This window comes from Metopolophium dirhodum, chromosome 5 (genome assembly GCF_019925205.1).
Source record: "Metopolophium dirhodum isolate CAU chromosome 5, ASM1992520v1, whole genome shotgun sequence".
In the NCBI taxonomy this organism is placed as follows: Eukaryota; Metazoa; Arthropoda; class Insecta; order Hemiptera; family Aphididae; genus Metopolophium; species Metopolophium dirhodum.
Genome location: NC_083564.1, coordinates 28,972,625 through 29,116,803, shown reverse-complemented (window position 1 = coordinate 29,116,803; position 144,179 = coordinate 28,972,625). Strand labels below are relative to the sequence as shown.

Sequence of the window (144,179 nt, the reverse complement as noted above, 5' to 3'; positions counted from 1 at the left end):
TCATTAGTTTTGAAAGGCAACAATTTTATTAATATTGAATCAGAGTGTTGTATAACAATTAAACAGAATATAATACATATAAACACAGGTAGATATAGTATTGAACAATTGAACAAAGAAATAGAACCACTTATTATATCATTCTCTGATGAAACTAATAGAATTACAATTAAATCTCCTTGTTATTATAATTTAGATGAAAAATTAAAAAAATATTTAGGTTTCGAAAACAGTGAATTTGATTTTTCAATGGTTAGTAGTAAACCAATAATTTATCATCCTAATTCTAATGAAAATTATATAAATATAGAACAAGATTGTAGATTTAGATTAGGTAGAAATGGTGAAATACCAATGGACACAATTTTTAAAGGAATATACACAATAAATGAAATTGAAAATTTAATGAATTTTTACGATTTTCCTAAAATAACTCTTGAATTAATTGATGGTTTTATAAATATTTCAGCCTCAATCGGTCTATGTTTTGATAAATATTTATCAAAATGTTTAGGTATTGATTATATTGGAGATTTTATAACAAATGCAATCCCTATAAATAAAAGATGGCCTGCTTCATTCGAAGTAGCACCAGATATTTTTTATAAAATAATAGGTACAAAGAAAGTAATGATTTATACACAAGGTTTTATAAAAAATATTAAAGGTATTATTTCTACTAAAAATAGTAAAACTGAATTAAAAGGAAATTATTCAATTGAGCATTTAAATATCTTATTCAATTCAATTATGAAGTTGGAAAATAATGATAACTATATTAAAATAACAACAAAAGATTATTTTTCATTTGATAAAGATTTAAATTTAAGTTTAGGAGGGATTGATACAATATATACACATTATGGAGAAAATTCATCATTAAATAATAACAACAAAATATTAGAAGTACATTGTAATATAATTGAAGAATCTATTACACATGACATTGATGAGCTATCTCATTATGATGAAGTTTTATTTTTATTTCAATATAATTCTAATAGTGCTTTGATTAAACCTCATAAAATGATATATAGACCAGTGAGTAAAAATCGGTTTCAAAAAATAGAAATTTATATTTTAGATTTGAAAGGTAATATTGTTAATTTTGATGAAGAATTTATTGGTGTTCTTGATCTAATCAAAAAATAAATATGAAAAACTTTTTTTCAAGATAAAATATCTTGAAAAATTAAAGTATGGAACCATTTTTTTTAAAAACTTTCATCAACTATTCCTCTTTCAATATCAAACGTATACACTGCACTAGAAATTAAACAAACATAACAAATTGTGTTCTCAGGTAAATTTTTACTGAAATCTACGTTTAAAATTAGTGTACAGTTGGTGACCGCAATTTGACTTTGATGTCTACTCATGTTAACAACAAAAAATGGTCTCTTTTTAAACATTTGTTTATCTAAATACATTAATGGATTTTCTTCATGTGATTTATAATAGGTTTTTTTATAACTCATATGATCTTCATATGCTTGACAAAATTTCATATCATTAAAATCAAGATTTTGCAATTCATTAGGATATTTTTTTCCATTAACTTTAAAAGAATAATTTACAACATTACAATCATCAAAAAAAGCAGCATTACTATCTTGATTGTCTAATCTGTTTTTTTGAAAAAAAACAACACCAAACAATGGATGTTCATTATTTCGATAATTAGATGATAAATCGCATCTTATATTTTTTCCAGTAAGATTTCTGATTTCAATACATTGCCATTTTTTAAAATCTAAAATAAACGGTTTCTTAATTAATTCATCAACTATTTGAATTTTTGTTATTTCATCATATTCTATTGTTTGCATTTGAACTTTTAATTCTAAAATATTAACTTTACCACGTTTTGCTTTAACATTTTTTGACTCTGCTGTAGCTTCAGTGTTTGTTTCTAGAATCAATGCATCATCATCAGTGTTTCTTGTAAAAATTATTTCAAATCTAGCATTGTAAAGAGGATTTTTTATATCTTTCATTGATCCTAAACCTAAGTGTGATAAAGGAATGATGAGTTCGACACTTCCTCCCCCTTCAGATGTAGATTGAAATCCTGAATTTTGTGTAGGACCATTTCCATCAACAGCATAACTCATATAACCTTTTACTGTACTTAGTCTTCCAGTATTCTCACTTTCATCTATAATTTTATTATTTAATTTAATTGTAACTTTTTGAAACGGAAATGCTCCACCATTATCAGATAACATAACATTAGATTTTGTGGGATAATTAGTACCATCTTCTTGTACATATTCAAGTAATAAATAAAGTTTTGAATTTTTAATATTCAGAAATTTATCTTTACCATCTACTATAACTATTGTATTTCGGTTTGGTTTATTTAATTCTGTTGTGATTTGAGGTATATAACTTTCATATTGGCTATTTATTATATAATTATCATATTTATTTAAAATATTTTCCATTTTCTTATTTATATTACCAAATATATATATATTTTTTAAATAAATGGATAAAGTAAAAGTAAAATTTTTTATTGAAGATGAAAATAAAAAAAAATCTTTATTTGAATTACCTTCACGTGTTTTAATTATAGGACCATCTGGTTGTGGTAAAACAACCTTGTTGTATAATCTGATGCTGATGCCGGTTGTTGCTGAGTGATTCGGCGAGGACGTAGGTACGACGTGCGTGTGAAATGCCAATTGTAGTTCGAGCCAGGCAATCTGTATTTGCTAAGTGTTTTATTTATGTTTGTTTTAATACAATAAAAGTGTTTCCGACCTGAAAACCCGAGTTAAACATTATTTTAGTCATTCTTACGTTGTTATCTTTTATAGGAGCAGTGCCGGGATATACGTACAATGTGTCAACGAAGTATTATTAAACTGAATAGTGCCAAGGTATATGTAATCTTTGAGTCATTTCAACTAGATAGGAACGAACTAAGAATTGACAAGCGCATACCATCATACCTCAACGAGTTAACAGTGCCATTCTAATTAATTTTAGAGAGTGTCATTAACTAGACAATACGAGGGAAAGGCGTATAGTTGGTTTACCACGTATTGTCCAATACGGGTAATACCACGCTATTTAAATTGAGTAAATATTGTGGGGTTTTTAACAAATTAAAATACTGAAAAGTATTAAATGGATAAATATTTAAATAAAATGTATTATTAAAATTTGTTGTTGAGCATTTTTCTTATATTTGAGATTGCAGGCGTACTATGATGATGTACAACTGTATGAAATGCGAGTGAGCCCTCCACTGCACTAACTTTCAAAATTTCAGGTGTAATATATATTTTATTATATATTATAAAACAATAATTGAGTTAACTTCAAAATAAAAAAACAAAAAAAAATATCCACCTCCTTTAAGCACATTATTGTGGTGGTGGTAGAGAGTTATATAATATAATATGAACAATTTAATTATAAAGAAGAAAAGCGGACAATAACTGAATAATCAATCTATACAATTAGAATACTTATAACTTCTTCAAGTACTGAATATAACCAAATCTGAATTTTTTTTTCATTTCTATAGTTATACGATTCCCTTCTGTATAGAATATGTCCCTTTTATATATTTATTGGCTTAAAGTTGTAGTTTTTCGGACCTAGATAATCTATGAATTATTGACCAAACACTTTTCTAGAATACTCCATTCTGACATCAAATACCAATTTAGCCAATAGAAAAATTATTTTAATCACTTTTTTTTTATCACTCATATTTTACAATTTATATTAATAATAAAAACATTTTACCTGCATTTTTTAGTGCATTATTTTGAATTTTTAGGGCATTAAAGCATTTTTTATGGTTTTATAGGGTATTACATTCCCATCCCTAATTATAATATAATATACAATAGTTATATTTTTATTTACAGACTTAAATGGTAACACATCTAATAACTTAAAGTTTAAACTAATTAAAGTATTTTTACCGAAACATAACCTAACAATTTTTCTTTGTAAAAGTTGTAGTGGTCTAGACGCATTTTGATTCAGTTAAAATTATCATTATGACTATTATTTGATGTAAATTGTAAAAGTATATTACAAAAATTATAAAGAAATTATAGGTACCTAGTCAATTGATTTTTTTTATTTGTATAAACAATTATTATTACAAATTACATATTTCAAGTAAATATTACTTAGTAAATATTATTACTTATATAATATACAAACAAAATTTTAAAATTATTATTTACAAATTTACAATAAAAATAAAGCATTAATATAAAATGAGTTATTTGGTATATCATGAGAGAGTCGGGATTTATATGTTTTTACATATCGTTTCTAAGTACCTATATTCAGTCTTATGAAAGTAAAAAATGTAGATAGTACAGTATACAGTATACAGTAGGTTAGTATAGGTACTAGTTCCGTAGGATTTGATCTGCATAGACAAATTCCCTTCTATAACCCAAGAGTGAGAATAAGTTTTGCTGTCAGCAGTCTTGTTAAGTATTCAAATACTTGTATTCCAATACTAAATACTTTTTTTCATTCTCGTGGTCTACTCCAAATTCCAATTACTAATAATTCGGAATGTACTATTTTAAATGTTGATTCTAAAATATTATTTTAAAATGGTTCTAACCTTTGATCATTTATAAATAAGGTTTCGCCAAAATACAAGCAGATGACAGAATGACTGAACACTGAAACCCCTGTTGGCTCCTCACTCCCATATTATACCATGGAATACAAAACACTGACCACCACTGGTTGGATTGGCATTTATCTTAAATTTTTAAATAGTTTTTCTTCTTATTTAATGGGTGGTACAATACTACTGTGGTAGTAGCTTATAATTTGTATATAAGATATTGGTATTAATGTTATTGAACTTTTTTTTTCATATTTATTTTAATTTTTACAATCTGTATTAAATTTTTTTACAATAAGCACAATACATGAGAGGGCTCGGTTTGGTTGATTAAAGAAACTATTCATTAATAGTACTTCATGGCGTGGGTAGTAGTGGTTTTAGTCGACTAGTCATTCAACTGATTGAATTATTGATTATTAATTATTCATTTATTGATTTTAAAATAAAGTATTTTTGTAAGTATTTTGAATACTTTTAAAGTTTTAAAAGGTATTTGTATTTATATTTAAATATTTTTAAAAGAAAGTATTTGAATACGTATTTTAAATACAAATTACAGCAAGTATTTAAATATACTTATTCTGAATACATTTGAAAAGTATTCTTAACAAGACTGGCTGTCAACAAAAATCATTAAAAAAACCCTGCTGTGTTGTTTCCTTCCACCTCGCTGTGTTCAGCAACACAACAACATATTTGTTAGACCACCAAACCAGCTAATGGAAGAATGGTGGCGATCCACGAAAACACAACACGAGAATTTATTTGAAGTTTTCTGGGATGACGTAAACACAGTATAACAGTATATTATAAGGTATTAAAATGCTCGACAATGACGGTCAACAGCAATACGTTATTGAGTATATTTTAGTTTGATAAATCATTATAAATCAATATAATATGTAAAAAAGGTTGATAAGTGGATGTCGCTCTGCTGTACAGTAGGTTACAAGTGGGTCACTGTAATGGATAGTGTTAAATTTGAATTCAATGATATAATATCATTGTATAAGAAAAACGATTCTGAGCGAAAACGGTCAGTCAGCCTATGATATTACCAAGTATATTTGATGATATTATTGTGAATAAAGTAATTTATATATAACCTATTTACGTGGAGCCTTGTTTTAAATTTTCAATCCTTAGCCATAAAAGTTAAACATTTTATACATTTTTAACCACAAAATAATTAATAAATTATAAATTTGATAAATGTTGTCAAAATTTGAACTTTAAATGCTTATAAAAAAAAACTGTGCCTATGTATTTTTAATATTTTTCAACTGCTATTAGAACGGTATATCAGGAGCCTTATATTAAATTTTCACGCTTTTTTACCCAACAAATAAAAATTTATTGATATTTATAGAAAAAAAAACTAAAAAAATTGAAAACTAACAATGTCCGTAAACAGCTCAAAAAGAGTCAAAATATTTTCAACATTTTATGGTGTATAGAAAATGCTAATATAAACATTCAGTGAAATTTTCAAGTATCTACAGTCATTCGTTTTTTAGTTACAATAAAATAAGAAAATTGTTACATGAGAAATCGAGTAAATATCAAATGTTGTAAAAATATAAATTACAGACGCTCATAAAAATTTAATTTAAGTTTCTTCTAGACATTTTTTTTTTGATAAAGGTAGACAAACTTATGAGTAATCTTATATTACATTCTCAAATTTTAGATTTAAAAAGAAAAATTTTTATGAATTCTCAACTCAAAATAATTTGCTATTTTTCGTGATTTTTCCGTATTTTGTCAAAATTTGAACTTTAAATGCTTATAAATAAAAACTGTGACTAAGGATTTTTAATTTTTTTCATCTGCCTTTGAAACAATAACCTAGGCGCCTTCTATTAAATTTTCAAGCTTTTTTACTCAACAGATAAAATTTTATTGATATTTATAGAAAAAAAAACTAAAAAAATTGAAAACTGACAATGGCCGTAAACAGCTCAAAAAGAGTCAAAATATTTTGTAAATTTTATGGTGTATAGAAAATGCTAATATAAACATTCAGTCAAAATTTCATGTCTCTACGGTCATTTGTTTTAGAGTTATACCAAAAACCAAAATCGATTTTCTCGAAAACAGACAGTTTGTTTTTCACGTCGCTTGTGAAAACTACTGGGAAATTTTTACTTTTGACCCCCCAAAGTACCAACTAGATTCACTTTCCTATCAGAAAAGTTACTATTGAAGAAAATCCAAGTACTTTTACTGTCCTAAAAGGTGATGACAGACACAAAAATAAAAAAAAAAACACACATCATTGTAAAATCAATACATTCATCGCTTCGCTCAGAATCTAAAAAAAACACACATCATTGTAAAATCAATACATTCATCGCTTCGCTCAGAATCTAAAATGGTAAACACCCGTAAACTTTTTTGGTGGGCAGGTAGCTTTTTACGGTAGGTAGCGTACTACACCAACGAAGTAGAAGTACCTATGTAGCACAATATACTACATGAGTACCACGGTTGCACATTGTGGATAGGTGTATATGCGACCATTGATTATCAAAGCATGATTTTGACGCTATATATAACGTGTGTCCATTAAATATGTTCCACGTGGAGGCGTATTATGAATAATTACAACAGTTTTCAGAGTATAAAAAAAAAGAAGAAAAATTCGTAACGAACGTCATACACAAAGAAATTTACCGGCCGGGACTCAGATCGAGTCAAATCGTACAAAAGGGCGGATAAATATTTAAGCCGATTCCGCGCAACGTTTGGGGGGTGATCTTGCGTTTCTATCCTCATATTGGTGCGTGTTTTGAAAGGCGGAGATTAACAAAAATCGATAAAATCGTGCATATGTGGCAAAGGTCGAGAATTCGAGATGTCATCAAATGTTTGTACACAACGCGCAGGTGAGCGTCACCGTTTTCGGCCAATGTCACTTTTCGGCCAAAACTTACCATTCCCTTTTCGGCCAAAACATACTGTTCCTTTTACAATTATAACAACTGAACTTAACAATTTTTATATTTAATTAAATATGATTGAATCCAAAAATTTGATTTTTTGATAAACATTCTTACCTACAATTGAGTGAAAAAATAATAAAATAAAACAATTGGCAATAAAATGGTTTAACATATTAATAACTTAGTCAAATAAACTAACAAATAATTTTTATTTAAAAAATGTTACTATTTGTATTACTCTTTAATGTAAGTTTAATTTCGTTCATAGTTGGTTATATTTTAGTATCATAATTATTATTATATAACTATTCTTATAACCTATATATGTGTTATATGAATATATTAGTTTTTATTCGATTTATGTAAGAAATAATATTCATTATAAATACTAATATAAATATAGAATATAATCAATTGTAATAATAATATGTTAGAACAGTTAATTGCCAATTGTTTTATTTTTAATTTTTTTCAGTTTTTTTCACAGTTGTAGGTAATAATGTTAATAAAATTACTTTTTTTGATACAATCTTATTTAATTAAATATAAAAATTGTTGAGTTCAGTTGTTATAATTGTAAATTTAAAAAAAAACTGTAGGTAGGTGCTGGCCGAAAAGGGGGCCGCCCAAGCAGGCCGAGATGACGTCCTTAAATGCTTGTACACAACGCGCTGAGGCATTTAGTATAATGGATATTGTATACAGTTTTTTTACCTACGGTTATTGTTATTTATATTTTTTATTGTTTCACATCATCGCAACTACAAGGTTATAAACTAACAATTATTTGAACAGTTTAGTGTTAGGATAATATTCATAATATAATTTATAGGATTATATTTACATTAGACATGCATTGTATTAAATTGTACAAAATATAATATTATACAATACTGTTCATTGTATAATACTATAGTAAGAACAAAAATCAGAAAATTCAAAAATAAGATGTTATTCAATTCGGTATGTTATTTAATTTTGAAATATCTATTTGTAAAAATTATCCAAATTAGCAGGTAGAGATTTGAAATTTGTGAAAGGAATTCTAATGTTACCAAAACCAAATGAATCGCGTTTGATAATATTTCTAATCCATATTAAATTGATGATTTGTTACCTGTTAATTAATTTTTAGTTTAATATTTTAATATATAATATTTTTTTCTAATAACTATATAATTCTCATAAACATGAATAACATAAATATAAGTCATAACCTGTATAATATTTTAAGTAGGTACAAGCATTTTGAAAATGTCAAAAATTTTTTTTAAGCTGATGTCATTGAATTAAAATTGTTTTATAAATTATAAATATAACTGTTGAAGAAGCCCACATTGAAACACCTATATTAATTTCTCACAGAGATAATTAAGATGATTCAAGGAACACGATTGAATATTCAGCGATTAGACTCTAGATAAAGATTTAAACGGTATATCTATTTAAATACGAAAGTTTCAAAAAAATACAGAAATTTATTTATCTAGAGATCGAATATTATGTATATTTAATTAAAAATACACATACTTATTATTATTTTTCTTTACAAGATTTTTGAAAGACATTCAATAACAATGGAATCGTATAGGTAATTAACTGACAGCAGGTAGGTACTTATTTACTTTTAAATATGAACAAAATCAAAACCCAGTTCGTGTTCAACAGCCGACCGTGCAACACGTGTTCTTATCGCACTGTTCGTTTTATAGCTTTTTGATAGCACAGAAAACGTCGACATTCGGAAAGGTAATATGTTTTAATTAATATAACACCCAACCGCCTATATTCACGAAATTAATAAAAATCCCACGGGCACTACGCCCAAAAACTCCACACCCAATCGTTCTTACACACCCATCTCAAATTCAACCATTCCTACACTTAAAACAAAAATAAATAAACCATCATACAAAACCGTGTCGATTCAGCAATCAACCAAAAACATAGTAGTGCAAGGCACCGACCGTAATGTCGGTGTTCCCTCCACCCTAACGAGCAATCATACCTCACGCATAGCAATCAAGAACCCTCTTCTACTCTCCGCCACAACAGCACCGTCCAGCGATAACAACCGCACCGCAGACACTATCGCTCAACACACAAATATTAATAATATACCCACTAATGACCTACCTATAATATCTTCATCGAATAAGACGAACAATAACAATATAAACTTCGCATCTGCTGTCGCCATGGAAAAAAACCCCAGCCGTGAACAAGCCTTAGTCTTCAACACTATTGATGGAATACCACAAAAAGATTATGTTCTTGCAATAGGAAAGATTGTTTCTCCTAAAAATATAACGTTTATCTCTAGAATATCGAATAACCGCTTTTGCATATTTTTGTCCAGCAAACAAATACTCGACAATTTATTTCAACAAACCCAATCAATCAATTCAATGATCAAATTATACCTATACGTAGATTGTTAAGCCCGGCAAAAAGATACATTATATCAAATGTATGCCCATCTATATCTAATCAAGCAATTACAAACGCCCTAAATAACTTAAGCATATTTCTCATATCACAAATCAGCCACCTCAAAGCGGGTATTAATATTGAAGGTTTTGAACATATAATGAGCTTCCGAAGACAACTATTCATTAAACACGAAGACATTCCTAAACTTCCAAATTCACTAATAATTACGACAAACGAATCTCAGTTCAGAATTTTCTTCACCGATGACATAGTAACTTGTTTTCTATGCAAAGCCAGCGGACACACCTCAAATAATTGTAAAAATATAGTTGATACACAAGAAAAAAGTACAACGTCCAGCCCAAACAAACTAAACACACCCGATGACTTTACTATAGATCACACCGAATTAATTGAAAACATCCGCTCTCCAACAAGTCCAAGGATTGATATACTTGATCAAACCCATTCGGATTTGACCGAAAATCTCGAAGAAACCAAATTTTTCCCTTTAACTCAAAATCATCTCGACGAAGCACTGTCACGCGCACCAATTGAAACACAGAAAAGATTGATGTCTGATTCTTCAACCTCCAAACCTCCGGACTTCCCTAATGCTTTATTGCCATCTACCTCAGCCAAAAAAAATGAAAAAACCATCAAGAAACCCAAATTACAATCCCGCTCAAATTCGTCCAGCAGTCTCGATACAAATGTAGATGAAAAACTAAATCCAATCATCGATCACTTCACCGCCAACGAATCCAATTCACCCAATTCAAATACACCCTGGACAACTTTAACAATAAATCAATGAATATACACACACTCATCGAAAGTATAAACAAAAGCATCCCAACCTTAATTGACATAATCGAACAAATTCACCCTAAAATAAAGGACAAAGCACTCAAATCACGCCTAACGAAGCTTAGAAATCTGCTTTTCCAATCTCAACCTCTTAAACAAAGTTCTACCCAAAACTAAATATGTCTAAACAAAACATAACAACCACCTCCAAACAAAACACTCGCAAGAAATTAAACATATTTAATCATCACACCAACCCTGACTCAATAATCCTAAAATCATTATATCATGGATTCTATCATTCAATGGAACATAAACGGCCTCCAAAAACACTACACTGACATCCATCGAGCCAAATCTGCCATCAAACCCATTGCCTTTTGTTTCCAAGAAACAAACTTAAAACCTAACACAACCTACTCAATACGTGGATTCAATGGTTTTTCAAAAATCGCCAAACAAATTTCCGAGCAAGTGGAGGCGTCGCCATTTACGTCGATAACCTCATCGAAAGCAAAGAAATCCCTATACAATCTCCCCTCGAAGTCATAGCAGTCTATATACTTCTCAAAAACCCAATTTGTATCTGCAATATCTACTTGCCAGACAGCTCCAATCTACAACTTAACGACTTAAACAACATAATCAGTCAACTACCCAAACCTTTTCTTTTCTTAGGCGACTTTAATAGCCGCAACCCTATATGGGGATCAAATTACACGGATGCTAGAGGGAAAATCGTAGAACATTTTCTCCACAACGACCAAATCATTCTCCTAAACACTGGAGAACCCACCAGACATAACGTAGCAAACAACTCCTTCTCAGCCATAGATCTGTCAATATATAACTCCACTCTTGAACCTAAAACCAAATGGAAAGTACTTACCGAATACAATTGCAGCGATCACTGGCCGATATCTATACAATTATTAGACCAATCTCCACCTATACCTTTCCCTTCCAAATGGAACACCAAAAATCAAAATTTGAACCTATACAGCGACCTCTTGAGCCAATCAACCACGGAAAACCCAATAAAAATAGAATCTACCATCAATCAAACGTCTATCAACTCTATAGTCGAAAACTTCACAGACCTTATTATAGAGGCCGCTTCCAAGGCAATCAGAAAAACCAAAAACAGTACCGAAAGAAAACTAGTACCCTGGTGGAACCACGAATGTAATAAATCGATAAATCTCTACAAAAAATGTCTCAACAAATTCAAAAAATCCAAATCCATACTTGATCATATAGAACTCAAAAAAGCAATGGCATACTCCAGATACATCACCAAAAAAAGCAAAAAAGAATCATGGCAAAAATATACAAATTCTATAAATATCAACACCTCCTCGACTGAAATATGGAATAAAATAAAATCAATAAAAGGCATTCCATTCAATCGCCTTTCCCCCACACTCCAGCATAATAATACTTCCCTCTCAACACCATCAAACATATCCGAAGCCTTTGCGGAAGTCTTCCGAAAAAATAGCAGTGACTCAAACTACGACCCTGCCTTTATCACAATCAAATACAATTACGAAAAATTTATCACCAATGGACCAGAGTTCGAACCTCACCCCCATATAAATCTCTTAAATATGCCTTTTAGCATCTCAGAAATGTTGGACGCTATGTCAAACTGCAATACTAAAAGTCCTGGTCCAGACGATATCCCATACTCTTTCATCAAAAACCTCCCTAGCAACAGTATGAATCAACTACTCCAAATATATAATCTCATATGGGAAAAAGGTTTTTACCCAGATTCATGGCGCAAGGCGATAATCATCCCAATTCCCAAACCAGACAAAAACAGATTTAATATATCCAATTACAGACCCATATCTCTCATAAGCACACTAAGCAAACTTTTGGAAAAAATGGTAAACAAACGACTAGTATGGTACCTCGAAGTAACTAAGCTCCTACCAAACAACCAATGTGGTTTTCGACGCAATCACTCTACCCTATACCACCTAGTAAGCTTACACACGGATATCTGTAATGCAATGAATACCAAACAACATCTTATTCTCATCGCACTTGACCTTGAAAAAGCCTATGATATGGTGTGGCGCAACAGAATACTTCAAATTATTAAAAAATGGGGCATAACTGGAAAGATCTTCACGTTTCTCAACAATTTTCTCACGAATCACTCACTACAAGTAAAAACTCATAACCACCTCTCTAACGCACATCCCACTGAAAACGGACTTCCCCAAGGATCGGTCCTCAGTGTAACCTTGTTCCTCATTGCAGTACATGACATATTCCATCAAATTCAAAAACCCACTAAACATATTATATTCGCCGACGACTGCTACATTTATTGCAGTGGAAGCAACATCAACACCACCTTGGAAATCCTCAATAACTCACTTCTCTCCTTACAAGAATGGGCTAATAAATCCGGATTCATTTTCTCCCCCTCCAAAAGTAAATGCATAAAATACAATCATAATTCAGACACCATCCAGAAACTCTATCTTAATGCCATTAAAATTCCTTTTCACAACTCAATCCGAATACTTGGAATGATTTTCGATCGCAAATTAAACTGGACTTAGCATCTAAAACATCTAAAAACAGTATGTAAGGCCAAATTGAACATTATCAAAAACCTCGCCCATCACACATGGAGAGCAGACAAAACGTCCTTGCTCAACATATATAAATCATTAGTCCTATCAAAAATTAACTACGGATCCCAAGTCTACAACACAGCTAAACCCAGACACCTCATATTGCTAGACCCTATACACCATGAGGGAATACGCCTTTCCATAGGCGCCTTCAGAACAAGCCCCACAGAAAGTATTCTATGCTACGCGGTTGAGATGCTTCTCCAACTCATAAGAGACAAAAACACGCTATTATACTGCATAAAAAGGAAAACTACTCCTGATCATATAAGTCATATAGCTCTCTTCAAAAACCAAAACACAATCATCAACCGCAACGCCACAAAAAAACTCACTACAATACAGGACATCTATTCCAGGCTATGCACCACAATGAATATTCATACCTCGGTCGAAGAAAAAACCATCTTTCAAAAAACTCCTCCATGGCTATGGAACCTAACACCCTCAACAGAATTAATCTCTCTCAACAAACAAGAAACTAACCACAAAATAATAATATCCCAATTCTATGACATTATCCAAAACAGATTCCCCACTCACTCTCAAATCTACACTGACGCATCAAAATCTAATCATGGAGTAGGTTTCTCAATTGTGCACAATCAAACTATCATACAACACAAGCTCCCGGAAATCACAAACATATTCACCGCTGAAAACTTTGCAATTCTTGAAGCAATAAAATAAGCAAACTCACTTCCAACAAACAACTTTTTGATTATAAGTGATTCTCTCAGCGTCCTAACAGCCCTAAAAAACCCGTGGCCAAAAAACGAAATTACCCAAACAACTCAATCGGAACTAATAAACACCCAAAAAAATATTGACTTCATGTGGGTATCTTCCCATGTAGGCATAAAAGGAAACGAAATGGCCGACGGAGCAGCCTCCTTAGCTAGTCAAAACGTACACGACATCACCATTGATAAAATATCTTCCAACGACATTTTCACATCAATTAGACACAAAACCCTCAAGTCATGGCAACAAATCTGAGACTCCATCCCCCCAACAAACAAACTAAAGTACATAAAAAGTTCAATCAAACGATGGTATACTCCCCTGAACCTCAGCCGACGTCAAAATATTGCCATCACTCGCATCAGAATCGGTCACACGTTTCTAACACACTCCTTCCTTATAAGCAAAGACCAACCCCCTATATGCAACACATGCCAAACTCGCATCACTATAAGACATATTTTCGAAGAATGCCCAATATACGAGCCAACTCGCACACTCCTCAACATCCCTCCCAACATCAAAGAAGCCCTCAATGAAGAATCTACTCAAAAAACCATCCAATTCATCACCAAAGACAAACTTATTAATAAAATATAAATTAAGCCCATATATAATTGTAAACTTACTTAAATAACCTTTAATCAAATATGTTAATTCAACCTATAACTACTGTAATATAATCTAATAATGTTATTCTTTTTATTTTTATTTTATTTTTTTTTTGTCACTGTCGGCTAATAACCATAGCTGTTGAAGCCTGTAAACCTTTAAATAATAATAAAAAAAAAAAATCAAAACGGTAAAAAAATCTCAAATATCTCTGAGAGGTATAATAATAATGTATAGTTATTATAATATTATTGTTCAGTTATTTTCAATCGATCGGCTGCGTGACGGCTGCAACGCAGAAATGTGATTTCGAGATTATCGTGTTATATTTAGTAGGTATTACGAAAACTGTGTCGCAAACGGGTACTCCTGATTTAGACTGTTTTTTCAGGCGTATTTAGTAATTTTTCTGTAAACATTATATTTACAATGAATTTAGTATTTACCCATGGAACATAATATGGGGGTACGTTATGAGCACGACTGGCAGTATAATATAATATATTTACTTACATTTTTTTCTCTAGATAAAAACAAATTTCTTCTTCATATTTATCTAGACAAATTGATATTAATAATAATATTATCTTTAAATTGGTAGGTAGAAGCTGTAAAGTCGCGTTAATAAATATTTTTTTTGAACAAATCTGTGGTTTACAATAGAATCCAAACAAGTTGATTAACTATATAATATAATATAAAAAGGCTTAAAATCCCAATAAACAAAAAAAAAAAATATATTATTTACGTATATTTGGAATAACAACTACAATCGAATCATTCTAAAATCCGAAATGACTTTAACCTTCTACGGAGCAAATGTATAGGCTATTTTGCCGATACATTACTCGGCATGTGCAAGAGTGTTAGACCCATTGTGTGAAGTGAAATTCCACGATTAAAAAAATATATACAAATAAATGAATAGCATTTCTGCCTTCAAGCTGCTCTCTCAATATTGTAAACAAACGTAGGTATTCAAATTACAACGTTCTCCTCTTATAATCAATATCAGACACCTTTTATATTGTTCTCTAACAGGTTCTCTAACCTACTATATGAACTCATTAACACTTAATAGGTAAAATAAATATTAATATCTATATAGGTACCGACGTTCTTCAATAAACAGCATGTTATTATATCTTCAGCTGCCACCCGAATTATTTGTAGGCAATTTAATATAATATTAATATTCGTAAATTGTTTAACAATTTATATTATGTATTTAAATCGTTTCTGAAAATAACTAGATTTTTCAAAAATAAACTCAATTATGTTAAAATATAAATATGAAAAAAAGAAATTAATTATTATACATAACATTAGTCTTAACGATATTTTCGATTGATAAACATTTTTATTTTTGTAAATATCACCTAGCATAAAACTATATAGTACTGTACTTCACTCAAACTTATAATATACCCACCAACACACAATAGTTATAGCTTAAAGGAGATTTGTTATCACTGCAATTTATTTTACTATAATAATATATTGTATCGTTGTACCTATGTAATTATTTGTTTGCTAAATAAAATAAATAATATATTATTATTATATGCGTAATTATTAGGTGTTCGCGTAACAATACTTTAAGAACTAATTAATATACACATTGTTGATCGCCGCACAAAAGGACATAATGATATGAAGAAAAATAATATCGACAAACCTAGGATCCATTTCTTAGATTTATAAATTAAGATATTTAAACATGAAGAATAATAAATACCACATGAAATTATTAATAACTATTCCAAGTTCTAACTGCAAATAATCGATAGGTTCGAAAAAACCAGCAATGATAACAAAGAATATATTGATACGTTATAAAAGTACCAATTAAATGCAAATGCTATTAGAAATCGGCAAAAAACTCGAAGACCGAAGCAATTTTACTACTATAAAACGTGTACGCACGTACACAAAAAACACACGTCGTCGTAAAACAATTCGTTACGCCCAGTGAATGTAAAAGACTTCACCTAAAAGTATAAGACGAGCACAAATACAATTAGAAATACGAATCCTCGTTAAAATAATATTATATTATAGTTACCTACCCGTAGGCATAAGTACGTATCGTCGTATTGATAATAATGATGACGTATGGGAAAATAAGCCGTTAAATGAACGACGCGGTCGTATTCGCGCTGGCTAGCAATAAACGACGTCGTAACCGTCGTCTGGGCAATGTTTGTATTTTTCGGTGACTGCTTAGACTGAAATTGTTTTTTATAACTTACTTACAATTTTGTCTCCAACAGTATTAGATACTTGTTCCACTATACCGAAAAAATACACTGTAAATCACAGAACATGGCTTCGACGGAGATCAATATCGACGCAATCCTGAGGGAGTTGATTAACATACTCCACCTTATTGACGAATTTACCGTCAACGAGGCAGGAGAAGGGCAGCGGTTCGACTGCGACGAAAATCAAGAGTGTGTTAACAACGAGTACGATCAAGAGCTCATCGACGAAAAGGAAGTCCCAGAGGACATCAACGACAAGAAAGACTCAGAAGATATAGATCACGTCGTGAACACCCTTTTGGGTGAGATTGTCGAAGCTGTCGCGTCGGAGGCTATGGCCGGCGGAGACGCAGAGGCAATTACAGTTCCGGAAAATATAGGAGAGACACCGGCCGAGGGGCAGTGCAAAGAGAGGGACGGAGATGGACTGGCTAGGAATACCGAATTGGAAGCTCCAAAAGCAGCAGACCCCACACCTCCACGCGGACGCGCCAGGCGAATAATGGCCACCACGTGGAAGGGAGTGAGGCGGGTCACACGCCTGATGCTGTGCGGATGCTTCCGAGGAGAGTGAAGCCGCAGTCCACCCCTCCCTCCTCCTTGGGCCGAGAAACACCAGACAAGACAGCGGTGACATGGGGGATTGATACGTGACAGAGCACTTTACGGTGTACGGCGGTAAGTCACCCTGTACGTTTTCCGGCCACCCGCGGAAAGACGAGGTCGTGGTCGATGGCGTCGCGAGCTCGTGGTTGCCGACACGCGAGACCATCTGTGGCGGCTCGGCGATGGCGCCCGGCAGCGTAGGTCGTGCGAGGAGCGACGGACGGACGACGACGACGACGACGACGACATACGACGGCTAGCTGTACCAGCGCGGGCAACGATACCGCCCCGACGGTACTTCGACGACGGCTGCAGCGTGCACGAAGGCGACTCGTGACGGCGGCGGCGGAGATCTCAGAGCACGGCGGGTGAGCGATAGAGCTAAGGTAAGCTATGGGAACACGGACGTCACTGCATCGCCTGACCCGCAGAAACTGATCAAGTTTCAGGGTTCGGGGATGCGTGACTCTACGGCGGAGGGGCCATCGGCGCGGCAGACACGGTGCCGACGGGACCCCAGGACGAAAATCACGGAGAGTATCAGGACCGCGCTGCGTTGCGGTGCGGTCCACCGATTCTCTCCCCTTTTCGGCCTGCGATCATCTCCGTCGGCCTAGTCTCGGGACTCCAGCACGAAAATCACGGAGAGGATCAGGATCATGGTGCGTTGTGGCGTGATCTGCCGATTCTCTCCCCTTTTCGTCCAGTGGTAATTCCACCGGCCTTCCGGTCGCCGCCGATTCCACAGCACCAAATAGCTGTCTTCGCTCGCTCAGTGCTTTTGTGTCTCCGTCGTCGCCGTCACAACAGTCGTCTTTAGCACCTGCGCAACGTCGATGCGCAGGACATCGCGCACTAGCCGATCGTCGTCAATCGCCGTCCAATGTCGCTCCCGCGGACTTCGCGGTTGGGTCCAACCCGCCGTCACGATGGTCGTCACCCGCAAGCAAACGCGCCAGCGATCACACTCGTCCGCCTTAGGGACCGGCCGTGAAAACGTATGGAGGTGACCAGTGGCCTTTGCATCTGCACGCACCTCGCCATCACGTATCAATCCCCCTGCTTTTGTGTCTTGTCTGGTGTTTTTTTTTTTTATATTATCATTTTTTTTTCATGTTCAAAATTACTAAATTTTCAGACCATTTTGCGTCAATCATCTTATATTTCAGCTCACTAAACATTTTTTTGTTTATATATTACCATTAATTCAGACCATGTTGCGTCAAACCACTTTTTATTGTTTATATATTATCATTAATTCAGACCATTTTGTGTCAAACTTCTTTCGGCTAAAAAAAAATAAAAATTTTGTGGTTAAAATATTGTTTCTTTTTTTTCGTGTTAATAGTGTATTTGTATTTTTATTTATTTCAACAGAATAATGGGCTCGATTGTGGGTTTCTGAGGCCCATGAAAAGTTAAAAACAATGTTTTTGTTACGTATCAAATTTCAATAAAATAATGTACCAATTGAGATATTTGATCTCATGAATGTATTAATGGTTAACCGGTGTACCCTTAAGATATATGAACAGAGATATATAATAATATATACAAATTTTACATTTTATTTACAAACAGGGCTGATACTTTTTCTGGTAATAATAATATTTTTAAATAATCAATACATAATACTTAAATACTATTTTAGTAAATGACTTTTCCGATTAATCAAGTTACTGCTAGTGTTTAAGATTATAGAATAATATTCTATATTATTCAAAAGTGTATGACCTGAGTCATAATAATGGTTGTGTTAAATTTTAATTCAACGATAAATTGTTAGGTACGTCATATGAAAAACGGTGTGTCATCCTACATTACTAAATGACTACACATTTTTTATGATATTGTTGCTACTAAATTAATTAATTTTACTATTAGTAATACACTAGTACAATAGGTTAAATTAACTTTTGCCGAAAACATTGCATTTTAAAATGTATTTGTGTGTACTCTGTATAAAATATAGTTAATATACTTGCAAGTTACCACGAATAATAATTTTTAGTTATAAAAAAATAACTAAAATTGTTATTATTTGTTTAATATCAAATTTAGTCTAAATTTGAACTTAAAATATCAGTTAAATAGAACTGTGTTCATGTATTTTTTGGTTACAACATGAACTATACTTATGAAAAACCTTGTTTTAAATGTTCAATCCTTATACAGCAGTTATACCTATAAAAATTGAACATTTTATACATTTTTAACAATATTATAATGATTAATAATTTTTCGGACTTTCATGAATTTTATCAAAATTTAAACTTTATATGAAAATTGAGCTCATGTATCTTTAATATTGTTGAACTTCTATTAGGTATAACAATTTATGATGACATTAATACCATAATAGTTTAAATAGTTTAAAAAAAAAATTATGATTATAGATCAAAAAGAGTATACCTACATTTTATGATGTATGGAGTATGTTATATAAATATTTGATCATAATTAAAGTAACTAAGATTATTTGTTTTTGAGTTACATCAAAAAAACTACATCCATTTTGTCGAAAACTGGTTTTGAGTAAAAATTCTTTTTTTTCTTAAATTTTCTTTTTTCCCAGATGTTTTTAATAACTCCTGAGAATTTTCGATTTTGACTTCTTAACACTCCCAACTAGATTTCATTTGCGACTAGGAACCACCTTTAAAAGTTGAAAATCAACGCATTATTTCACTACCTATTTCTCGTGTACTCACTACACAGACATTTTTTTTTGCATGGTATAATTATTATAATCATTCATTTTTTTAATCGAATACAAAATATAGAATAATATTGATAAGAACAAAATTTACTTACATAATAATATGTAGATAATAATATTGGTTATTATAACAAATTTCATTAGTCATTACCTATTGTTCTTTCTTTCTGTTATACCTACTCACTGTATGGTAACGTTATAATATAAACGTCATAACTCATATTATATAATATATTATTATGTATACATTATACACGCCTCTTTATCCGCCTAAACTTTGTACCCACACGACTATACATGAATAATTAATAGAAATTTATAATTCCGGTTAAGAAATATTTACATCAATTGAAGCTGCAGTATACAAAGTGATTTTTTTAAGTTAAATCCTCTTTTTCTTGAAAAGTATATATAGGTATATAGGCACCTACATTTTTGAAATATTTCAAAATCATAAAAATCATTTTGAACATTTAAACGCGTTATATACCTACAAATCACATCTATATTTTATTTTACCACATCTATATTTTATTTCATCGTTATAATTTTTAAGGTTTTTTGAATGACTGCATACATTTTTGATTTTATACTCCGAAGAACCGATCGAAGTAGGCAATTTATATGAGAATATTGATAGATAAAATATATTGAATTACAAACACGTAGTTTATATTACTTATAGCTCATAAGTATTTATTTGATTTTAATCATATAAACCGATATAGCCCTTTGGAAAAATATTTTCACGTCTTACTGTTTTAGGTAGGTACTTACTTAAAATTGGCAAATTACAAACAATATAGACATTCATAACATTAATTTGAATATCAAATGACAATATTATGTCAATGGAACCAATAGAACCTCTATATTGCAGTAAGTACTACTTACCATTTCAAAGTGATATCCAGAATCAGTAGCACCTATGATTAAATTTAAAACTAAAGACAGTTTTAGTACTCATCACAATATACAAGTCATTTTAGAACCAGATATATTGTTGTACTTATAAATCACACATGATCGTACTCAAAATATGGATAGGCATTACACTTACACTTATGATTTAACGATAGACCTATATATTGGACAAGGAACATAATATTGTAGTAAAGCTGTCAAATGTTTCAATTTCCGGAAGTCTAAAAAACAGTTGATTTCATAAAGTCAGCAAACAGAGATAGTTGACAGTGTTTTAGAACGTCATCTTTAAATGCTCTTTTACAAACGGTGAGAACAAAAGTGGGAATAAATGTCTATATATTATAATGCAGACCTTTGACTTAATTCCGCACACATTTTTACCTGGTTAACCTAACCTAACCTACCTTTTTTTAGTGGTATTTATTATTAAAATGATAATATTTGAACCGATCTATATGAGAATAGTTTACAGAAATCTGAATAATCAAGACGTACCTACGCTGCACTCATTAAGAGACCTACTATCGCATGATCCTATCATAATATTATTCTACAGTATAAAAATATTTGTTTTTGAGATTGTTTAGTACTTAGTCAAATCGAAAAAAAAAATCACATATTATTTAATTAGGTTTAGGTACTAAAACATAAAAAAAAACTAAATTACTCATAGTTGCGGAAAAAAATGTTCATGTTGGCTGACCTGAGCAAACGCGGCAAGACACCTGTACACGACCACGCCAAACTCAATTTTTTACACAAATTGTTTCTTTAGATTGCATAATATCGCTATCTATAATGACGAATACCTACTCATAATAACCGTCATATCAACATAATTAATTTAGTTTAAAATCGACGACGGTGATACGGCGGTCATAAATCATAATATTTATAATAATATTATATTGTAATATCGCGTTTCGGAACAATAATTTCGTTGGATGAGCATCTCTTCGTGAAAACTATTCATACATATTCTGTATTCACTGTGAATTTCCTATCATGACTTAGACCTAATTACAAGCTCACACGGCGCGATTGTATAATAATATCATTACAGGCTGCGGAGATGAGCTGAATAATATGTCGACGAATCGCGACGCTCGCCGTCTATTGCTCGAATTTCGGATATTTCACTTGCCACATATCATATTATAATACTTAAATAGGTACTATCATGATCTACATAATGTTACTGTACGGTATATAATTAATATTAATTTTTGAGATTATAATAATAATTTACTGTCTATAATAACGAATACATACAACTGTCACGTTAATATAATTTAGTTTAAAATCGACGATGGTGATACGGAGGTCACAATAATATTTATAATAATATTATATCGTAATGTCGTGTTTTGAAATAATATGTATTTACGTCTCTTTGTGAAAACCACATATAAGGTCAAGGGGAATTTCCTTCCATGTCGCTGTAGAGCAGGGGACGCCAATACTGGTCGATATTTAGAGGAATATTGGTCTATCTCATTAAAAACTAATTTTATAAAAATCTTGTTGATCGCATCCGTAGGTAATCTTATGAATTTTAACACTTAAATAACACACAATTACGCTATATACGCTATATTGTAATAATGTAGAAATAAGATAAATATAAAAACGACTCCTGTCGATAGTTATATTATTAAAATCAGATGTTAAAATAGTAAAATTACGCTATTACCTTCCTCCAGGTGTTCGGAGGGCTCTCGAGATCGTGTGTTCGAGAATCATTAGATCAAATACACCGTACAGTATAATTTTATGTAAAAAGCAGCTATAATGTATTAACTGTAATCAATATAAAATATTATATTAAATGCCTTACCTGATTCGCAGTTGTTTATGGATAATGTTGTAGGAGTTTTAGGTGACACAAAGTAATACTTCAAATACAAAAATTGAATTAAAGAACGCAATAGTTATGGCCTAACAGCCTAACATAAGATAAGTCCAGTTGTCGCTCGTTGAAATCGGTATTGAGATTTGAGAGGTGGTTACTTGGTGGCTGGTGCTCATGCACTGTTTTAAGGGACGACACGGATATGCCAACCAGAGAGTGGTAGGCGGTTTTGTCAAAGGTTTTTGTATTTCTCTTCGGCGGCAAAAACCTTTTTGTCGGTGACAATAGCTTTATTGGGGATGACCGATTTCTACGAACGACAGACTGGCCATTGTTTATTATTCTGTAAGATTTTAGTTTATTTATTATAATGGTGTGTGAGCACTGAGGATATCATTACAATATATTATATAATACCATAGAACAATTATATAGAAGCGAAACTCGATCAGCTGATTGGAGTCTTGGTTACCTATGATCTGAAGTCTGAACCTGTGAAAAACATGAAAACGGTTCCACGCACTATCCTGATGTTAGACCCATGGTTACCAATATTATGAAAACGGATAATACTAGCTGATCCCTTGCACTCCGTTACCCGTTAAAGGTACAACCTGCATATGACTCAAACTTTGTTCAATGGCTTATTTAATATTCGGTGTATGACGTTCTAGATTCATCTTAAATATTCTGTTGCCCGGAATAAAAATTCTTATTTGCAGCAGTATATAATCAGGTAGGCAATCTACCTGCGATAGATAGCGGACCCCGTGGTGTTTGTACGTAAGTGTATGATTTAACTCTTAAGTATCAAAGTTATACCAAGTTTGTCGTATTCCACCTATATGGTGGATTAATATAATCAATTACAAATGTCGAGTACCCGATAAGCTACCACTATTCGTTTACATATACTATTATTTATATTATTACGTGCAGCATAATATTATTCTCCGTCGGAAAATCGTATGTTTTTCTTCGCTTTCAAATACTATATTTACTGTGTATACACATTGTTAAGGTGTGTTTAAGTCATAGACCTTATACTAGTGGACGATGCATACATGGTTGTAGGGTAGTGTAGTTTGCGTTACAGTGATATAATATAATACATCATTATATATTCAGTTATAGGCTATACATAGAGTATTGTAACATCTAGTGTGCATGTGCGGTGTACGGTGACTACTTTGCAGTGGCGGCGTGAAGCAAATATAAAATATGCTCGACCACTACCACCTAAATGTTATCACAAAGACCCGTGGGTCTTAAACAACAACAAAAATCATTCTAATACAGAGCCAAGTGATGCGAAAAATAATCAAACGAATGCAGCAGTCTGTAGAATTTTTTTTAAATATAGATAAATGTAGAAAATTAAAAAAAAAAAGATCAATATTATTTTATCTTAATAAACCAAAAATTGGTTTGTTAAAATATTGTCTTGTTTCCTTAACACAATCAATCCACCTCAGTGTTACCACAATACCAAATATGTTAGTATCTTGAGGGATGTTATATCCGTTCCACGGTTCCCGCGAGATGTACCACCACCTAATCGGTCGTGAAGCAATTGCCTTAAGAAACACCCTGTCACGCCGCCACTGACAATATAATTCAAATTGAATTTAACATTATCCAGACGGTTTGTTAAATTATAAATAGTTTAGTTATTAATTTTATCATCTCTGTTGTTATTGTAATTGTAAATCACGCTATCGTGTATTTCTATAACAGGGTCACAAGGTCACTTTAGTGGCGTATTTACGGGGGGGGGGGGGGGGTCCATGGGGTCCGGACCCCTCTCATTGACTCATGTCTCGTACATGTTAAATTTTGTGTTTTTACATGATTAAGTAAAACAAATTTTATCATACGATACGAGGGATTTTGTAAAAACTTTTCGTCGCTTCAATTGTCAAGATTTTCAATTAATATCGTGATTTTTTTTTTGTTATAAATTTACATTGCCAGTAGGTATTACATTGTGATTTTGCGCAAGCGCAGTATTTACATTGGCACAGAAAATCTCAAAATCCCCGTTTGAGCAACTCCCCGAGTGGGGCTAAAAGGGTGACAAATACTTTACGACCTATTCTCGTACCTATCAAATGTACAAAAAAATGTTTATCCGAATCGGTCAAGCCGTTACGAAGGGAGTTCGTGAAGATTAAAAACTCAAAAATGTTGCATGGACTTATAAGGTACCTACGTTCTGAAAATGATCTGGACCCTCCCCATAACAAATTCCTAAATACGCCACTGGGTCACTTATATATATATTCGGATTTACTTAATATATTATATTTTCTATCATTAAACGTACATAGATTCACTTCGTGATTACTGCATTATAAACTATAATATTTCCTATGTGTACGAATATCGTATATAATAATGTATACATATATCGTAAATATAGATCTTGCATTGTGAGAAGATAATTTACTTTTTATGCTCGGATACCAACCTATGGATTTTAACTTACTATAGTGAAATATTTCTTATTATTAGGTATTAATTGTAACAAATCGTGTTGTTTATTTTTAGACCTATATACATAAAAATATAATATATTTTTTATACTTATTTAATTAATGTATAGTTTTAATTTTAAATTATTTGAATATTTATTATATCCAATTATTATAAGGTGTACACTGAACAACAAAACCAATTTGTCGTAATTTAATCAAGGATATGTTCAATGATTAATAAATAATAATCAATGTATTGTTGTAATAATAGTAAGAAAAATGTCCAAAAAGTATTTGATGTAATTTTTGATAAAAAAAAAACTTATTGTAAGTGCTAAAAGTCTTAGAAACTTCGTTATAACACCGTGTAAAAAAAAGCTAAGTTAAAAAAATAAATAAATTTAGTAATGATTAAATCTTTAAAAGACATGATATAATATGGAAACTAAGTAAAATGCCATTTTTATAATACTACAAATACCTATGAAGACAAATAGGATCAATTGTAATGTTAGATACTTAGTCAACATATTATTGTCTATACATTATTAATTATGAAAAATACTATAGTGGTTAATAATAAATTGTATTTATTTAAGTACAACGTCTACGTCCTGCCAAATAGTGAAATACTAATCGTCGTACGTCGTCGCGATGAGAGTAGTGGGGATGGATAAGCGATGGGTCGGGGGACATTTTCGTTCCGTGCGCAAAATCGGTCTTAAAAGTACTTGAAATGTTTTACTTATACCTAACTTATAAACTATCTCACCAATCTGCTAGCGAGTTCCTCTGTTCCCATCTGCACAATATTTATGATCGATTGATACCTTATACGACTTTATATGTTCAGCTGTTTGCTCTGTAGATGTTGACAAAGGATTGACATAAATTAGGACGGTTTTTCAATGGTAAAACTCTAACTCCTGTTATTATACGTTAGTGGCTACTCCGCTATTTTTTTTTACTTAGCTTCGCGTCACTACCGTCACGCTGGATCATATTATATCAGGGCTTGACACCAGTTTCAAAACCAACTTAAAAAACCAGTATAAACTGTTAAAAACCCGAAATCGAAAATAAGTGGAAACGGTATTAAATTTAAAACCAATATCGAAAATATAATTTATTACAGTATTTTTTTTTTTTTATTGTTAGTATCTTGAACATTTCGGAAAGTTAAAGAAAATGGTACTTTTTAATTTAGCCTTAGCTGTTATACATTTATTTTAGTAGGCGTGTAGCTCATTATTTAATAATTTTAGATTCTGAGTGAAACGATGAATGTATTGATTTTACAATGATGTGTGTTTTTTTTTTTATTTTTTTTTTTATTTTTTTTTTTATTTTTGTGTCTGTGTACACGATAAGTAGTCGAAATAATGCTTCGATTTTCGACTTCAGTATCTTGTTCGATGGGAAAGTGAATATCGTTGGTGCATTGGGGAGGTCAAAATTTTAATTTCCCAGTAGTTTTCAAAAGCGATGTGAAAAACAAAAGAAAAATTAAGGAAAAACGGGAATTTTTACGCAAAATCGATTTTTAACAAAATCGATTTTGGTTATTGGTGTAACTCTAAAACAAATGACCGTAGATGCATGAAATTTTCACTGGTTGTTTATATTTGCATTTTCTATACACAATACAATTTTGAAAATAATTTGACTTTTTTTGAACTGTTTACGGACATTGTCAGTTTTCAGTTTTTTTAAATTTTTTTTCTATAAATATCAATAAAATTTTATTTGTTGGGTAAAAAAGCTTGAAAATTTAATAGAAGGCTCCTAGGTTATTGTATCAAAGGCAGATGAAAAAAATTAAAAATCCTTAGTCACAGTTTTTTTTTATACACGTTTAAAGTTCAAATCTTGAAAAAATACGGAAAAATCACGAAAATTTGCAAATTATTTTGAGTTAGAAATTCATAAAAAATTTTCTTTTTAAATCTAAGATTTTAAAATCTAATACAAGATTCCTCATAAGTTTGTCTAACTTTATCAAAAAAAAAATTTCTACAAGAAAGTCAAATTAAATTTTTATGAGCGTTTTAAATTCATATTTTTACAACATTAGATATTCACTCGATTTCTCATGTACCGATTTCCTTATTTTCTTGTAATTCAAAAACGAATAACTGTAGATACATGAAAATTTCACTGAATGTTTATATTAGCATTTCCTATACACCATACAATTTTGAAAATATTTTGACACTTTTTGAGCTGTTTACGGGCATTTTCAGTTTTCAATTTTTTTAGTTTTTTTTTCTATAAATATCAATAAAGTTTTATCTGTTGGGCCAAAAAGTGTAAAAATTTAATACAAGACTCCTGATATATTTTTACAATAGCAGTTGAAAAATATTGAAAATACATAGGCACAGTTTTTTTTTTATAAGCATTTAAAGATCAAATTTGGACAGAATTTATCAAAATCTCGAAAATTATCAACCATTGTAATTAATAAATTATAAAATGTTCAGTTTTTATAGCTAAGGATTGAAAATTTAAAACAAGATTCCATGTAAATAGATAATTCGGTTACCAAAAAATCTAAAAAATACACAAGCACAGTCTATTTGTATAGTCATTTTAAGTTCAAATTTGGACGAAATTACATAAAAACCTAGAATAACTATTTTAGTTATTTTGTTGTGATTGTATAATATTATTCGTGGGCACTTGAAACTTCTAATTTGTAATATTTTCATCGATATATTATGATGATAGTATCACGGTTTGTTGTTGATGTATAACGCGTTATATACTTATATGTACCTAATGGATATTGTGATATGATTAATTTGGAATTTATTATAGGTCAATTTTTTTTTTAATACCATAGATAAGTGTATAATATGTCTTATACCTAGACTAACATATCGTCTCCACTCAGAATCGTTTTTCTTATACAATGATATATCATTGAATTCAAATTTAATACCATCCATTATACAGTGACCCACTTGTAACCTACAGTACAGCAGAGCGACATCCACTTGCCCACCTTTTTATTATTGTAAATCGATAGATATATAAGAATAAAATATTAAAACCTTTAAAATAATAGCTCAATTCACTCTAATATATATATTTGAGCTAACATCAGAAAATTGGAACGGCTAGATGTACATTTTGAAGTACTAGCTCTTTCAATATTGCTTGTATCGTCTTGAAATCTTTGAGGTCCAATGCAGTGACACAAATGCAGATCAAATTTCTGTGCTCAAAAAAGCCACGTCTCGATTTTAAGTTTGAGAAATTGGCAATACAAAGTGTCCCGCCAATTTTTTTTTTTGAAAAATTTATATTTTTAACTCAACACTTACCCCCTTTATATTTGAGTTAATAAACTTTTAAAAACTGGGAACTGGTCTAGGGACACTTCTGCTTCGATCCTCGAAGGTTTTAGGTAGATAGAACTAATATTAAAGGATTTGGTTTTGTTGATGGATATATAGAAAACGTAATAATAAAAATTAAAAAATTAAGCTTTTGGACAAAAATTCAAGGCTGGGCATTAACGAGTTAAAAAGTTAATTTAATTTTAACTTTTTAACTTAACTAGTTACTTTTGTCTTTTCATTAACTTAACTGTTAACTTACTAAATTTCTTTCTTAATTAACGTGAAATTGACGAGTTAAGTTTTCATTTTAAGAATTAAGTTAAGTTAATAATTTATTTTGTTTTTAATTTTATAATATTTCATTATTTCATATTTCTATTTCGTTTTCATGTCAAAAAATATGTATGGAAAATTGTTTTAAGTTAAAAATGTATATAATTCGAATCTAACATATATGGAAGTACTGCATGAAGTATAAACACTATATCCTATAATTTAGTTTCAGGTTGGAAAAAAATTAAGTACGCTACCGTTGTATAAACAAATTAACTTATTTTTAACTTAATAAAAAGTTAACAAAAAGTGTGTATTAACTTTTAACTTAACTGAGTTAACCTATAGTTAAATTAAATTTTTGTTATTGATGCATATTAACTTAACTAAACTGAGTTAAAACAATTTATTAACTTGCCCAGCCTTGCTGAAAAATTCATAAAAAATTATCTGTGAGAATGAGTAGGCCATCTTTATATAATATGCAATAGTTCGAGAGGAACATAGGAAATAGCAAAAGATGTGTTGTAACTTGTAGGGTGGGATGCCTGTACAAAACAGCTTCAAAACTGCATGCCAGTGATATTTAAATACATAATGTGTTTAGTATTTAAGGTCCACTGTATGACAAAATAATATTAATTATTCTTAAACTGTATCATATTATAAGAATCAACCAATGTTTTTTATTTCAAAAACAATTAAAATTTATAGAATTTGCCTGTATAAACCCCTTTTATACTTTCGGTATTGAAATATGGGGAAGGACCTTTAATTTCCATCTCATTAAGTTAAAAACCACTATAAACAAAAACTATAAACATAAGCCTTTATAACACAGAACAAATGATTTTTTGTGTGGCTGTTCACACTGACATTTTTCTGGATTTAAATTGTTATACCGCTATGGGGTGTGATTATCAGTTAATAAATTTCTAAAAATTAAAAACTAATAAAGATTACATGCCAATCTCTGACTTGGCAAGCGTTTTATTTCTGTTTTTCAACTACAATTGTTTTGTTTTTGTATTTAAAATATAAATAAAAGTGGTTTCGCATACCTACCTAATTTTATTTTATTTTATCGTATTTAAGGGTGGCAATTTTCCTACAAGCAGTAGGTATATAAATACGCCTATACTCTGTTCAAGTTAAGATTGAACTGCGTCGCTCATAGTCCATAATTCACTAAATAATCAACGCAGAATTACCGGAAAAAATTGTGATAAAAAATGATAAAAAATTCGTATATATATATATAGAAAGGTAATAATAATAATAATAATAATAAAAACAAATAGCAACCATTTATAAACAAAAGATTAGATATTGCTTAATATATGACACCACTGTTGTATTCTTACAGCCCCATAATTTCCCCTTTACAGGTTGAATTTCCAAAAATCCTTTCTTAAACACGGTGAAATTATAATATTAATCTATCCTGAAAATTTCAGCCAGGTCCGCCCTGTGGTTTTAGCTCTGCATTGATTACTCAGAGGGAGGATTTCATTTATATATAAAGATATATTATATTATATTAACATAATAATATATGCGACTATTAATTAGCACACCACTCAATATTGCACGCGTCGTTTGATTTTGGTGGGGGTGTTTGCTGATAATAATTTTTAACGCCTGGCCATCGGACAATGACTATTAAAATTTAAAACAGTCGTATTTCCTTGTTCACGTAAACCATACCTCCTAATTTCTCGCGCACCAACGACTTCAGGAGATATAGAACTTACATCACCATATAAATAAAGTGAGTTGTATAATATATTAATTTAATAATAATAATTATTATTATATCCAATTGTATTACTCGAGTGAAACGTCTTTAGTTTAGAATAGGTCATTCGATTCTCAGTGATGAATTTTTATATGTTATATAAAATTAATATAATTTCTTATTTAAATATTTAGTTCTGAACTTATTCTCACCCGCATTCAGTCCTTTAAAACCATCACTTGGCTCTACACACACGGTCTACTATATATACAAGTGAATTAATTTAATTAATTAATTAAATAATTATTTATACAATTGTATCACGCGCCATTTTTATTTGATGTTAAAAGTCAATACATTTTTTTTTAATTTAGTACTAACTTTACGCCAAAGTTGTCATCGTCCCAGTTTTTGCCCATCAACACATTTCGACGTCCAATAAACCGCGAATAAAGTGAGTTAATTTAATTTTTACGCTAATGTTACGTACCCACGTATTAAGTAGTCATATATTAACTATGTACAGCGCGCCGCACGTCTCTAATAATATTTGACACTATAACTAATAAGGCAATTAGTATAGTATAACATGCGGAGGTCGTTGCAAAAGCGTAGAGAAAACAATTAAACTATAGAAGGTGTCGTCACACGTATTTTTCCTGGAAAGCCAACACCCATACGCATGATACTAGTCGACCAGCATACCAAATACGAGACCCGAACTCTGTATCATGACCGAGCTTAGCCACTACTACAACCACCCACTCCAAAGGACACAATTATATAATATATAGAAGCCCAGGACAAGAGCTCTTCAGACGGTTAGGGACATTCAGAGTCAGGTCGTAACACCACTCACAGTTTAAATTCTATCTTAAAGAGTCGTAACACCACTCTTTTACACCATATATTATAACATTGTAATTTTGTACTACGTTAATAAACATTCATCATGCCTAGTACATCCCGTATTTAATTTCTAAGTTGATGTATATATCGACGTCGGTTGGGACGTAACACTAATAAAATAATTAGATATTTTATTAAAATAATAAAAATATCCATTCCCGCCTGATGGTTCACGCATACGTTGGCCATCATCATAATTTATTTTTTATCTAACATATATTTTTTCTGTCCTCAGTTTAATATTGAAGAATGTGCTTTGGCTCTATAAATTCATTAGTTCTCAAATCGACTGTCCTAAACTACTAAGCCTAAAACCTTGAAACTTTCCTTCCGTTAATATTCGTATAACTCACACAATTTAACACTCCTACTAGTCTTACTTACCATCAAAACTACAGTTTTTTCGCTCCAATTAATATAATGCTGACCACAGTCAACTCGTTAAAACATTTTGATTCTCTTAATGACGACTAAACCAGGTTAAAAAGTCTAATCTAGGGTCTACTCTCATTTTAATTTCAATCATTATGTCAATTCTATATTAATGTTAGTTATTAAGTATGATAATGTGTTTACTGTATGTACTGTACTGGCTCAATAGGGCGTATATATTCAATAAAATATAAAATATAGACATTAGGGTGACATTTAACTAATTAAGTTATGAAGCTGTATTTAATCGAACCATAAAAAAGTCATTAAGTAAAAGAAGAAAAATAATATAATTATTTTCATTTGAATAGTTTTTCTACAAATATATTTCGTTATAACAATCATAATTATATTTAAATAAAACAAATATAATATTTTAACAAAATGCAATTATTCAACTCATGGACAGAGAACTTTCAAGCCAGGCACATTAAAATACAATACAAAACATATTTATTCATCCTGTTATTTTTAATTATTTATTCCATAGTTTCTCCAATAAACGTCAACTGAGTATTTATAACTTCATATCTAGGTTAAGCCGGGAGTCAGGAGGGAGCCGGGAGGGTATGTGTATGTCTATATGAAGGAGAGAGATGTAGAGAAAATTTAATTCCTTGGAACATAATCAGGATCATAGTAGATCGTGCTCAACTTTTCCTTAGCCATCTGCTCATCGATCCAGTTTCTGAACAATGCTACATCCACGTATACGCCGGGTGTCTTGGTGCCGCATCCGATTCCCGACGCCACGATTCCGGCTTGTTGGAACTGTTTAGGTCTATTCTCAATTGGACACATCAGAGGACTTCCACCGTCTCCCTATTCATATAATATAATTTATAATTATAAACAAAAGGTTATACACACAATTATATAATATTAGTCATTAGGCCAGGAAAATAAATCGCAAATAGACTTGGAAACATACCTAATATTTTGTGATATTTAAATATTAAATGGTGCATCATGTTACACGTTGTAAGAGGCATTATAGTAGCCAAATATAACAATGTGAGGTATGTGATTTTTAATTTACAGGACATTTGAAAAATGTTTAGAATATTTTACTCTAAAATAAGTTAATCTTTATTAACCTTTTTTTTTATTTTAGATACTAAAATACCAAATACATTATAATTATTATTATATATCTCAACAAACGTTTTTACCAAACTCGTAGGCTGTCTTATATGTGACTATAGCGGCAGATATTGTTATATAATATTATTATGTTATAAACTTACTTGACAAGTATCTTTGCCTATTTCCCCACCGGCACAGATGAAACTCTCCGGCAATATGTAATCCACACCCAACCTGGTCTCTCTTAACAGTTCCAAGCACGAACTAGGTGGAACGATCGGCAAATCTATTTTTTTCATAATTACTTGATTTACGCCTAATTCACCTATATAACGACGAATAGAAAAAAAAATGTTAACATAATATATGTATTATACGTATACAAAATATTATACCTATTTTTGAGGAGCTGAACGTTTCGCTAAAGGTGTACACATAGGGGTATTTATAAATGTCAAATGGGGGAGAAGAGCACAAACAAAAACATTGAATTATACTTATAATATTTTTTAATATCATTGCATATATTTATATACACTTAATCAATTAACACACTCCACGAAAAAAAAAGTATTTGATTTTAGGATAAATGCCTTTTTTTCTTCGCAGTTATTTTTCTTATATAATACCAGACATAGATGATGTATAAATTATATTAGTTAATATTTTCCAATTCTTACCGAATTCTTTTTTGCCCCAACCACTGGCGTAGCATCTATTAGAAAATACGTAATTCGGACTGGGCAAACAGATAGTTCCCACATTTTTACTGAGTGAGAACGGTTTAATGACAATGATCAGCGCCACGTCGTTCAATAATTCGTCAGGCTCGAAATCTGCATGATTAATTATTTTCAGAGCTTGGCCGTCTTGTGATGGTAACGGTTCGTTTTCCGTTTGTGTATCCCATTCACCAGCGCGAATTACTAGATCATTCGGGTTTTTGCTTTTGTGGAAAATAAAAAACATTATACTAACATTATTAGTTATAATCAATAATACAATAATGTAATATAGTATATGTGAAAACTGCTATCTTATGTTCCGCTATCCATTTTAAACGTACGCAAAATATACTAACTGAATTATGTGGTTGGATATTACTATAACTATAACGTGCATAAAATGATACGATTTATTATTATATACAGATAATAGATATACATCATTATATCAGGATATATTTATATTTTATTAAATTACGTAATTGTCATTTTTTAGAAAATAATTTTCCTGTCCTATTGGGTAACGAAATTGTTTGAATCCGTTTAAAATTGACAGTGTCTGAGAACGATACGAGTTTTAATTTTTAGGATCAATAATACCTATTATAACTGTAATAACTTATAACATTACAAACAGAACGCTGACTGAAGAAAGAAGTGTGAAAACGCGATTGAAAATTGTACACAATATTAATATTATTAATATAGTTATATTTATTATAAAATTAATCATTGGAATAATCAATTTCAAACAAATAACTCTCTAGAAAACATAATGTTTGGAATGTTCGTTAAAAATTATTTTGTAAAGAAACGTATTAAATATATTGAAATTTCGACGGAAACCATACCATTTTTGTTCATATACGTTTCGAAGGTACAAATCAGTTTAAAGAATGTATGCATTAACAATAACTTATGCCATTGTCAGTATGCGTTCGACTGCCAATGGCCACGTAATTTAAGAGTAATAGTTTAAGCAATACTTTAAATCTATATTTTTATACCTAAAACAAACCTAATGTCCACAGTTTAAAATTCGTAAAGTAGCAATGGTTCTTTGACCAGGATATAAGAAATCGGGGAAATTTGAGTATGGCAGTCTAAATTGAAAATTCGTACTTATAACACATGGTATCACATTAAAAACCTGTTTAAAAGAAGTGAGTGCGTGTAAATACTCACACAACTTAGACATACCATTAGGGCATGAAATGCTTTTTGAAAAAAGAAAAATTGTGGTAAGTCGCGTTCATTATTTTAAATCAACGTCTTCCTTAATACATTTTTGGGGTTTTTTTTTTGTACATACTACATTAGACTAGTTATATAAAGAAATCGTATTAAACCTAAGTAAAAATCGTATAGAGAAAGACAATTAGGTATTTGGTTAGGGAAGGGACATGCCCGAGTTAGATACCTTGAAATCCCGTAGAGGCCAATTAAAAGCCCAGCTAACAAGATTTGTAAAACATCTGGAAAATGTTGACAACAATAAATTAAGAAATCAATCTAACCGAGTTGAAGTGCCGCCGAGGATGTCGGACAAGAATTTGAACAAGTACAAAGTGCAATCGAATTGTTACAGAACGATAAAGAAAATGAAGTAGCAACGAATTACCACGTGGATTTTGAAGAAACATATTTTAAAGCCCCGTTTCAATTTGGTGTACGAAAAAAGAACGACCAAATTCAAAGTCAAAGTAACATCGACGTTATGGTTTGTAATGAAGCAGGCAACGTTGCTGTTCCGGTCGCACAGGTGACAACGAGTAATGGTAGTGGATTCTGTTTTAATAACTCTAATGCACCAATGCAACTAGCAGCAATATTATTAAATAATATTATTCTATTACTATTATTATATAATTCTATCGTCAATATTGCCTTTAACTATCATTCAAGCGCATAAAAAAAAAGTAATAGTTTAAGTAATGCTCTAAAACTATATTTTATATTTAAAACAAGCCCACAGTAAAGTAACAATAATATATTATTTGCAAGTTTCAGTAGAACTTTTTAAATACATTAAAAAATAATAATAAGTTAAAATATTACCCGTTCACGCAATGGAATGCAGTCAACACGACTCTTGGGTGAATCAATGAACCACCGCAGATGTAAGTTTTAGATTGGTTAGCTTCTAATTTAAGAATTGCCATCATCCAGGGAAACTCGCCAAATTGTGCTTCGTTGTGGGATTCTCCAGTTATTGTGTTTTTTACGCCAAGAGGGTTCCAATGGCCACATATCGTACGATGTTCAGGGTCAGGTATTTCTGTAGGTTTTGTTGATTTTATTGGATCGTAGCAACACACATCAACGGAGTTGGGACACCGATCTTTGTTAATCCTGTAGATTAAATACAATAAAGTTAATTTATGCCTAACAGAATGAAGAATGCACTCAGAGAATACATAAATATATTCAGTTGCCTGTTTTCTTACTAGAAAAATCATAATATAAACATTATTTTGGTGAACATTTCAAGTGTCTAAAGTTATTAGCTTTTGAGTTACACCCATAAAATAAAATCAATTCTTACAAAAATTAGTTCTGTGTAAAATTTACCATTTTTTTTTAAAATTTTTTATTGTTTTTCTCGAGGAATTATAAAACCACTGGGAATTTTCCATATTGACCTTCTGAGAGAACCAACTATATTCATTTTTTTATCAGAAAATAATTTTCTGATGCCAAAATCTTTTTTAAAGCTTTTTGACCTCCTCCAATGTTGATGTCAGAAAAAAAACACACACCATTGTAAATAAAATATTTAAATATAATTCACTATGCTCAAAAGCTAAAAGTTTTAAAACTAGTTTCGCGTAGTACTTTTACCCTTTCCGATACCAAGAAGATCCACTTTTCTATCGGTAAAATATTGAAGTAGAAGGTTCTGCATATTTTACTATAAAAAGTGAATTTCATATTTCAAACCCCTCGAAAAAAAATTATAACGATTTTTCCCACTTTTACTGTGTAAATTATTATGTGCAAAGCTTTAAAAAAATTTCAAATAACACTAAAGCTACATATACCGGCTCAAACTACTAAATCGCCGAATTCTAAAAATAATTTTATTACATCACAATCTTGAAATACATTGGAAAAAAGGTGGATAAGTGGATGTCGCTCTGCTGTACAGTAGGTTACAAGTGGGTCACTGTAATGGATGGTGTTAAATTTGAATTCAATGAAATAATATCATTGTATAAGAAAAACGATTCTGAACGAAAACGGTCAGTCAGCCTATGATATTACCAAGTATATTTGATGATATTATTGTGAATAAAGTAATTTATATATAACCAATTTACGTGGAGCCTTGTTTTAAATTTTCAATCCTTAGCCATAAAAGTTAAACATTTTATACATTTTTAACCACAAAATAATTAATATATTATAAATTTGATAAATGTTGTCAAAATTGGAACTTTAAATGCTTATAAAAAAAAATTGTGCCTATGTATTTTTAATATTTTTTAACTAATATTAGAATGATATATCAGGAGCCTTATATTAAATTTTCACGCTTTTTACCAAGCAAATAAAATTTTATTGATATTTATAGAAAAAAAAACTAAAAAAATTGAAAACTAACAACGTCCGTAAACAGCTCAAAAAGAGTCAAAATATTTTCAAAATTTTATAGTGTATAGAAAATGCTAAAATAAACATTCAATGAAATTTTCAACTATCTACAGTCATTCGTTTTTTAATTACAATAAAATAAGAAAATTGTTACATGAGAAATCGAGTGAATATCAAATGTTGTAAAAATATAAATTTCAGACGCTCATAAAAATTTTATTTAAGTTTCTTGTAGACATTTTTTTTTGATAAAGGTAGACAAACTTATGAGTAATCTTATATTACATTTTCAAATCTTAGATTTAAATAGAAAAATTTTTATGAATTCTCAATTCAAAATAATTTGCTATTTTTCGTGATTTTTCCGTATTTTGTCAAAATTTGAACTTTAAATGCTTATAAATAAAAACTGTGACTAAGGATTTTTAATTTTTTTCATCTGCCTTTGAAACAATAACCTAGGCGCCTTCTATTAAATTTTCAAGCTTTTTTACTCAACAGATAAAATTTTATTGATATTTATTGAAAAAAAAAACTAAAAAAATTGAAAACTGACAATGGCCGTAAACAGCTCAAAAAGAGTCAAAATATTTTGTAAATTTTATGGTGTATAGAAAATGCTAATGTAAACATTCAGTCAAAATTTCATGTCCCTACGGTCATTTGTTTTAGAGTTACACCAAAAACCAAAATCTATTTTCTCGAAAACTGATTTTGCGTAAAAATTCCCGTTTTTCCTTAATTTTTCTTTTGTTTTTCACGTCGCTTGTGAAAACTACTGAGAAATTTTTTCTTTTTGACCCCCCATAGTACCAACTATATTCACTTTCCTATCAGAAAAGTTACTATTGAAGAAAATCCAAGCACTTTTACTGTCCTTAAAAGTGATGACAGACACAAAAAAAAAAAAAAATAAACATATATTATCATGTCCATATGTTTCTACTGTACGGTCGTATTTATGATGTAGGCTCTTTTTGATAAGTGTTCAGAAATGCGTATTGCGTTTTAAATAATGTGCCTTAAATAATAATGGCCATCTGGTTACTATTTCTTAACTTGTTCAGGTGAGACTGTAGGACCTATTGAAATGCAGTTCGAAGATCGCCTCGCCGGCTCGCCCTCTCGTTGTCTTCCCACAGCGTTATTTATATGTTAATATTTAACTATACTTTCATGTTATCTAATATACGTAAAGATGAAACGGATTATAATAAGAGAATTGTATATTATGATCCGTTACAGTAGATACAATATTTCCATATTGAATTTTAAGCCACAAGATGTCGTTTTTTCTGTATTTAACCTTTATACAAAAATATTCAGAACTATATCATTAACAATATATAACATTAAAACCTCATTTTTGATATTTTGGTAGTTACTGCTTTTTCCAACCACCAGACAGGACTTTAGTTAGGTATTAGAATATTCTATCATTCTAGTCCTATAAATATAAAAATTATAGCGATAGGACATACCTAATGTCTATAATTGTTGGTTTGCGAGCTACAATAATTGTCTTGTTTTTGCATAAATTGTGTGATACACATGTACACCGATCTGATGGGGGTGGTGAATGTGAAGGTGAAAGAAACAATGACCAAATTATCTTATCGAGATTATTCCTTTTCACATCATTTTCTGAAGTAGCTTTTGATTTTGTTTAGGTGTATAAAACATTTTCCAAATCTTCTTGAGGCTTTTCTAATATCATTGATTCATTGCAACACACGTCCAATATATTAGAGCACATTAAATCTCCTCCATACCTGTAGATTAAATGCTTAGTTGCTCATTTATGTCTAACAGAATCATGAATGCACTCAGAGAATACATAAATATAATAAGTTGCCTGTTTGTATACAAGATAAACACTCATTTAAATGTTTGTTGACAACTTCAAGCATCAAATGTTATTAGCTTTTGAGTTACTCCAAAAAATTAAAACAATTTTTTTAAAAATGGGTTGGAGTAAAAACTAGAAAGTACCGGTTTTTGTTTTTTCCTCCTCTTTTTTGACTAATTGATATTTTAAATTGTTATCTCCCGATTGCACCAACTATATTCTTTATTTAATCATAAAATATGCTAATGTCAAAAATCGGAGCTTTTTTACCCCAAATGTCGACGACAGAAATAAAAACCCTCATCATAGTAAATACAATACATTCATTCGCTACGCTCATACTCTACAAGTTACAAATGCATACAAATGGTATGAACAATTGGAGAATATTAAACATCAAAATGTGATGATATTTGAAATCACGCCACAGGGCAAACATAAAAAAATCTATGTCATTCTAGTCCTATAGGTGAATATACAATTATTTACCACTTGTATCAATCCTTGTATCAATCCTCAAAATAAATTAACTTACATCATTGTAAAATCAACAACCTATAATCTAAAATAACACATCAAAATGGTTTCTTCTGAACCTACAATTTGATATGTTATGAATTAAATATGAAGATTACTTGCGTACTAGGATACTAGCCTTGTCATTACAAAAATGGTATGAACGTTTGCAGTCTCTTTAACATAAAATTGTGTTGACATGTGAAATCACACCACAGACCAAAGTTAAAATATTCTATGTGATTCTAATCCAATAAATATAAAATTATAGTTAAAACTTATAAGACATACGTACCTTTTGTCTATTAATCCTTTACCACTTGTAACAATCGCTTCGTTTCCGCACAAATAGTATGGTACACATTTACAGGTATCCGATGACAGTGTTGGAGGCTTAGGTGTAGAAATCATTTCCCAAATCATCTTATCAATAATCTTATCCTTTTCTTGAGGCTTTTTATATATCATTGATTCATTGCAGCACACGTCCAAGATATTAGAGCACTTAAAATCTCCTCCAAACCTGTAGATTAAATGCATAAATGCTCATGCCTATAACACATAACTTTCGCACGTAGGTATACATGCAACACTGACACACCTCAGAACGTTTTTTTTTTTTTTTTTTACAATATTGTAGTTATGTTTTTGATTGCGAATTATATACTTTATCTGATTACAAATGGTATGAACATTTGCAGTCTCTTTAACGTAAAATTGTGTTGACATGTGAAATCACACCACAGACCAAACTTAGAATATTCTATGTGATTCTAATCGAATAAATATAAAATTATAGTAATGGATTATAAGACATGCGTACCATTCGTCTATTAATCGTTTACCGCTTGTAACAATCGTTCCGTTTACGCACAAATAGTATGGGACACATTTACAAGTATCCGATGGCATTGATTGAGGTATAGGCGTAGACATCTCTCCCAAAATTGTCTTATCGATATCTTGCGTTGTCAAATCCATATCTTTAGACGCTTTTGATTGCATTGATTCATAGCAACACATTACAAGCAAACCATCGCACTTTAATCCTCCAGACCTAAAGATTAAATGCAAAGATGCTCATTAATTCTCAACAGAACGAATAATGCACTCAGAGAATACATAAATATATAAATTTACCAATTTTTATACAAGAAAAACCCTAGTAAAAATATTTGGTGAAAATGTCAAGTGTTTAAAACTATTGGTTTTTGAGTCACAACAAAAAATTGAAGTACATTTTTCAACAATTAGGTTTTCATATAAAGTAGGTACCTACCATTTTATTCACTTTTTTTCCCCAACACTTTCTATTCAACAATTTTCAATTTTGATCTCCTAAAATCACTATCTACATTCACTTTTTTATCGGAAATGATGCTGATGCATTTTTTACTATAAAATCGAATTCCAAATCATAAAACTCCTCAAAATAAATTAACTTACATCATTGTAAAATCAACAACCTATAATTTAAAATAACACATCAAAATGGTTTCTTCTGAACCTACAATTTGATATGTTATGAATTAAATGTGAATTCGATACCGACTAATTAAGTAGTTCAATATAGGCAATACAATATGAAGATAACTTGCGTACTAGGCTACTAGCCTTGTAGTTGCAATGTGTTTTGAAATAACATTATAATTTCATGTATATCATAATAATATTATCTTATATTATAATATTTATATTTGTGATCGTGCATGCCTATAACACATAACTTTCGCACGTAGGTATACATGCAACACTGACACACCTCAGAACGTTTTTTTTTTTTTTTTTACAATATTGTAGTTATGTTTTTGATTGCGAATTATATACTTTATCTGATTACAAATGGTATGAACATTTGCAGTCTCTTTAACGTAAAATTGTGTTGACATGTGAAATCACACCACAGACCAAACTTAGAATATTCTATGTGATTCTAATCGAATAAATATAAAATTATAGTAATGGATTATAAGACATGCGTACCATTCGTCTATTAATCGTTTACCGCTTGTAACAATCGTTCCGTTTACGCACAAATAGTATGGGACACATTTACAAGTATCCGATGGCATTGATTGAGGTATAGGCGTAGACATCTCTCCCAAAATTGTCTTATCGATATCTTGCGTTGTCAAATCCATATCTTTAGACGCTTTTGATTGCATTGATTCATAGCAACACATTACAAGCAAACCATCGCACTTTAATCCTCCAGACCTAAAGATTAAATGCAAAGATGCTCATTAATTCTCAACAGAACGAATAATGCACTCAGAGAATACATAAATATATAAATTTACCAATTTTTATACAAGAAAAACCCTAGTAAAAATATTTGGTGAAAATGTCAAGTGTTTAAAACTATTGGTTTTTGAGTTACAACAAAAAATTGAAGTACATTTTTCAACAATTAGGTTTTCATATAAAGTAGGTACCTACCATTTTATTCACTTTTTTTCCCCAACACTTTCTATTCAACAATTTTCAATTTTGATCTCCTAAAATCACTATCTACATTCACTTTTTTATCGGAAATGATGCTGATGCATTTTTTACTATAAAATCGAATTCCAAATCATAAAACTCCTCAAAATAAATTAACTTACATCATTGTAAAATCAACAACCTATAATTTAAAATAACACATCAAAATGGTTTCTTCTGAACCTACAATTTGATATGTTATGAATTAAATGTGAATTCGATACCGACTAATTAAGTAGTTCAATATAGGCAATACAATATGAAGATAACTTGCGTACTAGGCTACTAGCCTTGTAGTTGCAATGTGTTTTGAAATAACATTATAATTTCATGTATATCATAATAATATTATCTTATATTATAATATTTATATTTGTGATCGTGCATGCCTATAACACATAACTTTCGCACGTAGGTATACATGCAACACTGACACACCTCAGAACGTTTTTTTTTTTTTTTTTTACAATATTGTAGTTATGTTTTTGATTGCGAATTATATACTTTATCTGATTACAAATGGTATGAACATTTGCAGTCTCTTTAACGTAAAATTGTGTTGACATGTGAAATCACACCACAGACCAAACTTAGAATATTCTATGTGATTCTAATCGAATAAATATAAAATTATAGTAATGGATTATAAGACATACGTACCATTCGTCTATTAATCGTTTACCGCTTGTAACAATCGTTCCGTTTACGCACAAATAGTATGGGACACATTTACAAGTATCCGATGGCATTGATTGAGGTATAGGCGTAGACATCTCTCCCAAAATTGTCTTATCGATATCTTGCGTTGTCAAATCCATATCTTTAGACGCTTTTGATTGCATTGATTCATAGCAACACATTACAAGCAAACCATCGCACTTTAATCCTCCAGACCTAAAGATTAAATGCAAAGATGCTCATTAATTCTCAACAGAACGAATAATGCACTCAGAGAATACATAAATATATAAATTTACCAATTTTTATACAAGAAAAACCCTAGTAAAAATATTTGGTGAAAATGTCAAGTGTTTAAAACTATTGGTTTTTGAGTTACAACAAAAAATTGAAGTACATTTTTCAACAATTAGGTTTTCATATAAAGTAGGTACCTACCATTTTATTCACTTTTTTTCCCCAACACTTTCTATTCAACAATTTTCAATTTTGATCTCCTAAAATCACTATCTACATTCACTTTTTTATCGGAAATGATGCTGATGCATTTTTTACTATAAAATCGAATTCCAAATCATAAAACTCCTCAAAATAAATTAACTTACATCATTGTAAAATCAACAACCTATAATTTAAAATAACACATCAAAATGGTTTCTTCTGAACCTACAATTTGATATGTTATGAATTAAATGTGAATTCGATACCGACTAATTAAGTAGTTCAATATAGGCAATACAATATGAAGATAACTTGCGTACTAGGCTACTAGCCTTGTAGTTGCAATGTGTTTTGAAATAACATTATAATTTCATGTATATCATAATAATATTATCTTATATTATAATATTTATATTTGTGATCGTGCATGCCTATAACACATAACTTTCGCACGTAGGTATACATGCAACACTGACACACCTCAGAACGTTTTTTTTTTTTTTTTTACAATATTGTAGTTATGTTTTTGATTGCGAATTATATACTTTATCTGATTACAAATGGTATGAACATTTGCAGTCTCTTTAACGTAAAATTGTGTTGACATGTGAAATCACACCACAGACCAAACTTAGAATATTCTATGTGATTCTAATCGAATAAATATAAAATTATAGTAATGGATTATAAGACATACGTACCATTCGTCTATTAATCGTTTACCGCTTGTAACAATCGTTCCGTTTACGCACAAATAGTATGGGACACATTTACAAGTATCCGATGGCATTGATTGAGGTATAGGCGTAGACATCTCTCCCAAAATTGTCTTATCGATATCTTGCGTTGTCAAATCCATATCTTTAGACGCTTTTGATTGCATTGATTCATAGCAACACATTACAAGCAAACCATCGCACTTTAATCCTCCAGACCTAAAGATTAAATGCAAAGATGCTCATTAATTCTCAACAGAACGAATAATGCACTCAGAGAATACATAAATATATAAATTTACCAATTTTTATACAAGAAAAACCCTAGTAAAAATATTTGGTGAAAATGTCAAGTGTTTAAAACTATTGGTTTTTGAGTTACAACAAAAAATTGAAGTACATTTTTCAACAATTAGGTTTTCATATAAAGTAGGTACCTACCATTTTATTCACTTTTTTTCCCCAACACTTTCTATTCAACAATTTTCAATTTTGATCTCCTAAAATCACTATCTACATTCACTTTTTTATCGGAAATGATGCTGATGCATTTTTTACTATAAAATCGAATTCCAAATCATAAAACTCCTCAAAATAAATTAACTTACATCATTGTAAAATCAACAACCTATAATTTAAAATAACACATCAAAATGGTTTCTTCTGAACCTACAATTTGATATGTTATGAATTAAATGTGAATTCGATACCGACTAATTAAGTAGTTCAATATAGGCAATACAATATGAAGATAACTTGCGTACTAGGCTACTAGCCTTGTAGTTGCAATGTGTTTTGAAATAACATTATAATTTCATGTATATCATAATAATATTATCTTATATTATAATATTTATATTTGTGATCGTGCATGCCTATAACACATAACTTTCGCACGTAGGTATACATGCAACACTGACACACCTCAGAACGTTTTTTTTTTTTTTTTTACAATATTGTAGTTATGTTTTTGATTGCGAATTATATACTTTATCTGATTACAAATGGTATGAACATTTGCAGTCTCTTTAACGTAAAATTGTGTTGACATGTGAAATCACACCACAGACCAAACTTAGAATATTCTATGTGATTCCAATCGAATAAATATAAAATTATAGTAATGGATTATAAGACATACGTACCATTCGTCTATTAATCGTTTACCGCTTGTAACAATCGTTCCGTTTACGCACAAATAGTATGGGACACATTTACAAGTATCCGATGGCATTGATTGAGGTATAGGCGTAGACATCTCTCCCAAAATTGTCTTATCGATATCTTGCGTTGTCAAATCCATATCTTTAGACGCTTTTGATTGCATTGATTCATAGCAACACATTACAAGCAAACCATCGCACTTTAATCCTCCAGACCTAAAGATTAAATGCAAAGATGCTCATTAATTCTCAACAGAACGAATAATGCACTCAGAGAATACAGAAATATATAAATTTACCAATTTTTATACAAGAAAAACCCTAGTAAAAATATTTGGTGAAAATGTCAAGTGTTTAAAACTATTGGTTTTTGAGTTACAACAAAAAATTGAAGTACATTTTTCAACAATTAGGTTTTCATATAAAGTAGGTACCTACCATTTTATTCACTTTTTTTCCCCAACACTTTCTATTCAACAATTTTCAATTTTGATCTCCTAAAATCACTATCTACATTCACTTTTTTATCGGAAATGATGCTGATGCATTTTTTACTATAAAATCGAATTCCAAATCATAAAACTCCTCAAAATAAATTAACTTACATCATTGTAAAATCAACAACCTATAATTTAAAATAACACATCAAAATGGTTTCTTCTGAACCTACAATTTGATATGTTATGAATTAAATGTGAATTCGATACCGACTAATTAAGTAGTTCAATATAGGCAATACAATATGAAGATAACTTGCGTACTAGGCTACTAGCCTTGTAGTTGCAATGTGTTTTGTAAATAACATTATAATTTCATGTATATCATAATAATATTATCTTATATTATAATATTTATATTTGTGATCGTGCATGCCTATAACACATAACTTTCGCACGTAGGTATACATGCAACACTGACACACCTCAGAACGTTTTTTTTTTTTTTTTTACAATATTGTAGTTATGTTTTTGATTGCGAATTATATACTTTATCTGATTACAAATGGTATGAACATTTGCAGTCTCTTTAACGTAAAATTGTGTTGACATGTGAAATCACACCACAGACCAAACTTAGAATATTCTATGTGATTCCAATCGAATAAATATAAAATTATAGTAATGGATTATAAGACATACGTACCATTCGTCTATTAATCGTTTACCGCTTGTAACAATCGTTCCGTTTACGCACAAATAGTATGGGACACATTTACAAGTATCCGATGGCATTGATTGAGGTATAGGCGTAGACATCTCTCCCAAAATTGTCTTATCGATATCTTGCGTTGTCAAATCCATATCTTTAGACGCTTTTGATTGCATTGATTCATAGCAACACATTACAAGCAAACCATCGCACTTTAATCCTCCAGACCTAAAGATTAAATGCAAAGATGCTCATTAATTCTCAACAGAACGAATAATGCACTCAGAGAATACATAAATATATAAATTTACCAATTTTTATACAAGAAAAACCCTAGTAAAAATATTTGGTGAAAATGTCAAGTGTTTAAAACTATTGGTTTTTGAGTTACAACAAAAAATTGAAGTACATTTTTCAACAATTAGGTTTTCATATAAAGTAGGTACCTACCATTTTATTCACTTTTTTTCCCCAACACTTTCTATTCAACAATTTTCAATTTTGATCTCCTAAAATCACTATCTACATTCACTTTTTTATCGGAAATGATGCTGATGCATTTTTTACTATAAAATCGAATTCCAAATCATAAAACTCCTCAAAATAAATTAACTTACATCATTGTAAAATCAACAACCTATAATTTAAAATAACACATCAAAATGGTTTCTTCTGAACCTACAATTTGATATGTTATGAATTAAATGTGAATTCGATACCGACTAATTAAGTAGTTCAATATAGGCAATACAATATGAAGATAACTTGCGTACTAGGCTACTAGCCTTGTAGTTGCAATGTGTTTTGTAAATAACATTATAATTTCATGTATATCATAATAATATTATCTTATATTATAATATTTATATTTGTGATCATGCATGCCTATAACACATAACTTTCGCACGTAGGTATACATGCCACACTGACACACCTCAGAACGTTTTTTTTTTTTTTACAATATTGTAGTTATGTTTTTGATTGCGAATTATATACTTTATCTGATTACAAATGGTATGAACATTTGCAGTCTCTTTAACGTAAAATTGTGTTGACATGTGAAATCACACCACAGACCAAACTTAGAATATTCTATGTGATTCTAATCGAATAAATATAAAATTATAGTAATGGATTATAAGACATACGTACCATTCGTCTATTAATCGTTTACCGCTTGTAACAATCGTTCCGTTTACGCACAAATAGTATGGGACACATTTACAGGTATCCGAGGACAGTGTTGGAGGTTTAGGTGTATAAAAAATTTCCCAAATATTCTTGTCAATAATCATATTCCTTTCTTGAGGCTTTTCTAATATCATTGATTCATTGCAGCACACGTCCAAGATTTTAGAGCACTTTAAATTTCCTCCATACCTGTAGATTAAATGCTTAGTTGCTCATTTATGTCTAACAGAACCATGAATGCACTCAGAGAATACATAAATATAACAAGTTGCCAGTTTGTATACAAGATAAACACTCATTTAAATGTTTGTTGACAACTTCAAGCATCAAATGTTATTAGCTTTTGAGTTACTCCAAAAAATTAAAACAATTTTTTTAAAAATGGGTTGGAGTAAAAACTAGAAAGTACCGGTTTTTGTTTTTTCCTCCTCTTTTTTGACTAATTGATATTTTAAATTGTTATCTCCTGATTGCACCAACTATATTCTTTATTTAATCATAAAATATGCTAATGTCAAAAATCGGAGCTTTTTTACCCCAAATGTCGACGACAGAAAAAAAAACACTCATCATAGTAAATACAATACATTCATTCGCTACGCTCATACTCTACAAGTTACAGATGCATACAAATGGTATGAACAATTGGAGAATCTTAAACATCAAAATGTGATGACATTTGAAATCACACCACAGCGCAAACATAAAAAATCCTATGTTATTCTAGTCCTATAGGTTAATATACAATTATAGTGATAACTGATAAGACATACGTACCTTTCGTCTGTTAATCCTTTACCACCTGTATCAATCCTTCTGTTTCCGCACAAATAGTATGGTACACATTTACAAGTATCTGATGGCATTGATTGAGGTATAGGCGTAGACATCTCTCCCAAAATTGTCTTATCGATATCTTGCGTTGTCAAATCCATATCATTAGACGCTTTTGATTGCATTGATTTATAGCAACACTTTACAAGCAAACCATCGCACTTTAATCCTCCAGACCTAAAGATTAAATGCAAAGATGCTCATTAATTCTCAACAGAACGAATAATGCACTCAGAGAATACATAAATATATAAATTTACCGATTTTTATACAAGAAAAACCCTAGTAAAAATATTTGGTGAAAATGTCAAGTGTTTAAAACTATTGGTTTTTGAGTTACAACAAAAATTGAAGTACATTTTTCAACAATTAGGTTTTCATATGAAGTAGGTACCTACCATTTTATTCACTTTTTTTCCCCAACACTTTCTATTCAACAATTTTCAATTTTGATCTCCTAAAATCACTATCTACATTCACTTTTTTATCGGAAATGATGCTGATGCATTTTTTACTATAAAATCGAATTCCAAATCATAAAACTCCTCAAAATAAATTAACTTACATCATTGTAAAATCAACAACCTATAATTTAAAATAACACATCAAAATGGTTTCTTCTGAACCTACAATTTGATATGTTATGAATTAAATGTGAATTCGATACCGACTAATTAAGTAGTTCAATATAGGCAATACAATATGAAGATTACTTGCGTACTAGGCTACTAGCCTTGTCATTACAAAAATGGTATGAACGTTTGCAGTCTCTTTAACATAAAATGGTGTTGACATGTGAAATCACACCACAGACCAAAGTTAAAATATTCTATGTGATTCTAATCCAATAAATATAAAATTATAGTTAAAACTTATAAGACATACGTACCTTTTGTCTATTAATCCTTTACCACTTGTAACAATCGCTTCGTTTCTGCACAAATAGTATGGTACACATTTACAGGTATCCGATGACCGTGTTGGAGGTTTAGGTGTAGAAATCATTTCCCAAATCATCTTATCAATAATCTTATCCTTTTCTTCAGGCTTTTTATATATCATTGATTCATTGCAGCACACGTCCAAGATATTAGAGCACTTAAAATCTCCTCCAAACCTGTAGATTAAATGCATAAATGCTCATTTATGTCTAACAGAACCATGAATGCACTCAGAGAATACATAAATATATTAAGTTGCCTGTTTTTGTACAAGAAAACACTAATTTAAATGTTTGTTGATAATTTCAAGCATCGAAAGTTATTAGCTTTTGAGTTACACCAAATAATTTAAATCAATTTTATTAAAAATGGGTTGGTGTAAAAACTTAAAAGTACCGGTATATTTCGGAGCTTTTTTCCCCCAAATGTCGGCGACAGAAAAAAAAACACTCATCATAGTAAATACAATACATTCATTCGCTACGCTCATACTCCACAAGTTACAAATGCATACATATGGTATGAACAATTGGAGAATCTTTAACATCAAAATGTGATGACATTTGAAATCACACCACAGGGCAAACATAAAAAATTCTATGTCATTCTAGTCCTATAGGTAAATATACAATTATAGTGATAACTGATAAGACATACGTACCTTTCGTCTTTTAATCCTTTACCACTTGTATCAATCCTTCTGTTTCCGCACAAATAGTATGGTACACATTTACACTGACTTGGTGTAGCATTCTGTCCTTGACCAGAAACTACAGTCACTGTAACTTGTAACAGCAATGTGACAGACAATAATACAGATAACTAAAACCAGGAAAAAACAAACAATTATTATTATTAATAATTCGTGATTATACTACAAAACTATAAATATCTATTTTCCTATCGTAGAAAGTATGTTCCATGATATTATACAAATTTATTAATCATTACCTATTTATTATTGTAACACAATTCACAAAATGTAATAGTTTGGAGCCGTAATGTTATAATACTTAGGTTATAGTACTTTTTAAATTTAAATCCAAAATAATAACAGTGCCTATAATAAGGCTATAACATGTAATAAATAACAAATACTGAAATACCTAATAATTTTATTTTTCTAATAATCCTTTGAATAACGATGTAAATTACATACAAACAATAAAATTATATTAACGTATAAGTTGATACACAGTTATACGGTAGCAGCCTAGAGTATCTGGCCTCTCCCTGCAATTTTGAAAGGTGCCGGTCAACCGAGTTTTAAGTCAGAAGGGTTTCAACATTTATTTTATTTTAAACTTGATTTTTTTGTGGGTATCGTTATAGTTACCATTTACTTACAAAGATTGATTTCCTGAATTTCGAAATCGGAAGGTTAGGTTAGCCTAACTAACTTAATTCTACTATAAAGACTTTAGACAGACGATGATGGTACTGTACGCATCTAGGTAAGTATTATTGATATTATTGTTGTATTATTTTTGATTTGTATTTGGGTGGTGTAATCCAAGGCTGTAGATGAATTATATTTCTGAAGTTACTGTAGTTTATTATTGTAAATAGATAATTTAGACTTTTTTTTAAATTTTATAAATATTTCACTATGGAGGGGGGGGGGGCTTAAAAAAATACGGCTTTGGGTGTATAGGGCTTTTTTCGGTTCACTAATAATAAGGTAGCGCCGATCATTAGCTAGGCTGCCCCTGCCGATGAAGTCTAGTCACAGTTGATACCTCACAATGTTACAAAACACATACACACGCACATACACGCGCACACACATAAAACAGTTCTTTTCCTTTTTCTTGTTGAACCAACAAAAACTCATAACAACCACATGCAGACAGCAATTATTATAGTACGCAAAAAACATATATTATACACGAAACGCAATGGGCAAAAAGGTGATTCTCATGCGGCAAAACGCAGCCAATCCCAGGCCAAATTAGTACATAGCCAAATGGTATAAATATGGTGACACTTTGCCCAATCTTGTTGATTCCCCCCATATATGTACCATATATTCTTGTATATATTATAGACCCCCTTTATACGAATAGGCCACTCATCTGCCTGACGCTCCCCAAGCACCACTCACTGTACCGGCTAGCTTAATTAAGCCCGGACGATACAACTCGACGGTCCCCAAAACCTGTACATTTAGTGATAAGAATGAATAATATAAATCAACCGTGATACCCTATAAATAATCATGTTTTTATTTATCACACGGAAAAAAATAATTTGGTTATAGTAAATAGTTGGAAATATTTTGGTTGCCCTAACAATACACAAGATTACAACAACTAAGACTTTACATTGAGAATACTAAAAGTAAATAGTTGGCATTTTTGGCATTTTCAATATAATTAACGGTATTTAGGTACACTATTTTTTATAGTTCGTAAAATATTTAACCATAATGAAGGGTTCGATTGACACTTTTAAAATGGTTAGAGTCCAACAGTTCGTACTAAAGTATACGGTTCAATTAACAATAAAATAATGTTATTATTTATTTCAACCACAACTATATGGTTAATAATATTGAAATTGATAAAAATAGTTATAAATATAAAATTAATTATAAAAATCCTATGGGTAAATCCCATCTTGTGCCATCAATTCATGGGTGGGTGGTGACGGGGTGAAACAATTATTATTATGTTGCGATACTAGATAATAACCAAGTTCTTACAGAAATACCAAAAATTATTGTTGTCATGTTGTAGTCGTTGTAGAATCTAGCTGCGTAGTCACCATTCTATGCACTCATACATACCGCTATTATATTAATTGTAGGTTGTAAATATTATAACTTGTAAGTACGTATGTTTCTACTACAAGTCGAACTAGAGTTTAAGTATTGTCGGTGTCTTAACCTTACGGCTCGCGCCCTAGTTATGAGTGATTTATTTGTGTGTAACATATTGAATGAGCTTAACATTTCTGAACATATCATACAAAATTTCAAAGGTAAGTTGCTATATTATATTATTTTGAAATAATATAGATTAATTAATATAGAACTATACGGTATATGAGCAATAGGTATAGCCTATACCTATTGCTTACATAAATGTCTCAAGATTAACAAAATGTTTTCAAATTAAAATATTGGTGTACCTATATAATAATTAATATGTTTAAACTCTTTAGTATTTAATAAATAATTTCAAATACCCATATAATATTTACTTAAGAAGACTCTACACCCATATGCTTTGTCACCATCTTCAAACGCATAACATAGAAAATTGAATGTTCTGAATAATCTATTGAACTCAAACATTGAATATAAAAATACATAACTATGAGATTCACTAGATTATATTCTTTATTTTAAATTTGATAATACCTAGGTCAATTCAATGTAATATTAAACATAAAAGAATTAAATGGATTATACAGCATGTACAATTTGTTATGTTATGTGTAGAGCGCGGATTTGTATGCACTTAAAAGTATTGAAATATGCCATATAATATGCAGTAAAAATCATGAAAATATGCAAAAAATATGCAGTAAAAATCATGAAAATATGCAAAAAATATGGAGTCAAAATCATAAAAATATGTAAAAAAATATGCAAAAATTTTTTATTTATTTAAAATTTACAATACAACTTATAATAATTAATTACTTAAATAGGTACTTCATAAAAAAAAATTTAGGACATTTTCTGAAAAACTTAATTTATTTTTAAAATTTTATTTATTATTAAAATGAATAATCATGTGCATTTCAAGTTTTTCTTCTGTGAAGCTGTATCGTTTATCGGTTAACATATTTTTAAAGACTGAGAACGAACGTTCGACGTGAACTGAAGTTATTGGGGCATATTTGAAGCAACTTAGTATTGTCGGGTCTTCATAAAGATCTTCGAGCTGAACGTTTAGTTAACGAAACTCAGTTGTATACTGGTATGTCGATAACTGACTGATACAGCAAGAGCAATTTAGATTATAGATAGACACACATTTATTTTCGGCATATTAACGATTTACGGACAACGAAAAACGATATAACCGAGTGCCAAGTGGTATGTCGATAACCGACTGACACAGTAAGAGCGATTAAGTTTACGTCGTAATCGATTATTTATCTTATAAAGGTTTAAATAAATATATATTATATACATTATTATTTAGTGACTATGAAATTTAGTTTTAATTTTTCTACTTGACAAAATATTATTTTATACATTTTTTTAAATGTTTGCTTCAATATGCAATAAATTTTGAATTTTGCCAAAATATGCAAAAATATGCAATAACCTTTAAATATGCAGAAATATGCAAAAAAAATTTTCTCCATTAGCTTCAAATTATGATGATTCGTGGAGATAACTGACAACAATGCAAAAATATTAAAAGGAAAAAAATATGCAATTGCATAGAAATCCGCGCTCTAACTTATGTGTCTGCAAGATAGAGAAAATGCATGCGGCTATAGCATCCTCTTAAATGTAGGAAAAACTTTTAATTTAAGGAATCAAAAAGTACCTAGGTGTCTATTTTATGTCTTAATCTATGTTATGTATTATGATACTCATTGTATACATTATAGTTTTATTAGATATAAATAGTTTCCTAGATATTAATTTGAATACATTTTTATTGAAATTTTATTAGATAATGAAATTGATGAAAGCGCTTTTAGAGATTTGACTGAGTCTATGGTTCGTTAAATTGTTTTACCGGTAGGACCTCGTACAAAAATGTTTAAAAAAGTTGAAGAATTAAAAATTTCTTCAAACTTTGTAAGTTTGTACTTTATACTGTTATGATTTTTATTATAATATGGAGGTATTATGTTACTTAACTTGTGTAATCAAATATGATAGTTGGGTTAGTATTTTTACTATTTTTACTAGATTCTAAAAGGAAATCCTGGCCTAAGTTTTAGTTTTCATTTGGATAACATAATACCTTTAATATTTAAAATAAATCATTCAATTCTATTATCTACCTACTGTTAGCTAATATTATTTTATTTTACAGACTGATGTTCCTAGAAATAAAGTTAATTTGTTTGATACGCAATGCATTTTACCCATCAATTTAGATAATACAAATCCTGATCAAGTAATGCAATTATTACAATACATCTATGCTTATGGTTTTCTATTAATTTAACTGTCAATTACTTATTATAATACACAATGATTACTGTTTGGAATTGGTACCTTATTAGTGCTTTTTAAACGTGAACCACCTAATATTATTATGATTATAATTTTATGTGAATACTAAATCAAGTTATACAAATGCATATATTTACAAAAAAAATTGTTTTATATAGGTAATCATTATATTAGTAATTTTATAAATTGTTTATTATAATACTTAGATTTACACAATTTAATATAGCTTGAAATTGAATCATATGCTATAACTTTCAGTAGGTACCTTTAATTTCTGTTTAGTTATTATAATTTACCTAGCGTTGTTTATAGCCCTCAAAGGTTGACATTAATACACCAAGCAAAAGTTATAATAATAATCATGTCCAATGTTTGCCTACTGAAAATGTGATGATTTCCATTGATGATTCAACCTTAGTTCAAAGTCTCAGTGATACTGTATGAATTGTTGTCTTAATAACTGTCGTATGCAGACAGTCGTCAAAATAATATTATTTAATATATATGTAATATAGGTGGGAATATTTTAAATTGTAAATTATTGACATAGGTCAGGTCAGCGAAGCAATAATGTGCTGAGGCGACAATAATATTTTTTATATAACACCGCCGTACGCGCAGGCACGGCCCCCGTTGTCGCTGAGTGATTCGGTAGCTACGACGTGCGTGTGAAACGCCGACCGTAGTACGGGCTAGGCGATTTGAATTTGCTAAGTGTTTTAGTTATGTTTGTTTTAATACAATAAAAGTGTTTCCGACCTGAAAACCCGAGTTAAACATTATTTTAGTCATTCTTACGTTTTTTACCTTTTATATGAACAGCGCCGGAATATAGGTACTATGTGTCAATGAAGTTTTATTAAACTGAATAGTGCCAAGGTATATGTAATCTTTGAGTCATTTCAACTAGATAGGAACGAACTAAGAATTGACAAGCGCATACCATCGTACCTCAACGAGTTAACAGTGTCATTTTAATTAACTTAGAGATTTTTAGTGCTTTACAAGTTAAAATAACAGTTATAAGAGTTTTGGGTGCAGTAGAAACCCAGAACGCAATTGTGTGCGTGTATACCGATTAACTAACAAATCCGCGTTCGATTTTTGTCTTACCGACAAGACAACGTTTGTCCCGCGTGAGTACAATTTTGCTAACTGTGCGTCTACACATATACGCCAAGGTGAGCAACGTTTTGTAATATACTTACATATTAATATTAGGATTGTAGATTAGTTTTTTAATAATTTAAATAGTTTTTTTATTAGTTTAATTTTCTTTCGTCTTTCAAAAATTGTGTTTAGTTTATTAAAAAAAAAAAAAAAAAAAATATATTTTACTATTCAAAAGTAGTTATTGTTAAGTATAAACATATTAATAAAAATCAACCTCTTTCATTACAACATTTTGCTTTAATTCAATTAAATCTTAATATGATATGAATGACGAAGAGCTTATAGCCTTAGGTTCGAAAATTACTAAATTAACAGATATTTATTCACATAAAAAATCAGAACTTATTGACCTATGCAAATCTAAACAATTAAAAAGCGTAGGAACCGTAGATAATCTAAGGGCTAGATTATCAAAATATTATAAAGGGATCACAGAATTAGACGACATTGAAGAAACCTTAAGCAAATTACAAAAACATGAAGTTCAAGAAAATTTAATAAAAGATAAAATCGACATTAAAGATTTACTCATACAAAGTAACTTAAGCGATTCAAGTCCGGAAACAAGTAATAGTACTAAAAACAAATCAATTACTAACGACATTAAAAATATAACTAACGATTTAGAAATTAACGCAAATAAATTAATAATTCAGGCAGACAAAATTTTAGACACTAGTAATACCTTATAGCAAAATAATTTAGAGCAAACCTCCGACAATAATTATAATAATTTAATAAACTTAAATCCTAACGAATCAACAAAAAAAGAACACATATACGAAGATATCGAAAGTCCAATTAAAACTGAATCGAACTTAAATACCACCTTCTTTAGCAACTCACAATTTGTAATAGAAAACACACCTGAAAAACTAAATAATTTAGAAAATAAAAATCCAAAACACAAAATGGAAAAAATGATAGTTAAACCAGATAGTTTTTCCGGACAAGGAGACATTAAAACATTTATTAGACAGTACGAAAAAGCAGCACAAATAAACAATTGGGACGACAGTGAAAAAATGAAATTCTTATCAATATTTCTGAAAGACACTGCTAACAAATTTTTACAAAACTTGGAAAACAAAGGAAGAAACTGGTCATGGGAAAATCTAAAAACCTAGTTCATAAACGAATTTCAACCAATAGGATATTCTATAATACTGAAAGACAAATTAGAAAATAGGAAACAAAACGACTTAGAGTCAATTTCTAGTTTTGTTACGGAAATATAATATTGATGTAGTCAAGTAGATAAGAATATGAAAGAGGAAGATATTTGTGTTTATATACTAAAAGGCATAAGGGAACCTATATTATACGCAATTTCACTTCACGACAACAGTAACTTAGAAAAGTTAAAAGAAACTTTAAAAAAATATGAACTTATGCGATTTAGAATTAATTCAAGAAGCTCAGGACTTAGCGAATACACAGAAATTTTGAACAAACAAGTAATGCAATTAAATACCGAAACAAAAGACAGCAACCAAGAAATTGAACGTTTAAATACAAAATTAGAAGGAATAGACAGTTATTACAGAAACAAAATTGATCAACTATGTACCGAAATGAACAATTTAAAAAAATACGAAAAGACAGTAAATTTTGAAGATAGATCACGCAACAAAGACAAAAGTCCATATCCAGACAAATCAGATTACATAGGCAGGAACAATTATAGGGAAAAAAGTCCTTATCCCGATAGGTATAAAGACTATAAGTTCAGAGAAAGTAGTAAAGATAGATATAATAACCATAAATACAGAGATAACAGCAGAGAAATTAGCAATAATAGAGATAGGTCTTATTCAAGGGATAGGAAAAACTCCTTCGACAGGTCCAGAGATACAAGCAGAAATAGATATAACAACAGAAATCGTGGAGATGAAGCAAATAGAAAACAGCACAGTAAGGACAACAGCAGAGAAAGATACTCAACACCGGAAAAATTTAATGGAAGATAAAACATAATATGCTACAAATGAAATAAAAAAGGACACTATGCAAACGATTGCAATTTTTCAAAAAAACGAATAGCACCTGAGCTAAGAGAAAAATCGGAATATCTACCTCGGGGAACAAATAATATTAATTTAAAAATCGACAATTCTAAATTGAACAGAGATAAAAAAATTGAAAAAAATAATTATATTCATTTTGTAGAAAATTGGTACAAATCAAAAAATTCAAATAAACTAATAACTACCTAATTAAGTAAACGACGATGACGAAAAAGCTATAGAAAACATCGTAACAATAAGTAGTTTGAACCCACTTAACGAATTTCAAAAATTCCTACTCAGCAATAACGATAGAACCGACTTCCTATGCGATTACAGTTAACAGACGGTAAATATTTTACCGGTTTTTGATTTTATCGGTTTCCATTTCGTTTTTAAATACCGGTTTTCAGATTTTCCGGTTTCAATTCGGTTGCATAAAACGGTTTACATTTTTTCCAGTTTCTATTTGGGTTATAAATACCGGTTTTTAAATTTTCCGGTTTCAATTTCGTTTACTTATAACAGTTTACATTTTTATTTCGGTTTTCATTTGGGTTTTAAATATTATATTTATATTATATTATATTTATATTTTTTATTTTAACTTTTTTCGGTTTTTGTCGTTTCCAGTTTAAAAACCGATATTTACTTTTACATACCATAACCGTTGTACCAACTACCAAGTATATTCTTGTTTTATTATTTATATAAGTGATAGTTATTACTTAGCATAGCATATAACATTTTTTTAGATACCAAAATAGTTTTCAATACTTAGGTACCATTTAATTAGTCATTACTGTTGTATGTAAAATATTTAAATATATATATTTTGTATGGACAACCTTCCACCACCTTACTAGTCCCTACAGTATGGTTAACCTACAGGTGTAAAATTACAATCAATTATAATAATAGTATACAATATACTATATAGAATCTATTTACCTATAACCTATTATTGAAAATTTTCAGACATGATGCAGCACTAAACTGTTAACTGGCAATGTTGCAAAAAATATTGTGTACTGTGTTATAACGATTCAAGATTTTAATGATGAATAGAATTATAACATGGCAAATGGTAGGCAGGTATAATGGTGCGCAAGTTTTCAATTTAGCAATTTCCTTAGGTACCTACATTTCCTAATAGTTTCAAAAAATAGGTTGTTCTTCCTTTATATAAAGCAGGAGATTCTAAAATATATATCATTAATTATCGACCAACAGCACTATCTAACTATATCCATGTCTAACTATCTAAGATAACTGATTTTCACTTAAGTATTAGTTTTTCGGTTAGATTTAAATATCGGTATTGATTATAGATTTTCAGTTCCGATTTCGGTTTTGAAAACCGTTTTAAAATTATTTTGATTTTCAATTAGGTTTCAAATACCGGTTTTCGTAATTTTCGGTTACGGTTTTGATTAAGAAAATCGGTTATTAATTTTTTTGATTTCTATTAGGGTTTTGAATACCGGTTTTCATCTTTTTCGGTTTCGATATTGATTTAGTTTTTGATATCGATTTTTATCGGTATTTACCGGTATTTAATACCAGTTTTGAAACCGGTTTCAAGCCCTGGATACAATACAACCTAATAGTCGATTTTAAAAATAAAAACATACAAATCGATAATAATTCTATAAAAATGGACGAAATATGGTACGAACATAATGTAAATCACAACTTAAACATTTATACAACTGAAAGCATTAATAAAAATTAAAATTATATCTAACGAAAATATTACCACCCAGACAGCATTTTGTAATGATAATATTATAATAGTATAATAATAACGTTATACTAATATTATTCGTTATTACGTTATTATATATGTTATAATAATATTATTAATCAAAAAAATGCTGTCTGGGCATAGCTCCTAAGACTAGGTAAAAATTAAAGGTGTCCACTAACCTAACCAACTGAGCGCCTACAAAATAATAAAAAAATAACTCTAGAAACAACATTATTAAATAGTGATGACGAAGTCATATTATACAATTTCTCCAATACCTATAGTAATATACCAAGAAACATGGTTATAGCAATTGACACTGAATTAAATACGATTAAACGTGATAAATACGAAATAAAAAATATTAATTCAGACAATAAAATTATTAATAAAGAAAAAATAATAGTAACAAAAATAACAGAAGTAACGGATAAACAAGGTACAATAATACAAATACCTAACGAATTTAGCTATGAACAACGTATAAAGACACAAACACCAATAAACAAATTCAAGCGTTTATTCACCTCAGACCCTTTAGACTTAGGATGCGCACAAGTAGAACCGTGTGAAATTAAATTTAAAACAAACAAATCGACATTTCAACCACCGTAATTAATTAAAGAAATCCGGGAAGGTTTCGAAAATCTTATAAATTTTATCAAGTCCCTTGAATAATTTTTCTGAATATTACTTTAAACAAAAAACACAAGATTTAATATAACTGTACAAATTTAACCTTCCTCAAGATTTTATAACATGTAATACCTTTTACCTACCACTCAACAAGCCACCGTCGGAGACCAGCAGACCGCTCCGGCCGCCGACGTTTTTTCATTCGATTTCTACTTATTCATCATCAACCATCATTCTCCATTACGTCCCGGACCTGCAAATTGCAACACTGTCCACGACGAAAATTTTTCACGCAACCACACCAACCTCATGTTCGGTGTCATCTTTTATCCGTTTTCACGACACTGAATTTTCGTTTCGGTTGTTGTGTACGACTATATGATGAGGGCACCGCCATGGGCCACCAATGGCCGAAAGGCCAATCCACTGTACACACTACCACTTTAAGTCAACTTCTCAAGCCGGCTAACAACCACGTTATCGTTATATAATATATTGTTTATATAATATATGCATTGTATAATGATTTTAAATCAACGAACAAATTTAATTTAACTATCTACCTTTAATATTTCTCCCGAATTTTATAATATGTATGTAATACCCTTTTAGGAACAAATATGTAATTTAGCACCAGATTAGTAAAATCATAGCAAGACATTAGCAGTTTTTATACTAACTAAACTATTGTAATATTATAATATAACAAATTACATTTAAGGAAAAATAATAAAATATTAAAAACATGTTGCAAAAGTAAAAAACAAAAGAATAGAATGTATTTTCAGCATAATCAAAAATTCACGAGTCAACGAGTAGCAACAATCTTCTGAGACAAAGGGCGAATATAATATTTTCAAAGTAGACAATAAGCATTAAACCAAAAATTATAGAAACAATAGCAAATAAAATTGTTCCATACGAAGACACGAAAAAGACACAGTCCAAACAGAAATTTGAAATGCAGAAATATAGATATAAGAATAAAAACTACAAATCAAATTTGACAAAACGAAAACAAGCAAGATAATATTCAAATACTTACCTTATGAAATACAAGAAGAGAAGAAGAATTAACTACCACCGAATCAAAGAATGAAATACCATAGAAAAACAACGAAAATTTATTGCTATTTATCGAAATAAAAATATTATACTTCAAACTGTGAACAATCTCTAAGAAAACATTTTTCCACAAAAGGACCAATCTACAATTTATAGGACCTAACAATTTTAGTAACCATCATCTAAAAATGTAGAATATAGATTTTCCAGAAAGTCGGTTTTTTCGACAAAAGTTTCAACAATGACGTAAATTAAGTCCCTAATATTTTTTCACTTTTAAAGACACACGTGCACTCCTGCAATGTAATAAAATTTAAACTGTACACAATTTAATATCAAGTTCATAATATTATAATATTTTTTTTTATACTTTTGTACTTTACTAGATAAACAAAACCAACAATTGTATTTCCGTATGCCATAATAACTATTACATGAATGATATATTTTTTGTTCGTTTGCTGTGAAAAGTAAAACCCTATTATGAAATACTCATCTAAAAACTATTTTAACTATTAATAACAAAATAAATATAAAAGTAGAATGATAAGTATTTAAATTACTTAAAAAAATTATATATAAAACATTAACTTATATCATATCTATAATACCTAATTATTATGTATAGCTCATAGATAATAATAATAGTGACCAATAATGATGTTATTTATGAAAAAACAACTATAGTATTTATTATACTATATTAAATATGAATATTATAACAATTTGGTTGTATTGATAGTGGACTAGTATAAGTTGTATATAATATTATAGCCTATATTATGCCCTATATTATGTACCTACTCACTATGCGTACTAGACACTAGTAACTGTATCTCTGTAGATATAGGGTACCTATATAGAATACCTACCAATAGTTGAATGGTATTGGTTTATAAATTATAAATGTACAACTAATGATGACTATGATATTATTATGGTTTATGAAATATAAAGTTATTAATGTAATTAGGATACGGATTATTATTATAAATGGTCATACAATACAGATTTTAGTGTGAAATATACAATATTAAATACCTATATTTAAGATTTGTATTTAATATTTATACAATAATTTAAAAGTTAATTAGCTATCTAACATAAGCAAAAGTTTGTATAATAGGTCATATATTAATACCTTATCATTTTAGTACAATTTAAAATGATACGTGAAAAACGTATGTTAATTTTTAACATAATATTAAATTACGGCTTATGACATTATGTTTATTAACTTTATTAAGGCCAAACAATTTTATATTTAACAATAAGAAAACGATTTGTTTATATGGTAGATATATTATGATAAACTGGTATGTAAATAAGTAGCCGTGTAGGTAGGTTATTTATAGCTGGGGGGGAGCAATCGATGATTTAATGTAGAAATGAAAAATATGGGTGAGTGGGACTGCTATGACACCATTAGCACACCTTCAAAGGTTCGTTTTTTTCGGCATTTTTAAAAACTACACATCAGGAGGTAATAGGTACCTACTATATAACAAAAATACACATATTATATCCTGTTACTCAATCTTCCAGTCTAACCACCCTATTGAATAGTACATTTTTACTATAGATTTACAGTTCGCAATTTCCCTCAATTTAACAACCCCACATTCAGTGTTTTACCATAAAAATCACTCTAGATTACTCTCCAATTACCATTTAGCTGTGAATCCATCATTCATTATGTATACCTAGATGGTCTCAGTTTCAATGGTTGGGTATAATTATACATCATTTAAAAGTAGTCAAGTAATTCACTTGAGCTTCTCTGTATATTATGTTTATCACATGATATATTGGTTTTTTGTTTATTTCACATTGCATTTTTATTTTTCTTGTTCATTTTCAATGACGAAGTACATTATTATTATTAGTTTCCGATAAAACTTCAGCCAGGGAAAAGGTAAAACCGAATGACAAAGTTCAATTGATAATAATATAACGTTGCCACGTTGGTTAACACTATAATTAACTATCTACCTAATTGATAATTATTTTTTTGTTTTATCACTCAACTCTGTATTATTATATACAATGTAATTTTAAATAAACAAATAAAATAAAATATTCCTCGATGTACCTAATATGTATTATTTTAGTTTAAAAAAATTGAAATTTGCACAATAATGTGTGTGACCTCTGAACTTTAGATATGTACTGTTGTACTTATATTTACTTTTTGGGTGTATTTTATATTTAATTATAATGATTATTATACTAACTTAATGATTTTGATTCTTGAATCGGGCCGTCTCGGATCGGATCCACTTCATGGTGTATCTATATATATTATATATTTATATAAGTAAATGAAAATAAATCACCGTAAATTCCAATTCCGATAAACCATCATGTCCTAAAGTTTCTTCCTCTTTCAAAAACCATGTACAATTCTATTATCATATTAAAATTTTTATTGTTAAGCTATAATAGTTGTATAATAAAAACAAAGAGTGAGAGAGTGTGTGAGCCATTACCCTCCGGGGAAGTAAAACTTCTTTCATAATTAATTGGGCCCTTGAAATTATAAGTGAATTAGGGAGAGAGTGAGAAAAATCAATAAAATAAAAAAAAAAACTGAAAATAGTGCCGGGGCTTGAAACCGTTTTCAAAACTGATTTCAGAAACCGGTATAAACCGTTTTAAAACCGAAACCGAAACCGTAATCAAAAACAAAACCGAAAAAAAATTGGATACCGGTATTAAATTCAAAATCAAAATCATAAAAAATTGGAAACAGGTATTAAATTTAAAATCGAAACCGTAAAACATTGGAAACCGGTATTAAATTCAAAACCGAAATCTGAAAAAATTGGAAATCGTTATTTTAGATTTTGAGTGGAACGATGAATGTATTGATTTTACAATGATGTGTGTTTTATTTTTTTATTTTTGTGTCTGTCATCACCTTTTAGGACAGTAAAATTGCTTGGATTTTCTTCAACAGTAACTTTTTTGATAGGAAAGTGAATCCAGTTGGTACTGCGGGGGGGCCAAAAGTAAAAATTTCCCAGTAGTTTTCAAAAGCAACGTGAAAAACAAAAGAAAAATTAAGGAAAAACAGGAATTTTTACGCAAAATCTGTTTTCGAGAAAATCGATTTTGGTTTTTGGTGTAACTCTAAAACAAAAATATTAAAAATACAAAGTCACAATTTTTTTTTATAAGCATTTAAAGTTCAAATGTTGACAACATTTATCAAATTTAATTTTTATTAATTATTTTGTAGTTAAAAATTTATAAAATGTTCAACTTTTATAGCTAAGGATTGAAAATTGAAAACAAGGCTCCACGTAAATAGGTTATTTATAAATTACTTTATTCACCTTAATAAAATCAAATATACTTAGTAATATCATAGGCTGACTGACCGTTTTCGCTCAGAATCCTTTTTCTTATACAATGATATTATATCATTGAATTCAAATTTAATACCATCCATTACAGTGACTCACTTGTAACCTACTGTACAGCAGAGCGACATCCACTTATCCACCTTTTTTTTTTTTAATTTACGTGTTTTTAAATACGTAAATTCCATTAATACGCATAATTAATACTCATAATCAAATTGAGATCATGATAAAAATGTTGATAAACCTGTCGACAAACGTGTCGTTTTATTTTTCATTACGATTTTTTTTCCACCCACACCTCAAGAAAGAAGTTTTCTTTCAAAAGTTTAAATTGCTTATTTATACCTATTATTTATTATTACTTAAGAAATCATTAATTTAGATTTTATAGTTAATACTAAAAAGGTGGACAAGTGGGTGTCCTGGTAGAAATTTGTATACGAAATAAAAAAAATAAAATAAATAAACACTGTTGTAAAACCACTAGATCACTCACTCGGCTCAGAATCTAAAATGGAAAATGTCCGTAAACAGATCAAAATAAGTCAAAATATTTGGAAAATGTTATGGTGTATAGAAAATGCTAATATAAACATTTAGTCAAAATGTCATGTACCTACATTCATATTAGTTCTACAGTTACCAAAAACCAAAATAAATTTTCTCGAAAACAGATTTACCGTTAAAATTCCTGTTTTTCTTTAATTTTTCTTTTGTTTTTCACATCACTTTTGAAAACTACTGCGAATTTTTTACTTTTGACCCCTCAAAATACCAACGAGATTCACTTTCTTATCAGAAAAGTTACTGTTGAAGAAAATCCAAGCACTTTTACTGTCCTAAAAGGTGATGACAGACACAAAAAAAAAGTAAATAAATAAAAAGCAGGTAAGTGGATGTCGCTCTGCTGTACAGTAGGTTACAAGTGAGTCATTGTATAATGGATTGTATTAAACTTAAATTCAATGATATAATATCATTGTATAAGATAAACGATTCTGAGTGGAGACGGTTTGTCAGTCTGGATATTTTATATTGTTATTATATTATGTAAGTTGAATTAATATTATGATATTATTATTTTTTATTCGTTTCTATGGTGATAAATCTTATAGGTACTCGCTTGGTACTAGCACAAATAGGATAACACAGTACACTTCGCCTATAACGAAATAATTTTTAAGGTATGTATAAACAATAATAATTACCAAACGGTTCATGTTGATTGTTGGCTAGTGAGTGTATAGTGTTTTTCGCAAGACGAGTTTAGCGGACGATGGAAAACTGTTAGTAATCTTCGGGTTGTTACCGCGATTGTTCGTCGGACGTCTACAGTCTACTGTCTTATAAACAAGGTCTACGGATAAGATTTTCCTAAGCTCGAGTGTAATATGCACAATATACAGTGTATCATGATTTAATGACTGACCTATGAACATTATAGAGATAACTAGATTAGTAACTGAGAACTATAAAAGGTTATAATCATTTGAAAACATTTATGAGCTAAAAAAAATTCATATTGCTGGTTGTAGGACGTTTCGGCGCCGTCGGTTCGGCGCAGACATTTCGGCGATATATCAATTCGACGATGTCCGTTTCGGCGAGTGACCATTTCGGCGAAAATGAATAGTAAAAAAAAAAATGTAATTAAATGTAAAAACGTATCATATGATATAATAAGTAATTTTAAACAAAGTAATTTTAAATCATAAATAAGTCAAAATAATTATAATTATTTATAGGTAATACAGTTAAAAATGTATAAATACCACAGTCACTTTAAATCATAAAAAATAAATAAATAAAAATCTTTATAGTAATATATAATTGAATATAGTAAAATGTATATATATATGTATACCACAGTCCCTTTAAATCGTAAATAAATAAATCAAAATAATTATAATTATTTATATCTAGTTAATACAATTAAACATATAGGCACAACATTATTATTTAGCGAATATTTAAAAAAGAATTATCTACAATTTTATTTTAAAGCAATATTATTTGCTATACCTCTTAGCAGTCCCTAAAATATCCAAATGTCCGTACTACACACATAATAGTCCCAAATCGGTCAAATCTAAATTATTTCTAGACAAACACTAGTATAATATATACCACCTTTCACTACTAAGCTGATAGTAATAAAAATAGCTACTCTTAATACCTAACAATGAATAATAATAACCATGACGAAATAATTATTTAATAGTTATTTCGTCATAATAATAACTATAAGAGTATTAGTCGTAACAACACAAAATATTGTTTACTGTGTGTCTGTGTAGTAGATAATAATTAAAATGTGGTTTGGCAAAAAACCATTAAAATATAAAAAAAATGTGAAGATATAAAATTATACATTATATTATTATAAAGGTTTAATTAGAATAACACACTTTTCAATTCCGTACTACACACGAATACACTATACACTTTTCGTGCTACACAATTTTAGGGACTGCCTCTTAGAAATATCATTTTATTTTGTCTATCATAATTATTTACTAATCTTTTATCTGTGTCTTGAAATTTTTTCAACTTCCTTGGAGGACTATTTCCCGACACAAGATTTTTATAGTACGTGTCACGCACGGCTTAAATTTTTTTGAGATTCGCAATGAAGGTCTTTTTTAAAATTATCAGATCATCCATATCGATAATCGTGACCACCTTATCGTATAGTAATAATAACAATAACTTATAGTAATAAAGATTACATTTCTATACCACACGCCAATACGCCATACCATACGGCGAGACAATGTAACAGATAAGTAAATTATTGCCATATCGCCGAAACGTCCTATTCCCTAGTAATAACTAATAAGTATACTAATATTATAAGTGTACTGATCTGACATAATGATTCTCATATTATATTATTTAAAAATCAAATATACTGAATACAACAAAAAATTGTTTTATTTTTCCATTTACAAAGGGCATTGTCAATTGCTTCTCTATTCTCTAATAGGTTTGCTCAGTAGGTACCTAGTCATAATTTTAGTTTTAAAATCTGTTTAAATATTTGAAGAAAAATATATAGGTACAGGTAATGTTGGTTAAATAAATTGTTTATGAAAATGGAAATTAATCTTTTTTTTGTTGGTAAAAATGGACATTGGAGGTGTCAGAAACTATGTCCATGCCTCTATGGTACGATTATCCTTTGATCAAACCGCCACGCCAATACGTCAGAGAAAATTCTGTTTCCAAATTGATTCGAGTTATATATATAAATATATAATATTTATGTTTATTGTTTGTATATTAAAGTCCACTGAAGTCTCTAAAAATAAACAATCGTAACATATTTATTACAATATATCAATATAAATATTCAATTTTATGTTATTACATACGAATAAGAAAATAAAAAATTAAAATTTATTGTAATATGCATTGTAAGAATTTGGAGTTTTGGCACCACTAAAAACTACCCACGATCAAAGGGGAACACTTTGGTCGTGACCTATGAGCCGCACCGCGTGTGACCTGAGGGTCAAGTCGGTGGAACTCATAGGTTGTTTTACATGCAACAACAAATTAATGTTGAGGATTTATGATGGGAAAAAGAAGAAACGATATTAATAAAAAAAAAAATGAAATAATGAGGGTGAAGTTTTAAGGTAATCATGAGGTTTTTTATTTTTGACATAGTAAATAATAGTTATAATAATATTGGCCTTCACACATGTGAATAATAAAGTATGAGTATAATATAACAAATGGGCACATGGCAAGTGTGGGAAAAAGTATAATAATTAACCTGTCGCAAGACATTATAATTTATATTAGTTCATGGGTTGTGATCATTGGAATGATGCACAACTATATGTTATTGGATATAATAATAAAATTCAGGCCCACGGGAGGCTGCACGCCACATAAATTGTGGTGTGTCCTCACAGGGTTACCTGGCATGTACGATAAAAATAAAATATATTGAGTCTCAGTATTAAAATAAACAGGAACTATGGAACTTGCGACAGCTTAGGAAAGGGAGAAATAAAGGACCCGCGTCTTGCGACACCTATAAATCGTGCTTTAAAAGGGGGGGACATTTTTTGTGTAACAGTACATTTTAACTATGATCACAACTCACAGTCCTGCTTATAACTCCTTAAATAAATAAAAATTAAAACAAATAACTGTTTAGCGTTTACTTAAATAAACTTGTTTTTTCCTTTAAAACACAGGTACCTTATTCATTTTTTTACGACAGGATTTTATACAAGCAAACGTATTATAATTATATCCTCATAATTAATTTTTCTGCAAATTTCATTTTCAATATTGAAAATAACAAAATTATTTAAATGATTCTTTGTTTACCGCGATCGCAATTTGTAATGTTGAAAAGGACCAGACGGTGAACAGTTTGAAGCTGTAAAACATAAAAAACTCTTGAAACCACCTATTATTATATAATTTTCCTTTAACAATACATACTGATTAGTGATTTCCAAGTTCCAACACTGTATACGTGGATGTTGTTGTATAGTTATTACTCGGCTTATTTGAAAACGGATCATACCTGGACTCTGTTTCACTTGGCAAATTGGAGTTTGATGGACGTGGATTATCAAAAAAAGGAGTCAATTTTGCGGTTCTTGAAATAATGTTTTGTTCTTTTTCTAATTTATATATAAGCAGAACACCACTTCAACGTTTTCTTCCATCACTCATTTTAATTAACACATTTAAATGAATATGATATAAAAAATAAAGTTAAAATAAAGTTATTAAATTTGTCGACAGAATTGATATATTCTGCCGGAGAGTATTGTAATTTACACTAGCTATAATAGGGAATGTACTTTATGTAGACGGCGATGCGGCTGTTACAAGTCCGCGACCCACACAAGTACTATAAGCTTGGGATAACTACTTCTGTCTACTCTCCGCTACTCTGAAGTCCTTTGGGAAAAGGGCCTCTATTAATATGGGACATGCCGTGACTAAGGAGATTGACGTCATAGGATGTGTTCAGCACTAATCCGATGCCAATGGCAGCATCAGTGCCCTGATAAGGTGGCGTGATATTGTTGTAACCACCTGGACTCTAGAACGACGTTTTTATGTAAAAACGTCGGATTACTACACATGGGAATCAACGAGTTAAATTATGAGCGGACGTTTTTCTCAACGATTCTGAGCAGAAACTGTTTGTCAGCTTAGGATATTTTATATTATATTTATATTGTTATTATTAATTTTTTTTTTGGTGGGGGGAGGGGGCTAAATCGTAGCGAAATGGTGGCGGCGAGATGTACCAGACCCCTACCACGGGGTATGGCCAACGACAAAATACTTATTTTCTATGTCATTCACGTATTACAACAAAAACAAACCTCAAATCATACATACAAAAATGTATTCTATGAATTAATAAACAAATTACTGGACCACATACATATATATACATACAGTCGTCTCAACAATTGACAAAGGGGTGGGTGTTGCGGCAGTTTTCCAACAAACCAAGCATTTTGAGGGGTTGTTGGATAATTGTAGCATATACAAAGCTAAGGCATTCGCTATATATAAAGCCTATTCTATATAATAAGTGCCAACTTGCAAGATAAAAAGTATATAATTTTAACAGACTCCATGAGCATTTTATCTAGCCTTAGTAATATAATAACGATAATTTTATCGTTAGTAAAATAACCAAATTGACTAATACATTTAACAATAACATAATTTTCTCATGGATATCCGGGCACGGCGGAATAACAGGTAATGAAAGAGCGGACGTACGCCAATGAAAAAGCAAACAATCCACATCAAGTATCAACAGCAACTCTGGAATATAAACTCAGACCATAAATTAAAAAATTTATTTACAACCAATTTAAAAATAAATGTCAAAACGAATGGTTAAAAATACATACATCGCTCTGCTCAGAATCTAAAATGAACACCAAATAAAATAAAATAAAAAGAACAGTCAAATGGAATAACCCAATGTAAACCTTTTCAATGCCCAGACACATTTTGCAATGGCACCTCCACAAACCCATGTTTTTTTTAAATTTTTTTATGTTTACCTCATTTTATTTTTCAATACTTATAAATAAATAAATTCATAAAAAAAAATAATAATTCATCAATTAATTACTAAGTAATTAGCTAATACAAATGTTTTGGCCAGGGTTTCCTAAAATGTAACGATTATTGTTGTACGGTAATCAATTACGTCAATAAATACTAAACCATTCAAATATTACTGTAATTTATTATTCTTTTTACAAAATAATAAGTGGAATATAATACAAACAAGGAATACAACAAAATTTAATTATAAACATTTATAATAAAATAAAATAATAAATAAAATACTAAACAAGTGTACAAGTTTTATTTTATTTATTTTTATGGTAAAGTTCAAAGCATGGTACAGAACAATAATTTGGAAACTGAATATGTTATCGTGTATAGAAATAATAATAATATAAACATTCAGTGAACATTTGATATATCTACGGTCATTTTTTTAGAGTTACAACAAAAACCAAAATCGATTTTGTCAAAAACTGATTTTGCTTAAAAATTACCGTTTTTCTTATTTTTAGATTCTAAGCGGAGCGATGAATGTATTGATTTTACAATGGAGTGTGATTTTTTTTAATTTAAAATTTTTTTTTGTGTCTATCATCACGGTTTAGATTAGCTACTCCTTCACTGCCCTCCTAAGACAAAAGGCAGTAAGCGATAAAATTTGAAAAATGAGTTTATTATATCAAAGTATTCGATATTTCAAGACGAATTTTTTGTTTCCTTAGCGAAATTCCGTAAATGCAATAGATTGTATAATAAACGTAGTTAAAAATATAGGTACGTATATTTTACAAATATATGAAGGATATACTAAGCAAAAAAGCAGTATCAAACACATACCTAACATGCTACATATAGAACATATAAGCTCAAATTTATACAACTTACTGAAATCACAGCTGGACAAGTTAACGATTTATTTAACTCGTCAAGTTAAGAGTTACTCGTAATTTTTTTCGTTAAGTCGTTAAGTTAAAAATTAACTTAATTTTTTTCTTTTCTTTGAAAAAAAGTAACTTAATTTTCAACTCATTAATTTATTAAACACAACAAAATAAGAAAATCGCTACATGAGAAATCGAGTGAATATATGCAAATGTTGTAAAAATATGAATTTCAAACGCTCATTAAAATTTAAGTTGACTTTCTAGTAGACGTTTTTTTTTTTTTGATAAAGGAACATTTATGGATAATCTTATATTGCATTTTAAAATCTGAAATTTGAAAAGAATTCATAAAAATTTGAATTCTTAACTCAAAATAATTTGCTAATTTTCGTGATTATATCGTATTTTGTCAAGATTTGAACTTTAAATGTTTATAAATAAAAACTTTGACAAAGGATTTTTAATATTTTTCAAATATCATTGTAATAATATAGTAGGAACCTTGTATTAAATTTTCAAGCTTTTTTACCAAACAAATAAAGTTTTATTGACATCCATGGAAAAAAATACTAATAAATTGGAAACTGAAAATGCTCCTAAACAGTTCAAAACAAATCAAAATATTTTTAAAATATTAACGTGTATAGAAAATGCAAATATAAATAACCATAACATTTGTTTTAGAGTTACACCAAAAACCAAAATCAATGTTCTCGAAAACAGATTTTGCGTGAAAATTCCCGTTATTCCTTAATTTTTATATTGTTTTTCCTGGCGCTTTTGAAAACTGTTGAAAATTTTAAAATTTGACATCCCGAATGCACCAAAAAGATATTTCACTTTGCCATCGAACAAGATACTGTTGAAGAAAATCGAAGCAGTTTTACTGCCCCCAAACCGTGATGACAGACACATAAATAAAAATAAAATAAAAAAAGGTGGGTAAGTGGATATCGCTTTAATGTACAGTAGGTTACAAGTGGGTCACTGTAATAGATGGTGTTAAATTTGAATTCAATGATATAATATCATTGTATAAGAAAAACGATTCTGAGCGAAAACAGTCAGTCAGCCTATGATATTACAAAGTATATTTGATGATATTATTGTGAATAAAGTAATTTATATATAAACTATTTACGTGGAGCCTTGTATTAAATTTTCAATCCTTAGCTATAAAAGTTGAACATTTTATACATTTTTAACTAAAAAATAATAATTAAATTTTGAATTTTAAATGCTTATAAAAAAAATGTGCATATGTATTTTTAATAATTTTCAACTACTATTGTAACAATATATCAGGAGCCTTGCATTAAATTTTCACGCTTTTTTACCCAACAAATAACATTTTATTGATATTTATAGAAAAAAAACTAAAAAAATTGAAAACTGACAATGTCCATAAGCAGCTCAAAAAGAGTCAAATTATTTTCAAAATGTTTTTGTGTATAGAAAATGTTAATATAAACATTTAGTGAAATTACACTTGGGAAATTACCACAAGCATTTTTTAAATACAACAAAATACGAAAATCGTTACATGAGAAATCGAGTGAATATCAAATGTTGTAAAAATATGAATTTCAAACGCTCATAAAAATTTAATTTGACTTTCATGTAGACTTTTTAGATTCTGAGCGAAGCGATGAATGTATTGATTCTACAATGATGTGTGTTTTTTTTTTTATTTTTTTATTTTTTTATTTTTTTATTTTTTTATTTTTTTTTTTATTTTTGTGTCTGTCATCACCTTTTAGGACAGTAAAATTGCTTGGATTTTCTTCAACAGTAACTTTTTTGATAGGAAAGTGAATCCAGTTGGTACTGCGGGGGGGCCAAAAGTAAAAATTTCCCAGTAGTTTTCAAAAGCAACGTGAAAAACAAAAGAAAAATTAAGGAAAAACAGGAATTTTTACGCAAAATCTGTTTTCGAGAAAATCGATTTTGGTTTTTGGTGTAACTCTAAAACAAATGACCGTAGGGACATGAAATTTTGACTGAAGGTTTATATTAGCATTTTCTATACACCATAAAATTTACAAAATATTTTGACTCTTTTTGAGCTGTTTACGGCCATTGTCAGTTTTCAATTTTTTTAGTTTTTTTTTCTAAAAATATCAATAAAATTTTATCTGTTGATTAAAAAAGCTTGAAAATTTAATAGAAGGCTCCTAGGTTATTGTTTCAAAGGCAGATGAAAAAAATTAAAAATCCTTAGTCACAGTTTTCAATTATAAGCATTTAAAGTTCAAATTTTGACAAAATACGGAAAAATCACGAGAAATAGCAAATTATTTTGAGTTGAGAATTCATAAAAATTTTTCTTTTTAAATCTAAGATTTGAAAATGTAATGTAAGATTACTCATAAGTTTGTCTACCTTTATCAAAAAAAAAATGTCTACAAGAAACTTAAATTAAATTTTTATGAGCGTCTGAAATTTATATTTTTACAACATTTGATATTTACTCGAATACTTGGTAATATCATAGGCTGACTGACCGTTTTCGCTAAGAATCGTTTTTCTTATACAATTATATTATATCATTGAATTCAAATTTAACACCGTCTATTACAGTGACCCACTTGTAACCTACTGTACAGCAGAGTGACATCCACTTATCCACCTTTTTATATATACAAATATGTTAATATACGAATAATATTATTAACTCAACTTACTGTCTACCGTAGGTATTACATTATAACAATATAAATATAATAGAAAATATCCTAGGTTGAAAAAAAAAGTTTATTTTTTTATTGTTAGATTTTTTTAACAATTGTATTGTTGTTTAGAAAATTAATTTTGAAACATACAACAACACTTATTATAAAATAACAATACGAATTTGAAATTATTATTTTAAAATCGGTAAAAATACCTATTATTACTATTATTTTTTTTTTAATTGACCTTTAAGCCCGACGCCTTAGTCCGCTCGGCCACTCCGTCCCCAATTTTATTATTGATTTCTTAAATAATAATAATTAATAGGTATAAATCAGTAATTTAAACTTTATTTAAATTTCAATAGCTATTAGTATACAACTATATTATAGCTCAACAATTACAAGATTGTAATTTGATAAGACAATTGTAAATAGTTATGGAAAGAGGAAAAACTTAGAATATGATGGTTTATCGGAATTGGAACTTACAGTGATTTATTTTCATTTACTTAAATTTTAGAAAACAAAGTATAGTCTCGGATGTCGCTGAATAATATACTTACTATATATATGAAAATATTAGTACACCAGTACCTACACCTATTCTATAACTTAAATAATTTGCTAAAATAAATGTCATAACTTATAAGTACAACTATGGACTAACTTCATGGACTAATACATTTGTGATTTAAATTCATTTTTTTCTTTTCTAGTCAATTATTTTGGTTATTGTGTTCGTCAGTTACTCACTGGGTGTCTGGGTGCACCGGAAATCATTGAATCGCAAAGTAGAGATCAAAATCATGGCTTAGAGCACAGCAGCGACCAAGGACTTGAGAAGTAAGTACATCATATTTTAGATTCTGAGCGAAGCCATAAATGTATTGATTTTACAATGATGTGTGTTTTTTAAATTTTTATTTGTGTCTGTCATCACATTTTTGGGCAGTACAAGTGCTTGGATTTTCTTCAACAGTAACTTTTCTGATAGGAAAAAGAATCTAGTTGGTACTTTGAGGGGGTCAAAAGTAAACATTTCCCAGTATTTTACAAACGCGACGTGAAAAACTAAGGAAAACGGGAATATTTACGCAAAATCTGTTTTTGAGAAAATCGATTTTGGTTTTTGGTGCAACTCTAAAACAAATGACTGTAGGTACATGAAATTTTGACTGAATGTTTATATTAGTATTTTCTATACACCATAACATTTTCCAAATATTTTGACTTATTTTGAGCTGTTTACAGACATTTTCAGTTTCCATTTTTTTTTAGTTTTTTTTTCTATAAATTTCAATCAAATTTTATTTGTTGGGTAAAAAAGCTTGAAAATTTAAAAGAAGGCTCCTAGGTAATTGTTTCAAAGGCAGATGAAATAAATTAAAAATCCTTAGTCTCAGTTTTTATTTATAGGCATTTAAAGTTTAAATTTTGGCAAAATTTATCAAATTTATAATTTAATAATTATTTTGTAGTTAAAAATGTATAAAATGTTCAACTTTTATAGCTAAGGATTGAAAATTTAATACAAGGCTCCACGTAAATAGTTTATATATAAATTACTTTATTCACAATAATATCATCAAATATACTTTGTAATATCATAGGCTGACTGACTGTTTTCCCTCAGAATCGTTTTTCTTATACAATGATATTATATCATTGAATTCAAATTTAACATCATCTATTACAGTGACCCACTTGTAACCTACTGTACAGCAGAGCGACATCCACTTACCCACCTTTTTTTAATTTTTTTTTTTTAGAGGCGTAATGTGACTTTATTTTTCACCTATTTTCGGGGTCACGACGTTAAGAAAGTTGAGAAACGTAGTACTTTATATAGATAAATTAATAATTATCTGCACACCTTGTTTAATCTAATACTTGTATTAAGAAGATGAGTTCTTGAAATAGATATATAATATAATAGTATATTACATTAAATTTGAATTCAATGATATAATATCATTGTATACGAACAACGATTCTGAGCGGAAAAGGTTTGTCAATGTTGATATTTTGTATTATATTTATATTGCTATTACTTATTATTAATATGGTAGCCGGTAAGTTGAATCAATATTATAAAATTACAAACAAATAAATAAATTCGTTGTTCTAGGTTAGTTTATACCTATGTAATTTCGTCAATTTGATTTAAAATTACTATTTAACTATAAAAAAACTGTATTTATGTATACTTTTTAGATTTTTTGGTTACAGAAAAAACTACTAACTCGCAACCTTATTCAACATTTTCAATCCTTAGCTATAAAATTTGAACATTTTAAAATATTTAACTACTAAATTATTTGTACATTTCTATTTCGTCAACATCAAAAATCAAAACCGATATAGTTGAGACCCGACTTTGTGTAAAAATTCCCGTTTTTCCTTAATTTTTTATTATGTTTTTTCGACACTTTTGAAAACTATTGGGAATTTAAAAAAATAACACATATTATTATAAAATCAATACATTCATCGCTGTAAATGTTTAGACGACTAACAATATCATTAATGTAATTAATAGATGATATGGAATTAAAAATAACAAACAAATACCTTATAAAAATAAATACATTATATAGAATACAATATAAGTATTAAGTATACGAGAAATCTAATAATAATATTAATATGCTAATAAAAAAAAAATTACTCATGTCAGTCATATTTAAACAAAGAAAACGGTTCAACAATTGAATATGAAATATACTATGACGCGTTAAGATCATAGGCGTAATTTGAGTTTTAAATTTGGGGTGGGGAGCTATTATAGTTTACATGTGTTTCTATGCCCCAGGGTTAGATAGTGTGGGGCAACGATTGGTTCTTTTCCTTAGCCCCCCATGCCACCCCTAAATTGCACTTATAATTATTGATACATTATAAATTATATTGTAGATAATAGTTATGAATGTCAATATACTAATATAGAAAATAATAATTGCTCTTCTTGTAAAAATTTAATAAAAAAGACAGGAAGGATATGGAGACGGAAATGTAAAAGATGATCCATCTGCAACAGAAAATCTAATAGAAGAATTCCGCAAATATGGCGGATCCAGACGTGGTGGGAACAGTAACGGTGGTGGAAGGCCAGGTAGTCGAGAAATGTGTGTTGGAATGTGTACAATAGCTTGTGCTTCGGGATCGGAAACTATGGATTGTTTAACGTGTATGAGTAGATGTTAAATTAAAATAATGTAATTTGATAAAGTTAAATTGTGAAATTTATGTAGATTTAGTATTTTAAATACAATTTTTGTGAATTTATTTGTGTACTAATAATACAGTTCTGTAGTCAATTAATTTAATTTTAAGCAATTTAACAGTAGAAACCATGATAATTTGTACAGAAATTTATGCAAATTTAATAAATTTTTGATAGTGTAATTTTGTATATAATGTTGTATATTATTACATTACATATGTTTTTCTTACGTCCGTTTTAGCCATAGATTTACGCTTTTCGAGTTGCATTAAAGCATAAGACAGGACCTAGTGGACCGTATCAATCATCATAATTGCACTTACAGCTGCTCATCGTCGTATTGATCATCGGCCTTATTTTATACGTAGGTATGTGCTGAAGAAGTCTGCTATGATGTGCCGCAACTACACGGGCTTTCTAGGAAGTCGATTTTAAATTTTCAATTTTAAAGGACCATACAATTTGGATATTTTTTTAAAAAATCTCATGAAATAATTGCATTACATTTGTATTTATTTTGGGCTTTATATCAAAAAAATGGTTCCGACACAGCATAGTCTAAGAACTTACGAATTCAACGCTTCATTCGAAATTACAATCAAACTTCAGGTAGTATGTTTAATTTACTACCGCTTTTGGTAGTTTTTATAGGTGATAAAATAGAAGAATATATTTCGTTTTTCTCGATTTATTTACATGTGTGCGTTCGAGAGTGGCACACGACGGATTCCGAACGTATCTACGCACACTAATGATCATTTACTTCGCACACAACCACACTGCGTAACGAGTATAAGACATCGAATTGCCAATACGCGACTCCTTATTAAATCACCGCCACTAATCCCAATATAATTAAAATATTAAATATAAATAATTAATAAATAAAAAATAGAAATAAACAAACTACACATTAACAGTCAACTATACAAACTTGGAAAATAAATGGTTACTATGTTAATGATTACAAAAAAATCATTTTTCACTCATCCATATTCCATTTTGTGTATCTATAGACACATCCTTTAATTTTTTAATAATATTCATTTCGTTAGATATTTTTGCCATTTTCGGTTTAATATTATTACAGACTTTACAGTTCACATTTCTTCTGTGTGCAGTGTATTGTATTATTTTTTCATATTGTGTTAAAATTAAAAAATCCGGATAATCTTAATTTTTTCTAAAATGATGAAATCAAAAGTTTTAAGTAGATCAGCGAAAAGAAAGAAGAAAGAGCAGCAAACAAAAAATATTTTACTAACTAATAAAAAAATCAACAATTTATTTAGATGCATTTGACCTGGTAAGTGCAAAGCATTCAAATTATTATAGTTATAATTGAATACCTACATCAATAAATGTTATTTTCAAAACTTAACATTTTTAAAACTAAACTTATTATATAATATACTTATCAATCAATAATAATTTGAACCTTTAACTTGGCCATTTGTTTAAAAAGAATTATCTTTTTAATAAACAAGAATGAAATAATTGATATGTTATAATTTTTAATCAATGAATTAAAAAAACTACTCTTTTATTAACTATTAAAAATAAAATACTTTTATTAAATAAGTATTTTATTTGCAAATTTGTTATATACCAGTTTTTATTAAAAATTGTATTTTCATAATATTATTATAATGACAAAGAAGCCAATGGTTTAGCTGAGAGCCAGAGTGATATTGCGCCACATGACATTACCCTCACCACACAAATACCCTCACCACACAAAAATCTTTACAGGTGCCTCAAAATCCCCCAATGGAACCGGATTCGCATTCATAGAAAATAACAAAACTTCAATGTTCAAACCTCCTCATGAAACCAGCATTCTTTCTGCTGAAAGTCAAGCCATCCAAAATGCAATCTCACACGCGATGGCCTTAGTGTCCAAAGAAATACTTATAATTAGTGACTCTCTTAGTGCTCTCCTAGCCCTCGAAAATCCTTACCCGAAAAATGAAATAATTCAATCCATCCAAGAAAAGTTATCAAACTCAAGGAAAAAAATCGAATTTCTATGCGTCCCCTCTCACACTGGCATAAATGGCAACAAACTAGCTGACAAGGCAGCCAACGAAGCAATATTATCACCCAGCTTAGTATTAATAAACCAAATAACATTTCAAGACGCACTCATAAAAATAAATAAGCTAACTAAAAGTCTCTGGCAAGACTCGTGGGAGAAGACTTCAAACACAAATAAACTAAAAGAAATTAAAACATCAATCGACCCATGGAAAACTCCTCCACCCTCATCCAGGCACGAAGAAATAGTTACCACAAGAACTCGAATTGGACACTCCCGTCTAACACACTTGCACCTCATAACAAAAGAAGACGGCCCGACCTGTGAACTCTGTGACAAAGTGCTGACAGTCAAACATATCACACTTGAATGCCCCAAGTTCATCAACTCCAGACAAATTCTCGGAAACCCATCAACAATGCAACAGGCACTTGGCGAAGAGAACACCAAAAATATATACAACTTTTTCAAAAACATAGGCTTAGCAAAACTAACTTAGAAAAATTATTAATAATTAAATAATTAAATGTACATATATCCTACAAACTCCATCTATTGTTAAACATAATGTATCCCCATAGTTGTAAGACCAATACTCAATTAATAATATTTTGTAATTTTTACAGGCTAATAACCTCAAGAGTTGAAGCCTTATTTAAATAAATAAAAAAAAAAAATGTTGTGCTCGTATTTGTTTATTTTAAATTCATTACATTTAAAATTACCAATTATGATGCACTTTTTAGTTTTTACCATGACGGGTTTCAAAAACTTCAGTAATATTTAGTATTTCGGTATATGTATTATGTTTACTCAAACGTTCTCTAAGTAGACTGATTTACCAGGTAAAATTATAAAATACCTTTAATTCTATGTTTTCAAACGTTGTGTCTATCTTTATTTATACCCAAACATGTTGGCTTTTAGGTGCATGTGCGATGTGCCTAAATGACAATCACTCAAAATAATACGGCCAATGGGGTGAGGGGGGGGCATGGTAGAAACCCCCCTTGGCTACACCACTGCATTAGAATTTAAACAAAATAGAAAAATAGTGATTGAAATACTTGTATAGATTTATAAAATTAAAAGTATAAATATTATTATAAATAAAATGAAATGGAGCGTTGCGAGAAACATTTTTTTTAGTGATTTAATTGGTAAATTGTGGATGGCCTACTGGCCTGGATAAATTTCAATCTCCCGGCCTGAATTTTGTTCCCACTCCACCCCTGAATATATGTATCGTATGCTAATGATTATTGATATATATTGTCTTAATGACGAATAAACCAGGTTAAAACGTCTACTCTCGTTTTAATTTCAGCTTACATAAAATATATTTATTAATTCAAACTTTGTTCGTTAATCATTATGTCAATTCTATATTAATATTAGTTATTAAGTATGATAATGTGTTTACTGTATGTACTGTACTGAGCTCAATAGGACGTATATATTCTATAAAATATAAAATATAGGCATTAGGGTGACATTTAACTAATTAAGTTATAAAGCTGTATTTAATAGAACCATAAAAAAGTCATTAAGTTAAAAGAAGAAAATTAATATAATTATTTTCATTTGAATAGTTTTTCTACAAATATATTTCGTTATAACAATCATAATTGTATTTAAATAAAAAAAATATAACATTTTAACAAAATGCAATTATTCAACTCATGGACAGAGAACTTTCAAGCCAGGCGCATTACAATACAATACAAAACATATTTATTCATTCTGTTAATTTTAATTATTTATTCCATAGTTTCTCCAATAAACGTCAAATAGTGTCATGTAAAATCAAAAATTAACTGAGTATTTATAACTTCATATGTAGGTTAAGCCGGGAGTCAGGAAGGAACCGGGAGGGTATGTGTATGTCTATATGAAGGAAAGAGATGTAGAGACAATTTAATTCGTTGGAACATAATCAGGATCATAGTAGATCGTGCTCAACTTTTCCTTAGCCATCTGCTCATCGATCCAGTTTCTGAACAATGCCACATCCACGTACACGCCGGGTGTCTCGGTACCGCATCCGATTCCCCACGCCACGATTCCGGCCTGTTGGAACTGTTTAGGTCTATTCTCAATTGGACACATCAGAGGACTTCCACCGTCTCCCTATTCATATAATATAATTTATAATTATAAACAAGAGGTTATACACACAATTATATAATATTAGTCATTAGGCCAGGAAAATACATCGCAAATAGACTTGGAAACATACCTAATATTTTGTAATATTTAAATATTAAATGGTGCATCATGTTACACGTTGTAAGAGGCATTATAGTAGCCAAATATAACAATGTGAGATCTATACGAGGTCATATTATATAGAAAAACGGTTTAGAAAAAGAACCACTAAACCTACAGTCATAGCAGGACTGTCCCGAACGGAGGGTGTAAGGAGTGTCCTACCACCATGCGTTCAAATTTATATATCAGTTAGCACATTAATAAATTTAGTATTTGCGTTGGCACTCGGAAAATATAAATTTTTTTAAAAACATCCATAGATTTGTATTTTAGATTCTGAGTTTTAAAATTTAATGATTTTACAATTTTTAAAATAACCCTTGTTTGTACAATATAATATTGTATAATGTTTAAATTTCAGGGCCGGATTGGTATGTATCGGCCTATCGAGATTTTCACTTCTAAGCGGCCTATTTACATATTCAGAAGTTCAAAATTATGTCTATAATTATTACGAGCTTATAGGTGGCCCAATCATATTTTAAACATGAATTTATTTTCACTCACACTCACACGACCGGCCCACCGAGATTTTCTCGGTAGCTCACCTAACCAATCCGGCCCTGTCAAATTTCAAACCTAAAATAATAGTAAATTAAGAAACTCCATTTAATTAAATAGTTTCAATGTGAAGGATGTTTCACTAAAAATCTGTTTCATGAATTGGTTGACAAGCTATAACTTACTATACACGTAGCCAGTAAGTACTTAAGTACATTCAATATTTTACTTTGCTTATTTAAGATTTTTAATTTACAGGACATTTGAAAAATGTTTAGAATATTTTACTCTAAAATAAGTTAATCTTTATTAACCTTTTTTTTTATTTTAGATACTAAAATACCAAATACATTATAATTATTATTATATATCTCAACAAACGTTTTTACCAAACTCGTAGGCTGTCTTATATGAGACTATAGCGGCAGATATTGTTATATAATATTATTATGTTATAAACTTACTTGACAAGTATCTTTGCCTATTTCCCCACCGGCACAGATGAAATCCTCCGGCAATATGTAATCCACACCCAACCTGGTCTTTCTTAACAGTTCCAAGCACGTAGTCCGTGGAACGATCGGCAAATCTATTTTTTTCATAATTACTTGATTTACGCCTAATTTACCTGTATAACAACGAATAGAAAAAAAATGTTTATATAATATATTATACGTAATACGTATACAAAATATTATACCTATTCTTGTGAAGCTGAACGTTTCGCTAAAGGTGTACACATAGGGGTATTTATAAATGTCAAATGGGGGAGAAGAGCACAAACAAAAACATTGAATTATAATTATAATATTTTTTAATATCATTGCATATATTTATATACACTTAAACACTTAACACACTCCACGAAAAAAAAAAGTATTTGATTTTAGGATAAATGCCTTTTTTTCTTCGCAGTTATTTTTCTTATATAATACCAGACATAGATGATGTATAAATTATATTAGTTAATATTTTCCAATTCTTACCGAATTCTTTTTTGCCCCAACCACTGGCGTAGCATCTATTAGAAAATATGTAATTCGGACTGGGCAAACAGATAGTTCCCACATTTTTACTGAGTGAGAACGGTTTGATGACAATGATCAGCGCCACGTCGTTCAATAATTCGTCAGGCTCGAAATCTGCATGATTAATTATTTTCAGAGCTTGGCCGTCTTGTGATGGTAACGGTTCGTTTTCCGTTTGTGTATCCCATTCACCAGCGCGAATTACCAGATCATTCGGGTTTTTGCTTTTGTGGAAAATAAAAAACATACTAACATTATTAATTATAATCAATAATACAATAATGTAATATAGTATATGTGAAAACTGCTATCTTATGTTCCGCTATCCATTTTAAACGTACGCAAAATATACTAACTGAATTATGTGGTTGGATATTACTATAACTATAACGTGCATAAAATGATACGATTTATTATTATATACAGATAATAGTTATACATCATTATATCAGGATATATTTATATTTTATTAAATTACGTAATTGTCATTTTTTAGAAAATAATTTTCCTGTCCTATTGGGTAACGAAAATGTTTGAATCCGTTTAAAATTTACAGTGTCTGAGAACGATACGAGTTTTAATTTTTAGGATCAATAATACATATTATAACTGTAATAACTTTTAACATTACAAACAGAACGCTGACTGAAGAAAGAAGTGTGAAAACGCGATTGAAAATTGTACACAATATTAATATTATTAATATAGTTATATTTATTATAAAATTAATCATTGGAATAATCAATTTCAAACAAATAACTCTCTAGAAAACATAATGTTTGGAATGTTCGTTAAAAATTATTTTGTAAAGAAACGTATTAAATATATTGAAATTTCGACGGAAACCATACCATTTTTGTTCATATACGTTTCGAAGGTACAAATCAGTTTAAAGAATGTATGCATTAACAATAACTTATGCCATTGTCAGTATGCGTTCGACTGCCAATGGCCACGTAATTTAAGAGTAATAGTTTAAGCAATACTTTAAATCTATATTTTTATACCTAAAACAAACCTAATGTCCACAGTTTAAAATTCGTATAGTAGCAATGGTTCTTTGACCAGGATATAAGAAATCGGGGAAATTTGAGTATGGCAGTCTAAATTGAAAATTTGTTCTTATAACACATGGTATCACATTTAAAACCTGCGTAAAAAAAGTGAGTGCGTGTAAATACTCACACAAATTGGACATACGATTAGGGCATGAAATGATTTTTGAAAAAAGAAAAATTGTGGTAAGTCGCGTTCATTATTTTAAATCAACGTCTTCCTTAATACATTTTTGGGGTTTTTTCCTGTACATACTACATTAGACTAGTTATATAAAGAAATCGTATTAAACCTCCGGAAAGGAAGGGACATGCCCGAGTTAGATACCTTAAAATCCCGTAGAGGCCAATTAAAAGCCCAGCTAACAAGATTTGTAAAACATCTGGAAAATGTTGACAACAATTAAGAAATCAATCTAACCGAGTTGAAGTGCCGCCGAGGATGTCGGACAAGAATTTGAGCAAGTCCAATGTGCAATCGAATTGTTACAGAACGATGAAGAAAATGAAGTAGCAACGACCTACCACGTGGATTTTGAAGAAACATATTTTAAAGCCCCGTTTTAATTTGGTGTACGAAAAAAGAACGACCAAATTCAAAGTCAAAGTAACATCGATGTTATGGTTAGTAACGAAGCAGGCAACGTTGCTGTTCCGGTCGCACAGGTGACAACGAGTAATGGTAGTGGATTCTGTTTTAATAACTCTAATGCACCAATGCAACTAGCAGCAATATTATTAAATAATATTATTCTATTACTATTATTATATAATTCTATCGTCAATATGCCTTTAAATATCAATCAAGCGCATAAAAAAAAGTAATAGTTTAAGTAATGCTCTAAAACTATATTTTTATATTTAAAACAAGCCTACAGTAAAGTAACAATAATATATTATTTGCAAGTTTCAGTAGAACTTTTTAAATACAACAAAAAATAATAATAAGTTAAAATGTTACCCTTTCACGCAATGGAATGCAGTCAACACGACTCTTGGGTGAATCAATGAACCACCGCAGATGTAAGTTTTAGATTGGTTAGCTTCTAATTTAAGAATTGCCATCATCCAGGGAAACTCGCCAAATTGTGCTTCGTTGTGGGATTCTCCAGTTATTGTGAATTTTACGCCAAGAGGGTTCCAATGGCCACATATCGTACGATGTTCAGGGTCAGGTATTTCTGTAGGTTTTGTTGATTTTATTGGATCGTAGCAACACACATCAACGGAGTTGGGACACCGATCTTTGTTAATCCTGTAGATTAAATACAATAAAGTTAATTTATGCCTAACAGAACGAAGAATGCACTCAGAGAATATATAAATATATTCAGTTGCCTGTTTTCCTACTAGAAAAATCATAATATAAACATTATTTTGGTGAACATTTCAAGTGTCTAAAGTTATTAGCTTTTGAGTTACACCCATAAAATAAAATCAATTCTTACAAAAATTAAATCTGTGTAAAATTTACCATTTTTTTTAAAAATTTTTTTATTGTCTCCTCGAAGAAATATAAAACCACTGGGAATTTTCAATATTGACCTTCTGAGTGCACCAACTATATTCATTTTTTTATCAGAAAATAATTTTCTGATGCCAAAAATCTTTTTTAAAGCTTTTTTACCTCCTCCAATGTTGATGTCAGAAAAAAAACACACACCATTGTGAATAAAATACATTAATTCACTACGCTCAAAAGCTAAAAGTTTTGAAACTAGTTTCGCGTAGTACTTTTACCCTCTCCAGTACCAAGAAGACCCACTTTTCTATCGGTAAAATATTGAAGTAGAAGGTTCTGCATAATTTACTATAAAAAGTGAATTTCAAAGTTCAAACCCCTCAAAAAAAAAATTATAACGATTTTTCCCCCTTTTACTGTGTAAACTATTATGTGCAACGCTTTAAAAAAATTTCAAATAACACTAAAGCTAGATATACTGGCTCAAACTACTAAACTGCTGTACAAAAATCGCCGAATTTTAAAAATAATTTTATTACATCACAATCTTGAAATACAATGGAAAAAAAATATCGGAGAACTTATAAATTCTTTAGCTTTTATGGGCTAAATACAGTTTGATACATTTAATAACAAATTTGATAATGGAATTGGACAGTTGAAAAAAACTAAGATTTAATATGAAAAAATTATGAATGAAAATATACGTTTATCAAATGAAGTTTTGAATTTAAAATCAAAAATATTGCTAGTTAATAATATATAAACATTTCAATATAGATATAGATATTTATGCAAGGGAATATATAACTATGGTAATTAGTAGTTGCTACTAGTAATTATATAGGTACCACCGATCAATATGTACATGTCTTGTTAAGAGAGGGCCCAATATTATTGTAGGCACCTCCTGTAGTATTTAATAATATATACCAATAAGTTGCGCTGCAAATGATAACAACAAAGTTCTTGTAGAAAAAAATGCATTAACTAAAATTGCAGTAACTACAGTATAAATAATGCTTTAAATTGTATGAAGTGTTAATTACTGCGTTTTAGTCTAGGAAAGGGATGAATTTTTCAAATGTACTGTTGTATAATAAAATAGCAATTGGCTTAATTGCTTAGCTTATTGTTTGCAGGTAGCAAGACCGTTGATGTGAGGGATAACTTAGGATGTTTGATAAAATATAGACTCGTTGAAAAGTTAAAGTTGTTTATTGTAAATATTCTTCAGAAAATAGACTAAGTTCAAAATGACAAAATCGTTATACTGTCTCTCGCGAAGGTGCTCCTATGGACGATTGTAAATCACGTCTGGTTAGGCCGTTTCAGGTCTGGTTTTATAAGACTTTCTTACTCTCCTACCTTCCCCCTGTCTACTGACTTATCCGTAGTCCCACAGGACGTGTGTCAATTTATTATCGGTACATTCTCACGTCTAGTCGTTATGAGAACCGTATCCCATTATCGTATATTATAATATATGTTATACACCATCCGTTAATATTTAGATACTATGCATATAAGTAATAACCATATATTATCATGTCCATATGTTTATACTGTACGGTTGTATATATGATGTAGGCTTTTTTTGATAAGTGTTCAGAAATGCGTATTGCGTTTTAAATAATGCGCCTAAAATAATAATGGCCATCTGGTTACTATTTTCTTCACTTGTTCAGGCGAGACTGTAGGACCTATAGAATGCGGCTCCAAGATCGCCTCGCCGGCTCGCCGTCTCGTTGTATTCCCACAGCGTTATTTATATGTTAATATTTAACTATACTTTCATGTTATCTAATATACGTAAAGATGGAACGGATTGTAATAAGAGTATTGTATATTATGATCCGTTACAGTAGATACAACATTTCCATATTGAATTTTAAGCAACAAGATGTCGTTTTTTCAGTATTTAAACTGTATGCAAAAATATACTATATCATTAACAATATAATACAATACGTTACTGCTTTTCCCAGCCACCAGGGCAGGACTAAAGTTAGGTATTAGAATATTCTATGTCATTCTAGTCCTATAAATATAAAAATTATAGCGATAAGACATACCTAATGTCTATAATTATTGGTTGGCGAGCTACATTAACTGTCTTGTTTCTGCATAAATTGTGTGGTACACATGTACACCGATCTGATGGTGGTGGTGGATGTGGAGGTGAAAGAAACAATGACCAAATTTTCTTATCGAGATTATTCCTTTTCACATCATTTTTTGAAGTCGCTTTTGATTTCATTGATTCATTGCAGCACACGTCCAAGATATCAGAGCACATTACATCTCCTCCAAACCTGTAGATTAAATGCATAGATGCTCATTTATGCTAAACAGAACGAAGAATGCAGAGAATACATAAATATATTAAGTTGCTTGTTTTTATACAACAAAAACACTAATATAAATATTTGGTGCAAATCTCAAGTGTCTAAAATTATTAGTTTTTGATTTACACAAAATTCATTTTTTAAAAATTGGGTTTGCGTAAAAACAAGGCATCATTTATTTTATTTTTTCCAACACTTTCTAAAACTACCAAGCATTTTCAATTTTCACCTCATTGAACGCACTAACTACATTCACTTTTTATTGGAAAAGATACTGATGTCGAAAATCGAATCTTTTATAATACCCCAAATGTTGATGACAGAAAAAAATACAAATCATTGTAAATACAATACATTATTAATTCTTTACGTTCAGAATCTATAATTTTAAAACTAGTTTCGCGTAATAATCCATTTTTACTTTTTCAATCTGCCCAATACCAAGTAGATTCACCTTCCTATAAGATAAAATACTGAAGTAGAAGATTGAAGCATTTTTTTATTATAAAAAATGAATTCCAAATTTAAAACCACCTCAAAGAAAATTCATTTATTTCATTGTAAAATCAACAAGCCTCAACTATAATCTAAAATAACACATAAAAATGGGTTCTTCTGAACCTACAATTTGATATGTTATGAATTAAATGTGAATTCATACCGACTATTAAGTAGTTCAATATAGTCAATATAATATGAAGATTACTTGAGTACCAGGCTACCAGCCATGTGGTTCCACTGTGCTTTATAAATATTATTACATAATTTACATTATTTTTTTTTTTCACAAAATTATGTAGCTTTATATTTGTTAGCGATCGATATATTTATCGGATTACAAATGGTATGAACGTTTGCAGTCTTTTTAACATAAAATTGTGTTGACATGTGAAATCACACCACAGACCAAAGTTAGAATATTCTATGTGATTCTAATCCAATAAATATAAAATTATAGTTACCTATAACTTATAAGACATACGTACCTTTTGTTACCTTTACCACTTGTAAAAATCGTTCCGTTTCCGCACGAATAGTATGGTACACATTTACATGTATCCGATGACAGTGTTGGAGGTTTAGGTGTAGAATACATTTCCCAAATCATCTTATCAATAATCTTATCCTTTTCTTGAGGCTTTTCTAATATCATCGATTCATTGCAGCACACATCCAAGATATTAGAGCACTTTAAATCTCTTCCAAACCTGTAGATTAAATGCATAAATGCTCATTTATGTCTAACAGAACTATGAATGCACTCAGAGAATACATAAATATATTAAGTTGCCTGTTTTTATACTAGAAAATCAATAATTTAAATGTTTGTTGACAATTTCAAGTATCGAAAGTTATTAGCTTTTGAGTTACACCAAAAAATTTAAATCAATTTTTTTAAAAATAGGTTGGTGTAAAAACTAAAAAGTACTGGTTTTTTGTTTTTCCAACTCTTTTAGATTCTGAGCGAAGCGATGAATGTATTGATTTTACAATGATGTGAGTTTTTTTTTATTTTTTTTTTTATTTTTGGGTCTGTCATCACCTTTGAAGTGCTTGGATTTTCTTCAATAGTAACTTTTCTGATAGGAAAGTGAATCTAGTTGGTACTTTCGGGGGTCAAAAGTAAAAATTTCCCAGTAGTTTTCACAAGCGACGTGAAAACTAAAGAAAAATTAAGGAAAAACGGGAATTTTTACGCAAAATCTGTTTTTGAGAAAATCGATTTTGGTTTTTGGTGTAACTCTAAAACAAATGACCGCAGGGACATGAAATTTTGACTGAATGTTTATATTAGCATTTGCTATAACCATAAAATTTTGAAAATATTTTGACTCTTTTTGAGCTGTTTACGGACATTGTCAGTTTTCAATTTTTTTAGTTTTTTTTTCTGTAAATATCAATAAAATTTTATTTTTTGGTTAAAAAAGCGTGAACATTTAATATAAAGCTTAAGATACATCGTTATAATAACAGTCAAAAACATTAAAAATACATAGGCACAAATTTTATTTATAAGCATTTAAAGTTCAAATCTTGACAAAATACGGAAAAATCACGAAAATTAGCAAATTATTTTGAGTTGAGAATTCATAAAAATTTTTCTTTTTAAATCTATGATTTTAAAATGTAATATAAGATGACTCGTGAGTTTTTCTACCTTTATCAAAAAAAAAATGTCTACAAGAAACTTAAATTAAATTTTTATAAACGTCTGAAATTTATATTTTTACAACATTTGATATTGACTCGATTTTTCATGTAACAATTTTCTTATTTTATTGTAATTAAAAATGAATGACTGTAGATACTTGAAAATTTCACTGAATGTTTATATTAGCATTTTCTATATACCATAAAATTTATAAAATATGTTGACTCTTTTTGAGCTGTTTACGGACATTGTCAGTCTTCAATTTTTTTAGTTTTTTTTTCTATAAATATCAATAAAATTTTATATGTTGAGTAAAAAAGCTTGAAAATTTAATAGAAGGCTCCTAGGTTATTGTTTCATAGGCAGATGAAAAAAATTAAAAATCCTTAGTCACAGTTTTTATTTATAAGCATTTAAAGTTCAAATTTTGACAAAATACGGAAAAATCACGAAAAATAGCAAATTATTTTGAGTTGAGAATTCATAAAAATTTTTCATTTTAAATCTAAGATTTGAAAATGTAACATAAGATTACTCATAAGTTTGTCCACCTTTATTAAAAAAAAAAAAATGTCTAGAAGAAACTTAAATTAAATTTTTATGAGCGTCTGAAATTTATATTTTTACAACATTTAATATTTACTCGATTTCTCATGTAACAATTTTCTTATTTTATTGTAATTGAAAAACGAATGACTGTAGATACATGCACATTTTACTGACTGTTTATATTAGCATTTTCTATACACCATACAATTTTGAAAATATTTTGACTCTTTTTGAGCGGTTTACGGACATTGTCAGTTTTCAATTTTTTTAGTTTTTTTTTCTATAAACATCAATAAAAATTTTTTTGTTGGGTGAAAAAGCGTGAAAATTTAATATAAAGATCCTGATATATCGTTCTAATAGCAGTTGAAAAATATTAAAAATACATAGGCACAATTTGTTTTTATAAGCATTTAAAGTTCAAATTTTGACAACATTTATCAAATTTATAATTTATTAATTATTTTGTAGTTAAAAATGTATAAAATGTATAACTTGTATGGCTAAGGATTGAAAATTTAAAACAAGGCTCCACGTAAATAGGTTATATATTATAAATTACTTTATTCACAATAATATCATCAAATATACTTGGTAATATCATAGGCTGACTGACCGTTTTCGCTCAGAATCGTTTTTCTTATACAATGATATTATATCATTGAATTCAAATTTAACACCATCCATTACAGTCACCCACTTATAACCTACTGTACAGCAGAGCGACATCCACTTATCCACCTTTTTTTTTAACTAATGGATATTTTAAATTGTTATCTCCTGATTGCACCAACTATATTTACTATTTAATCATAAAAGATGCTAAGGTCAAAAATCTGAGCTTTTTTTACCCCAAATGTTGACGACAGAAAAAAAAACACTCATCATAGTTAATATAATACATTCATTCGTTACGCTCAGAATCTAATAGTTACAAATGCATACAAATGGTATAAACAATTGCAGTCTCTTTAACGTCAAAATGTGATGAAATTTGAAATCACACCACAGGCCAAAGATAAAAAATTCTATGTCAATCTAGTCCTTTAGGTAAATATACAATTATAGTGATAACTAATAAGACATACGTACCTTTCGTCTATTAATCCTTTACCACTTGTAACAATCATTCCGTTTCCGCACAAATAGTATGGTACACATTTACAAGTATTCGATGGCATTGTTTGAGGTATAAGTGTAGACATCTCTACCAAAATTGTCTCATCGATTTCTTGCGTTGTCAAATCCATATCATTAGACGCTTTTGATTTCATTGATTTATAGCAACACTTTACATCCTTGCCATCGCACTTTAAACCTCCAGACCTATAGATTAAATGCAAAGATGCTCATTTATTCCCAACAGAACGAATAATGCACTCAGAGAATACATAAATATATAAAGTTACCGATTTTTATACAAGAAAAACCCTAGAAAAAATATTTGGTGAAAATGTCAAGTGTTTAAAACTATTGATTTTTGAGTTACACCAAAAAATTAAAATACATTTTTCCACAATTAGGTTTGCATATAAAGTAGGTACCTACCATTTTATTCACTTTTTTTCCCCAACACTTTCTATTCAACAATTTTCAATATTGACCACCTAAATTCACTATCTACATTCACTTTTTTATCGGAAATGATGCTGATGCATTTTTTATTATAAAATCGAATTCCAAATCATAAAACTCCTCAAAATAAATTAACTTACATCATTGTAAAATCAACAACCTATAATCTAAAATAACACATCAAAATGGTTTCTTCTGAACCTACAATTTGATATGTTATGAATTAAATGTGAATTCGATACCGACTAATTAAGTAGTTCAATATAGGCAATACAATATGAAGATTACTTGCGTACTAGGCTACTAGCCTTGTAGTTGCAATGTGTTTTGTAAATAACATTATAATTTCATGTTTATCATAATAATATTATATTATAATATTTATATTTGTGATCGTGCTTGCCTATAACACATAACTTTCGCACGTATACATGCCACACTGACACACCTCAGAACGTTTTTTTTTTTTTTACAATATTGTAGTTATGTTCTTGATTGCGAATGATATACTTTATCTGATTACAAATGGTATGAACGTTTGCAGTCTCTTTAACATAAAATTGTGTTGACATGTGAAATCACACCACAGACCAAAGTTAGAATATTCTATGTGATTCAAATCCAATAAATATAAAATTATAGTTATAACTTATAAGACATACGTACCTTACGTCTATTAATCCGTTACCACTTGTAACAATCGTTCCGTTTTCGCACAAATAGTATGGTAAACATTTACATTGATCCGGTGTAGCATCCTGTCCTTTACCAGAAACTACAGTCACTGTAACTTGTAACAGCAATGTGACAGACAATAATACAGATAACTAAAATCAGAAAAAAACAAACAATTATTATTATTAATAATTTGTTATTATACTACAAAATAATAAATATCTATTTTCCTATCGTAGAAAGTATGTTCCAAGATATTATTCAAATTTATTAATCATTACCTATTTATTATTGTATCTCAATTCACAAAATGCAATAGTATGAATCCATGATTTAATACTTAGATAGGTACTGTTTAATTTTAAATCCAAAATAATAACAGTGACTATAAAAAGGCTATAACAAATACTGAAATACCTATTAATACTTATTATGTTTCTAATAACCTTTTCAATAACGAAGCAATTGCATTCAAATAATAAAATGATAATAACTTATAAGTAGATACACTATTGATAACTAAGTGTACGGGTAAATTATATAACTATTGTGATTTGTGATCATCTCAAGTCTATCATCAATTCAATATTTTTTTCCGGTTTTACTTTATTTCAGTCACTTCTATATTGTTGTAATAGTACTTCTTGTGAAATAATATTTAACAATTAAATATTATTATACAGTAGTTAGGTATAGTAGCAGTTATATTATAACTGATTTGTCGTTATGATATTTATATGTTAATATGAAATATATTAACTTAACTGTACCTTTGGTTTTGAGTATAGCCCATTTTTATATGTTAAAACTTTTTTAAACCTATTGTATTCAATGTATATTTATCAAAACAATTTGTACCTACGATAGCTTATTAGTTTTATTGTTTCATAAAGAGTAAGTAAATATGAACGTTTAATACTATGTGGATAACATTACTAAAAATCTCTGTGTCCAATGTTCATACTTCATCTTATGTTTAGTAAAAAACTAAATATTAAAGAGTTCCATACTTCCATATTGATTTTGAGAAATCTATCCATAATGCTATAATACATTTTTATCCCGATTGTAAAATTATGACTTGTATTTTTCACTTGGCACAAAATTTGTTTTGGCATATTTAAACATATAGGTAATCAATTATTTATCGAGTAGTTGATAACAAAAAAAAAAAATTCAAAAATTGGGAATTGGCTGAAATATTGTTTTGGTTTCTAATATTTATCCCCAGAAGAAACAAAAATAGAGAATGCCTTTACATGATTGATGGGTATCGGTTTCCCCAAAGTTTGATTTTTTATTTTCTCTTTACGTTCTTGAAATGTATACTTTCTAAAATCAACATATTATAACTCTACGTTATTATCAGTACACCCAAAATATAATCCATAGACACAACGAGTATTTGAGATTAATGATACCGGAATGTCTGATTCTTTTTTTTTTAGCGTTTTCAGTTAGATATTGGATATTCACCTGTAAATGAACGAATTCTAATAGAACGGTTTTCTTATTTTGTTGGTATTCAAAAACTAATAACCTTAGGTCCTTTAATTTTTAATAAAATGTTTATCTTTTAATTTTCTATAAGTGATAATATTTTCAAAATATTATGATTAGTTTTGAGCTGTTTGTGTATATTTTCAATTTTCATTAATCAATAGTTTTCTATTCTATAAATGTCATTGGTTAAAACTCCTAAAAAAGGTTGCTCAAAAATAGTTAAAATAGCAGTTAAGAAATATTAAAGATCTATATGTCTTTTTATTACACTTTTTTAAGTTCAAACTTTGACAAAATTTATCAAAATCTCAAATATTTTCAAATTATTTTTGTAGTTATTTTTGTGTTTTCAAATTATTTTTTACTAAGAATTGAAAACTAAAAACAAGGATTTTCTTAAATAGTTCATGCTGTAACCAATATATATGAAAAGCTTTCAAAAGTGACGTGAAAAACAAAAGAAAAATTAAAGAAAAACGGGAATTTTTACGCAAAATCTGTTTTCGGGAAAATCGAATTTGGTTTTTGGTGCAACTCTAAAACAAATGACTGAAGGTACATGAAATTCTGACTGAATGTTTATATTAGCATTTTCTATACACCATAACATTTTCCAAATATTTTGACTTATTTTGAGCTGTATACAGACATTTTCAGTTTCCATTTTTCAGTTTTTTTTTCTATAAATTTCAATCAAATTTTATCTGTTGGGTAAAAAAGCTTGAAAATTTAAAGGAAGGCTCCTAGGTTATTGTTTCAAAGGCAGATGAAAAAAATTAAAAATCCTTAGTCACAGTTTTTATTTATAAGCATTTAAAGTTCAAATTTTGACAAAATTTATCAAATTTATAATTTAATAATTATTTTGTAGTTAAAAATGTATAAAATGTTCAACTTTTATAGCTAAGGATTGAAAATTTAATACAAGGCTCCACGTAAATAGTTTATATATAAATTACTTTATTCACAATAATATCATCAAATATACTTTGTAATATCATTGGCTGACTGACTGTTTTTGCTCAGAATCGTTTTTCTTATACAATGATATTATATCATTGAATTCAAATTAAGCACCATCCATTACAGTGACCCACTTGCAACCTACTGTGAAGCAGAGCGACACGTTTATTTTGTCATGTTTTTTAGTTGTTTTTCTATAAATGTCAATACAATTTTATGTGTTTGGTAAAAAAGCTTGAAAATTTAATACAACGCTCCTAGTGCATCGTTACAGTGGTAATTGAAGAATATTAAAACTCTAGTCACAATTTTTGAAGTAAAACTTCTTTCTCGAGGTGTGGGTGGAAAAAAAATCGTAACGAAAAATAAAATGACACGTTTGTGTACCACCATAGTAACGAATAAAAAATGATAATATTATAAGGACTACGCTAACCACTCAGAATTGTTTTTCGTATACAATTGTTTATCATTGTATTCAAATATAACACATCCATTACAACTTCTGTACAGCAGAGCGGTACCAACTTGTCCGCCTTTTGAACGTTTTTATAAATAGTTTATACCGTAACCAAAAAATCTAAAATATATTTATATAAACAGTTATTTAATATGTACGAAAACCATACTAAACTGATATACTAGTGATAGTGCACTAACTATGGTATACAATATTATTGTTGGTTGTTTAAATTTCACCTCCAGAACGAGCATTCACGTGTATGATTTCATCACAACATACAATTTTAGTAGATTTTCTTTCCGTTTGAAATTAAAATTCAATATAATATGCATTAATATTATACAGGGTTTTCATCAACGGGCTTGGCTAAACGCTTACGCAATCAAAAATATCACATATTTGTTATATAAATTAAATTTTGTATACTTTCATAATTTCACATATAATTTGTCATTTTTATAAGTACAAACAATAAACCGTACTTATTATAGATTCTGAGAGGAGTAATTTTAGTTATTATTTTATAATACAACACAATATTATTGGTACCAATATGTTTGGTATTTTGGTACAAAACTAACTTTTCATCAAATTTCGCATAATATGGTTCGATGTCGGGAAGTTGGTTAGTGATGAACCACAATATCATGCAAACATTTGTAAACAGTTTTTATAATTATTCAATGTACAGCTATGTTAAATTTATTTTATATATTTGAAAGAAAATAAATTTAAGCTACCACTACCACCTAGTAAATTTTTTTTTTTTGGACACAATTTGTAGAAGCTAACAATTTTAGTAGCCATTATGTAGAAATGTAGAAAAAAGATTTCCAGAAAGTCGTTTTTAAAAGTTTCAACAGTGGCGTAAATTAAGTCACTAATATTTCTTTATTTTTAAATACTCGCACGCACTCCAGCCATGTAATTTAAATTGTATACAATTTATTATTTAATACAAAGTTCATAATATAATGATAATTTATTTTATACTTTTTTACTTTACTAGACAAAAAAACAAATGTTTTTTCAGTATGTCATAAAAACTATTACATGAGTAATATATTTTTTTGTTTGTTTGCTATGAAAAGGAAAAACATATTATATACCCATCTAAAAACCTTTTTTAATTCTTAGGAAAAATATAAGTATAAGTGTAGAATGATAAGTATAGGTACTAAATTAATTAACTAATATTATATATAAAACATTAACTCATAACATGTCTATAATACCTAATTATTAAGTATAGGTTATAGATTATATTAATAGAAAAGTACCTACATAAAGAAACCAATAATGACGTTAATTATGAAAAAAAACCATTGTATTAATTAATATTAAATGTGAATATTATCATATGTACCATTGTACCTACTCTCTGCTTGTACTAGTAACTGTATCTCTGAAGATATAGTGTACCTATAATCTATATAGAAAACATACCTACCTATTTATAGTAGCGTATGGTATTGATTTATAAATTATAAATTAATAACCAATGATAACTATGATATTATAATTTATGAAAAGTATAAAGTTATTAGTGTAATTAGTATACGGATTATTACTATATAATAGTCACATAAAAACAGATTTAAATGTGAAACAAAAAATATTAAATATATTTAATATTAATTATACAATAATAAAATTTAGCTCTTTCCTGTCCTCCATAAACTAATTATACTCGTACATTCGGGGGAATATTTAAACATTGTGAAGCCATAATTCATTATGTGGTTGGTTTCAATTTCAATAATTACGTAAAATACTAAAATATATTATTTAAAAGTAGTAAAGTATAATCTCTTGAACTGCTCTGTATACGTGCATCACGGGATATATTGGTTTTATTTTTGTTGTTAATTTCCAATGACAAAGTACGTTATTATTGCCCGTAATTGGTTTCAGATAAAACGTCAGTCAGGGAATACCCGAGTTCAAGTTCAAGTGATAATATTATATATTATTGAACTCGAATGAAATATTTATGATAAAAAATTCCATAAATTTGTTTCTAGTGTAAACTGATTTTAGTTTTAGATTTTTTTCTACGCTTTTAATGATGGAACATAGCCACATCGGTTAATAGGTGCTAGGAGGTACAAATGTACGATGTACTAGTCAGTCAAAAATTAAACTAACTGAGCACTGAAATTGGACACTTGTGATATGGTTACTTAGCAAATAAACATAAAAATTTGTTAAGTTTTTAACTACAAAACAATAGTCAAATATTCGTGATTCTTACGAATTTTGTCAAGATTTTAACTTCAAACGCTTATAAAAAGATGAACATTGGCAATTTCAATACTTTAAAATATCTACAAGTGCAATGATAATTTTATTTAAGTACTATTGGAATATTTCAAGATTCTACAATTAATATTTATTATTTTTTGAATATTAAGAAGTCAAGAGGTCAAACCTATTTAATGATTATATGGTATACAAATTATCGTACTTAAATGTCTATGTATAAACTATCTAACATTTATAATATTTAACTGTATGCCATTTAAAAACTCATTATAAATATATATTATAAAACTACTTATTCTTAAAATTAAATGATTTTTTTTTTTCATTGGTCTTAAGCTCGACAATTAAGACCATTAGCTGTAGCATGGTACTGTAGGGTTTTTGGTACGGTGGGGAACGGTTGGAGGAACACGTTTTTATGTTTGGCAGAATTTCCTAGTGCCCAAGTAACAATTTTCAATCATACAGATTGATAAATATTCAATTTTCATTAAATTATTAATTTTCATTTTTAATATTTTTGAGTAACTAATTAAATATTTGAAAACTAATATGTGTATTGTAATATACTTATATATTTATAAAATATTGACTTTAATAGTATATTGTGTGGCAAGGGCGGGAAGTTAGCTATTTCAGTCGCCCAAGACTTCATCGATCACGGCAAAGGTAATGCAGGGATCTATGCAACAACTATGCTATAATTATACGACAACAATATTCCATGAAAGAAACGATTTGGTTTTATTTATTTTAAGCGTCACGCATGGAGATTATAATTTGATTATAAGATGTACCTAACCAAAAGTTTATGTTTTTTAAAGACCGACGACCGTGGTATAGATTTCAGTGTCTGTTGGTGCAGGATATACGTGCGTGAAATGTGCGCGCAGCACTTTTGGGGATTTCCACTTTACCACCCGGCACTATTAGGGATTCCCACTTTACCCCCGATGGACGGAAAAATAACGTTTTCAAACGTTTCAACCGCTATCGAACACCAAACTTTCAGTGCAGGCGTGACAAAAAATATATTTAACTCAACTATTATTCAATATTTAGCAAAAATTAAAAATATATAAATATCAATGTTAATTAACAGTGTTTTAATAATTATTTAGATCCCTAATAGATGCTAAGAAACAGAGCCACCCACCCGAAACAACCGGTTGCCCGTTGCAGTGAAAACTGCAACAACCGGTTGCACTAAAAACTGCAACAGCTTACGAATAGGTGGAACTTATGATTCATATTCATATATATTTATTATATATACATTAAACAAATTATCAAATTATCTATATCATCATTCACAATAACTGTCCCCTAAGAAACGAGCTACGAATAAATCACTTACCGGAGACGCCGAAAATCTCTTGAGTGTCGGGCCCAGCATGTCAACCGGAACGGCGTCAATCCTATTTTAAAATGTTCGGCGTGCTTGCCGTATGAAGCTATACGTCTATAGCCAAGAAACAGTAAATGCGCGACGACGTGAATGTGACAGACAGATGGACGAATGGACAGTAATAAAAATATTATTATATCGTATACAAAAATATTTTCTGGACTGCGCCGTACCGCTGGTTTAGGAGAAATGTGAAAATAATTATTTGCGATTTTGACAGTCGTCGACCAAAAACGCCGACTGCAGATGCGGTGGCTGTCTGGGATGATGGAGAGGAGCACGATGTTGTTCTACGCAAACGTATGGTGGGACAGGTGTGATTAGTGCTAATGCGCTCGATAGTACCTAGAGATAACGCGAAATCCATTGGTGGTGGTCTGGTCCTCGTATCACGTTTCAGGGACACCTGCGCTCGCTGCCCGTCATACCCCACCTAATTCAGATATGTACCGTTGAAAAGTTTCAACATTTTCATGAAATTTGAAAAAATCTAAAGGTCGTCGAAATGAAAAGTTTTGAAACTTTTCATTACCTATCAAAGAGTGATGGTTGCTATATTTTTTAAGTATACATTTTATTGTAATAAATCACTATAATTTAGTAAGGTGGTGAGATATAAAGTATAATAAATAATTTTAGTTGTGGAATAGGTATGCAAATCAAGTTAAATTTCTAAAAGTGCAAAATGAAAAGTTTCAAATTGTTCTAAAAAGTTTTATCGGGCCAGTAAAAACAATGACATTTTACATATCTGTCACCCATCTATATACCGCGCTCGATGACGACTCGCCAACCGCAGACCGGTGACCGACGATTGTAAAATGTACGATTAATAAATTTAATATTATTTTATAGTATTATGTTAGTATGTTATTATGCACGTATAACAGCTAACTAAGGCTAAGGTAAGAAGTTCCATTTCATTAACTTCTAAAGTTCTAACTTTACTAGTTTATTAATTTTATAAATAACTTAGTAAGTAATGATTTAACTAGTTTAAAAGTTAGGAAAATAATATGATAAGTTAATCATGTTTATGAAAGTCATATCTATAAGTTATAACACGTTTGTTAACTCTAAAAACTACCTACCTAATTGATAATTATTTTTTTGTTTAATTACTCAATTTAATATTATTATATACAATGTAATTACTAATTTATACGTATAAACAAATAAAATGAAAATATTCTTTGATGTAATAGTATTTTAGTTGATACAAAATTTAAAAAAATATTTAAATTTGCACAATCTTTATGTGTGTGACCTCATAACTTTAGATATGATTATACATTTAATTATCTTTTTGGGTATATTTTATATTTAATTTTAATGAATATTATACTAACATAATGTCTTAAAAACATGATTTAGCTATTTATATTCTTATTTACGTAACGATAACTAAACATGAATAATGAATATAATATGATCCAGGAATACTTTCATTGCCTATGGTGAACTGAGACTAAAGCAAATATATTTAAAAAATATAATCAAGAAATGTTGGCATGAGTTATGACAAATATAAGCCACTATATTATACTAAACAACATTTTCTAACATGTACGTATAGCAAAATATCTATATACAATATATATTATATGAATTAATGTTTGTGTGTGTGTGTGTGTTTGTGTCCTATATTATATGCATTCCTAAACCGATCATCCGATTGCAATGAAATTTGGTACAGAGATAGATTAGACGTGTGGGGAGAATATTATTAGGCTGATTTAAAAACGTTAAATTAGAGGTTTAACCCGGGGAGGTTCTCAATCAGAGATTTTGAGATTTACGATAGCAATGTTTATTTTGTACTTTTGTAAAAATGGTTGATATTCTTTTTTAATAATAATAATTATATGTGCCTGTTGGTGAAACTTGTTTTGCATTGTTTTTTTCTGATTTTTTCTTTTTTTCTTTTCCTTCTTTATCTATACAAACGAATGCTTGGTTTTTTTTTATTCATTGGATTTTAGTATAGTTAGGTCAGGATTTTGTATAAATTGATTGTATTAATCCGCCACAGGTTGAATTAAGTAAAAACGACAAACTTTGTATAACTTTGATACTTATCAAACGTGTCGCAAAAAAGGTTTTCTTATGCTCAATCGTGTTATAGCCGGTAATTCAGCTACGTAGTACTATAATAATAAAATGTAAATATCATATTAAACACGGATAATATCAATGTAGATAATTTATCAATGTTTTAGTTACTCAGATAACACTATGTAATAGCTATTATATCATGAATACAACTTTACAACACTAGAGTTCTAGACACATAATGTCGGGTTATCTAAAAATATAAGCTACTATCACGTCATGATATTGTAAATAGTCGGTTTGTTGTTTTGTACTATATACGATCACAATATGATCGATCAATGGTCAAACTACGTAGATATGTGGAAAATAAAAAGTGATGACTGATGATTAATTACTAGCTTGTTTTTAACTTGATTTTAACTCGACTGGAAAAGAACGAAGCAAAAATATGATAAGCTACATCCAATGTTTGGAATTAGCCCCCCATTCACTCACCTAAAATCAAGGAAGAGCTTCCTAAAGCGTACACAAATATTGGAAAGAAATCAGGACCAAGAAATGATCGACAGATGGAAACTCTCCTTAGACAAGGAAACTTAGAAGTGGATACCGGCCGAACACCTACCTACAGGGAACAATTTAGAGTGGCCAGCGTGGACAGCAATAAATAGACTGAGAGTAGGGGTTGGGTGATCCAAAGAAAATCAAGCAAAATGGGGTATCATTCCTGATGAGGATACATATTGTGATTGTGGACAGTTTTAGACCATGTCCCACCTAATAAACTGCCCAAGGTGCCCAACTTCCTGCACATTGGACGACATCATGTCAGTGACCAAGGAATGAATAGAAGTGGCAAAGTTTTGGGAAGATAGTATCTGACACATAACTCTCAACACCGTTTTTTTGGATATTATATACAATTTAAATATAATAAAAGGAGAAATTACCTTCATTACAAATATAAATATTTATACGATCATTTTTATTACTGGAAATTCCCTATGTAGACATTTTCATACGTTTATGCTATTATTTGAGTGAACAAAATTTAGTCAAATACGTGTTTTTAATAATATAAAAATTTGAAATGGAAATTTTTAAATCCAACAAACATATTATAGTGTACATATTAATAAACTTCTATTAACCTAGTAGTAGTAGTAATAGGTGTACAGTAAAACCTCCTAAGTCCTTTAATAGTCCTAAATAATTTATATCCCGTATATTTTAGTCTCCCTAAAAAGGAAACTCCTTTACAACGGAAATATCAGTTGGTACCGAGCGATTCCGTTATAAGGTTTTACTGTATATATGTTAAATTACTCTGTATGTAAATTTTAAACCTAATGGGTGTAATGGGTAAAAATAAAAAAAATTTAACTAATAATCATAGCCAGTGGTGTATAATGATAATAATCGATAATGTATAACGTGATTAATATTATAAAATTACAACAAATGAACAACATAACTAAAATGATTATTCTCGGTTTTTAAAATGTAGTTTTCTCCAAACAATTGTAAGTTGTTCTTTTTTTCCGTGTTCTTTTTTTTCCTTAGTTTTTTTTACCGATAACCATGTTGGAGGTAGTAATAAGATGAGTCCACACACGATTTTGAAATGACGCAGAGTTTGCAAGTGTTGGTATGGGGCCAACAGGCGCGCGGCACCAACAAAATTCGTACCATTATCGCTGCGGATTTCTTTCACTGGACCTCGGCGTGCTGTGAAGGGAAATAACAGATATGCTAATCACAGACGCAACTCGACGCAGATAAAAATTATGTCATTAAAAAGCTAAGAAGTTTTTGAATAACACCTTTTATATTTTTATATGATCAATTTAGATCTCTTCTTATAATATAATGTCTTTCAAAATGTAAAACCACTACTAAAATAAAAGTTTAATAGTGATGCAATATATATACACCATGTATTCATTAGAATAATATATATGAATTTAAATAAAATAATAATTAAACTTTTATAAAATTGAACAAACACTCTGAACACGATCGACGAAGAAATAAATTGATATTCTTAATCAACCATAAATGTTGTACATTTTGTCTCAAATCGTTTTACAGTTATCGCGTTTTTAAGTGGTTATTGTTGTTATAATAACCTAGAGTCTGTTAAATGTTATTCAATTTATTGTACTAATATATTATAAAGTGCTAAATATCTAATTTTTATCTTTTTTTTTCCATTTTGTCCGCCTGAATTTGTTTTCTGACCACTGTGCGTCTAGGGCAGTAAAAGGTAAAACTGATTCGATTTTCTTCAACAGTATCTTGTTAGATGGGATAGTGAATCTAGTTGATGCACGATGTACGTCAAAATTTGAAATTTCCAATAGTTTTCAAAAGCGCCGGGAAAACCACATACAAATTAAGAAAAACCGGGAATTTTTATGCAAAATCGGTTTTCGACAAAATCAACTTTGGGTTTTGGTGTAACTCCAAAATAAATTACTTTTAGAGAATAGAGAAAACTAATAGGGCACTAACATCATCTTAACAATTAACAAATGCCAGTAGACTGCCTGATTTTTTTTCAGAAATGAATGCACCCGGTGATAATATTGGTTACTATCAAAATTTAACCTCTCCAAATTGGTTGCTGTGATTACGTCGCAAAGTATTAGTATGAGCCCGGTACAGTGTCTACTACTATCGCTGATCGGATGTTCGATTGCGACTTTGTCGGTGCGGTGATGATCTTCTGTATTGTTTAAGTTAATTTAAGTAAACTGGTATCATGTACATGGATATTTAACATATCTGTATTATTATTGCCCTACATTCTATTAGCATGGTCAATAACTTTTGAATGTCACAGCATACAGTATACAGTATACACTCTTTCCAGCGAGAGAACGCGCCGATTCTGCGCATCCCCCTGCGTCTCTATGCTATCGAAACCGGTTCCCTTATGGCAGGGTGTTCTTGAGGGAACCAGTTTTTGTCGGTGCGTTCGCTCGCTGGAGAGACTATAGTATGTACATTGTACGTGGTCGACAGTCGTGTTTACTATTGTAATACCTACGTTCAGATTTATTAATATTTTATTCTTTAATTCTGCCACTTTTATTGTTTATATTCACTATTGTCGCAGTAAAGTGAACAAATGTATTTTTTTTATATTTTTCATAATATCTCTTATAGATTATCAAAAATTTCTCAATTCAATCTAACGTAATGCGGAAAGTATAGTGATAGGTACCTAGTAAATATTATCAAAGCAATAACTATTTTGACAAACTACAAGAAAACAAACATTTTTTCATCCTCGTGCCGAAGACAGTTAAAATGTATTTTCTTACGTTTCTTGTTGTATTTGGAAAACATTTACCATATTTACTGTCAATAATTTCCATAAATTATTGTTTTTTAGATTCTGAGTGGAGCAATGAATGTATTAATTTTACAATGATGTGTTTTTTTAAATTTTTTAAATATTTTTATACCGGTCAAAATGCTTTAAAGTTCGGGTCGAAAATCTTGAAAATTGAATACAACACATACCTAATACATTGTTACAATGGCAGTTGAAAAATATTTAAAAATACATAATCACAATTTAATAAAAAGTCACAAATAGTACCGTAGATACTAGATATGACATTTTCACTAAATGTTTATATTATAATATGATATATCATTTATTTTTCTATAAACCATAACATTTTCAATATATTTTGACTTATGTTGAGCTGTTTATAGAAGTTATATATTTAGACGTATGAAATTTTCAATAATATATTTTTATTTTTTTTTAAACTTGAAAATTTAATTTAAGGTTTCTCATAAGATTTTCTACCTTTATCAAAAGAAAAATGTCTACCTCAAAGTCAAATTAAATTTTTATGACTGTTGAAGTTTAAATATTTGCAAGATTTGATATTCATTAAATTTCTCATGTAGCGATTTTCTTACAAAGCTACTAAATAACATATTGTGACAATACATAGGCACACATTCTTTTACTTTATTGATTTTTAATCAAGTAAGTATGGTAATTGAAATTGAGCACCTCCAAATGGTTGTCGTGGTAATATGGACACACACACACACAGACGGAAATCTCAAAATAATATAATATAAATATAATATATAAACTAGCTGATCTCGTGCACTTCGTTGCCCGTTTAATGTACCAACTCAAACTTTGTTCAATTCGTTATTTAATATTCGGTGTATGGTGTTCGAAATTTATCTTAACTTTTCCGTTGCCCGGAATGAAAATTCTGATTTGCAGCAGTATATGATCAGGTAGGCAATCTACCCGTGCTGTTTGTACGTAAGTGTATAATTTAACTCTAAAGTACCAAAGTTATACCAGGTTTATCGTATTGGTGGATTAATATAATCAATTATAACAAAATCCTAACCTTACCTAACCGTACTAAAACCAGATAAATGAAAAAAAACCAAATTTACCATTTTTAAATTAGCCTATCTTCTTCCCAGAGGTCTAATCTACACACAAGCATTCATTTATATATATATATATTGACAAAAAAATAATAATACAAATCAACAAACATACCCGATTAACCAATAGTATATTATGTATATATTATACATTATTTTAATCTGCAACAATAAACTAAATTTTTTATTATTTAGTTTATTTTTATCTGGACAGATGGCACCACTATTGTATTTTGCCATCCAGATTTCTTACTTTTTCTATGGATTTCCCTCAAATATTTTTTCATAAAAACCTTCTCCTAGCAGTTACGAACATCTTATAAAAATTGAGTCAAATCGTACTAGCTGTTCTCGATTTATTAGGTAGCATACATTTGTCACGCTCCATTTTTACGTATGTAGATGATTTCCATGGCAATATGGGCACACAGACACACAGACACACAGACAGACATACATTAATTTATATATGTTACGGTAATAGTATGATTAGCGGTAAAACCTAGGATTTATCGGTAAATCCTAGGTTTCGCCGACTGCTGACGGTAAATGTCCGAATTTCGGACATTGACCGAAGATTTCGGTAAAAGCTAGGATACACAAAATAGGTCTTCCGTTATTATCTAATATATTTAGGTCGAAATGAAAATCCCTGAAATCGATCGTTGTAAAATGAACACAATAGTTTAAATTTTGTTATATAATAAGTTATAGTAATAATAATAGTAATGAAAATTTGTTGTCATAATATATAATAATAACATTAATTTAATATAATAATTTCGGACTACAATATATACTAATTAACTTTCAGCATAAAAAATGTTACTGCACAATTGGTAAACAATTCGGACTTTTACTAACACTGATTGTTTATCTTAAGATATACCAAATCTCGTTTGTAAAAGTCCAAACTACAAAAATCATTCGGGGTTCGACTACCTAAACTATTTTGTGTATCGGTTTTACCGTCAGCAGTCGGCAAAACATAGGATTTACCGGTAAATCCTAGGTTTTACCGCTATTCGTACATTTACCGTAACATATATAATATATATATATTGCAAATTGAATGTTTTACTCGTATGTAAAGAATGAATGTGCCACAAGTAACCTGATTTGACGGTAAAATTTGTATCGTTCATGTTGTCAATTTTCGAATTATATCCTGACATAATAAAATGTAAAATTTTACTATTATAGTATAAAGATATTTAATTTCAATCGTTTGTGTTGAGATATCTAATTTTGATTGTTGATTTTAAGTAATAAGTCATTGTGTAAGTTATAATATAGATACAAACTATCCAAAATATAATATTAAGGCCCCTTCAAACCCTATTAATTTTTCATCAAAACGACCTTAGCGACTGACAAAAATTACTCTTCTAGTGGTTCGATTTAAAAAAGGTAAAGATGTTTTAATTGGTTAACAAGTTTACTTTACATCGGTCGGAGCATATTTTTTATATTTTAGATATTTTTTAATATATTCAATATTAAATATTTATAAATTTATAAAATGTAAAATATTTATTCTCGTCAAGAGTTTACTAAAATTGAAAAAGTTCTCGGACCAATGCAAAGTAAACTTGTTTACCAACACAAACATCTTTACATTTTTTAAATTGAAGCACTAGAAGTACCTTAATTTTTGTCAGTGCGACGGCTATTTCACGTCCATAAATTGGTTTTCTAATGACTTAAAATGACTTGTGCTTGTGTGTGCGTGCGACCATAAACCAGATAAGAAATAAAAAAGAAGTGTAAATTGATGTGGGTCGCTGGTGATGGTAGGGGAGTATACACACACTAATGATCATTTACTACACACACAAAGACGATCAGTAATCGCAGGAACGAAATAATTGCCTAAACACAACTCCTTAATAATGACACATTTACAGGGGCCTTAACTATTAAGATTAGGTAAAGAAATATTTTTGAATTGTGTTTAGATTTATAGTGTATTGCTTTGAATAAAAAGACGCTTAGAAAACGAGAATTTAGAGTGTTGTTTTCCTAACTTGTTTATATTATGAGTCTTCTTTTGATTTCCTTACTCATGTACCTATATGTATTTAATATTGTAAATAGATATTTAAGTGCCTAGTCCTTTTGTGGTTCATTTATTTGGTGACACTACTCGGGTAGCTTTATGCAGTGACTGTGAATTAGAAAAAAACTTCTTTTCACCCATCCACCATTCCTCCATGGTATACTTCTGAGCTCAAAGAACTAGTATTTGCCAAGTCTCACGCTCATACCGAATGTAAAGCATCCCAGCTACTATCTGATTGCAAGCACTTCTCTCTTCTTCGCGCTAAATTTGAATTTACCTCCAAACAATACTACCATAACTGTGTCGCTCTTACAAAGTCTTCTATTCTACGCAACCCAAAATATTATTCGAGTTTCATTAAAAAAAAACCGATAAACCTATATAAATAAATAAAATAAAATACATATATTTTCGTTTTTCATTATTTATATGTTAGATATTATTATAGGTATCTACAGGCAATATTGAAGTGTAAACCTAAAAATATTAACAGAATGCACAGTTGATACAAACAATTAAAAAAAAATTTTCTTTATGAATATAATTATACAGTTTCAAACTTTAAAATGTAGATTATTAACATTTAACTCAAATCTATGCTTTATTATTTTATTGGTCAACTTGTTATTACATTTTTGGCCAGACAATTCTTTCAATCCATGAAATATAATTCGATACTCGTGTATAAGCAGTAGACGAATCTCTATGCCCACACATATTTTGTCCAAATGATGTTATTCCTATTTGTAAATTCATACATTTGTAACTATTGTGTTTTATTTGAATTGGCCCACCTGAATCGCCCTATAATATTGTAAAAATAAATTGTAATTAGAGACATTTTTATCATGAAGAAATACAAATTAATTACTTTACAAGTGTCCTCTACACCTTTTGCATTGCCAGTACACAACATTGAGTTTTCAACTATTCCTTTTGCTAATATATTATTTATGTTTGATATGTATGAGAAACTATTATTGCACTGCTCTGCCGGAATAATGTTTAACTGCACTTTATATAAACGTGAGCTAAGACGTGAAGCTAAACATTTTTATTTTCATTATATTTATAAATTATAATAATTGTATGTAGGTAGGTACCAATTATAATATATTGATTATTATATAAAACTATGTTACCCATGTTTCTTTTTCCCCAACCTGTGGCTATTATTGCTGGAGGTGTTAATGTATTATCTGTATTTAGGCAAATAGGTCGTACATATGCCGAGAAATGTACATCTCTTTCTAACCGAAACAATGCTATATCATTGTACAGAGAACGTGATTTGTAATTTGGATGTATTATGCGTTCTTCTATTTTATAGTCTGTAGGTCTGGCATCGGCAGTTTTTGAGTTATAGTCTAGTTCACCTAGGCGAGCCCATTTCGCATATGACCTGAAAATATAGTTATAGCTTATTTCTATTACAGTTTATAAAATAAATACATTGTATAATAATATGTAAGTGTTGCATAAGTATACGTACGGATTAATATCACCGGTTTTTTCACAGTGAGCTGCTGTTAGTACGAATCTATTACTTATTAGTGATCCTCCACAAAACCATGATTCATTGTCTGGGTTTTCACCAAAACCCAACAGAGCCTGTAATTAAAAAATAAAATACAATAAAAATAAATAATATCATAAATTTCATGTTGTTACCATGTGAGGAAATTCCTTTGGTTTAGCCATTTCCCCGCCACTAATTAAAAGTTCGGCTTCGTAGCAATCTGTTATATTGTGATACATTTTTGATAAAGATAATACTGGGTCTATTATTGTAATATTAATTAATTCCGAATACTTTCTACACTCTAAATGTGTGAAATTAAAATAAATAAGAATAATTATTAAATAAAATATTAAATGTATAATACAATTTTGAACAGATTATCTTTACATACTTTCCGTGGCAGCAGATGTTTTCGAAATTGGACTTATGCTTTCAGGTTTAATCGTTGTGATAGTAAATTGATTAAGGATATTTTTTTCTGGCGGACAACAAACTATTGGAGTTATTCCGTTGAAAGAGCATAAAGGGTAAATATTTCTCGTAAGTTCTTCGATTGGAACTGGACAATTTTCCCAATTCCGACAAATGTAGTTGGAAGTTTCTCCATCGCCGTGCCCACAAATATCACCTCAACATGAATAATATATTAATAGAATCATATTTCAATTTATTTTGATAGTCAATTTACTGATATTGTTATTTGTAAATACTATAATATAAATAGACAAAATTGAAATTTTTAAACGATATTTTGTAGACTGTGTTGTATACTACTGTTTAATATTTAAATAATAAAAATTAGATTCAAACAAAGTATTATAACAAGTTTATTAAGTAGGTAAGAAGTCGTATTAAAAACTCCTTTACAATTATTGAATTATTTCGGATATTTTAAGATTGTTGTCTTTAAAGTTTTAATCTACCATTTTACAAGCGTCTAAATCAGAGGCAATCAACCTTTTTGATGTCTAAAAAATAAATATGGATTTTCACGGGCCACAATTTGAAAATAGATTATTTTATTTTAAACAGAAATGTATAGTTAAATCAAATTTAGTTATATTAATTTAACAAGGTATATATTTAACAACCAAAGTTTTAATAATAATAACACGACACAATTTCAATAAAAATATAAACCAATATATTGAAATAGGTTTGATTTTTGAAAGAAAAGTAGGTACCTTGCAATTTTAACAATTATTTGGATTTACGCTCAACTTTTTTTTCAATTTCCACCAAACAAAAACTTACGAGGAATCTTGTATTACATTTTCAAGTTTTTTGACATAGCAACAATATTTTTTATCGACATTAATTAAAAAAAGGTGGGTAAGTGGATGTCGCTCTGTTGTACAGTAGGTTACAAGTGGGTCACTGTAATGGAGGGTCATTTGAATTCAATGATATAATATCTTGTATAAGAAAAACGATTCTGAGAGAAAACAGTCGGTCAGCTTATGATATTATACCAAGTATATTTGATGATATTATTGCGAAGAAAGTAATTTATATATAATCTATTTACGTGGAACCTTGTTATAAATTTTCAACCTTAGCTATAAAAGTTGAACATTTTATATATTTTTAACTACAAAAAAATTAATTGTTTAATTTCAAATTTGATAAATGTTGTCAAAATTCGAACTTTAAATAAAAACTTTAAATCGTTACATGAGAAATCAAGTGAATATCAAATGTTGTAAAAATATGAATTTCAAACGCTCTTAAAAATTTAATTTGACTTTCTTGTAGACATTTTTTTTGAGAAACTTATGAGGAATCTTGTGTTACATTTTAAAATCTTAGATTTAAAAAGAAAATTTTTTATGAATTTCTAACTCACAATAATTTGCAAATTTTTACGTATTTTGTCAATATTTGAACTTTAAATGCTTATAAAAAAAAAATTGTGGCTATGGATTTTTAATATTTTTCATCTGTCTTTGAAACAATATATTAGAAACCTTCTATTACAATTTCAAGCTTTTGTACCCAACAAATAAAATTGTATTGATATTTATATATTCATAGAATAAAAAACTAAAAAAATTGGAAACGGAAAATGTAAATGTCCCTAAACACTTCAAAATAATTCAAAATATTTTAAAATAGGCATGTTGTATGGAAAATAATAATTAAAATATTCAGTAAAAATTTCATGTATCTGCGGTCATTTGTTTTAGAGTTACACCAAAAACCAAAATCAATTTAGCAAAAAATTGATTTTGTGTAAAATTTCCCGTTTTTCCTTAATTTTTCTTTTGTTTTTCACAGTGCTTTTGAAAACTACTGAAAAATTTTACTTTTGACCCCCCAAAGTACCAACTATCAGAAAAGATTCTGTTGAAGAGAATCTAAGTACTTTGACTGTCCTAAAAGGTGATGACAGACACAAAAAAAAATAAAAAAAGGTGGATAAGTGGATGTCGCTCTGCTGTACAGTAGGTTACAAGTGGGTCACTGTAATGGATGGTGTTAAATTTGAATTCAATGATATAATATCATTGTATAAGAAAAACGATTCTGAGCGAAAACGGTCAGTCAGCCTATGATATTACCAAGTATATTTGATGATATTATTGTGAATAAAGTAATTTATATATAACCTATTTACGTGGAGCCTTGTTTTAAATTTTAAATCCTTAGCCATAAAAGTTAAACATTTTATACATTTTTAACCACAAAATAATTAATAAATTATAAATTTGATAAATGTTGTCAAAATTTGAACTTTAAATGCTTATAAAAAAAAATTGTGCCTATGTATTTTTAATATTTTTCAACTGCTATTAGAACGATATATCAGGAGCCTTATATTAAATTTTCAAGCTTTTTTACCCAACAAATAAAAATTTATTGTTATTTATAGAAAAAAAAACTAAAAAAATTGAAAACTGACAATGTCCGTAAACAGCTCAAAAAGAGTCAAAATATTTTCAACATTTTATGGTGTATAGAAAATGCTAATATGAACATTCAGTGAAATTTTCAAGTATCTACAGTCATTTGTTTTTTAATTACAATAAAATAAGAAAATTGTTACATGAGAAATCGAGTAAATATCAAATGTTGTAAAAATATAAATTTCAGACGCTCATAAAAATTTAATTTAAGTTTCTTCTAGACATTTTTTTTTTGATAAAGGTAAACAAACTTATGAGTAATCTTATATTACATTTTCAAATCTTAGATTTAAAAAGAAAAATTTTTATGAATTTCAACTCAAAATAATTTGCTATTTTTCGTGATTTTTCCGTATTTTGTCAAAATTTGAACTTTAAATGCTTATAATTAAAAACTGTGACTAAGGATTTTTAATTTTTTTCATCTGCCTTTGAAACAATAACCTAGGAGCCTTCTATTAAATTTTCAAGCTTTTTTACTCAACAGATAAAATTTTATTGATATTTATAGAAAAAAAAACTAAAAAATTGAAAACTGACAATGGCCGTAAACAGCTCAAAAAGAGTCAAAATATTTTGTAAATTTTATTGTGTATAGAAAATGCAAATATAAACAACCAGTGAAAATTTCATGCATCTACGGTCATTTGTTTTAGAGTTACACCAATAACCAAAATCGATTTTGTTAAAAATCGATTTTGCGTAAAAATTCGCGTTTTTCCTTAATTTTTCTTTTGTTTTTCACATCGCTTTTGAAAACTACTGGGAAATTAAAATTTTGACCTCCCCAATGCACCAACGATATTCACTTTCCCATCGAACAAGATACTGAAGTCGAAAATCGAAGCATTATTTCGACTACTTATCGTGTACACAGACACAAAAATAAAAAAATAAAAAAAAAAATAAAAAAAAAAATAAAAAAAAAAAAATAAAAAAAAAAACACACATCATTGTAAAATCAATACATTCATCGTTTCACTCAGAATCTAAAAACACTCATCATTGTAAAATCAATAAATTCATCGCTCCACTCAGAATCAAAAAAAAATAATAATATTCATAAACTTCATACACCTATAAATAGATCATAATGAGTCAAAATATATTGAAAATGTTATGGTATATAGAAAAGTAAAGATAATATAAACATAATATTATATTGAAAATTTCATATATCTACGGTACTTTTTATCAAATTGTAACTATAAACATAAACAAATTCAATAAAACACATATCATCAGTGTTCGGGACTTATCTAGATGAATATTTAGATAATTATTTGGTCATCTTTTATCTTATCTAGATAAATAGTTACAAGTTATCTAAACGTTCATCTAGATACATTTTTTACGTCCGTGAAGTTGGCCCACCCATTTTGGCGTAGCGACTCAAAATCTTCACCAATAGTTTACGAGTTAGCCGTTTTTTAGCTACAAACAAAATGAGAATGGGTGGGCCAAGTTTACGTAACCCACCCATGTCGCTCAAAAATTTCGAAATTTATACCAAAAGATGCGTCAACATTTGCAAGAATTTGCGAGTTAACTTTCAAAATTTGTGAGTTGACCCTTTACCCGCATATCCAAATTTTCGACCGTGAAGTTGGCCCACCCATGTTGTCCTATAACTTCGAAATTTATATCAAACGATAGCGTGTTATTTGCGAGAATTTGCGAGTTACCCTTTTTATCACCAAACTCATTTCCACAATTCTTTATAAGAAATGAAATTTGGTATTTATACCATCAGGTATATTGTGGGTATTATAATAGTTATAATACAAAAATAAAAAACACTTCATGTTTTTCGCTAGTACTATAATATTATACCGTGTTTGAAAATAATATTCTTAATATAATTATAATTAAATTTACAAACACTACTTACGAACAACCATAATATTATTTTGTCATAACAGTTCAACACACTAAAATGGCTTGTAAATAATATTAATATTACTATTAATTAGTATTTTATATAATGTTTTTTGTAATGCTGTATAATGCTTGAACCTCATCAAGTTAGCAGCACAACTTAGACCGGAAATATATTCAACAAACTTGTTGGACTTAAGTTTTGCCGTTAGAGCTTTAGACACTTTTGTGCTGCCAACTATACTACAAACAGCACAACTTTACGTTAGCAAAATTTCACCCTGATAAAAAATGTTCATCTTGATTTATTGGACACTGTTAGACCACTCTTAAAATTTGTTGGACATTATTTGGACAAGTACATATTTAACTTGCCCTTTATTATACAATTAATTTTTTTAATCTATTTATATTTTTTATATTTTGTAAGACTATTTAAAATATAGTTTTTTATTCAATGTAGAAATATATCATTTAACTTGGCCTTTTTTATACAACTAATATTTTATTCTATTTATACTTTTTGTATTTTTTAAGACTATTCAAAATATAATTTTAATTAAAATTAGATTTTTTCATTAAATAACTACATTTTTTATTCAACTGAGATTTTTGTTCGATTTAGATTTTTATACAAATTAGGTTTTTTTATTCCATGTAGAATTTATTATTGTAGTTAACATGGCCTTGAGAATTTGCGAGTTCACTTTCAGAATTTGCGAGTTAGCCGTTTTTTAGCTGCAAACAAAATAAGAATGGGTGGGCCAAGTTCACGTAGCCCACCCATGTCGCTCAAGACTTCCGAAATTTATACCAAAAGATGCGTCGACATTTGCGAGAATTTCCGAGTTCACTTTCAAAATTTTCGAGTTGACCCTTTACCCACGTACGTTTGGCCAGCCCCCCCCCCCCCCAAGGAAAATCTTTAACAAAGTATACAGATATTTAGCACGTAATTCGCACGAATTCGCATGCCTAGTTTGAAAATTTGCACGACCTTCCTTACCCTCGAAAAACTAAAAATTCATGGAGAGGGGGGGGCAGTGACACGTCTCACCAGCCCCCCCACCCATCCCGGTATCCAAATTAACATTTTCGGAATTTTTCTTCTGCAGACATTTAGCACGTAATTCACACAAATTCGCACGCCTAGATTGAAAATTCACACGATCTTCCTTCCCCTCCAAAAACAAAATATTCATTTTTCTTTTATATAGATTTTTTATAAAGGTCTTTTGTCAAGATAGATTTTTTATCCAATCAAGATCTTTTGTTGAATAAAAAATCTATAAAAAAAAGTCTGAGTAAAACATTTAGTTAATATAAAATAATCAATATTTAATTAACAATCTATAATAAATAAAATAACCTTGATAAAAATTGTATTCAATAAAAAAATAATGTAAGTTGAATAGAAAATATCTTGATTGAATAAAAAATCTATCTTGACAAAAACCTTTATAAAAAATCTTTATTGAATAAAAAATAATCTAATTTTTAAAAAAAATATTGATTGTATAAACATCTATAAAAAAAGCCTTAGTAGAATGCCTGTAGTTAATAAAAAAATAATCAATTTTAAATAAACAATCTATATTAAATAAAAAATATATTTAATAAAAAAATCTATATGAAACAAAAAAACTTTAATAAAAGCTGTATTCAATAAAAACAATCTATGTAGAATAGAAAAAAATGTTATTGAATAAAAAAGCCAAATTGATTATAAAATCTATAAGAAAACACCTATAATTAATAGAAAAAAATCAATTTTTAATAAACAATCTATAAAAGAAAAAATATAATAACCGTAAGTACCATACATGATTTATTTATTGTTTTTATCGGCATTTCTTGAAGATCATTCAACTTTCCAAATATTTTGACTTTATTTTGAGCTATTAAATATAGATTTTTTATACAACTAGGTTTTTTTTATTATTTAATTAACATTTTTTTATTCAACTTGGGTTTTTGAATCTAATTTAAATTAAATTAAATAAGTATAACTTTTTTATGCATTTTAAATGTTGTTATTCAATTTACATTTTTTTGTTAAATTTAGATTTTTTATTAAATAATATAGATTTTTTATTCAATATAGATTTATCTTATTAAATAGATAGATTCTTTATTAAGTATTTTTTTCTATTTAGATGTTTTATCAATTAAATTTATTTAATTGGTTATTATATTTTTTCTATTTTACTTGGGTTATTTTTTTTATTCAATACAGTTTTTATTAAGGTTTTTTTATTTAATATACATTGCTTATTTAAAATTAATCTTAAAAAAAAATCTATCTTGACAAAAGACCTTTATAAAAAATCTATATAAGAGAAAAATGAATTTTTAGTTTTTCGAGGGTAAGGAAGGTCGTGCAAATTTTCAAACTAGGCGTGCGAATTCGAGCGAATTACGTGCTAAATATCTGTATACTTTGTTTATAGATTTTCCTTGGGGGGGCAAACGTACGTGGGTAAAGGGTCAACTCGCAAATTTTGAAAGTGAACTCGCAAATTCTCGCAAATGTCGACGCATCTTTTATTCTTTTGGTATAAATTTCGGAAGTCTTGAGCGACATGGGTGGGCTACGTGAACTTGGCCCAGTGGCGGTTTTCCCGGGGAGGCAAGGGAGGCGTGCCTCCCTTGATAATAAGAGAAAATACATGGTTAATATTATTTAAATTCTAAAATATTGTGTGTTTATATTTTCAAATATAGACACTATTATAAAAGGGAAATAAATAAAATATATATTTAAATTATGTATTGAAGGGATTATGGAGTGTACCATACTACCATGCCCGGTCTCGGTCTTTAAACAAGACCGTGGTGCCCATAAGAGACTGGCCAGTGCCCACTGCCCGACGCCCGTGCTCAATATGCGATTATAATAATAATATTATACTGATATACTTTATTACTACATAGTACGGCTGCCCTTCCATGCGTCCCGTGTGGGCGGCGGCTACCCACTTTCTCAGGAGGCAATAATTGCCGCCGCCGTTATCGATACGTTACATGTGTACACAAATGTACACACACAGACGCATATAAAATGTGGGAATAGCGCATGCGCGATTATCTGTGTTGTTTTTTAATATTTTATTATGAATCCAATTTACGACCCGGTTGTATTGCTATTAGAACATCCTTACAGACGTTGGAGTACATAATATAACAAAAATGATTTGCTTAGGGAAGGTAAACCTATTCCTGCTCTGACATATTTGTCCGCAGACAAAAATGGCTCAAAAGTGTTTTGTCCAAGTGTATATACTAAACATCCTTGGGTGTGTGGACGTTTTTATTTACAGAGATTATTCTGTTGGCCATGCATTTTATTAAGTCAGTCAAATTCTGTATGGATTACATCAGGATATGCTGATTTTAAAAATCTATCCAGAAGTATTCTGAGACACTAAAGTTCCAAAGACCATGTGCACAATTATTTAAATCTAAAAATTTAGAAAAAAATACTACTATAGTGTTATAGACATAATAAGTGAACATGCAAAATTATTTAAATTATGATATAATGAAAATGTAAGATTAAATAGGTTATGCATGGAACACATAATTGATTTAGTATTATTTTTGGCTAAACAAGAGTTGGCTTTTCGGGGACATGATGAATGTTCTAATTCTATAAATAAAGGCAATTTTAAAGAGTTAGTTGAATTACATTTTAGTAGATGCTCATTAGAAGTACAAAATCATTACAAATCATTGCAGAATACATTTACAGGTACATCAAAAATCATATAAAATGAAATAATTTCATATATAGCAGAATATTTAGTTGATCACATTAAAAATGAAATTAAACAGTGCATGTTTTATTCTGTACAAATCGATGATACCTACTACAGACATAACTCAGAAAACACAATGTTCTTTAATTTTAAGATACATAACTAATAAGTCTGAGTTGGTTGAACGTTTTTTTGGTTTTTATGATGTCAGCGAAGACCATACTTCTGAAGGATTATTTTATTTAATCACTTCCCTTTTTCTAGAGTTTAGTATTGAAAAAAAGTCGGTTGGTCAGTGCTAAAAACTGTTATAATGTTTATTATTTATATTTTATTCAAATATGTTTTTATGACTATACTTTTATTTATGTTACTTCAATTTGTTTGTGATTTTTACTAGAAAGACACTAGTTAAATTAGAAACCAATTTTTTTTGTTATTTAGATTAATAGGTACATTTTTTTATTTGAATTTATTTTTTGAAATTTTACTTTTGCACTACTTTCAACCTAACCTAACCACTAGACACTTTATAGGTTTATGTGTCTCAGTTTTGTTTAAATTTTAGATATATAGTATATTGTATATTATAATATATTATTATATTATATGACAGAAAATAGTAATACCAAATCGTAACTTACTAGTTAGGTACTTTAATTATAAGAAATAGTAAAAATGAAAATCTTCTGACAGATTTTTAAACAAAATAAATGAGTTTTGAGAGCTGGGGGATTTGCACTAACATGTCTAGAAGGGTACGATATTGTTGCCTCCTCAAAAATTTAATGCTAGGACCGCCACGGACTTGGCCCACCCATTCTTATTTTGTTTGCAGCTAAAAAACGGCTAACTCGCAAATTCTGAAAGTGAACTCACAAATTCTCGCAATCAACTCGCAAATTATTGGTGAAGATTTTGAGTCGCTACGCCAAAATGAGTGGGCTAACTTCACAAACTTACATTTTTTATTGATTAAAATGGCGAAATTTTACAAACGCATTTTTAAATATTTATACAGATTCTCAAAGAAAGTTTATGGTTTATAAATAATGTAATAATTTTTATTTATATCATTATTATTATGCTCCTAGTGCCCAATTAAAATATACCTAAATATAAAACCATTTAAAAAATAATTGTATCTTTTTTTTATCTAGATAAAAAAGTACTTATCTAATCCAAACACTGAACATCATTATAAAATCAATACATTCATCCCTTATTTGCTCAGAATCTTAAATAAGGTTAATAATACGGGCTGTGGTAAATAATAACACTATATTTTGTTTTTATATGTTCTGTTCTAATGATTTCTCAAAAGTAAAATTTACATTTATAAACTTCATATTTTATATTGTTTAATTCTTTTCTCTTACACGCATAGTCCAAAGAAAAATAACAAAATTTACCTTCATATAATACTAGTGTCCGTGCATTGTATCCTAAATTCACAAAACATAATAAAAACACAGTTAAAAAACATTGTAATTTTGTATAACTTTTCATTATTATTAAAATAATTTTAATACATTATTCAAACTAATAGTTTATTTTCGTTTACAATAAACCACTATAGGTATGTAGCGAGCTGTGACTATTTACCCGATTACCTAATATATAACACCTATCTAGGCAGTAGATCAAAGTGTAGATCAAAGTGTATACGTAATCGTATATAGTACGCGCCGCGTAACATTAATAGTAATAATAGCGTATGCGCTGCGTGTGTATATAGTTGTACAACGAATATCGAGCGTGACCATGGACGGCGTGCGTCAATATATATATATGATTACTTATATAAATAACTCGCATAAAATGTCCGTATAGATCGTGTGTGATATGGAATAAAACACCACAAGTGTACAACAACATATATATATATATATATGTTCAACTTCCGGCCGTGGGCGAAGCGCGTGACAATCCCGCCAGATGACCATATACGGTTATCCAGAGTAAAGTAGGAACAGGGACTGAACTATCGAGGAGAGCTGATGGACAAGCGTTCATCAGACGAGCAACCGACGGGCTTAGGAACAGTCATCAGGAACTATAGTCACATCTCGCTAGCTTTAGTCGTATAAATTGGAGTAATTTTTATATATCAATCACAGTTAAATAAATTAAATAAATCAAATATATTATACCATAAACTCAAGATCTTTATTATTACCATCATCCTTCTATTCTTTGACTGGGGCACGTTACAGGTATACCTACTTGTAGAACAGTAGTCTACAGACCTACAATTTGTTGAAGCTTTTAAGGTAGACAATTATATAGTAGGTATATATGAACACACTATAAATTATAAACCCCACTTCACTATATTGGTTCTTGACTTGGGAATATGTATATTGAATAATTGAGATAATAATATACTCACGTAATATAAAAACTAATTATTAATCAGTGAGCGGAAAAATTACATTAATTTGCTTATCAACTGGTCACGAATGAATTTGTTTTTATGGGTAAATTTTCAACTGTTCTTTGTTAATGATATCCGTCATTTCGGTTCATCATTCAAGCTGACAAAATAATTTCTTAATTTTTAAGTGAAGTAGGTAAATATAAAAATGTCCCAATTTCACCTATTAGTTAATAATTATTAATATTCATATTCTCAATGTGCATCGTTTATACATCTAAAAAAACTTGAATTATTTTCGAGAACCATTTAGCAACTTACTAGCATTTGTGGGAAGACCTTGCTTAAAAATGTATAATTTCGTAATTATAATTTATCATCAACAAAAATTACTACGAACATGACGTGATAACAAACATCGTCAAAGTCTAAAGTCCGGATATATATTATGTTATTACACATTGTTATTCAGTTTTTGCAGTCTTACGAGAGTAAAAAAAAATTGCGTATTTATGCAGTTTTATGCATTCCATCAGGGATTATTGGTTATTTGGCTCGCCAACATCGATTTTGATGGGAGGAAATTAAGTTAATTAAGAATATAAAGATTTAATACTTAAAATATGTTTAATTAGTACCTAATATATTATGTGCGTTAAAAAAAATCTCAGCCGCGATCAGGTAGACTCATTACCACCGAGATAATCTATTATCCGGCATATATTCTATATCAGATTCGGAAATGCGTGCAGTGAGCTTTCTATTAGAAAATGGGTAGGATTAAAAACATCTAAATCCATGAGATGTTCGGATAAAGAAAATTAAGCAACATTCTATATATTTTTGTTGATACCGTAGTTATACCTATATATAATATACTTTATTATAGCCCATAGAGGTCACATACACACATGACACATACCAAATACATCTTTGTTTGTATAACTTATAGAAATCAGATATGTAAGATATGTAAATTTGCTTTTTAAACTTTTACATTTTCACGTAGTTCAGTATCAGTTTGGCTTTGGCCTAATAACCGATGCTATGGGGTAATATGTTATTTATTTATTTTATTTATCAAAACAAAAAATGTACATATAATAATACAGTTTACAAAGTAAAACTAATTTTTGATTATTTCGACACCAATAGGCAATAAGCATTGCTTGTGGTGGGGCAAGAGTTACAAAAGAAATTAAAAAAAACTAAAGAAAATCAAATTTTAAACTGATGTATACCTAAACCACAGTAAATATATAAATGAAATGTATAACAAGTACAAAATATAAAAACATAAACTTAAAAATTATCATTAACATAATTAGTAATTACATATTAACATACCTACACTAAAATTACATCAGTTCATTAAATAATAATTTTCTTAACGTACATACTATTATTTTTATTTTTTGACTCTTTACAATATTAACAATACTTTTTTAAATCCTATGGTAACGAGTTGTATAAGATTGGACCTAGGTAATTTACAACATTTCTTACCAAATTCTTTATTATTGTATCATACAGTAGTGTCATAATATGCTATAAAATCTCTTTTATTTACTTGCTTATAAGTTATAGTTAATGTGTTGGAGACCAATAAAATAGAAGATAACTTGTACAGCTCCCTAGCTTTCAAATTGTTATACCAGTTTTTTATATTAGCATTTTCTATACACGATAAAATTTTTAAAATATTTTGATTTGTTTTGAACTGTATACAGACATTTTCAGTTTTCAATTTTTTTCTATGAATGTCAATAAAAATTATTTTTTTAGGTAAAAAAACCTTTAAAATTTAACACAAGGCTCTTAATAATTTATTTAATTATTTGTTACAATGACATTTGAAAATCTATAGTCACAAATTTTTTTATAAGCAAGTTCAAATGTTGACAAAACACACAAAAATCATGAAATTGTGCAATTTATTTGACCTTAGAAATTCATAAAAATGTTTCTTTTAAAATATATGAAAATGTAATACAAGATTTCTTATTAGTTCATTTACCTTTATCAACAATAAAATCTCTACCGGAAAGTCAAATTAAATTTTTATGAGCATTTAAATTTTGATTTTTGACAAAATTTATCAAATTTAAATTTGTAGTTAAAAATGTATAAAATGTTTAACTTTTATTGCTAAGGATTGAAGATTTAAAACAAGGTTCCGCGTAAATAAATTACATATAACTTAATTTATTCACAATAATATCATCAATTATACTTAGTAATATCATAGGCTGTCTGACCGTTTTCACTCAGAATCGTGTTTTTTATACAATGATATTATTAAATCATTGAATTCAAATTTAACACCAACCATTACAGTGACCCACTTGTTACCTACTGTACAGCAAAGTGATACCCACTTTCCCACCTTTTTTATAGTTAATTATCATTGTTGTGCAGTTAAGTGATTTTCATTTCGTGTTTCTGAAACCAACTAGACAATACTGATTCTATGACTCTTTTTTGCTTTTGTTCATTTTTTTTCTAATTATATATTATAATAATCTAATTTATTATGTAGTGTTAAAAGTCATGATAAATGTTTGTGTAAATTTAAATAAAGGGCAGTTATTATGACTTTAAAATATTGTAATTTGAAAAAAAAATGACTGAGTTAAGTTAAGTTTGTTTTCTATCTCAACTTTAAACTTATCTAGTTAAATTTTTATTTGTTAATTTTTAACTTTACTGATTACTGAAGGCAATTTAATTGAATTAATTTAACTTTCCACGGTTAATTATTCTCATTAACTTTTCCAAAAGGCAATGAGAAACACTAATAGAAATACCTAATAAAAAAAAAACACATCAATGTAAAATTAATACAATCATTGCTCCGCTCAGAATCTAAAATGATTGTGTATTTATGCTCGACTTTATTGTTGAATTCCAATTAATTTTAGGGAAACTTGCATTTTATTTCAGCATATTGACCGAGCAAATAATTTTTAACGATAATAATTCAAAAAATACTCGGAAACAGCAAAACATATTTCAAAATATTTTAAAAAGTATATCCTTTACTAAAAATGGTAATACAAACATTCAATGCGATTTGCATGCATTTAAGGTTTTAAGTTTCCCTAACAAAACATAATGGATTTTGTCAAAAATTTGCCTATAAATTCCCGTTTCTATTTTTTTTTTTTTTGTTTTCATGACTTTTTTAATAACTATTGTAAATTTTTAATTTTGACATTTTAAAAATACCAACTATATTTACATTTCTACTCATAAGAAATTGAAGTAAAAATAAAAGCATTATTATAAAATCATTACATTCATCACTCCTTTCAGACCTATTTATAAAAATATTCAATTTAAACACAATTTTTATAATATCACTATATTTTTATTGGTCGAAGTTATGTTTGTTATACAGTCCATGAATCCATCGAATATTGTACTTAACTTCTGTAAAAGTTGTGATTGAATTTTTTGTTTCTGGATCCTTGCTACTCATTACTCCGATCAAATAATAAGAATCAGAGTATGCAATTTTTAATCCAGCACCGCTATCTCCGATATCCACTCCTTGTCCTGAAACTAAAAATATTATATTCATAAGACCTAAATTAATAAGGAAAAAAAAAAAAGAAAAAGACGGTCAGCCGTGGACATGTGTAGACTGTGTCGTCGGAAAACTAGTGACATTACCAATCCGGTTCACCAAACGGCCGGCCGACGGTTCACGGCGCGGGTGTCGTGCGCCGGCGTCGTCCGTCGTCGGTTGGTGGTTTGTTTGAGAAGCGCTGCGCAGCTTTCCGCGTAAAAGGCTATTTGAATTCAAACAGCTATTACGCGGGACCGCGTCAGCCATTAGAGAAAACACGTTTCAAGTTATTGAAGGCAAAACAAACACGTCAGCTGGTAAAAAGAAACAGTTATATGGAAGAGTATAAGGGTGTTTGAATGGGTGTTCACTGTTCAGGAAGACAGGAGATATTGACAGGTTTGAAGACAGATGCAAAGTAATCAGAAAATAGATGAGAAGCTAATTCAAGATCACTAGAAGCAGAGAGTGTACCGTAGTGGACGTCGTTCGAAGGGATGAAGGTGTGATTTTTTAGTTCACAAACATTATTTACCGCGGCCCGTACAATTGACCTTATTCTAGATTCTGAGCGAAGCTATGAATGTATTGAGTTTACAATGATGTGTGTTTTATTTTTAATTTTTATATTAGTGTCTCATCGCCATTTAAGACAGTATAAAAGCTTAGATTAAAAATGTCACATAAGTTTTCGAAAGCACTTGGAAAAACTAAAATAACAAAGTAATACAATTATACATTATCAATACTCAATTGTCACATGCCCATTGCCGGGAAAAAAAACATAACAATTTTCACTTGTTGTTTATAATCACATATTCTATACATGATAAAATGTTCAAAATATTTTGATTTGTTTTGAACTGTTTAGGGATATTTTCTATTTCCAATTTTTTTAGTTTTTTTTTTTTATGAATGTCAATAAAATTTTATTTGTTGGGTAAAAAAGCTTGAAAATTTAATACAAGGCTTCTTCTATATTGTTACAATGACTTAAAAATTATTAAGTAAACAATATTATGAAGAAAAATATATAATAGCTGTAATTAAAAACTAATTAAAAAAAAAAAAATAAACAATAATACACATATTATTAGAAGAAAAACACACTATTAAATATTCATACATTTGTAGAAGAAAACAAGACAAAAATTAAAAATAAACTTATAAAAAATTAAGATATTCTGAAAACGATAATATTAACACAGTATTAAAATATATGTTTAGGTTTAAAATAATATGCAGAATATAGTTAATGACAATCTAAAAGATCGGCTCCTTCAATGAAGCAATTTTGTGATTGACCAATTATGTCATCCAACATTGAATCCAAACCAGACCTCGTAGATATAACCCATTGTGTTTTAGCATCACAGTCATTAAAATCATAAGTAGAAGTAAAATTCAAAAAATCAGCTATCTTTAAATAGACATCAGTTTTCTGACGAAGACAAATATCATTTGGATAAATATTACTATTATTGAAAGACTTGAGACTTGGCAATAATTCACAGTCACTCAATGTTGTAATAGAGTTTAAAATCCTATAGGCTGAGTCAATTTGTCTGGATTTTTTTTGCATGGAACCAGAACAATTTTCAATGCTTCCATCAATAATATTGTGCAGAATATTTACCGGTTCACTTTTTAGTTTAAAATTTAAGTCTTGCATATTATCATCAGTAGAGCTTATAGAAGCAAGCAATTCTTTTGTTAGACAAATGGCTTTTTTTTGTACAACCAAATCATGTTCTTCTTTTAATGCAACATAAAGAACCTAAATCATAATTGTTATTTCAATAATTTATATTTTTTTAAAGGAGCACAAAACACAAAAATTAAGTATGTTAATTTGAAAGAATGTTCAATTCTAAGAATAATGGTATAGGTTTATCGTTTCTACTTACATTATTCAGTGAGTAATGAAAAATTGAAAAAAGATGAGTGATATAGGCCAGGCTCGAGGTAATTGCCTACCTTATACGTGTAAATTATAATAGTTATTATAATAGTTAATTATAATTATTAATAGTATGTTTAATATATTATATTTTTATATAATTTATTATGTTATTATTTTTTTTTATATATTTTTCATATTAAAAACAAACCAAACATTATATTGAAATGTTGATACTTCTATCGTCTTTAGCACGGAAAATCACATATTTCTACATAAAATCAAACATTAAAAATAAAATGTTTAGATTGGAACAGATGAAACATAGGCGATTATGGCGAACACAGGGCAGGGCTGTCACATGGTTATTCTACATATCTCAATATCTCCTGAAGACCTTAAATAATATTTATTTTTTTTTTGATTGGCTTTTGACAAAAGTGTTTTTAGAATTTCTGACTTAGCATTTAATGATAATTTGAAGAAAATGTTTTTTGTGTTGTGCGCTCTTTAAATTATAAATATTAACTATCAATATCATATTTATTCAATTAAAAAAAAAGTGTTTTATAAACCAACTCACATGTAAGCAGCCTGTTGCACTTAATTTGACAAGATTGTCATTTACTCTTTCAGTGTTATTTAGTTTACAAGATTTTCCAATAAATTTATGAATAACAGAACTCCAAAATTCATAAGTAAATGTTTTTACTTCCCAAAGCGGATCCTTGATGCTAATGTGTACCATTACGATGCATATTTCATTAAATAGATTATCACTGGAAATTATTAATATACAAATAATATTATTATCATATGAATAAATATTAATTAAAATATTAAATTGTATATTATTATAATAATTATTATTATCACTATTTTCACTATAATATACTTAATAAAAAAAATAAATATTTTAATTTTATTCTAAATCAAATAAATTAATAATTTATTAATTTATGATAAACACTTTCAACACAATACCAATATGGTGTTTAAGATGGCTTCCATTTTATACATCAATATAGTATAATAAACTGTAATCACTAAATTATTTCTATTATATGGATATAAGATAACATACCTGAGCTCATTATAAATCGACAATGCAGTGATGAGTTTTATAATTTGTCGTCTAATAATACCTTCAGATTCATATTGCATTAAGTTTAAACAATGTGTCTAAATTACATAAATAAACAATCATTACTTAATCAAAAATAAATAATAAATTGTAATTGGTAATGTACACTTACAATTAAATCTGATTCTTTTAAAGATGTTTCCCAAATATCTAACACAGATACCATTTCTTCTAAACATTCAAGAGCTTTAGATCTCACAAATGGATCATTGTCATGTTTAAGAGTATTTAAAACAGCTATTGGCAAATGTTTTTCCAAGATGAGTTTGATAAAAAAATTCCCTGGTTAAAATCAAAATAAAATATTTATATAATATAAAAAAACAATGGTTATATTGTTAGTTTAACTTACCACAACTGTATTTAGAAGCATTTACTATGCTTCTAATACACTGTAAACAACTATCTCGAATTTCAGGTCTGGTATCCAATAGTAAATTATTAAGCGTAGTACACAGTGTACTAAAATCTTCCAAATTATCAATATATTGTACACTTTCTTTGTTCATTTTATTTAATGCAGTACTAATTAATTTCAAACCATTCTGTAAACGCATGTAAGTACATTATAGTATAATAAAATATAATGTTATACACATATTATATTATACATACATTGATATTTTTAATTAATTACTTTACCTGTAAAAGAGTAGAATTGTGGGAAGATTTATGAAAAAACTGACTATGTCTCTGTACAAGTGGCACTAACAATGGATCGTGTGCAATCTCAGTAAATAATTTACATTCCAATACTTTCGCCCAACATATAAATATGTATGATAATATTTCTAAAAATTTGTTATAAATTGAATCTCGATCTTGACACTGTTCTAACCAATTGTCAGAGTTCAAAAAATGTTCAGTTAATGTTGAAAAAAAATTGACTAAGTAATCCAATGACACCTATAAAAAACATAATATTATACAAAATTGTTTCAGAAATAAAATACCCATATAAAAATAACTATTTTTTTAAAAAGATTTTGAAACAAATATCATGTGCAATAATAGCACATAATAGCTATTTACTAGCTAATCCAAAACATTCTTATATTATTAAAATATAGTTTCACGATATTTCTATTTCTTTACTATTTTGATTTTAATTTTCTGCAAAGAAAAAACTGAGTGTCACTGAGAATACCTTTTCTGGGGGAAGCCCAGGGTATTAAGAGGACGTAACATGGGCATTTGCTGCCTCTGTCTTACAAGTGCGTAACATAGCATATTTACGCTCAGCCGATCACGTTTAGATTTGTTATTTTAAATATTAGATTGAATCAACCTATTATGAAACTTTATGGTAAGAACATTATCTGTATTTATATGTGAAGCTTTTTACGATAATTTCATTTTTAAGTGAGTTATGAGCATTTTTAATTTACGCTATATTATATGCATAAAGCTATCGTAAAAAACTCAAATACAAACACAGATAATGTTCTTACTATCAAGTTTCATTATAGGTCAATTCACTTTAATTTTTAAATTAACAAAGCTAAACGTGATCTATTGGAACATATTTATATTTATTATCATATTATATATATAATAATAACTAAAATTACTTGTTTCAGTATAGGAACAATGTCTACAATGTTGAGTATAGAAGAAATGGCCACTTCATTCATCATAGAATCATAATTATTGCAATAATTTAAAATGTATTTTGATTCAATAATACAACTTCTATCATATTTAGATTTTTCAGATTTAGAACATTGAAGCCAGTCTGAACATTTATTTAAAGGTATCAACTATTAACAAAAATAATAAAATATATGATATATTAACTTAGATCATATACTATGGATATAGCCACAACGTATTATTTTGTAGCCGATATTAGTGACGAGTATCCGAATTACATGATCAGTGTACACATGCACGATGCAACTCTCCGCATAATTATCCATAGGTTACTATCACAGAATTATTCTAAATCTTAGTTTATGGTTAATTATATAATAATAGTAATTACTATATTATTATAGTAGGTATTATACTATTTTTCAATATAATATAGTGATTTGATAAGAAATTATCTGTGGATAAAAATGCAAGAAGTTACGTTGAGCAAGCACATATCAAACACCTACTTCGGGTACTTGTCGCTGATATCGGCAGCATTTTTTTGTATCGATTTAATACACTGTGGCTCTATTCATAGGATATAATCTAAGTATATTAATAGATGAACAATATTCTTAAAAATAATATGTTTATTACCTGACCAATAATTAATTCCTTTTCGAATACTGTGTTAGCTTCTAATTGTGCATTACTGGTGTTCGCATATCTAATTGCTTGTGTATATAAGTTGTTAATTTGTTTATATGATTGAATGTTTTTTGGCATATTCATATGAGAAAAAATTGATTTTAAAACATATTCCATGTCAGAATTATGCCAAACAGTAAAACAATCAAATATCAAATGTAACGTCATATAGTTTTTTAATAAGATAGGATTTACATTTAATAGTTTTTGAATATTCATTAATACATCTGATAAAGAATATTTGTTAATTATTTTATGGACAACAACAGATTCATACTTAGTTCCAATGAATTTTTCCAAAGATAAAATTAATGTTTTTACATAAACATTATAGGCAAAAAATTCTTTTATGTCTTGATAATTGGCAATTAGATTATCAATTGAATTCAAATTATAAAATAGCTCTTTAAGGAGAGGTTCACAATTATGCACCATTTCATTGTCAAATGACTTATAAATTAAGTCGGCAATATATTGACTAGCTTGAATTTCAACATATTTTGCTGGTACAGTTAATCCATGAATAGAAAAAAGTATAATTTTCCATAAACCTAAAAAAGTAAAAAAATAGTTTAATATATTTATAAATAAACATACAAAGCTATACAATAGGTACATATTATGTCCAATTTTCTAGTTTTACCTAACTGATTTAATTAAGTATTGGGTATATTATGCACACATTAGAATATAATGTATATCATTAACTAAGTAATAAAATAACAGTGAAACCTATACATAACCGACAGTCATTTGACCATCAAAAGTGTCTGTTATAGATAAGTATTTTTTTTTTTTTTAGTCAAATTCATATACATATTTTTTAATGAATTTATTGTTATTTATAAGAAAAAATGTGATAATAAATATTAATACACATCACATACCTATATATACCTGGTGGTACATGCATATATACATACATACATTGTTAATTAAACATACATACAAAGTTATAAATATAATAATATATTACAGACAATGCTATAGTTATCTAAATCGTCAGTCACTAAATCGGGTTGAAGTCTGTGCCTTCACATGTAATCATGTGCTGCATTGTCGCTGTTGTGTAGTATTTACATACATATATAATTATATTTGAATTTTAACTAAGATTGTTGTCCGTTATTAAGGAATTGGGGAGTAATAATACTCTCTGTCTGAAATAGAAAGGGTCTGTTATAGAGGGGTCAAAATATACATTCAATACCTATCTCTTTGACAGGACTTAATAGTTTTATCAATTGAGAAATATGTTTGTTATAAACATGAGTCCGTTGCTTAGATTGAGTATTTAAGATTTACCTTCTTGGAAAACATACTCAAGACCCCGTTTATGAGTACTCAATGTCTGCAACAACGACATGTAGGCGTTAAAAATTGAAGACTCTTTGAGATCAGACCCAACATCTAGCTGATTAATCATTGATTGGAGAGTGCACGTCTCAATGAGTGCGGCCAGACCATCGTCACGTTTTACCAATATGGCCAAGTACTTGAGGGCAAAAGCGTACAGATGTATACAAGCATTTCTAGACACTGGAGTTTGATTTCGATACATGTCCAAAACGCTGGCAAACCATTTGCAGTGAACGTTGATCGGTACCGTACTCAAAAGAGCATCTGAAAAATTATTAATGACTCATATACTAACTCGTTCACACCACCAGAATGCAAATACGAGTTGTAAGCTGCTTACCCGCGTTTTGCAGACTTGTCAAAAGTTTTTCAAGCAGAGTTTTGTCTTGGATCGTGAAACCATCGACCAGCATGCAATCAAACGCCGTCAGCAGTCTTTCGACAGTCGGCGGGCGGTTCGACGACATGATCGAAGACAGAACCGTTCAACAGTACACGAGACGATAACAACAATCCAAATAAATAATATCGAACTGGAAACGTAAGTAGTAATATTATATTGATTGATATTATTGTAACAATCAAAATATGGTCGAGGGCACGAAAACCAGGAAGAAATTTAAAATAATATACAACACGATCAAAAAAACCGCCGTCGACAGCGATAAAAGATAAACTGATAACAGAAGAGCCAGTCCCATTGAACTATATGATAATAATATAGTTATCATAGAGTTAAATGGCCAGCCCATTGATTAAGAATATCCACTGCACGGATATTATAATAATATAATGGACTGGGAACGAGCAGATTATCAGTGGTCTCGAAAGTATGTACAAGAGGCAAACGCGGGGGGTCGCAACCATAATTGAGAGTTTACAGCGCCGTCTGTATAAAACACGGACTGAGATACAAAATGTGACGCTAAATAAAACCACTGGTAGCACTGAAAACATTCAATTACACAGATTTCTATACTACACATATAGAAATCTGTGTTCAATTTAGGGATGGGCAAAAAACATCGATGTTTTTGGTCGATATATCGATGTTTTACCATCGATGTTTAGTCTTCGATACATCGAAAAAAACATCGAGTTTATGGTCCGATGTTTTTTTTTTTCTTTTGTGAATCACTGATTAACTGATAACAGATTTTAGATAGAGGAATCACACAGCAGGCTATCACACTGCTTATTATCATATATTGTAATATTAATTTTGTCGTTTGTCAATCGTCGTTGTTGATAGATACTTGATAGTTGATCGTGCGGTTTGTTAATTTTTATTTATTGTGATTTGTGATGAATAAACTGTGATTTAAACTTGATAATTTTTTTGTTAATTCCTTGGTCACTGTCAGCGAAACGATGAGTCCCAGTATAGTATGGAAACATTTTACGAAAAATAATAATGGTACAGCGACTTGCCAATTATGTCAGAAAACGTTAAAAACGAGTGGTAAGTTATTTTCTTGTTTACTTATATTTTATAATGTAAAGAATCAAGGAAAAATTTATAGTAGAAAAATTTTTGTTTTTTTACAATTTTTTGATTCCCATACAATTAATTTAAAATATTTTATCACAATATATTTATTATACATTTTTTAACAGCTTTATATTACTAAGTACCAACTCATATTAAATAATTATATCATATAACAAACTATGTATTGTATTTGTTATAAATAACTTGTTTGTAATGTGTAACTGTCATTTTATTTTCAGGCAACACAAGTAATTTAAATGGACATCTCACTAGTAAACACAGTAGTGTTATGGTTTCAAAAGCCAAGTCAACGGCTACACCGAGGCAAGAGTTGGAAACTTCAGATGATGATCAGTCTGTAACATTGTCTATATTATCGACAGCTTCAACTTCAAAAATGTCATTTACAGCTTCTACAGCTCATAGTTCTAATATACCATCTACTAATGAAGTTCCATCTCCCAATATGGAACCAGCACTCAGACGTCAAAAAACTATAAGTGAGTCATTTTCACACATCGTGTCTTATCAACATGGAGGTTTTAAAAGTGAAAAGTTAATAAATGCAATATTATATATGATAGCAAAAGATAATCAGCCATTATCGATTGTAGAAAACAAAGGATTTATTAATTTGATGAACATTACTTCACCAAATTTTAAAATTCCTTCTAGAAGGGATATTTCCAGACGTCTAGAAGGAAAATATAAATCATTTCAAGATTTGTTTAAAAATGAACTAAATGAAGTGAAATACATATCACTTACAATGGATATATGGACTGATATCCATACTCAAAGCTACCTCGGAGTTACTGTTCATTTTGAAAAAAACAACAAGTTGGCATCTGGATTATTAGGTGTGATAGATCTCCAAGAAAGGCATACATCTCAGTACATTGCTGATACATTAAATGAGGTATGTATCCAATGGAACATTTCTTTGGAAACCATAACTGCAATTGTTACTGATGGAGCTGCGAACATAACAAAAGCTGTTGATTTATTGTTTGGAAATCCCAATAAGCCACGTCACATACCATGCTTCGCCCATACATTAAACTTGGTAGCTCAAAATGCTATCTCCAGAGTGGCTGATTTAAGTTTACTTATTAAAAACGTAAAATCTATTGTAACATGGTTTAAACATTCGGTAGTAGCTAGTGATGAACTAAGAAAAGTTTCAAATAGTAAACTCATTCAAGAAGTTGCAACGAGGTGGAATAGTACATTTTATATGCTTGAACGATTTATTGCTCTACGTCCATTCATTAACGATATTGTAAATCGTAATATCTCCGCTCCTCCAATGGTTTGTGCTAAAGATATAGAAGAAATTATTGAAATAATTACTGTTTTAAGGCCATTGGAAGCAGCAACAAAAGAATTATGTGGTGAACAATATGTTTCTAGTAGTATGGTCATACCAATTGTGCACTTATTAGAAACAAAAATTGATGAGGCAACAACAACTCAAATTCTTAGCAATCAACTAAAAAATGCATTAAAATTAGAGTGTTCAAAGCGACTAGGACAAATTGAAAACGTTACATTTTTAGCAATTGCTACAATATTAGATCCTAGATTCAAAAGGTTGTATTTTAAAAATTCAGTCTCATTATCTAAAATGTTAACCAAAATAGCTGAAGAAATTAAGTCGTGTGAAGGAACATCTGAAAGTTCATCTGATTCTTCTGATTCATCTCGTGAGTAGTAAAAAATATTATTTGTCGTGTAGGTAATTTATTTATAAAAATATATTATTAATTTTCAGAAAATAAAGAATTTAATTTATGGAATAATCACGAAAAAATTGTACAACAAAGTAGCCGTAGTCGTGGGCGAGCCACAAGAGAAGAAATTGGTTATCCATCTGAACTAAATTTATATTTGAAAAGTGCTGTAGGTCGGTTGACGGACAGTCCGTTATTACTGTGGAAAGATATGTCCACAGTTTATCCAAATCTTGTCAAAGTAGCTTTAAAATATTTAAGCACAGTAGCTACTTCGGTACACAGTGAAAGACTATTCTCTAAAGCAGGCTTGACTATGAACCAACAACGAAACCGTTTGACTAGCAAAAAATTAAATATGCTATTGTTTTTACAATCTGTTGATGAGAGTTTTTGGGAATTGTAATAATTAATTAAATTTGTATCTATTATTATTAGTTTTAATTGTATTTTAAGATTTAAAACGTATGTAGGTTAGGTTATATTTGACAAGTATTTTTTATGTATTTAAAAAAAAATAAAGTTGAACAATGGTATTTTAACTCTTGAATTCATTATTTAATTAGGAAACTAATACACACTGCACTGTACAGAATACAGATAAAAATATGTGCTGCACACAGCTCGAGATTGGCAGCATTTTTATTATTATTAATGTAATATTTTACATTTTGGCAATTTTAAATTATGTACTTTAGTAGGTAGTGTTGTATGTTACTGCCAGTATACATTAAACAATAGTTGAACCTATTGTCTATCTAGTTTGACCAAGGTAGTAATCACACATAATTTAATTAACTTTTTTAAATGAGTTAATCATTTTCTTATGACTAAAATTTTAGTATTGAATATATTGTTTATTAACTGTTTATCAACTTAACTTAAATATTTTTTCTCATCAACTTACTAACTGTCTAATTACCAAATAATTAAGTATTTCAACATTATTATTAGGTACCTATATGGAAAGTATTTGCATTTCTTCTTAAATAATTTTTGTGAATGGATGTTTTTTGAGGACATTATATTATATTATACTATGGTCTATGTTAAGTAAGAACATCTAAAATTTGTTGATTTATTCGATAAAATTGAGTAAAAAAAATTAAGGCGTATCCCCTTCTTCCCTGTTCATTGAACGTGGATATGAATTCCGTTGTGATTGATGTAGCCTCACAAAGTACAGACTACAACACTATCCAGTGTATAGACATGACCCGAAATCTAGAGGGACAGGGAATACTACACACTGATGGTTATAAGTATGGAAAGCATTAATATAGTTATCGTTTGAACCCTGCGGTCACAAGTGAGAGCGAGAGTAGGTCAAAACACGTCATCTAGTGGTAGCCATCCTAGGTGAGCATCAGATATTAGCCCTACTAAAGGCTGAAGGGGAAAAAATTTTTCGATGTTTTTAAACGTCGATGTTTTTACACCGATACATCGAACACATCGATATTTCAAAAAACGATGTATCGATACATCGAACATTGATGTTCAAACATTTTTGCCCATCCCTAGACTTCAATTATCAGTGTTGATGATAACAGAGGAACCTTTTGCGGGCCGTCCCCCGTCACCCGCCCACCAACTCGTTGCAATCCATTATATCAGCTGAGTCCGTGATCCACAAAGAACATGACACAGGAATTTATTGATATTTTACATAAAATCGTTCGAGAAAGAAACTTGGCAGTGAGCATAACAATTAAATGACAAACTGTAAATCATTATAACAATTTAATTATTATTATTGTATTATATTATTTATATAACACATTAACACGTAATACTTACAATAATATTTCTACAATAAAATATGTTTGTAAGACGAAGATGACTCAACCAGGTACTTTGGGGGGTCAAAAGTAAAAATTTCCCAGTAGTTTTCACAAGCGATGTGAAAAACAAAATAAAAATTAAGGAAAAACGGGAATTTTTACGCAAAATCTGTTTTCGAGAAAATCGATTTTGGTTTTTGGTGTAACTCTAAAACAAATGACCGTAAGGACATGAAATTTTGACTGAATGTTTATATTATAATTTTCTATACACCATAAAATTTACAAAATATTTTGACTCTTTTTGAGCTGTTTACGGCCATTGTCAGTTTTCAATTTTTTTAGTTTTTTTTTCTATAAATATCAATAACATTTTATCTGTTGAGTAAAAAAGCTTGAAAATTTAATAGAAGGCTCCTAGGTTATTGTTTCAAAGGCAGATGAAAAAAATTAAAAATCCTTAGTCACAGTTTTTATTTATAAGCATTTAAAGTTCAAATTTTGATAAAATACGGAAAAATCACGAAAAATAGCAAATTATTTTGAGTTGAGAATTCATAAAAATTTTTCATTTTAAATCTAAGATTTGAAAATGTAATATAAGATTACTCATAAGTTTGTCCACCTTTATTAAAAAAAAAAAAATGTCTAGAAGAAACTTAAATTAAATTATAAGCATTTAAAGTTCAAATTTTGACAACATTTATCAAATTTATAATTTATTAATTATTTTGTAGTTAAAAATGTATGAAATGTTTAACTTTTATGGCTAATGATTGAAAATTTAATACAAGGCTCCACGTAAATAGGTTAAAAATAAATTACTTTATTCACAATAATATCATCAAATATACTTGGTAAAATCATAGGCTGACTGACCGTTTTTGCTCAGAATCGTTTTTCTTATACAATGATATTATATCATTGAATTCAAATTTAACACCATCCATTACGGTGACCCACTTGTAACCTACTGTACAGCAGAGCGACATCCACTTATCCACCTTTTTTTATAGACGAGTTTTACATTGACAGTATTGAAGCTCAGCGGCGCGCTCTTATCACGCATCCGCCATGTTTTCGGGAGTCAAACAATGATTTGAATGTATGATAAAGGTTGATTGATTGTATGTACAATTTAAATTAATGTTCATGAAGTATTAAAAGATTTAAATTTCAACACGCATTCAATTTCAAACCATAACAATATAAATAATAAATCATACATATATAGATCGATAAATGCATATTATATATAAAAAAAGGTGGGTAAGTGGATGTCGTTCTACTGTACAGTAGGTTACAAGTGGGTCACTGTAATGGATGGTGTTAAATTTGAATTCAATGATATAATACTATTGTATAAGAAAAACGATTCTGAGCGAAAACGGTCAGTCAGCCTATGATATTACTAAGTATATTTGATGATATTATTGTGAATAAAGTAATTTATATATAACCTATTTACGTGGAGCCTCGTTTTAAATTTTCAATCCTTAGCTATAAAAGTTGAACATTTGATAAATTTTGTCAAAATTCGAACTTTAAATCGGAGTTTGTCGTTTGCGCATCATTAGTACCCCAGGTAAGAAATTTGGTAGGTCGTTTGCGCATCGCAAATTTTAACAATAGAAAGGTACCTACTACCTATTACCTATCTACCTATTAGTGATAATATAATATATTTAGATAATATTTATATGTAAATACTTTTGCAATTTATAACAAATCAACAAATCTATTCAGTAGATGATCAAATAATATTATATATTTTTTTTTTTTTTTGGTAAATGTGAATATTAATTTTGTAATTTTTTTTTAAATATGAATTATGAATATTGACGATTATTTTTGTAAGTGTAAATAAAACCTGGTATACGTAATTTGGAATGCGCAATCGGCCTATAAAAAGGTTATTTGTAAAAATAGCTAGGGAAAACTCCCTATGCCTTTTTAACAATAGCTATACGCAAACGGCCTATATAAAGGTTTTTTGTAACAATAGCGATTGGAAAATACCCTATGCCTTTTTTAACAATAGTGATGCGCAAACGGCCTACAAAAAAGGTCATTCATAACAATAGCGATGCGCAAACGTCCTACGCCCCTTTAAATGCTTATAAAAAAAAATTGGGCCTATGTATTTTTAATATTTTTCAACTGCTATTGTAACATTATATCAGGAGCCTTGCATTACATTTTCACCTTTTTTTACACCACAAATAAAATTTTATTGATTTTTATAGAAAAAAAAAACTAAAAAAATTGAAAACTGACAATCTCCGTAAACAGCTCAAAAAGAGTCAAATTATTTTCAAAATTTTATCATGTATAGAAAATGCTAATATAAACATTCAGTTAAAAATTTGTTCAAATTTTCAAGTATCTACAGTCATTCGTTTTTTAACTACAACAAAATAAGAAAATCGTTATATGAGAAATCGAGTGAATATGAAATGTTGTAAAAATATGAATTACAAATGCTCATAAAAATGTAATTTGACTTTCTTGTAGACACTTTTTTTTTATAAAGGTAGACAAACTTATGAGGAATCTTGTAATACATTTTCTAATCTTAGCTTTATAAAGAAAATTTTTTATGAATTTCTAACTAAAATAATTTGCAAATTTTCGTGATTTTTCAGTATTTTGTCAAGATTTGAATTTTAAATGATTATAAAAAAAAATTGTGACTGGATTTTTAATTTTTTTCATCTACCTTTGAAACAATAACCTAGGAGCCTTTTATTAGATTTTCAAGCTTTTATAACCAACAAAAAAAAAATGGAAACTGACAATGTCCGTAAATAGCTCAAAATAAGTAAAAATATTTAGAAAATGTTATGGTGTATAGAAAATGCTAATATAAACTTTCAGTTAAAATGTCATGTTATCTACGGTCATTTGTTTTAGAGTTGCACCAAAAATCAAAATCGATTTTTTCAAAAACTGTAAAATTTCCTGTTTTTTTTTAATTTTTCTTTTGTTTTTCACGTCGCTTTTGAAATCTACTGGGAAATTTTATTTTTCACCCCCCAAAATACCAATGAGATTCACTTTCCTATCATAAAAGTTACTGTTGAAGAACATCCAAGCACTTTTACTGTCCTAAAAGGTGATGAGTGATGACAGACACAAAAAATATAAAAAATATAAAAAAAAACACACATCTTTGTAAAATCAATTAAATAGTCAGTCATTTACTTACGCCCGGGCCAACACCACTCATCCAAATTATTTTATGTATTTAATTAATAATAATTATCATATATGCAATATAAAAGGGATTACCGGAATTATAACAGTTTTCAAACGCCATTTTTTTTATTTAAGGCCCCTGCAAATGTGTCATTATTAAGGAGTTGTGTTTAGGCAATTATTTCGTATCTGTGATTACTGATCGTCTTTGTGTGTGTAGTAAATGATCATTAGTGTGTGTATACTACCCTACCATCACCCGCGACCCCCATCAATTTACACTTCTTTTTTATTTCTTATCTGGTTTATGGTCGCACGCACGCACAAGCACTAGTCATTTTAAGTCATTAGAAAACCAATTTATGGACGTGAAATAGCCGTCGCACTGACAAAATTTAAGGTACTTCTAGTAGTTCGATTTAAAAAATGTAAAGATGTTTGTGTTGGTAAACAAGTTTACTTTGCATCGGTCCGAGCACTTTTTCAATTTTAGTAAATTCTTGACGAGAATAAATATTTTACATTTTATAAATTTATAAATTTTTAATATTGAATATATTAAAAAATATCTAAAATATAAAAAATATGCTCCGACCAATGCAAAGTAGACTTGTTGACCAATTAAAACATCTTTACATTTTTTAAATCAAACCACTAGAAGTACTTTAATTTTTGTCAGTCGCTAAGGTCGTTTTGATGAAAAATTAATAGGGTTTGCAGGGGCCTTAACTATCAGTATCTCTCTGTTTGGCATTGATTATAACAATAAATAGTTACGACCTACTTTATATTGTTTATAATCAAATAAAATTCACACTAATTATACATACGTGTAGGTACAAAACCCTTATATTCTTTTGCAAATCCTGTATAAATAAACTACATTTTAAAAGTTTCCTATTGTTTTTAGTATAACTATATCATACTATATTTATACATATTATTGTACTTATAAGTAACTGCTGGTTAAAATGTTAAATATTCAATAAATTCAACAAATTGTTCATCGGGATAAACAATTTTTATTGAATCTTAACATTGATTTTAAGTGATATGTACAGGGTATATCTTATTTATGTTGCTACTTTTTTAGTAATCACTAATCCCGAATCAATAAAACTTTAATTTTAAAAAAAGTGTATGTAGGGTAAACGATGCTTTTAGAAGGACCATTCAATAGATTGAACTTCTAGTAAACAAATCTAATGAAAAGATTGAAGGGGTCAAGGGTAGGCAGCTCAATTTGCATGCACGATTAACGCTTCCGACGACGACCGTATGACAGCGCCTACTCCCAATATTATAGGGAATTCAACACACAGCCTCACGATGTGTTGGTGGGTAGCAACGACGTGGCAACGGACAACAAGGAATTGACACGCACCGAAATTCGAAGGTGTAAAGGATACAAGCTATACAATGGGAAATAGGATTGTGCAGTTTAATTATACGGGGGGGGGGGGGGTCTCTCTGTGGTCAGATCGGTATGGTTCAATGACCACAGATCCCACAACAATCGGATAGAATCTTTCAACTTATGCTACGGAAGACCAATTGTTACAAAGTCGGTTTAACGATCCAAAATATCTACAAATCAGTGACTGAGGTGGGGGTAGGTAGATGGTTGGCCGATCCACAGCGCACAATGGTTGCTGGCCGTATTGCGCTAACAGAAAGTGACGCCAAGAATGAAGCCGATGATGTTGCAATGATCACCGTACGCTCAATTTTTATTGACTATAGTCAATCCGGACTATCCAACAGAGACAAGAGGTAATATAACAGGAATCAAATAAATAAGCACTCACCGAAATGTGAGCGATATATGATTTATTGGTAGTCACTAGTCGTTGCATAAATTATCTGCAGGTTCAATATCGTGAAACCAGAGAAAATACAACGATTATTGTGTCATCTTACTGATGAAGTGATGACGACAATTATTATGAAAAGTGTCACATTTATATAATTTAAACGAATACAAACGCGACGGAAGCTTCCTTAATAGCGATCATGAACACGAATACGAATGAACAATAATATACGGACTCCTTTAGGTTATGCAGACACAACGTAAAAATAGAAACAAAATAAAATATACATTATGGTGCTGTTTACATTCATTTAGCAAAGACACTAGAACAACTTTTATATGGAGTGGACCATGTGTATAATGTGTAGGGAGAGAGGGAGAAAAGAGTTATCCATTATGCGTGCTGTGCGTTGTCGCCGCTACAAATGTGGTGACAGAAATGCTTACGAGCATGAACAGTGCATGTACATGTGGAATGTGGATACCAGATGAATATTAGTACAAATTTATTATTAAATATATACGAATTTTTTGGTTCATCTGGCGACACTGGTACCAGTGTACCACTCTGCTGTACAGTAGTGGTCGAGTTTGTCATTGTAATCGATATCTTAGATTTGAACTTATTGATAAATCATTACAAACGAAAAACGATTCTGAACAGAGACAGTCTGTCAATCATACTCGTAAAAATAATCACATTTAATAATTAAAAAAAAAATTAATAAAAATCGAAAATATGTCATGGCTATAAATAGCATAATTTAATACTTCCAGTAAACTTTTTGTTGTTAAAGGTAGAAAAACTTATGAGGAATATTTTATTACATTTTCAATTCTTAACTAAGAAAATACAATTTATTATGAATTTCATGCTTAAAAATAAACTGTAAATTTTCGGAATTTTGACGAATTTTGTTCAAATTTTAACTGTAAATACATATAAATATAATCGTGCCTATGTCGGTCATTATATCCTTGTTAAAACTGAATATATTTTAAATTGTTTTAATGGCTCGATCCATGAAATACCTATATTATTCCTGATTCCTGCACATGATATAATTGGACGAATAAGGTTATTTTGCTCTACCCATTGACATACAAATTGTTGGTGCCCAATAAGCTGTCGTGGCTGGAATAAGTTGTTTTTCCCGAATAAGGGTCAAAGTCTCGTTCCTCGACTATCGCTGTCCCGCGCGCCTGCTTGCCCTACCGCTCGCCGTGTATCATACAGCCGAGTTCCCCGCAACTATTTTAGTCTGGTCCGGTTTTGCGTTAGCCGTTCGTACCATCGTATTTACGATCGTGACGACGATAATTATTGATACAATCCGGTCGAACGTTCTCCACCGGCGAAACTCGTGCACCAAACCCGACAAAATAGTGCGTTAGCGTTACCTATAAATCTATAATTGTCGTATACCATTCTTGGGCCTCATCGTCAGAGGCGGCTTGATCATGCATTTTGTGATCCATTGAACCACCAAAAAGTTTGCTGGGCGTCATATTTTAATAGGTAGGTTACTTGGTCTTGGTAATCAGTGTCCGGCATAACCGTTATAGATAATATAAAAATGGCTAATTCATTATTATTTATTAGCAACAAAAAGATACAAATATGCAATCGCATACATTAACAACAATCAACTTATGAAGTTATAAACAGCTTTATGACAAACATATAGTCACATAACGTATTATGTGACATTATTTTTTTATTAGAAAATCACAATCAATTGTATATTTGAATTGTATTATAATAATATCGTTATTGGGGGGACGAGGTGGCCGAGTGGTCTAACGCGACGGATTCGGCACAGCCGGTCCGAGTTCGATACTCGACCACTGGGCGGCATTTTTCTCCGTGCAAGTCACGGTGTCCGGAGAACAAGTGCCGCCATCCCCCCACCCCGGGGCACGGCAGAAACCTACGGGTGCCCCATTAGAAATTCTGCCAAACACAACACACACGTGTACCAACCTACCCAATATAAAACCTACCAAACCTACCCAATATAAAACCTACAGTGCCCTCCCCACACCCAATGGCCTATGTTGCCGCGGGTTACCCAATAAAAAAAAAAAAAAAAAAAAATATCGTTATTACCGAACTACTGCAGTCTATTGAAAAATTGGCTGAAATGTAGTCAGTTACACTGAATTCAACAACTGATGTGTCAAAGCTCGATCAATTTGCTTTTGTGTATAAGTGTATTGTAGACGAATGTGAGGTTTTTTTTAATTTGAAAAATTCGTCTTTTTCTAAAACGAATTTTAATTTTCAATGTCCATTATTTAACTCTAAAACTTGTGATATTTTACTTTTAGATTCTGAGCGAAGCGATGAATGTATTGATTCTACAATGATGTGTGTTTTTTTTTTTATTTTTTTTTTTTTTTTTTTTATTTTTGTGTCTGTCATCACCTTTTAGGACAGTAAAAGTGCTTGGATTTTCTTCAATAGTAACTTTTCTGATAGGAAAGTGAATCTAGTTGGTACTTTGGGGGGTCAAAAGTAAAAATTTCCCAGTAGTTTTCTCAAGCGACGTGAAAAACAAAAGAAAAATTAAGGAAAAACGGGAATTTTTACGCAAAATCTGTTTTCGAGAAAATCGATTTTGGTTTTTGGTGTAACTCTAAAACAAATGACCGTAGGGACATGCAATTTTGACTGAATGTTTATATTAGCATTTTCTATACACCATAAAATTTACAAAATATTTTGACTCTTTTTGAGCTGTTTACGGCCATTGTCAGTTTTCAATTTTCTTAGTTTTTTTTAAATATCAATAAAATTTTATCTGTTGAGTAAAAAAGCTTGAAAATTTAATATAAGGCTCCTAAGTTATTGTTTCAAAGGCAGATGAAAAAAATTTAAAATCCTTAGTCACAGTTTTTAATT

General features: G+C 29.4%; 5 protein-coding genes across 8 annotated transcripts; 1 reads left to right on the top strand and 4 right to left on the bottom strand.

Moving 5' to 3' along the window:
* Positions 1-32,637: 32,637 nt before the first annotated feature.
* LOC132945080 (uncharacterized) lies at positions 32,638-66,218 on the bottom strand. 2 transcript variants are annotated; one of them, XM_061014701.1, is made up of 16 exons: positions 66,092-66,218; positions 50,395-50,555; positions 49,682-49,909; positions 48,736-48,969; positions 47,920-48,147; positions 46,762-46,995; positions 45,601-45,834; positions 44,441-44,674; positions 43,281-43,514; positions 42,120-42,353; positions 40,960-41,193; positions 40,432-40,659; positions 36,236-36,529; positions 34,133-34,398; positions 33,614-33,777; positions 32,638-33,188 (listed from the first exon to the last, which is right to left on the bottom strand). In XM_061014701.1, exons 1-16 carry the CDS (start codon positions 66,101-66,103, stop codon positions 32,976-32,978), a joined length of 3,432 nt encoding a protein of 1,143 aa, XP_060870684.1. In that variant the 5' UTR covers positions 66,104-66,218; the 3' UTR covers positions 32,638-32,975. The 2 variants fall into 2 exon arrangements, with proteins under 2 accessions (XP_060870684.1, XP_060870685.1); XM_061014702.1 differs by lacking the exon at positions 40,432-40,659.
* A 15,114-nt stretch (positions 66,219-81,332) lies between these two features.
* Positions 81,333-100,303, bottom strand: LOC132944725 (phenoloxidase-activating factor 2-like). Of its 2 annotated transcripts, XM_061014203.1 has the most exons (9): positions 99,949-100,302; positions 93,389-93,549; positions 92,240-92,473; positions 89,433-89,654; positions 88,174-88,413; positions 85,598-85,891; positions 83,540-83,805; positions 83,018-83,181; positions 81,333-81,911 (listed from the first exon to the last, which is right to left on the bottom strand). In XM_061014203.1, the coding sequence occupies exons 1-9, from the start codon at positions 99,985-99,987 to the stop codon at positions 81,699-81,701; spliced, it is 1,833 nt and encodes a 610-aa protein (XP_060870186.1). In that variant the 5' UTR covers positions 99,988-100,302; the 3' UTR covers positions 81,333-81,698. The 2 variants fall into 2 exon arrangements, with proteins under 2 accessions (XP_060870186.1, XP_060870187.1); XM_061014204.1 differs by lacking the exon at positions 89,433-89,654 and having other exon boundaries at positions 99,949-100,303.
* An 8,635-nt stretch (positions 100,304-108,938) lies between these two features.
* Positions 108,939-120,233, bottom strand: LOC132944727 (venom protease-like). 2 transcript variants are annotated; one of them, XM_061014206.1, is made up of 7 exons: positions 120,033-120,233; positions 110,470-110,706; positions 110,228-110,379; positions 110,049-110,167; positions 109,720-109,958; positions 109,428-109,600; positions 108,939-109,360 (listed from the first exon to the last, which is right to left on the bottom strand). In XM_061014206.1, exons 1-7 carry the CDS (start codon positions 120,127-120,129, stop codon positions 109,184-109,186), a joined length of 1,194 nt encoding a protein of 397 aa, XP_060870189.1. In that variant the 5' UTR covers positions 120,130-120,233; the 3' UTR covers positions 108,939-109,183. The 2 variants fall into 2 exon arrangements, with proteins under 2 accessions (XP_060870189.1, XP_060870188.1); XM_061014205.1 differs by having other exon boundaries at positions 109,699-109,958; positions 120,033-120,232.
* Positions 120,234-125,525: 5,292 nt separating this feature from the next.
* On the bottom strand, positions 125,526-132,080 carry LOC132945364 (uncharacterized). Its single transcript, XM_061015082.1, has 10 exons — positions 131,595-132,080; positions 131,201-131,518; positions 129,845-130,446; positions 129,184-129,372; positions 128,255-128,518; positions 127,965-128,157; positions 127,725-127,894; positions 127,553-127,650; positions 127,052-127,247; positions 125,526-126,345 (listed from the first exon to the last, which is right to left on the bottom strand). Exons 1-10 carry the CDS (start codon positions 131,719-131,721, stop codon positions 125,821-125,823), a joined length of 2,682 nt encoding a protein of 893 aa, XP_060871065.1. The 5' UTR covers positions 131,722-132,080; the 3' UTR covers positions 125,526-125,820.
* A 435-nt stretch (positions 132,081-132,515) lies between these two features.
* Positions 132,516-135,015, top strand: LOC132945139 (E3 SUMO-protein ligase ZBED1-like). The gene is made up of 3 exons (XM_061014796.1): positions 132,516-132,716; positions 132,986-134,452; positions 134,521-135,015. Exons 1-3 carry the CDS (start codon positions 132,626-132,628, stop codon positions 134,883-134,885), a joined length of 1,923 nt encoding a protein of 640 aa, XP_060870779.1. The 5' UTR covers positions 132,516-132,625; the 3' UTR covers positions 134,886-135,015.
* Positions 135,016-144,179: the final 9,164 nt, after the last annotated feature.

Excerpts from the sequence above, each read along its gene's own strand:
- LOC132945364 (XM_061015082.1), bottom strand. The coding sequence starts at position 131,721 with ATGTCGTCGAACCGCCCGCCGACTGTCGAAAGACTGCTGACGGCGTTT. Across the intron at positions 131,519-131,594 it reads GACAAGTCTGCAAAACGCGG|ATGCTCTTTTGAGTACGGTA; the intron begins GTAAGCAGCTTA and ends ATAATTTTTCAG. Across the intron at positions 127,248-127,552 it reads TCGATTTATAATGAGCTCAG|TGATAATCTATTTAATGAAA; the intron begins GTATGTTATCTT and ends AATAATTTCCAG.
- LOC132945080 (XM_061014701.1), bottom strand. Across the intron at positions 43,515-44,440 it reads AAACGATTAATAGACGAATG|GTCTGGAGGATTAAAGTGCG; the intron begins GTACGTATGTCT and ends TTTAATCTTTAG. Across the intron at positions 41,194-42,119 it reads AAACGATTAATAGACGAATG|GTCTGGAGGATTAAAGTGCG; the intron begins GTACGCATGTCT and ends TTTAATCTTTAG.
- LOC132945139 (XM_061014796.1), top strand. The coding sequence starts at position 132,626 with ATGAGTCCCAGTATAGTATGGAAACATTTTACGAAAAATAATAATGGT. Across the intron at positions 132,717-132,985 it reads GAAAACGTTAAAAACGAGTG|GCAACACAAGTAATTTAAAT; the intron begins GTAAGTTATTTT and ends TTTTATTTTCAG. Across the intron at positions 134,453-134,520 it reads TGATTCTTCTGATTCATCTC|AAAATAAAGAATTTAATTTA; the intron begins GTGAGTAGTAAA and ends ATTAATTTTCAG.
- LOC132944727 (XM_061014205.1), bottom strand. The coding sequence starts at position 120,129 with ATGAAAAGTTATACAAAATTACAATGTTTTTTAACTGTGTTTTTATTA. Across the intron at positions 110,168-110,227 it reads CAAAGGAATTTCCTCACATG|GCTCTGTTGGGTTTTGGTGA; the intron begins GTAACAACATGA and ends TTTTAATTACAG. Across the intron at positions 109,601-109,698 it reads TTGGGGAAAAAGAAACATGG|CTTCACGTCTTAGCTCACGT; the intron begins GTAACATAGTTT and ends AAAAATGTTTAG.
- LOC132944725 (XM_061014203.1), bottom strand. The coding sequence starts at position 99,987 with ATGCTGGGCCCGACACTCAAGAGATTTTCGGCGTCTCCG. Across the intron at positions 93,550-99,948 it reads AGAGATTTTCGGCGTCTCCG|TTATCTGTATTATTGTCTGT; the intron begins GTAAGTGATTTA and ends TTCTGATTTTAG. Across the intron at positions 85,892-88,173 it reads CCAATAATTATAGACATTAG|GATTAACAAAGATCGGTGTC; the intron begins GTATGTCTTATC and ends TTTAATCTACAG.